Below are 135,837 nucleotides of genomic sequence, written 5' to 3'. Positions count from 1 at the left end.
CGTGGCTGCACTGAAGGTTCAGGGGACAGCTACAGTCTGTGCTGTGTTCATTCTGTGGGTAGGGAACAGACCTCTCTCTTGATCAGGAGTCTGGTAATGGCCACCAAAATTAATCTGGTCTGGTTATTTCTGCCGTGGGAAGCTGAATCATGGGTGGAGTTCACAGAGCAGTGCTCCTTTGTTGTGTCCTGTTCTCCAGGGTCCCTGGAGCTGGGTCCAGGGCCTGGCACTGCAGCTTGGTGAGTGCAAGTTCTGCAGCTCTCAACTTCAGCTGGGGCAATTCATACACACTGAAGATGGGGTTCTGAGCCACCTGATTTAATTGAAGCTGTCTCTGATCTTTGCAGGGAGTTGGACTAGGTGATCTATCAAAGTGCCTTCGAAACCAAACCAACCTATGGTTCTGTAAGCCACAGAAGGATCATCCTTCCTTGATGCAAAATTAGAAAGCTGCTGAACATTGCTTGTACAATCTCTTGGTGCACGGCCAGGCCAGATCCCCCAGTGCTGCACTCTCTGCTCCCATTGCATCCCAACCTGCAAAAGCCTGGTGAGAGCAAAAAGCCCAGCTGCATTCTGAACTATCAAGTAACCAAACAACGAGTTGTTAAATCAGCTCTTTGGACTGACGGGATCAAAGCGGAGTTCATGTACTGATCTGATGCCCCAGACTGTTCTATTAACGTTTCAGGAATAAATACCTCAGGGTTTGTGTTGGTAGTTTTGGAGCAGATGAAGCAAACCGGTGGTTCAGCACTCTTTTTTTATATCATCAGCAAGTTGATTTAAAATGAGTGTACAGAGTTGGCTGCTTTCCCCTCATGAGTTGCATAAAAAGTTTGCTAAATCGAAGTGCCAGAGCTGTAAAATCCTGCTGAAGGGACTGTTTCCAAAGATCAGTGAGAGGAACAGTTAAACTGTTATGGTGGCAGTGCCTGTGTGACTTTTGTCCTCTTGGCTTTATTTTAGTGACAGTAATAAGGAGTTTTGCCTTACAGAAGGGAAAAAGCATTAAGACTCGGGAACATAAACCACATTCCCTTTAGCACTACGAGTTCTCTACCTCATAGACAAAATATGATCAGTGTGTGGAACAAATGGCAGGTGTACAATATTTTTAGAAAAACCTTGGCATGCAGTGCAGACATCCCTCTACCCCCATCCTTTATTCTGTCAGCTTTGGTTTGTTATAAACAACCTGTAGTATAGATGGCTGCAGTTTTGGTGGAACTTGCTGTAGTTTGCATTTGGTGATTTAGCAGTTCAGAGGCCTGGAATCAGAGCTCTTTTGCTCTGAGTTTTGGGACACTTATATTTACACAGTCTGTCAGCCATGGAGCTCACTGTGCTGCATTCCCTTGTCTCCTTGGCTTCAGGATTACCAAGAGCATAAAAAAAAAGAGGACTCTGGGAATGTAGAGCCTTAATTATTGTTGTTTAGTGCCCCTGTGAGCTTCTCTGAGATTTTTTTTATCAAACAGCTAATGCCTTTAAAACCAGGCCTGGAAATCCATCTTATCTCCTTGGCAGGACGTATTCATTCCCTGTTACACCCATAACCCTGGCATTTCTGCCTCCCAAGCATCCTCAGTAGGACCGAGTTCTGTGTTGCTCCCTTTGTTCACCACCTCTTGCTACTTGCTGTGCTGCTCCAGGCTTTCATGCTGCTCTTCTCTTCACCCAGATTCCAATTCTGCCTGAGCTCAGCTCTGAACTGCAGGAGCTGGAGCACTTGTGCCAGGGGAGGCACTGCATGCGAGGCTCCAGCCAGAGAGGTGCCCTCTCTCAGCACCTCCTGGCCTCAGGCTTTCCTTGGCTTCCCTTTAAAGACTAAAGAGCTCGGGAATGTCAGAACACAGGGAAGGGTTGCAGGAGGTGCTCTCAGTCCCAGGGAATGGGGTGAATTTGCTGCTTGGGCAGCCTCAGTAATACCACAGCCTGGGAGTTTTCAGCCACCCTGATGGAAACCAGAGGTGGCAGGTTAGAGAGGAGCTTGGTGTCAGAGATGACAGATCAGGCACCCCACAGTCCAGAGCTGGTTCTGGGCAATCCACTGCCCCTTTCTGTGTTCTTTCCACCTCTGTGTCCATTGGGATCTGCTGTTAGCAAGTGTCAGCCTTTCCCTGGTTGTTTGCTCTAAGGAAATTCATCCAGTTTCTCTGTGCCACCGGAACATCCTCTGAGGCTAACCTGCCATTCCCTCCTTTTATTGCATTTAGACTTTGTGGCCTTGGAGTGCCTCCTTTGTGGCACAGTCCTCTTAACCTGGATTAGGTGACCTTTGTTTTTTGAAACAAGGCATGCCTACAAAAGTGAGGCACTGGGTTTTCATTGTCCATGGCATGTGAAGTGTGATTCATCCCCATCAGAGCAGAAGGCCTCTGGAGCAGTGAAATCTCACATACTGACTATTGTGATTCTCTAAAAAAAAGTCTGTTTCTATAGATATGAAGGTATATATTCCTTCAGTAGAAATCAGGTGAAAATTTTGCAACAGCCCATCCACCGAAGTTGCTGCTGGTCAAAATTAGATTTGTAGACAGATTTTACAAACTAAAACAAGTTCCCCTTTGATTTTCATTAGACGCTGATGTTACACATCCCACATGCCAGCATAGACAGGGCTGCTGGGCTCTTCCACAGCCATGCTAAGAAGTGTAAGTCTTCCAAAGATCGACTGGGCAAGAGTCAATTTGGTGATTTTAAGCCCGTATTTGAGCCTTTAACACCCTGCTGAGTCTCTGATGTTGTAGGTAACTGCAATGTGTTTTTGAAGCCTAGGGGTCTGTGTCTTTCAGGGTTAACCAGGTACATGCAGCACCTCTGCAACTGAGAGGAAGGGTGCAAAATTCCAATTACTATTGAAAATATGAACACCTGGGGCAATTACCTACTTTGCAGGTACATGAATGCTACATATTGAATCTCATGTTGTATTTATTAACTGCTTCAAGACATAGCTCATATTTTACTTGAGAAAGTTGCTATTTAATTTTTGAGTAACGGGTACAGATGTTCTGCTCTTTTGCCTTTAGACTGTTGCAGTGAAGTCCTCAAAGATTCATTTCAGCATTGCTAAACCAAATCACTTGAGAAATTGTGATTCAGTCTTCCAATAATATTTTAGAAATTATAAGGTAATCATAAATAATAATGCACCTCAATATCACATTAATTTATCTTCTGGGTGTAGAGTTAAATAGATTTCAGAGTCTTCTTCTCTCCACAAGTCCACTAAGAATTTATATTTATGTGAAAATTTAGGTTTTTAGGAAATCGCAGTTTCCCTGGAACTGTCACTGCACAGGAAACGATATCAAAGGGATAGTGATGAGCTCAGAAGTGCTGGCAATTAACCACAGCTGCTTAATGGAATTGGATTTCTACGTGACACAGAAGGTCTGAGACCTCCAACCACCCTCCTGCCTGTACGCTTTGCATGAGAGATTTGACAAGCTGGTGGCAAGAACTGCAGGCAATCACCTCAAACTAACTTCTACAAACTGGTAAGGGACAGAAACACTCAGTAAAGAGATCAACCACTGCATTTCCAGCCTCTCGTGAACTGCAAGGAGAGGAGAACTGCTTCAAAAGACAATCCAAGTCCTAACGTTTCTGACTCCAGGATAGAAAATCACATAGATATCGATTGCATATTACATTACAGTTTTTGCAACCACCAGACATTCCTAGGCAATAATTATTCCTATCTGTCTTGCTCTCTCTTGGTGCCATAAATTACATCATCGGCTGTCCTCTGGCTGGCATCCTCCCTTTGATCAACAGGAACCAATCACCCTTTGTCTCAAATTGCCTAATTCATTAATATAATGAATTTTAACACAGAACAACTATTCTCAACCTGTATTTAGCTCTAAGGTTATTGCTTCTGTTTCAGATCTGAAGCAGCCTGATGTGCCTGCAATCACATGTAGTTTTTCTGAGTGTGCCCACTGACCTAATAAACTATGTCCCTGCCCTTGCCTCACATCCATCTTGCCCTGTCCTCGCTCTGACACCTCTGCTGCACCTCCGGGCTTGTTCCTGCTGGGCTGAGTCTGCCAAGGAAGGCAGAGCCTCAAGGAGTTGCTGTGGGAGGTGCTCTGCTGGCCCAGTTCGAGGGGGAAGCACAGGCATGGTGTGCTGGAGCTGCTCTGTCTGCACCACCCATCCCACCTGTATCCCAGTGCTGCCTGGCAGGGGCTGATGGCAGGTGAGAGAAGCTGCTGGTGACACTGGAGAGCTGGGAGCAAAGCTGGCTGGATGATCATTTCGTTAGACAGCGCTCATTTGGGGGTGATGAACATTTAGAGGTTGGTAAAGTTGTTCTTCATTTTTTCTTGATGTCTCTATGGTTTTAAGTATTCAGTGTTTGGAGTCTCTGACCTGCCCAAAGCAAGAAGACCTGATTCAATTCAGCATCTAGATCTAATCTGTATACATCAGTCCTTTTTCCAGTGTTCTGCTATACAACCTCTTTCCTACCTTGTTTTGGTCCTTGAAATTTCTAGGTTTCCCCCTCCTGATTTTATTTTCTGTTTTCCTTCAAGGTCTCCCTTAAAACTTGTTTTTCTTAGTTTCCTTCCTAAAGCAAGCTGTTCTCCCCTTCTGCTTGTCTGAGGTCTGTAACTTACCATGTATAATTTGCAGTGTATTATCTGATGGAGACTGTAATCTCTCCAGGGCAGGGCTGTGTCCTGCCCTGGACTCACAGTTGCCTGTTTTTACTCTATGAGGCTGAATAAGAAAGAGAGAAATAGAAGAGTACACAGACACTCCCAAATAAACTGTGTTTTGTGATCTGTGCTCCAGAAACAAATGCAGGAACAATTGTTACTAGTAACTTGGTTTATGCTGTACCACTAAGGCTTGGGAAGAAGCAGATCCTTTAGGCAAAGAAACCTTTACAAAACACATGTGGAATGTATTTATCTAAAAAGACAAGGGCTTATATAGAGAACAACTTTCTTCTGCTGATTTATAGTTAACTGTCAATGGCAACACAGGACTAAAACTTTTAACCAGTCCTGATGTAGTAATATCTTAATTTTATCCCTTTCCTTCTCTGCAGCATCCCTTCCAAGGCTGATTTCCTTGGCCTCTGCTGCTGCTGTTGGAAGAGTCCCACTCACTTGGCTCTTCCACTGTGGGAGGACCTGAAAAGGAGGATGAATGAGGAGCAGGATGACCCTACTCACAGAGGTAAAGGTTGGAGGTGAAACCTCGGGCACGCAGGACAGACTTCTGCCTTTAGAAAACTGAAACTTCCACTGGAACGTCCCTCTGTGCATGTGCTGGGGGTAATGTGTGGCTAATAATGCATTTTAAAATGCATTTTGGCCAGGGATCTCCAGGGAGTTGGACTTTTTGCTGCCTGCACAAATGGGCTCTGCACATAAGCATCTCCCTAGTGGAATTGGAGAATGAGTGCTGTGTAAGTGGACATGAGGGTCAGCAGTGAGCCCAGCTTGAAGATGCCTCCCTCCAAAAGCCTGAGTGGTTATAGAGATAGGATTTTGACTTTGCCTCTTTTCCAGAGAGATCTGGGGCTGTCTAGCCCAACCCTGCTGCTGGGGCCATTGCTGCAAGGTGGCAAGTGGCCCTCTGGAGCAAAAGGCTCCTTCTGGCTGTGGCTGGGCTCTTGCACTGTCCAGCTCCTTCTTTCTGTAAAGAGCAGCACTGGAGTGCCCAGTTTGAGCCCTGCTGTGGGGCACTGTCATTTTGGATATTTTGGTGTTTTGTCGTGTATAAGAAGTTATTTGTGTTATTTGCAAGCAGTTAGTCATCTGCTAGCCAGAATGGGTTTGTTTTCCCTGAGGATGTTTAGGATGGCATAACTTTTATAGAGGGGAAAACGTCTGAAGATGTTGGGATTAGTCATAGAACTGCTGCAGTTATCTTCATCCAGAGGCTTTTCTTTCATTCCCTGTTAGAACTCCTGAACTTGAGGGCTGTATCTGGTCTCCAGCCTTTCCCAGAATGACATTTATCTGGGTGGGCTGGAAAACAGAGGAGGCCAGGCTGTACAAGCTCTATCCAGTTATTTCTTTCCTTACTTGTTTTTCTTTGTTTGTTTGTTTTGTTGTTTTGTTTGGGGTTTTTTTGTTTTGTTTTTTTTTTCATAGCTGCTTGATAAATCATGCTATGGAGAGCTGGGAATGGGAGCATATGACCTGCTCTCCTACTGCTGCCTTCCAGCAGCAGTTCTGGTTTCTCTGGCTTCCAATTCCCTGACAGAATGAGGTGTAACCCCATTTCTGTGTCTTGGAGAGGAGCTCTAAGGTTTCCTTCTTGCCTGAGAGCTCTGGCTGACCCCAAGCTATGATACCACTGCTATTGTAAAGCACCACCTAATCACCCACAGGCTTCTATCCTCAAAAATTTCCCTGTGGCACTGCTTCCCCTGCTGAGGTGAGCCCTGGACTTTGACACCACGTTGGCCTTTTCTCCTGTGAAATGCACGATTCCTTCCACAGCAGGGGAAAGGGAAAGTACGATTTGCTTTCCATCCATTCAACATCCTGTGCTTGGTGGGGATGTGCTTAAACTGGGGGCAGCTGATTTTGGGGTGTTTTCAAGGGAGCTGATGTTGAGTAGGACTAAACAGCTGTGACTGTCACTGTAGGCAGGGGTGCAATTCCTCTGCTGGGGATCCCTTGGGCTGTGCCCCCAGTGAGGATGTAAATGGGTGTTGTCCAACACTCAGTGGCATCCCAGCAGTGCAGGGACAAGCCAATTGAAATAAAAATGAAGGAAAATTGGTCAGTGTTACTTGTAACTCTTTGAGGTCCTTTCAGAAACAGACCCCAAAGGGCCACCAAACCCCAGTGGATTTAGCCTTTTGGTCCCTCTGTGGTGCTGTAAGGCTGGGGTGAGGGGTCTGTGTCACACTTGGCTGTTTAAGTGCTGTTTATATTCACGGAGGTCAGGTGCTGGGAGGCCACTTGCAGAGCAAATGCCTTTGCCGTGCACCTTGTCCTCGTGAACTGGAAGAACCTGAAGGACTGGTGAAATGGGGACCTGCAGCCAGCTCCTGCCAGGATTCACTTGGGGATTTTCTTTCCTCAGTCCTTCCAGAAATGAAGTAACATTTGCTGGGAGTTGCCTTCCCCCTTGGCAATTGGCCCACGAAGATGTGCTGAGGCACGGCTGGGGCTAGGATGCTCTAAAAATAAAAGTGACAAGTGTAAACATTGCCTTTTGCCAGGGTGGGAGGATGTCTGAGAGAGGAGCCAGGGACTGCAGGTGGCACAGCAGAGAGGGGCACACGCTCTCTTCCTATGGGTTCTTTTGGGGTTATTAAAAAGCACTTATTTAAAATCCTAACAGCTTCACACGTTAAAATTGCAGCTTTTCCCTCCTTGTGCCGCGGTAGCCACGTTTCAACAAGTCGGGGAAGAGACTGCAAGGGGTAAAACAAGGAAACCAAGAAACAGGAAAAACCTATGGAAGGAGAAGTGTCTCCAGCTCCTCCCTCCCCTGCAGGGCTCTCTTCTCCGTTTCGTTTTCTTTCTAAGCCCTAAAAGCGAATACAGCAATCAGGAAGGAGGTGTCCCGCGGTCCGTGCGGAAGGGCCGGCACAGGGGACAGCACAAGGTGACACGGAGGGTGCCACGTCAGCTCCTGGCTACAAACAAAGGTGGCCACTGAGAGCCACCGTGTGCGAGCGCTGGCCACTGCCGGGCTCCGGCACCAGCTCGGAGCAGGCGGCTGAAAAACCACGCGAGCATCTCATCCTCTTCCTAATCCTCCTCTCCTCTCCTCTCCTCTCCTCTCCTCTCCTCTCCTCTCCTCTCCTCTCCTCTCCTCTCCTCTCCTCTCCTCTCCTCTCCTCTCCTCTCCTCTCCTCTCCTCTCCTCTCCTCTCCTCTCCTCTCCTCTCCTCTCCTCTCCTCTCCTCTCCTCTCCTCTCCTCTCCTCTCCTCTCCTCTCCTCTCCTCTCCTCTCCTCTCCTCTCCTCTCCTCTCCTCTCCTCTCCTCTCCTCTCCTCTCCTCTCCTCTCCTCTCCTCTCCTCGAAACTGCAGATTCCGGGGTCGTTCCTGAATTGGATTTCCCCAGGGGAATGAGCAGCACCTACAAAACAAACAAAAAATGAGCTTCTCCCCATCTCGTTCACCTTTTTTTGTTTGTTCTATTATTTTTTGTTTAGTTGGGTTTTCTTGTTGTTTTTTTGCTTTTTTTTTTGTCAGAAGCAGCATAAGAGAAAGTAGCTTTTTATTTCTGATTCTGTCCATCCCCCATGTGCAGCACCAACAGGGAGGGATAAAATTATTGTGTTTCAAGAAGGCACTTCTGCTCCAGAGTATAAGGTTACTCAGCATTTACAGGTCCAGGTCTTTAGAGATATTTTTATTCTGTGCCTATTTTGCTGTGCCTGAGAGTGATGTGTTGTGGATGCTTCCAGTTAACAGTGCCTGAATGTAAACAATGCTTTACTCTTGCTTACAAATAAAGAGATTTTATTATTATTATTATTATTAGTTATGTTTACAAAAACGTATTCGTGTTCTGGTTTTCTTTATGCAGAAATTAAAGTAACTGAACTCCAGGGCAGGAAGGGTTTGGTGAGCAGAAGGGGTAGGAGCCTGGCTGCACTGTGTTATATAAACAAAGTGCTGGTTTTGAAAGCAGACCTAGAGGAGTTTGAAATGCATTTATTTAGGCCAGGAACCCATCTGCACCTACCAGTAATGGATCCACAGAGCAATTGTGTGTTTGCTCAGCTCACAGACTGGCAGGTTTTACATGTTACATGATTTGCACCAGTCAATAGAGAATGTGGACACATGTGCTCACATCTGGAACACATGAGCCATGAAGGCAGGGATTGAACAATGATCTTGCTAGCACCTGGCACTGTCTGGATTTCAGGGTAAAAATGCTTTTTTATTTTTGTTTATTTTTTGTTTATTTTTAATGAGCTTTTAGGTTTCTGAGGCACAGAGTGGCAGTGCCCATTTCATTGCATGGCTCCTGCAGGATGCAGCTCTACCACAGAGCAGAGCAGGGAGCTGCCTCCCTCACCTGGCTGGCCAAGAAGGAAAACTCCAAATTCCATGTGAATGTAGCACAGGACAAGGATCACAACACTGGGTCAAGGACCTGCCCCTGCTCACAGCACTGCCAAGGACATGGCAATGCATTTCAGTTCTGGCTATGGAAGTAGGGAAAAGAAAGCTTTATCCACAAAGAAAGAAACTAGTTCTTTGTATGGGAAATATGAAATGGAACCAAACCCCAAGGCTGTACCTAGAAGCACCTTTCTGAGCCCTTCAGGGTGCCCATAGCCCTTGTTTCTGGTTACCTGTCCATCTCTCAGAGCTTCCAGAGGCTCCAGAAACCCCCCATCTTTCCAGACATAGTTCTGGAAGCAACACTTTTTCCATGGTGCTGGAGAGCACTTGCAGAGCTCCATCTCTGAGCGTCAGGTCAGAGCACTTGCCCCAGAGTCTGATTTAAAGCCCCATGCTCACCCAGAAAAACCCAGGGCCTGATTTGTCAATACTCTGCCTTGACCAGACTGGTGAGAAAAGTGGAGGCCAGGAACTTCAATTGTATGACCTTGTAATGCCCAGAGGCTGAAGCCTGTGACTAAAATCTTGCTGGTCAAGGCAGTTGCTAAAAAAAATGGGAAAGAAAAAAAAAACTCCAACCAACCAAACCTGTTGTCTGTCCAGACTGCTAACTAAATAACTTGCAAGCTGAAATAATTCTGCAGAAGATGCTCTCAGGAGTGTTTTTTACTGTGAAAGTGGTTATAAATAATAATAAAGAAATGCATCTGTGTGTATTTTAAAAAGCAAGTAAAAAATTTCTTCCTCTTCAAGCCCGTGATCTGTGAGTAATTTGTGAACAAGAGGAGCAGCTCCATCTATCTTACACGGTGTTTGTTACAAATCATTTGCTCATGTGTTAATCTTCCTGTCAGGGCGGGAGCAGCAAATCCTCCTCTGTTTTTTTGTCTGCTGAAAAACTTCTATAGATAAACATGAAAAATTTGATTGATAAGCAAAAGGTGTAGGGGTGCCCCTGGAGCCTATGGTGGAGGTGCTGTGACAGCCTTTACCAGGCAGCTGGTGGAGGAGTTCTGCTGGCACACAGTGCTGAGCCACAAGGGCTAATAATTTTGTAGGAAAACCAAAGCCAGGCCAAAAACACCATCTCCAAAATCTGCTTTCCTCCCAGGACTCCTACAGCAAGCCACGACCCAACAGAAACGTGTCAGAGCATCCCAAGTTGGAGAAATCTCTTTTAGAGCTCTTAGGAGTCCCTAGGTGGCAACACTGCTCCTCCAGACCCTCCTGGGAGCCTTGTCCTGCAGCAGAGCTCCAGCCCCAGCTTTGGAGGTTCTGTGGCTGAGAGAGACCTTAAACTTTCTTTCACAAAGAAAACTGAGGAAAAGAGTATTTGTTTAATGCTGGTGGTAGCAAAGGAAAAGTGTAAACCTGTGATTGCTGGAAGGCTCTGCCATCTGAAGGCAAACAAAAAGAATGACCAAAACCCACCAACAATTTTTTTTTTTTTTTTAAATAAATAACAGGAATTTAAAGCCGATTTTGTGATGCTGGGAGATGTGACTAGTGATTCCTAAATGCTTTGGGTTGCCACACCTGGGGAAAAGCACCATCAGAGACCCAACAGATAAAGAGAATTTGGAGTAAATCCTGCTGATAACACCTGTTGGATTAGTAGGTTTGAGAAGGCCATTAACTTTTCCCTTTTAATCTGTGCTTATTTTCTGCTGACTCTCTGTCCTCACTGACTGCTCCATCACCAAAATCCAAATCTCCCAATAAGAGTAGCAATTCTATTATGTCAGAGATCAGATACTTTCACCCACCTTTTGATAAGGTGACCTTTGGAGCTGGCTAGCACAGTAAAAATTGAGGATTGAAAATATTATAACCAAATACACAATTTGAATTTCATCCCGGGTTAATTACCTGAGTAATTCATCCATATCTGTAAGTGACAATAAATTACAGCAGAAATGGGGAGTTTAGTTGCAATGCTATTGCAATACTCACTTTTTGGATGATCTGCTGGTGGAGTATTATCCGCTGAAGAGATTCATGAATAATTTTGAATAACTGGACCAATATCTTTAGAAACTGCAATTTGCAAACAGGGAGAGAGAACGTCTCAGATAAATTATACATTGTGGCTTTTCCCTGCAGCTCTGGAAATGGATTTAATTGCCTTATCACTCTCCCTACCAGATCTTTTTTTTCCCCCGATAAACGTAAAATCTCTCCTCCTGTTTTGCTAACAAGACAATGATGAAACCAGTGAAGCAGGACCCAGCTTGGCAGGGCTCTGTTGCTTCCACTCAGAGAAAACAACAATTTTATTAATGAATAATACGAATCATGCAGCCAGCTGTCTGTGAAACAGTTAACCGAGCCAGGGCGAGGCTCAGCCGGAGGATACTTCTCTTTCAGGTGATGTTTGTCTCTCAGGTGATGTTTCTCTTTCAGGTGAGGCGGCTGCCGGGGGTCCCCAGGCGGTGCCCCCGCCGATGTCGCCGCCGATGTCGCGACATCTCTCGCCACCCCGCGTCGGGCGGCGGCAGCGGCTGGAGCCTCCTGTGCCCATTTCCAGCCACCTCACGTCATGGTAAGAGAGAGATAAGGGCGTTTTAAAACAAAGCGCTCTCCGGTGTTGCCAGAGTAGGGAGGTGAGGAAGACCTCGGGGCGCTGCGGCTGCAGTGACGGTGCTGGCTGTGGCTCCGGCACTGAATTTTGTGTTGGGCAGTGCAGGGGGGAGAACCTGGCCCTGCCCGTGCACGGAGGGTGGAGAGGCCCTGGCACAGGTGGATGCTCCATCCCTGGGAACATTCAAGGTCAGGGTGGATGGGACTTGGAGCAGCCTGGGCTGGTGAAAGGTGTCCCTGCACGTGGCAGGGCATGGAAAGAGAAGGTCTTTAAAGGTCCCTTCCAACCCAAACCCTCGGATGATTGTACGGTTCTAGGATATGGTGAGACCTGCTGAGACCCCCTGTGCCCCACAGCTCCCCTGGAATATCCTGGTTGCATCCTGTTCTCTCTTCAGGAATGGAGGGATTTGGCCAAGACCAGCCTTGGCGGCATTTCCAGGAGCAGCTTTGTGATTTCCAGCATCTTCTCCAAGCAGCAGAGATGCAGGAATTGTGGGGATCTTCTGAAGAGACTCAGGGCTCCAGACCTGTGTTTGGGTCCGTCCTGTGGTCCCTCCTGCAGCACGGGCTGCCTGTGGGGACAGATGCAGCTGAGGTGCTTGTTTCAGCCAGGCCTGACATCGTGGGCTGGGATGTGGCTGAGATTTATCTGGTGACCTCAGGAGCACATTCCTAATAGCAAGGAGCATTCTCTTAGCAGGGCAGTAGCCTGTCCAACCTGAATGAATACGTGCCAGTGCTGCTGGGATTTTGAGATATCCACAGGCTTTTGTGCCTGTTAATGGGAATGTTGCAGATCACCAAGCTGCTGGTGCTGTTTTGAGATGTATGATGTGGAGGATCTGCTCAGGGGTCTGCCTGCACAGAAGAACCAGGCTGGACCCCCTGGTCAGACCCATGTGTGGATCATCCAGGTCTGGAATGGGAGCAGCTTGTTTAAGTTGTCATAGATCCAGGACTTGATTTCTCCCTATGTATATTAATCAATATCACATTTCATTTGCTATTTTATCATCCTGTCACTTGGTATTGCTGCAGCTCCTCACAGTCAGCCCGTGGTCTTGCAGCCCTGAATAACTTGATCTCAACAACAGCCTTCATATCCTACCTCTCCCATCCCTCTCCCAGACCATCTCCACAGGTTCCCTGGGACAGCGCTGATGACTCCTCTCCTCACTGAACACTGACCTTTTGGTCTCACCCTTTCTTTCTGAGGTTTCAACCCTCTTTCTGATGTTCACACCTCTCCCAAACTCAGGACAGCTAAATGACTTTACAAGCCTTGGGTGAGAGATCTGGAGCTCTAAGGCCTTGATCCAAGTCAACTCCCTGAGCTAGACCATCCCTGTCCCTGTGATTGCTTCAAAGGAAGTGTCACAGAGCATCACTTCCCTCTGCTGAAGTACACACTCTCTTCCTCCTCACATCCTATTTACCACCCAGCTGGGAGTTTTAGCCTCTCCTACAGTTTCTACCAGACTTGCTGAGTTTTCATACCCAGCCTTTGGGAGCCCTCCTCTAAAATTAGCCCCGTGTTTGCTACCTTCTGTGCTCTGGTCCTGCCATGCACTGAAGCAAAGGTTATCTACTGCAGTTAATGGTTAAGCAATGTTTTATGTAAGTCCTTTTACCCTTGGGTGAAAACCATCTGATCCTGGAGATTTATTACTGTTGTTTTCCTGTTTTCAAGCAGTAGAGGAAGCAATGTCCTTTACACGTGTTAAATTCCCCTCCTGGCTCAGGGGTGTGAGGAGCAGAGCAAAGGAGAAAGAGCAGCACAAAGCCCTTTATGGTAGCTCTTTTTATGCCAGGTAATGTATACCAAATATTGTAATACCAGTTTAAGGTGAAAAAATGCTTCCCCTCCCTCTTCTGAAGGAATCTTTCCCCCTTTCTCTTGTCTCCAGCCTTCTCCTTCCCTCCTGCATATCTGGGACACATGAGGGGGGTTAGGAATTGCCAGGTGGGACAAGCCCAGTGGCCCTTTCCATCCTATGGTCACCAGTCTCCTGACCCAGGGGACAGTACCAGGGGCCTGAGGAAGCTTGTCCCCACCCCAAAGTGTCCCTATAATTCTGAAACATGGACATTTAGCTCTCATTGCCTTTGTCAGAGCTGGTCCCTGGCACATGCAGGTCTGTGTCCACAAATGAGACAGAGGTTTGGAGGAGACCCCCAGCACCTTTTGGCTGGGCTAGCACCACAGACAGCTGGGTGGGAAGAAAAGTGGATGCTGGGATGGGCACAGAGAAAAATACTGGATTTAGAGATTTCCTCACTGAAACCTGACCCACCTATCAGCACTTGGAAGACTTTCCATTTGCTTTCTAAACTCTGAGGCCTAAATGTTATATAATTTGCCCAGCCATAAATAGTTGAGAATTAAACAGACTGTGCTGCTTTTTTGGCTAATAGATACGTCCTCTAATGCTGCAACCTTATCTTCAAATCCTACTGCTGTTTGCATTGGAGATCAGGACCTCAGGCTGACTTTTTCTTTCCAAGATTTAAAGTGCTGGCAGAACATTCATTCAGTTGTGCAATCTCCATTCAGAGGTTCTCAGATTTTGGGCATGGGGCTAATTTTTTGCCCTTTGACAGCTGCTGGAAATCAATACAGCAGCTGGAGGTCACTCGTAGTCAATCAGTAACCAGTCCTGGCAGAAGTGAAAACACTAAATACTTGGTATTAAAACAGGCTCTAAACTGGATGTTCTTGCCCAGGCTGACATTTTCACAGCTGTGCCTTTAAAATCTGGCTCCATCCAGCCTCATTGGAGGTACCAGCCTGGCCATGATCTTTTCCTGGTAATTATCCACAGGGAGAATTTCCCAGCACGTGCACATGCACAAATTACAGCCAACTGGGGCACAAGGTGCTTCAGGTGGAGGAAGTGGGTCCTGTGGTACAAGGTGCTCATTTGGTGCCAGCTGAATCAATCCTCCTTTTTGCAGGAAATCATTAGGGGTTGGCTGAAGCTGTGTATGACCTTCATCACAATCTCCTCCCTCAGGAACTGAGACCCATGGCCAGGGGGGGAATTCTTCCAGGGGTGCCTAATTTCTTTTAAAACAAGTGGAAACTGAGCTCTTAAATACCTTTGCTGTCTGAATCATATTCCAGTGGCATCATCACTGCTGTTTGATCCTTGTTCTGGAACTGGCTGCCCATTAGATCTTCTGCCTGGCCTCATCTGGAGCAATGAGAACATGCTCAATTGCCTCTTTCCCTTGAGCTCAGCAGCTCTGGGTGCTGTTGGTGATGCAGGATCTGTCTCTGAGTAATTGTAACATGCCAGACCCGGGTTGTAGGGCCGGGTGTTACCTCGGAACAGTCGGCAAAGCCCGAGGGCAGCAAATAAAAAGAAAGACGGGCACAGTTTGGTGACCCAAAAATAAAATAGGCTTTAATGTGCAAAACAACAAACTTCACAGAAGGGGATGTCAGTATGGGGTGCACCAGAAAGGGCTGGGGTGAAACAGTAACTTATATAGGGTAGGTTAGGGGCAGAGTATGAGGAAGGGCTTCAACCATAAACTGAGGTTAGGAATATTAAAATTACTCCACCAAACATAAACCAATAACAACTGGGGAAATGAAGAACTTTCTAGTAACATGAACACATGAGGACTCCCAGGGGGCAATGAGGATGAGCTGTTGCTCACCGTAACTAGGGAGATTTTTGCCACAGCTTTAGGCAAAAGCCTTCGTTCTGTTCCACCCCAGCAAGTAATGACCCAGCCAGCTCTCTGTGCATGCAGCTCCTCGTGCCCTCGTGCCCTGTGACACCAGCCCCAGGTGACACCAGCCCCAGGTACAGTCTGTGTGCAGCAGCCACACACCATTGCTGCTGTTTGTCCCCTGCTAACAGAGGGAGACACGACCACCCGTGACTCCTGTTGGGATCCAGGTGCTGGATGGTGTCCATCCAGCTGCAGGTTTTGCAGATTTGGGGCTTGCACTTCTCATCCTCATTCCGCGTTGGGCATGAGGGAGGTGGGCACCTCACTCTGCTTCAGGGCTGTCAAATATCCATCAATCCATCCCTGAGCCCTGGGGAACTCCTGCAGGTCTCAGACCCAGCCAATGTGGGTCTGTTCCCAGCTTCTCGGTGTTACTCAATGGCCTTAGGAGCTATTCTCCAACCTTAATGATTCTACAATTCTGTGTTGCTTCCTGAGCCAGTGTCTGTGGGGAATGCTGTTTCCCTCCTGCCTGCATGTGCAGGAAAGCTCTGACATCAGTCACTGGCCACAGCCATGTGGCTTTGGAGTTGGCATCAATCCCCCAGCTCTTCCCTGGAGCCTCACACAGGCACTGGTGCTCCTTCTCAGCCATGCATCAAAATGACTCAAAAAGGCTTCTCACTTTCTCTCCCTCCTCTCATACATTTGATATAAACTTTCATACTGGCATTTCCTTCCAGCTTAGGACCCCACAGAGCAGGATGCAACCTGAGCTCATGAGCAACACAAAAGGGACTTCCTGGTGAGGAGCCACATGCCCATTAGTCCTGAAAGGTGGAGCAATATCCTCTAGCACTGGCCCAAAGCAGCAGCATCCCTGGGCTGCTGGACTGGTCAGGCTCAAATTTTAGGTTTCTAAAGTGTTTAAGAAGAGGCTGAACTAAAATACTAGCTTTGAATAGAGAGCTGAATTCTTCAAGGTCAGAAGGTGGACAGGCTTGGGGCTGGGGTCAGTCCCATGCCACGGGGAGGTGTGGTGCTTCCAGCACTGCCAGGAATGTTTTTTTTTTCCTGGTGAGCAGGTGAGGGATGCCTGTGGCACTGCTCCTTCTGTCCCAGGGTACCTGTGATGGTTCTGTGCAGTGGGGCACAGCCAGAGGCACCCCAAGGGGCTCACAGGACCTGGTCACATCTGCAGGTTTGGGCAGGAGCTACATGAGAGTGGCTGTGCTGTGTTAGGGAGTTGGGCTGGTCTGTTCAGTGTCCATCTCACCCCACCACACTGGAAAACTGACCCAGAGTGTTCCCCAGGATCCCCTGTGCAGGAAAACCTCACACACCAGGCCTGTGTGCCCCAAGGGGGCTGGCAGACACCTCACACCTTGCACAGCCCTGGCTCTCAGTGCCTCAGAGCACTTTGCACACTGCATGTTTTAAGTGCTTGCTGCCTTCCCAGGGGATTCACCAGGAGAGAAAGCCAAGAAAGCACTTTAGAGCCATGGCTTCAGCACTTCACTGTGCTGGCCGGAGCAGCAATGAATCCTCTGCTTTCTGCTCCCAGCTATGTTTGCACCCCAGCCCTTCTGAGCAACTAGCTCCATGTCTCCTGAATCATTCCAACACTCCCGAGTCACTTCAACACTCCCACACTTGCAAAATCCCCTAACTTTAGGAAAAAAGGAGCCATACAAACCCTGTCTTTATTAAACCTTCATCTTCCAAAACCTTTGTGTTAGTATGGCAAGAACATGCCACGTCCTACAGGTTGCTCAAAAAAATGGCAGATGAGCCATGGTCAGAGGTGGCTGCCACAGCCAGGGATGATCTGGTGGACATGGTGGCTGCTTCATAGGGCAGCAGGGCCAGCACCTCCCATCTGCAGAAAATGGTCTCCACAAGAACGTACACAAACATTATGGGCCTTTAATTGGGAGGGTTTTTTCACATACACTTAGGAAAGGTACAACAAAAAACCCAGCAGGTATTTTCTTGGTCAGCAAAGCCTGGTCCAGACTCCTCTCTCTCCCTCCCATGCAGCTTCTTGTGAAATTATCCAAATAACTGGAGATTTAGATCAATTCCTGTTGCAAGAACATTTCAGAAATAACCCAAGCCCAAACCACTGGGAGAGGAGGCCAGTTTTCCATCCTGCAGTGGTCTCTACCCATGGCTTGGCTGCTGGTGCAGGGCGTGGAATGGGGGAAGCAGAGCTGAACTCACATCCACGACGCTGTTTCTCTCGCTGTGAGTTTTCCTCCCTGCAACTGCCATGTGCACAGGCTTTGGGGGGTGCAGATGTACAACATCTGCCTGTTTAATCTCCTTCCCCAGCCCTTGCCATACCCACCCCAGCTCAGGCCTGCAGCACCATATGTGTGCCCACTGCCAGCCTCGGCCACCCCGCAGCGAGCCCGTTAGATGGCACCACGGGGCAGCACTGCCTGCACCTTCCTGCCTCCCTTCCTCCCTTCCTTCTTCTCATCCAGACATGTCTTGACACTGCTCCAGTCCTGAACTGGCTCTTTGTGCAGGGCAGCAAGCTCTGAGCTCTGCCACAGTCACTTGCCTGAGCCCACGGAACAAGGAGCAGGGACGAGGCTCGCTATGCCATGTTCACCCCTCTTCCCTGCAATCACACTCCTCAGCAAGGCAGGATGTTTGCAGGATCAGCCTTTTCTTTATTTAAGGATTGTGTATAGGCAAATGTTACATTTTTTGGACACACAAATGTTAAGATGATTGATCCTATGTGTACTCACCTGCTCCCACCCACAGCCCATGCTGGCTGTCTTAAGGAATCCATCCATACACCTAAATACAGTGGCCTGGTGGAAAGTGTATTCTGAAGTTTGAAAGACTCTAAAAAGGCTCTAAAAGGGTGACACTGATAAAAGCCTTCAAAGTGTTCTCTTTATCTGCTTGTGTTTGTGCAGTTCAAATTCAGGAGCTTTGTGTCTGCCTAATGCAGTTTGCAGACTGTGTATCACACTTTCCTGGGCTGAATTTTCTTCTGACTCCTCTTACTTTGCTCCCTCTTCTATAAAAGCAGGATTGCTACTGAAAATAAGCAAAAAATTGCTGTGTATGCTCAGGTGTAAAGGCTTTTCAGAAGCAAGACAGCTGGCAGCACACTGCTGTCCTTCTGGCTTGGACTTTTTGTGATAGACAATGTATTGATTGAAACTTAAATAGGGAACAAGGGTGTTTGCTGACCTTGTTCTGGTGACAGAAATGTCATTTCAGGGTGAGACTGTGCCTTGAGCTTTTACAGGGACCTGTTGTCCTGGGCATAGGATCAAGGGAGTTTCTCCTCCAGTAAGGACTGCAAGATAGGTAGTAGTTGCCATTTAAAAATGAAGTTTTTAAAAGAAAAAAAAAAAAAAAAAGGAAAATTGCAATTAAAAGAAGCAAACTCATAATGCATAGGTTGGTTAAATGTGCACAGTTGTAAATATAGACAATAATTTACAGGATTTTCTCTTGAAATATTAGTGCTGCTATAAGAAGCCAAGCATATGACTTAAAATGACGAACCAGACTGAAAATGAGACAGATTAAATTCACATTATATATTTCTTAGCTGTGTACCAACTAGCCAAACAAAAGCTATGAATTCTGTCATATATGATGGAAGCTAGATAAAAAAATTTTAATTGCTGAAGTGAGTCACCTAGTTAAATGGCACTCCTATATGGACAAACTGATTTCAATGCAAAATTAATGGCCTTTTGCTGCTGGTTTACATGCCTGCAAAAGACCAAACTATGTTGTTGCTAAGCATCATTAATGGATTAAAATAGGGGTTCTGCATAATTCCTACAGTGTATCTTCAAACAGTGTGTTTAGTTTGGCACTAGCCTATCACTTGTTAGCCCTATTAACACACGGATCAGGGCAGCTCACACGTGTGAGGGAGGTTAATGCAATCCCAGGAACTCTTTCAAGAGCTCACAAGTTTTCTTGTGGATGACTTCTCGGAGCTTGCGCACGCGCCGGACGCTGGAGGTGCCCACAAAGCTGTCTGGCTGTAGGACGGCCATGCCATTGTGGACATCCCCCATGATGATGAGCTGGCCATCCACTGTGGTCATGTTGGGACATGGGCAGCTCCAGTCCATGTTCAAAAGCGTGATTTCTAGTGGTTCCTTCCCCAGGAATTTTAATCCCATTTTTTCATCCTTGAGAATCTCCTCCACCGTCACCAGGGCGTGTCCTGAGTCTTGATCTTCGGTCAGCTCCGTGATGCGGCCCAGGATGACGAAGTCACTTTTGCAGAAGCTGGTCACCAGCTTCTGGCGGGGTTTGCAGGCCTTGCAGTGTGTGTTCTTGGGGAAGGGACACATCTCCTCGCAGGCCTCCCGGCTCTCAAAGTTGTTCTCATTGCCCCCACACCCTCCGTAGATGAAGGACTGGCACTGCTTTGTCAGGCTGTTGTATGCCCACCTGGGCTCGTAGGCTTTGCAGTGGCCTTGAAGGGCTGGCAGGTTGCAGATGTTGATGGGGCCGTTCATGCACGTTAGCATGCAACTCTCGTAGGTCTCAAAGTGGTTGAGGTTGCTGTTGCAGTTCCCGTAGATGAAAGTAAAGCAGTTGTTTTTCTTGGCATCATAGTACCACCGGGTCTGCTCTTCCCCACAGTCTTCACTGTCTGGCTGCTTCAGGCACTCGTCGGTTGGAAAATGTGTTTTATTCTGGGAAGCTTCCTTGGATGTGGGCTCTCCTCTGATGACTGACAAAGGGAAATCCACCTGCAGGAGACCACCACTGTTCTGGGCAGTGCAGGTGTAAATTCCTGCATCCTGCAGCTGTGTGTTGTAGATGACCAGCTGGGCAATGTTGGTGACCACGACGTTCCCTCTGACGTGGTTTGGCTTCATGATGACTTTGTCCTTCCCATCCACCTGCTTCTCCCATGTGATTTCTGGCTTGGGTCTCCCTGTGACATCACAGAGGAAGCTGACGGTCTCTCCCACGTAGACAGACTGATGGACAGGGTTGTTCACCAGCGCAGGGGGCAGGATATCAACGACTGTTGTCTCGGAGTAGGCGGTGGTGGGACGAGCTGTTGTTTCTGGGGGGATGGGGCTGGTGTTTGGCCAGGTGAGATGGTACCTACAGGTGACCACGTTCAGTGTAATGCCTTTGATGCAGGCCTCTGCGTCCATGTAGCACTTGTTGTAGTAGGTGAGCCCGTCAGAGGCGCAGGTGAAGCTTGGCTCCTTCTCACACCTGTCCTTGCACTTGCAGACGGGCTGCCCGTCCCAGATGTCACACTCTGAGCCTTGCTGGATGCACATGAAGCGGTCACAGGTTGCCTCTTTGGGCATCCCCACAGGCCCCTTTTTCCCCTTGATGTCCATGTACCGAGCGGCCACACAGCTCTTGGTTCCACAGACATTGGGGCAGCACTTCTCAAAGGTCTCGCACTCCTGTGGGGAAGGAAATGAACCTGATCGTTACTAGGAACAGAGTAAGGGCCTTTTTGGAGACTCAGCAAGCAGAGAGCCCAGGAACTCAGGTCTGCCACAAATATCCATGGTTTGAAACTCAGTGCCCCACTGTCAGTGAGTAGAAACATCCCTTCAGCGTTTTCCAGGGGGTTCTGAAGTGCTGGAGGGGAAGATTCTTGGAAAGGAAAATCTACCTCAGTTTCTTAAACACAAACCTCCTCAAAAGTCTTTACCCCAGAGTCACATGGACTGCTTGACTATGAACCAAGTCCCCCCTTCCATGCTCTCTAATATGCCTGAAGACAATCCCTGAGAAAAAAGAGCAGATGGAAAGTCTTATCATATGGCTGTAGGCAGTAATCCTTCTTATTTTCCACAAAAGTATGTAAAGTATTATTTGAATTCCCTGAGACTAACAGCCAGCTCTTGGAGGTGAAACTGCCAAGGATTTGTAATTGTTCACATTGTAGAAGAAATAATAGAATATCTCAAAAGTAAGGTAATACATGCTCCAAAAATAATTTTCTATGGTATTTAGAAAAACAAACCCCAAACAGCTCATTATGGCTTCTCTGTCCTATTTTAGTCCTATTTTCAAGAGCAGCATCGCTCTTCTAGTGATTTATTACACCCCGCCTCGGCTACAGTCAGCTCTAAATTGTGGTTAATTTTAGCAGAATTTTCATCTTCTGTGCAGAAAAGGTATTTGATACATGTGATCAGGGTTGCTGGGTAGTTATGGATTACTTCAAAGGACCAGGAAAACTGCTACCATGTGCCCAACAGGGCACATTTCCACCCTGTGTTAAACCTCTACAAGCCCCCTAAAATCCATCAGCTTTCTCCGTAAGTGAGAACAAAATGATTTTTAAGCTACCAAGCTGCACAGCTTCTCCTGAGTCCAGTATCCTTTCCTTATTGGGAAAAAGATGACCTAATACCAAAACTCTTTCCCCATTTCTAGCTGCACATTACTAGGTTTCAGAAGCAAAGCTAGAAACCAGGATTGGGGAGTTTTTCAGCTGGGGTCAAGGAGTGTGTCTTGGCAGAGTCCTTGGTTGCCTGCAGTACACTCACTCCATCCAAAGTCCCAGGACTCTGCTGCCACTAGGCAAAAGGAATATTTGTAGCCAGTGGCTTCTGCCTTTCAGGTTTTGACCAGGCAATTATTAAAACATCATTGTCTGCTGCTGCTGGGGTTTTGAAAGTGTTTTAGTGTTCATTGCTGCACCTGGTAGTTGGAACAGAGGCAGCTTATTTGGGAATGGCAAAAGTAAAAAGAGCACCTTCATTCCTAACACATGGGATCCATCTGAGTAAATGTCTTTGTTTACTTATGGCCAGAATTTTTTTTCCCTCTTTTTAGCATTGCAGAAACAACATACAGAGCACAAACCCAAACAGTTTTTTCATCACAGTAAATGTTCCTGTCAGCACGGTTTGGGCTGCAGAAGCATTGTCATGGGACATGATGTAAGAGGTAGGACAAGCAGGTATTTTCAGATGCCAGCTTGAGCTGGCAGCACTGGCAGGTTGAAAAATTAGTTTTAGAGTGATAAGCTAAACACGTTTTGAGCTGGGAGCATCCCACAGAATATTTGCCTGGTCATTTTAGCCATGCCCTGTTCTGCACCCCAAGAAAGCTTTGTGCTTCAAATGCAGCAAAGGCTGATGATTTACGTGTTAAATTAAACTATTTCATACAAGATTCCTCTCAGGAACATAAAACATTGATGATGGCCACAACAAAGATAAATACTACAGATTGGCCCCAGGGCATGCTGAGTTCTGGAGTATCAAATTCAGACGTTTCTTTTGACATAAAAACAAGGAAAAGGATCAAAGAAAGTAAGCGCTATACCCACACCAGCAAAAGTGACAGCTGGCACACACCTCCCCTCTTAACTGATAACTCATCAAACCTTTCCTCTGTTGTTTAGGTCACGGGTCAATTCAATACATTCGCTGCATGCATTGGGTCCTGCTCGGTGCCAGAGCCCTTCCAGCAGGGACAGAAGGCTCCCCCCAAACCCCCCGACAGCCCCGGCAGTGCCCGTGACGCAGAGACACAGAAATGCGCATCACTCACCAGGTCAGCATCGCACTCCCTCTTGCAAGTGCTCTGCGCGTCGACCCACAGGTTGGGGTTCATGTCATTGGGGCATATCCCAGCGTGGGAGTACCGGATTGGAGGTAGGGCTCTCCCCTTCAGAGAGACCTCCAGAAGCAAGAGGACACTGCTCTTCCCCAGCAAGATCCACATCCACCGAGTGAGCAGCACCAACAACATCTCAGAACTTCTCCAGGGCAGTGGCAGTGTCTGAGCTGGAAGTAGTTCTTGTTTGCTTGGGGTTGCTTTTTTTTTTTTTTTTTTTGTGGTAAGCCTTAAGTTTTTGAGGAACCCAGATGCACCTGACTTCAGTAAAAATTTCAGCAAGCTCCTCTGCTGCCTCTCTTGATAGTGCAGTTTGGTCTGGACCTCATTGGATTAAAGGTCCTAGGAAGTTCACCCCCTTATTTTAAGAGAAACGCTACTTGTGCGAGCAGAGTTAGGTCTATTTATACCCTGCCTCTGTTAACAAGTCAGAAAAAGTAAACTTGATTTCTTTGACAGGCACACGCTTCCTATGTCCTGGTGGCAGTCAGACAGATTTGTTGCAAGAAAAAAAAGCTGGAAAGAGTTCAAAAGGCTGGAACTGGCATGGTGGGACCCCTGCATGTTTCTGAATGCAGGGAGGCCTTCTTAACCCCTTTAGACCTAAAGTACTTCCCTATGCTAAGAATGGCATTTACTTCTGAAAGGGGACTTGTCTAAGTAACACGGACCCGCAGTCAGGGGATTTCCCCACGGCAAGGGGCTACACAATCACTCGCTAAAAGGAACAAATAATAGGATTGAAGCAATTAAAGCCAGAATATAGTATTTTAACAAAGGAAGTAGGGAAGAAATAACTTATTTAAACCTAGGATCAACAAAGCAGAATGTCTTCGTAACTTCTCCCAGGGGTCCTCCTGGCTTTTTTCTTCTCTTTGGTAGGGAGATTTCCATGATGTTAAGTTTAATGCTGCCTTGCAGTCCCACCAGGAAGATGTTAAAAGTGTCCCTGAATTCCTCCATATTTCCTGACAGCCGGATGCCATTGTACAGTGCATTGCTGACCCCTTTAACAGCAACAACAAAAAAATAGTAGAAGTTAAACTCTATGGAAACCTGCATAAAGGAATGTACAGCATTTTTGCATTGGGGGCTGGGAGGGAAACTCAGTCAAGCCGAGTTCCTCATTCCCTGATTATTACAGCAAGGGGCTGATCCTGCTCGTGCTGAACACGTGCCAAAATCCAGAGATGAGTGGCAGAAGTCTGAGTTGCTCAGCACCTTCCAGGATTAGGGCCTCTGGGCTGAGTTCTGGGCTAGCTTGGGTGGATCCTGCATGTTGCTAAAAGCCTCCCGGGAGGATCGGGTGAGTTTGCATTGCACGTGGAGGTTCTGCAGGGCTGGACCAGCAGCACTGTGCTTGGGTAGGAGAGAAGGGTGTGCATCCACCCCGTGCCCAGTGCTGAGAGCTGCAAAGACAGCCAGAGTCAGCCCTTACTTTTTTCCATTGCATTTATAAATCCAGGGTTGTTTTTCATGGCTGAGTTTGGACCCAATTCTCCCCTGAGCAATGATGGCTGCCAACCAGTACAACCAGCAGTGAACTGGGTCACCACGGGGTTCCTGCTCCTCCTCTGGGGCCAGGCAGCAGAGCACAGTGACCTGCTGGTGTTTCCAGGGATCACCTCAAGAGAAAGGGAGGGCAACCTGGGGCCGACATGCCTCGGGCTGTGGCACTTCTGTAGCAACCCAGGCTTATAAAAGGGGCTGTTGCAGCTCTGATTTGTGTGTCTGCATTAACCATATGCACAGTATTTGAATTTCATGGGACGTGCAGAGCGAAGTTGTCCAAATTAGCTATTTATAAGGAGCGAAGTCAACTGCCAGGCAGCAGTTTGCAGTTGATTTATTCACTCTGAAACTTTAGAAACCTGCATGACACTTGTACAAAGTGCGTCTGTGTGCTAAATGTTTTATTCAATACTTGTTTACAAAGACAAACGCAGCACCCTGTGATGCCTAAAAAAGCCAACCAAAAATGACACATTCCCAAAAGGTACTTAAAATTCTTACAGCTCTATTAACAACAAAATCACATGTATGAGTGGCTCTGTTGCCTAAACAAAGACACTTTATATTGTAAAACTGACTACAGATAAGCTTTGAAACCAGCTGTATGTGGGCCTTGAGGAGTGCTGGGGAAGCTGCCTTGTTGACCTCAACAGCCACTGCACATGCAGGCACTTTTCCTTCAATCCACGGCACTGCCACAGACTAGCCATGGATATGATTTTTCCCTGCCAGCTTTAATCTTTTATGGCCATTTTACCCCCTTACCTGCTGGCCAGAGGTGGATCTTACAGCCTCCATCTCCTCTCCTGGTGCCAGACAGCCACGTCCCCGCTAGCTTCGGTGAGTGAGAGACACACTAACGTGGGCCACTGTAGGTGGAACTCTGTTCCAAACAGGAAAAACCCAGCACTATCTTATTTTTAACTGTCCCTGACAAGGGATCCCTTGCCCAGAGGCACATTTCAGCTGTGGGGGAGCAGAGTGGGGCTCTGTGAAATCAGATACTGGTTTGCATCAGACAGACAGTGCAACCTTCTGCTTTGCTGTCCTTCTCCATCCACGGGGATATTCTCCAGCGACAGGTAGGTCCCATTGCAGCTTTCTTCTTTTAGCTCTGAGGGATCATGTTCCTGGATCAGTCCTTTAGCCACTTGAGCTCAGCCAGGAGAGAGGAAAACATTGCCACGAATCAGCCTGTGGATGTGGGCAGACAGCTCTAGAGGGCAGGGGAAGCAGTGAGGGCTCCAAGCAACCCTCAAGAGTTGCCCCATTCCTGCCAGGACATCCCAGAGGTGCTGTTACCCAGCCTGAGGAACACATCCAGGAGGGAAACCACTACAGAGGCTGCCCCAGACTGGCTCAGGGACAGTGGGGATCCTGATTGTCCCAGCATGGACAGCCAAGCTCTGACTAATGCACTCTGTCTCATGGCTTTCACTGAGGGCTGTTTACTTGCCTGGTTTAAGTTAATTTAACTCCAGTTATCTCAGTGGATCTGACTGGACACTCCAGAACACCACCAGTTAATGCCCAGTTGTGAACTAGGTTGTGTCTGTCAAGGTATCCCAGCCCAGTTTTTCTGTTCCTCCTTGTGCATTTTTTTCTTTAATATAAGCAACAAAGTAATCCCCATTCTCCATTGTGATTAATTAATCCATTATGAAAGCTGATTTCATGGCTTATTTTAGCCATGTCAGATAGGGATGTGATAAAGGTCTTCCCAGAAGACATCAAGCCTTAGAAGCAGCCCTATTACTTCCCCAAAATACCCCTTTCTGATCAAGATGCTGGAATGAGTCTGCTGGATGGGGAACTGGGATGAACTTCTCTGGATCTCAGATGGACAAACCTGAGCTCTGATGGCACAAAGCAACATCCTGGGTCTGCTCCCAGCAGTGGAGACATCGGGGCGTGACCAGCTCTAGTCCTGAAAAGCTCTCCTAGGGTGCCCAAGGCCCCGGTTAGAATTGTTAGTCTAGGACTGGCTTAACTGTTGGTTTTTTTGTAAATTATAATTTTTTATCCTTTTTCCTGCCCTCCTCTTCTATGCCAAGTGTTGACCCAGTGTGTGGTGTGACACCTTTTAACTGAGGACAGAAACAGGATTCTCTGGTGCACAGAAAAGTATAATTTTATTTGGGTATTTTTCTTTAAGCCACTGCTAAGGGAGCAGCAAACTGTTGATCAGATTTACTAAGCCAGCAGTCCTCATCTGGAGTTACTCAGAGGAGGGTGGATTGATTTGCTGGTTTTATTGTGGACAGCTCTTGGCAGGAACCATCACCCTGCAATGTTAAAACTCCATCTCCCATTGATCTCTTCCTCGGCACAGGGGCCCTTCCATCCCCAGCCTCTCGTGCTCCCTGGGCCCGCTGCCACTGGCAGCCGGGTTTGCCAACACAAACAGGAGCCACCCCCTCTCCAGACAGGCTGTGACTCATCTCTGCCGGTGGCACTTTGCTGCCTGAGGCAACAGACCCCACCAGAGGACTCCCAGCTGGAGCAGAGGTGACATGGGTGTCCCCAGCACATGCTGCAGATTAAGGCCAGGAGTGAAGGTTGGATGCTGGACCTGCTCTGCCTCTGAGAGTAGCATAAAGCAAAGGCTCTGTCTGGTCCTTGAAGCTGTCCTCCTCCTCCTCTCACAGGACAGCTGGTGACAGCAGGGCCTGGTGCCAAGTCCCTGCACTGCCCACAGCATCAATCAGCCCCTTCTTCCAAACAGGATACCCAAAACTGCCCTGCCCACAGAGACTCTAGTCATACAGGCAGCTCCAAGGACATGCTCTTCTTCAGCCCCACCATCACCATGCACCCTCTCTAGGTGGCTCCTTGTCCATGCAAAGCTGAAAATATAATGCCTGAACTCTAAAAAAAACTGTTTCATTTAGACAGTATGAAGTTCCAGGCTGTATGTAAACCATGTTGCACCTAAAGCTGATAGCCAGACATTTGAAAGGAAACGTCACTGCCAGATCTCTTTTGGTGCACAGCTGCCGACTGCTCAAGCAGGAACATTGCTTCCACAGAGAAATACAGATAATGCCTTGGGACCTCAGCTTTATCTTGCTTTGGACTGCAAAGAGTCAAGCCTTCCCCTTTGAGTGATATCCTGAACCTCAGCAGGTTCAGGGGATGGCCAGGGATCTGAGCTTGGATGCCTTTCCACAGCCCACAGAGGACCACACGTCTCCTGCTGGCTGGATGGTTGGCTGAGTGAGGAGGATTTTTGGCAGCATGAGATGCACCTCTGAACATCAAAGCACAGGCAAAGGCTGCTGTTCTGGCCACATGCTTTGGGAGCACATGCATATGGGCCAGCCAGATTTGGGCTGAAGGTGTACAATGGGAACAGCCTGTCTGGGTCCTACTTCAGCTCTCTTCATATGCATAATTAGCAGCAGAGGCATATGTTTAAACTTAAGATAGTTAAGATAGAAATATCCCTGTAAGCACCCAGAACTAACAAGTGCTGGTTGGACTTCTGAAATAACATATCTGAGCAGATCCCAGAGAGCAGGGAAGGCTCAGTAGGCACATTTGGCATGGTGATTGCTCACCAAAAGGAGCTGCTGTTGATGTGCACACTGCCTCACGTGCAGCTGTTTGGTAAGCAGGAGTTAATGTGGTTAGACAAAAGGGCTCAGTTTGGGGGGGAAATCAAAAATGTCAGGGATTTTATTACAGGGTTATGGGCCACCTGCTAGAACTCAGCATTAGGCACTGTGTTTTGGGAAGAGCTGATGGCACTGCACTCAGACAGGGCTAGTGGTAGAATTATTATTTTATGTCTCAGCAGATGGCTTCTGCTCAGGGGTTTTATCTTTGAGTGCAGACATACGACTAATCATCATTTGCTTTCTCTTTCTCTGCTAACGTAAGCTGGGCAGGAAGCAATTTCCAGTTTGATGATGGTTCATTATTGTTTGGTTTATTCTGTCTGAAACAGCACAGCAAGAGGCACCAAGGATACAAAGGAAGATGATCAAGGAGATATCCGTTATCAGCGAGATATGAGGAAAAGCTGAGCTCAGAAGCTTGTCTTTCACCAGCCCATCTCTTTCTGTCTCTGTTTCAGAGACAAAGCCTAAGATATCCCATGGATAATTTGGAGAGATCATGTTGGTATCTTTGGATTGTCAAGATTGCAAGATGAAATGTTTGGAATGGGTTCATCCTGCCTTAGAGCAGGACGATCTAAATCACTTCCTTCCAGCTCTGTTCTCTATCACTGTCAATGCTGAGTGAGACCTGCTCCATCAATTAGGCTTTGAGTTAGGGAAATCTGAGGCCTGAAATGCAACCTGGAATGCCCAAAAACAGAAATCACAGCCACAGTGGCATCAGTACAGGGCCAGCACTTTCCATGTTAGGCCCTCTCAGCTACCTGGTGTACAGGCTGGACCAGGTCCTGTCACTTGCTGACACATGGACACATCTGCAGCATGGAGCCTTGAGCACCTTGTTTTGTTGCAGGGTTTGAGTTCATAGTTTTATGGCAAGCTTGAATGACAGTACTTTAGGGAACTGGCACCAAACCTGTGGTGTGCAAATGGAGATGTTGCCATAGCACTGTTAGGGCTGTGTGAGCCATAGCATAAAATCCTCAGGATGGAACTGGTATATTTGTTGTTGTTCTTTATGACTTTCAGTTGTTCTGCTTGGCTCCAGCTCATTTTAAATCAAAGCTCAGAATAAAAGTGAGGTGAGTGCTCAGCACACCTTTCACCAGACCAGTGGTATTTCTCCAGGAATGTAAGTTAATTTAGTTACCTGTGTAGAACTAATTAATATTACTGAATCCATTGCACAGATTCACTTCAGTCTACAAATGACCCTAATTTAACCTCCCTTATTTACTTTTAGGAATTTAAAGCTGGGAGGAAATCACTCGCTGAGTATCACACCACAACAGCCACGAAAGGTTGGAGTCCCAAGACCCTCCTTCCAACTCCATGAGCACCATTTCCTTCTCAAAATGCAGGTTCAGTATAGCAAAACCACATTGTTGTTGTTTGTGATGTGATTCAATTTATATAAACAGTAAGGTTTTAACCTACTGTACTACTTTAATTTAACCTCAAGCCTTAATTGTGAGGTGAGATTAAACTGCAGAGTTGCATGATTTTGTGCTCCATTGTGAGACTTTACCCAACTCTTGAATCTGTGGAAGTTTGGAACCCTCCTTGTGGCTGGGAGCCTCTCCAGGAGATGCAGAGCAGCTTCCAGAGACTGGGCTTTTCATCAGGCAATGAATGTTGGCTTCTCCAGACACCCTGGAAGTTCCAGAGCTCCTCCGAGGGTTTGGTATCCAAAACTTCACTATAAACAAGCTAATTTTCAGAAAATGGAACTATTTCCGTTTCTGCAGATACCATGAAATCCCTTTAGCAACCATTCTGTCTTCTTGGAATTTAAATTTAAATTATGACAAAATTCCTTTTTAGCTGAAGAGTTATTGCCCTGGTTTGGCTTTGCTGGCTGTTAGCAGTCCTGGCTGTTACACAGCACATCCTCTGCCCGTGCCCAGAGGGTGACCTCTGCCAGGAGCAGTCCCTGCCTTCTAAGCTAAGCACATTAAGAGTCTTTCCAAGAGGTGAATTACTTTGTTTTTGTTTGCCCTGTGTGCCACCAGACACAGGGCATTACACAGTCTGCACCAGTTGGACCCAGACAGCAGCAAACAGAAGGAGATAGAGCAGCTCCTCGGGGCTGCTGATGCCTTACTGGAAGCACCCAAAGGAGCCAAAGTGCAGGTCTGGTTTGTAAAGCTGCTCTTCTCCTGCATTCATTCAGCAGCACATCTGAACACAGGCTGGAGCTGCGAGTGATGTCTGCAAACCAGTGTTGACCCACTTCCATTGATCTTTTGAGCAGCTAGCCCATCCTTCCTGCCCTGGCAATGGGACGCTTGTCTGCATTTCATAGCTTTTGTTCACTGTTGCTTTTTCTGATTCCAGCTAATTCAACATACATTCTTCTTTTGATCTTTTATTTTTTTCAGAGTCCACCTGCACCCCACAGCATAGCAGGGTCTGCTGAGATGCAGCACTTTCTTTCCATGGCAGTTTTGGAGATAAAGGGTCCTTCCTGACCCGATGGTGGTTGGCAGAGTGATTCTAGGTTTAAGTCTTTCACGTGGTTTAATCGTTAGGACCTCCCTGTGCCTTTAGGGCCAGCACTTTGGGCTCAGTGCTCTGTCTCACCAGTTGCTGGGTTTCTGTTTAATGACAGACACAGCAGAAGGTCTTTGAGCTGGGGGTACAAATGAACCCCCATCATTAGCAGTGAGTGTTTCAAATGCTCTCTAATGGCCTAATTTTTCTCCAGTTGAAGTCGATGTAAATATTCTGCCGACTTCAAAGGGGAATGGGGTAAGGTTAAGGCCAAGTACTCTTGGAAATCCTACCCAGTGCTTGATTTTTCTTGACCTGAATGGCAGTTCAGTCTGCTCTGTTTCCACAAAGGAGCTTTCAGGAGTCCTGGAAAAGCTGCAGGAGTGCTTTTAGCCCTGGGTTCACATAGTAGCAGCCTGTGAATTGCGGCGAGTCTAGAGGCCGATTCAGCCCTCCCAAGTTCTGACTCCACTTCTGCAGATGTCTGGCTGGCATCGCTCTTGCTCTCTCCTCACTGACTGTGGGGGAGTTCAGAGCTATGGGATTCCCACGGAGGCACTTCAGTTTGCTGGGGTGAACTCCTGCAGTGGGGCAGAAGAATGTGGGCTACCTTCACAAGACCTTTGGCTTTGCTGTGCATCAGCCAGGAGAACAAGCTGGTCAAAATGTCTGGAAAATCTTTACAGTGTGGCATGTGTTGTGGCTTTTTCTCTTCCCAGCACAGAGAAAATGGTCTTGAATTATTTTTCTCCTTTTTCTCCTGTTTTTTTTTTTTTTTTCCCCAGGGAGGAGTGTTTTTTCTTTCATAATTTTACACGTTTTCTTCTGTGTTTGTGTAACATCATACTTGAAAAACTATGAGAGTGGAAAATAAGATTTCTTTACACATTTCCAAATATTTCCATTGACTAATCTCTCCTTGAAGTCGATCAGATTTGTCAGTTTGGAGTTATCTCTACAGGAACTGTTCCTGTCTTTGTCATTGACTTTGTGAGCCCAGACCATTTGCTCTCTGCACTAGAGCTTCCACCTCCCTGAAGGGGACTCTCAAGTGGGTCAAGTGACATCAATTTATCTTTGAAATCCCAACTTCTCGCCATTCCCACAGAGCCGTGTGTGAGTGTGAAGTGTGATTTGCTGCAATTGCAAAACTGTTGGGAAAAAATGGCAAATGCAAAAATTGTTTCTCCAGCCATTTGTTCACATCTTTTAAGATGAAGTTTAAGCACAGCCCTTGCTAATTCACACACACACACACACACACACACACACACACACACACATGCACACTTTTTAAAAAAACTTTGCCATGGCCAGAAACCTAATGCTGTAATTGTTTCAGGACATATATTTGTACTTTCTCAGCTCCTTTTTGATTTGTCTGAGGAATCTGGTGTACCCATGGCCATAAAAACCAGGTTAGTGCACAGTAGAGGCTTTCATGGCCACTAATCTTGATGACAAAACTATTCAAACAAACACTTCTTGTGTCACCGATATATATTATGTAAAACCTTGTGACTTTGATTATGTGTCTATAATACAGATTAGTCTGTTTGGGTGTTTGGTGCTGACCTCCAATAAGCTCCTAAAGTATTAGCAAGAATTTGCAAGTGACAGGCAGGCAGAGGTGCTGTTCTGCCTAATCCCATTCTCAAAACTCTGGCTATATATGTCTGAACAGTTTCTGCTGCTTTCCTTGAGGCACCAACCAGGTTCTTTCTTTCTCAGCCCCCTCCCAGCCACCTTTGTCCTTCTTTCCACTGCTGTAATGTGTCACAAATGTTGGAAAATTTCACTATCCTTATGGATTACAGCCAGAGAAACAGTGAGAACAAACTTAGAATAGGAGGCAGAGAATGTACCAGCTGGGAGGTGATGCTGTCAATCTCCATGGAGACCTCTTTAGTTACAGCTTTGCTAATTACTCTGATGAATTGTATAGTGCCTGGTTGAAAGCCTGGCCAACTCAATGGAGAGTTCCAAACTGACTGGCTTGTCTTGTGCCTATGAAGGATGCACAGGGTAAGCCCCACGGGATAACCAGTTATGATTTGCACTTTCTCCTTGATGGCCAAAACACAGCCTAAGGAGAATCCAAACACCTCTGTCTGATCTTCTGCATGATGCCAGCTTCTTCTAAAGAAAAGAGCTCTGGAGAAAGAAATGTATATCTTGTCTTAGCAAGACAATTCTTTTCTCAGGCATGCAAGTAGAGCATCTCTGTCATCTTGTGAACTCCCCACAGGAATCAGCTCCTTCAGGAGATGAAGTGGGACAAGATCCACAGAAGCCTTTTGACTCCAAATGCCTAGACAAGACATGCCTCCATGCAGGATTCAGGCAACTAGTTATATTTGTCCCTTATCCCCAGGAAAAACGTGTTTCATGGATTAGTACAGCAAAGGGAAGGACTACAGACAAGGGCAGAGAGGAATGCAGCCAAAAGTCTGGAGAAAAAGCAAAGGCAATCCCTTTTCTGCACAGTTTTCTGGGTTAGGATGTCTCTGAGCTCAGAAGGGCTGACACCTGGGGACACTGCCACAACCCCCACAAAAGCAACAACCATCCTCAGGGGGAGAAATTTGGCTCCAAGGCATTGCAGCTCAGGTTTGTCATTAGTTGAAGCCAAACTGGCTTTAGGCACTAATCCACTGAACAATTTCCAGTTGTTATCAAAATCTATTGGACTTCTTAACCACGAGTCCCTGAGCTGATGTACCACACCCCTCAGGTTCCAGCTCCCTGATTTGTTTGTTCAGAAATTATTTATTTGCTCTACAAATAGAAACAATGTTAATTTAACTGGGAAAGAAAATCAGCCACACATCATGCCTGATTTCTGAAGGGATTTGGCTGCCTGAGCAGATCTTTCCCTTGCAAATCGCCATTACCCCAAATATAAATGCCATTTTCCAACCACTTCCCGTCAAATTTCACTCCATGCTGCAGATGTGCAGCTGTATGCATGAGTGTGTGCTCACACCTGCTTAAATGTCCCTCTTCAGACACTCAGCTCCCCTTGAGCCCCTGCAGGATGCTCAGCAGGGCTGAAAGTTGGTTGCACTGTTATTCAGGGATGCACCAGGCTGCTACAATCTGTCCTGAATCCCAGTCCTCTGTCCCACTATCAGCGTAGCAATTCCTGCTGGGTGATTTAGTGAAAAAGCTGTCGTTTATGGTCAAAAGAAAGATGATGAGTGAGTTCCCTGCAATTCTAGAATTCACTGGAAGAATTTTTTTTAATCTCATCAAAAAATAGAGGAACTATTCTTCAGTACAGCCCTATCCACTGTGCCTCAGGTGCTCATTTTGCCTGGCATTAGGCAGCTGGAAACTTTTTGGTTCAAAGCTCATTCTCTTTGGATCTTTTGGCAGGGGGTAGAACACAAGGGGCATCTCCAGAAGATGATTTGGCTGTGCTATTTTAGACTCTTGCCCTGGGAAGAGGTGAATCTGCCTCTGTGCTGCATGTTTTCTCCCATAGACATGAAGTGAGTGTTGGTGACATGGGCTCAGACTTGATAACATGGAGGCTTGAATTGTACCTAATTCACCTACAGACTCTCACAGGGGGCTTCCATGGGGTCAGCACAAAAACTGGTATAGCACAAACTGCTTCTCATGTGACTTGCACTTCCTCCTTTGGAACTGCCTCCTCTGCCTTCAAACACTCATTGAAAGGCCCAGTGTGAACAGCACAGATTAATTTAAATCTGAGTGAATACTGGGCTTGTCTTTTAATTCCATCTTTATTCTCCACCAGTCCTTTCATTTCCCTGAGCCTTAATCCCATAACAGCTTTAAATCTGTGTGTGTGCATTAAGTATCATATTTAAGGTTTCTGACTATTCCTGAATCTTATTTCTCACAAGTCCACAACTGCAGTGTTGGTTTAAATTGACAGAAACATTATTTTGGTGGGTTGGGTGGGGACGGAGTGTTTAAAATATGATTGTACAGCTGTCAGCATCACTGTGTAACTGGGAATTAAGCCTTTAAAAAGATGTTTAATCATAACTTTCAGTGACTAAGAAGTTGATTTAATGGGGAGGAATGGAGTTATGTGGGGAATGAAACCTGAAATGCAAAGAGAATAAAAAACTTCATAAGCCTTGAAAAACCCAGGAGCAAATAGCAGACAGACAGACCATGGTTTCTCAAAAAAGCAGAAAAGAACCAATCCAGAGGATCAGGCACAGTCAGAAGCTTGCATAAAGACAGATACTGACACTTAACCAATACAATCTAGAAAACTTTCTGTGGGGACAAAAACTGGCCCAAGTCTCCCCTGTGGTTGCTGCAAAGCTGTGATAGTGGGGTGGTGGCTCTGCCAGGTGATGCTGTGGGCTCAGGGCTATGGCCAGGGCTGGTGAACAGGGAGGCCTGAGCACCTGTAAATCACAAAGAAAACAAAACATCCCCGATCTGGGCTCCAAACACAGACTCAGAGCTCAGCGTGCTCCCACTGAAGGCCAAAGTCATTTAATATTTGGGAGGCAAAGTGGCTGCTCCAGCCACGAGCTCCATGTGCAATTCCCAGCAGCTTCCAAAGGCACCAGCCAGCACTCAGCCAGCACCTGTCCCGGGCCTCCACATCCTGCAGGCCTGCTGCTCTCGGCAGCGAGGTGTGTGTGCACGTGTGCCCTGCACAGGTACAGGTACAGGCACAAACCCAGCCGTCATATGAGAAAGGAGCAGGGAAAGAGAAAGGACGAGTTCTTGGCTCTGCTGCCAGCTGGTGAGTGTGACACCAGTGCCAATAAACAGGGAGGGGACACACGCCTACGAGGGGGTCTGAGGCTCCATATGTGGGGCATGAGCAGGAGGTTCATGGCAACCGTGGGGAAATCGCTGCTAATCCTCTTCCACACAGCCTTCCTTGGGGGAGCAGATCTCATGACTCCAGGGAGAAGTATATTGTGTAACTAAGCAATGGTGAACCCAAGCTCCATTTAACAGGGCTTGGCACAGGTGCAACAGAGCAGGATACTCATCCCAAGAGAGCGTGAGAGAGAGCATCTCAGTGCACCACCCGCCGGCTGCGAGTCCTTAAAAGCCCTGTGTGGCTTTGGGAGAGGAGCTCAAGTAGAGGGAAAGAAAAAAAAAAAAAGAAAAAAAAAGAAAAGAAAAAAAACCATAACCCCCCAGACAGCAGCTCCTTGCACTGGGTTTCCCTGCACTTGTGTGGAAATGTTGCATAATGTCCCTTTGCACCACACAGAGCTCTGAAATCTACAGGATCAAAGCTAAATGAAGACACTATGGATGTGCCAGGACAAATTTAAAGGCATTTCACAATTACAGCAAGAAGCACAAAGCCACACTCCGGGCTCCTCTTGCTGTTCCGCTGTGACATCTAGTGGCAGTGGCACTGGAGAACACCACAGGAATGGTGCCCCTGGTTTTAGGCCTGATCCTGCACATCCAGCTGAGAGCTGTCTTGTATTATTTTATTATTTTGCAAAAAACTCTTTTGCCACTAATCCTATTGGATTTTTACAGATGTAAAAATCGGGATTTAAAGCTTTCACAGTGTGCAGGAGTGCATCCTGCTTGCTAGAACATATCACTAGGCCTCCACTTGTGGGTGCCTTGTCTTTGTTTTATAGCTTTATGGAGCAGACACTGAAAAAAGACAAAAGGGACATGGGTTAAAGAGTGGTCATTTAAGATGCATTTACAGAAAAAGCAAATGAGTTAAAACACAAATATAATATTCAGGTCATAGCAGTGTCCAGTTGAGGGCTGGTCTTCCAGGTCTCTAAGGTTTCAATTTGCAGTTGTCATCAGGTAAATCTTGTTTGCAAACCATTCTCCAAATCCAGTGGGTTTTCCATACAATTTGTTGAGTCTTTTGGGAGCATCTAGGAAAAATTTTTGTTCAATCTGTTGCATGGGATCAAAAGCATGTGATCCGATGTGAAAAACTTGCCACTAAGTCACTCTGTAACCTTTGCCATAGTAGTTAAAAATGTCACTGCTTGCTCCTCCCTCCTTCTTTCATGAGGGTGGTTGGCAGGGCTGCTTCTCTCTGAGAGGAACATTTGGCCTGTGGGCCTCTGCCTCTCCTGACTGATGGAAAGGAAGATGAGTGTTTGTGCTTTGAAGCTTCATTTATATAAAGAGATATTCAGGGACTGTTTGGATGAGAATGCTGCAGGCATTGTCTTCACCTAATGGCCACAACTACCAGAGAAGGAACGGCAGAGCAAAGCAACAGCAACCCAAGCCATAAATTAAATGGTAGGTTAAAAATTATGTCACGCATAAGAAGTAAGCAATAAAAGAGAGGCAATGAAATAAAAAAACAGCTAAGTGAAAATTTCTCCTTGGTGGCAGACACTGATGCCAAAACAGAAAGCCAGGAGTTAAATGAGCTCCCCAACACACGTGGCAGTGATTTAATTAAGAGTGTGAGCAACATACTGGAGCAGTAAGGGCTTGGAACTGGGGGTGCCAGGGCTGGAAGTGTCTGGGGAAACCCATGAATTTGAGCCCATCCTTGTGGTCCTTTCCCAGCCCATGGCAGCCTCACAGCTCGAAGGCAAGAGCCAGGCAGCTGGTTTAAAAACACCCCAAAAAGGGCAAGGCCATTATGGTAGATGATGGGTTGGACTCAAAGGCCTCGGAGGTCTTTTCCAACCTAAATAATTCCATGATGCCCTTTTGCTGGCAGGCAGTTTTTACCTGCAGCTTTTACCCTCTTCCCAGGAGCTTTCTCCCCCAAGCCCCCACACAGGGCTCAGGATGTCAGGTGAGGGTAGGATGAACCCATCAGAGGAAACACTCCAGTCTTGGATCTTCACCCTGTCCAGCCCCATCTCAGCACCTGGTGGGGGAGCACAGAATCACAGAATCGTTGGGGTTGGAAGGGACCTCTGGAGATCACCCAATCCAACTCCCTGCTAAGGCAGGGTCACCTGGAGCAGGTGACACAGGAATGCATCCAGGTGAGTTTGGAACGTCTCCAGAGAAGGAGACTCCACCGTCCCCCTGGGCATCTGTTCCAGAGCTCTACCACCCTTAATGTAAAGCAGCTCTTCCTAATGTTGAGGTGGAACATTTTGTGGTTTAGTTTATGGCCACCGTCTTGTCGCTGGGCACCAATGAAAAGAGTCTGACAGCATGCTCTGACACTCCCTGGATAAATTTAAATTAATTGATGAGATCCACAATCAGTCTTCTCCAGACCAAACAGGCCCAGCTCCCACTGGGCTATCAGAGAGATGCTCCAGATCCCTCATCATCCTTCGCTGGATCCTCTTCAGCAGCTCCTTGTTTTTCCTGCGCTGAGGAGCCCAGAGCCGGACACACAGCTCCAGGCAGGGCCGGTCCTTGCCCTCGGCAGCCCCAGCGCTCCCCGCCCGCCCCGGGCTCAAGATGGCGGCGGCCGTGAGGGACGGAACTGGGTCCCGGGGCGGGAAGGGCCCAGCTCCGCCGCGCTGAGGTCGCCCGGCCCTTCCCGACGGGCTCCGGAGCGGCGGGGAGGGGCCGCAGCCGGACCCGGCCATGAGCGGCGTGGCGGAGGCGCGGGAGCTGGAGGAGCGGCTGCGAGAGGCGGCGGCCCTGGGGGACGTGGCGGAGGTGCGGCGGCTGCTGGGTGCGGGGGTGGACATCGACTCCCGCAACGAGATCAACGGCTGGTGAGGGGCGGCGGCGCTGCGGGGGCGAGGGGCGGGCCGGGGGCGCTGCGGGGGCGAGGGGCGGGCCGGGGGCGCTGCGGGGGCGAGGGGCGGGCCGGGGGCGCTGCGGGGCCCGGCTCTTCCCTCGCTACCCTTCTCAGCGGCGGTGTTCGGGGTGGTTGGGCTCGGGACTCTCCCCCCAACCCATTTATCAGGTGTAGGGTGAGGGAGCTGGTTTGGAGACGCAGCTCTTGTGTTTAAGTCTTAGTTTTCCCATTTGCAAATACAGAAAAGCTAATCTCGGGAGGCTCGGAGATTTGCTGTTAAAGAGGATCACGATAAAAGCAGGTCGCCCTCCTTTCACCTGTCACTGCGTGTTTGCTCAAGGTCCCCATCCAGTCGTTTGTGCGGGACAGCAGTGGGAGTCAGCCCGCAAGGCAAAGGAGCGCCCTGCCCTGCACAACTGAGAGATTCAGAACTTTAGAAAGCGCCGCAATGAAGGAAACTTTATTCCCAGTTATCACTTTACGCATAACTCGGGTGAAGTAGGACGGGGCTGGTGAGGAGGAGCCGGGGCGATGAATCCCAACCCTTGTGCTTCCTTCCCGCAGGACCTGCCTGCACTGGGCCTGTAAGCGGAACCATGCCCAGGTGGTGTCCTGCCTTCTGGAGGCTGGCGCAGACAAGCAGATCCTCACTGCTAAGGGAGAGCTGGCGGCACAGCTAACATCGAAACCAGACATCCGCAAGATTTTGGGAGGTTCCCATCTTAAAAGTCATCTAGAATTCTTGGTCTAAACACTAAAACTTTTTAGTGCTCTTATCTGAGGCAGTAATTGGCAAAACCTTGGCTAGGACCATTGTATCATATTAGATAGCTCTGATTTATAACTGGAATTCATGTTTGGGCAAATAGACTTGGGATTTCAGGTAGGAAGGCTTTGGGTTCTGAGCTGTGTCACCAGGAAGTGAAAGAGCTGTATGCTTTGGGAAGTGTGCTGCTGCACTCCTGGTTGCTTCATTAAGCTAAGGCTGGCATGCAGGCTGCAAATGGGGGCTTTACAGTTGTACAGTTTGCTGTGGTCTGACCATGATCAATTATACAGATCGCCTCAACACAACTTTATCACTCAGGAAGTTACGTCTTCTGAGCACCTTGTTATAGTGTGACTTGGTATGGTCAATATTTGCCATGTAATTCTGCCATCTTACACTTTTCATATGCACAGCAAACCCAGTTAGATGTGTGTGCCACTCCTGAACAAGAGCAAGTGCCATCAGCATTTAGGTACTGTGCTCCAGATTAAAATTCTAAAGTGCTTTACCTTTGGAAATGTGCTGTATTCTGCAATTGCACTTAAATTGCTCTCTACAGAGATCTGCTCTTGCAGCAGAGGTGCAGGGTCATCCTTCACAAGGTTGCAGCTAAATCATGACTCAGGTTCCAGCAGATACACATGAAGGAATGGCATGTTCTTACTCAATACTTCTGCTTTCTTGCGGGCAAGGTGCTCATCTCTTGGGCTTAGTTTATGGCAAACGACTCACCTGTTTTTAACATCTAAACTGTCAAGCACACGTGGATAAACTCTGTTCATAAATGTCTTATTTTTCTGTCTGTTAAGCTTTCATGTGTTTCCTGGGGAATAAACACATATCACTTACCTTCTCGCCTAGTTTTTATTCTGGGAGTGTGGTATCATTGAGCAGATCTTTGTGAACTGCTTTGACAACACTGTTTATATTCTGTAATCTTCAGGCAGGAATGTCACTTACTGCAGTGCTTTTATGCAAGAGTTGAGTTGGGGTATTACAGTAAGTAGTCACTTCCCTGAAAAAATACTGGGTTGAATTTGCTGGCCTAGGCCATAATAAACTATTTACAGCAGTACTATTAAAAGCATTTCAAAATGAGATTCAATAAAGGACTACTGGTCATCTAATTAATTTTAAAGAGCTGGAATAACAGTGCTAGGAATGATGTGTCTTACAAAGGTTATTCCCCCCCACCACCACTTTATTTAAAAAAAAAAAAAAACAGAATATACTGAAGACATTGATAGGTTTTTCTTTCACTTTACAGCTACTGGCCTCAAGTATTTTATGCTTCTGGAACATTAATTTCATTCTTTGATGACCTTGGAATGTGATATAGTTTAAAGACACAATAGGAAAATAACTATACTCAAAACAAGAAAGATCTATCTAGTAACATGATGGATTTTTTTCTCTCTCCATCCCCTATCCCTAATTTTTGAACTTCATCAATAGAGGAACAAACTGAATGCCAAGAAGTGAAGGATTTAAATTCACCCATTGTTGCAAGCTACTTGGCCAAGCCACGATTCCTTAACGTTTACACCGAAGAAAGCATTCCAGGCAGCTTGGCAGAATCCCAGAATGAAAGTGCTTCCATCTCTTCTGCTTCCCAGAGTGAAACCAGCCCTTGTCCATCAGCAACTGAGGCCGAAAGCATCTGCACACCCAGGTCATGCAGCAGCAGCGAGCCCTTCCCAGCACCGAGCAGTGCAGCCAGGCCAGCCCCTGTGCCCACCCTCACCACGGCCTCAGCCTGTGCCAGCCCAGGGCTGCCCCACAGCCCCAGCCACCCCCCGGCCACCGCCCCCAGCCTGGGGCTCTGCTCCCCAGCAGTGTCTGGCCAGGCTGTGTCTCTGCAGCCTGACACCTCTCCCAGTGGCCCTGCATCCACCTTCCAGCCCTTCTTCTTCACTGGAACATTCCCCTGTAACATGCAAGGTAAAGAGCTGCCCTATCTCGTAGTTCTGTTAAAGTTACTGGGTGAACAATGAAGTTAAGTAATCATTTCACTTCAGACTCTAGTAGAATAGAGGCAGAGATGTTGAATTCTGTGGCCAAAGGTTTGAACTGAACTTTCTTCTGCTCAGCTAAGTAAAATTTATACTGTATATACTGTTATACTGTATTTTAACCATATTAATACTTTGCAAAACAGTGGAATGATCAGTCCATGTAACGTGAATATTTAAATTTTGCACTACATTTGCATTAAATGCAGCTCTGGTATTTTGGTAACAACTCGACTTTGTGACTAGATGGATCAGTTTCAATAGTGTTAACAAGGTTCTCCTGTGTATTCTTGCTGGAAGCTTCTGTTAACTGCACAGTATTTCCCAGATTACAGGGATTGTATTAAAAAACCTGAATTCAGAAGATAATGGTAAATACTGTAGTGTTAGGTTTGAGTTGGTTGTCTCTTTTGTTGTTGACCAATTGTTTCTCTGTCAGAACTTGTGCTCAAGGTCAGAGTCCAGAACCTGAGAGACAATGACTTCATTGAGATTGAATTGGACAGACAAGAATTGACCTATCAAGATCTGCTCAGAGTGAGCTGCTGTGAACTGGGTGTTAATCCAGAGCAAGTAGAGAAGATCAGAAAACTACCCAATACACTTGTAAGAAAGGTAAGAATAGAAATGAGACGTTAACTTCACTTTGCACTTTGCCAACATCAGAGAAGGTATTTTTGTAAAAAGATTGGCAAAATGTCACCTTTGTTAAAAAAAAAAAAAACTGACTTAAACTGACAGATTCAAAGGGATGTTGGACCTTCCTTAAAACTTCATCATAACTTGTTTAAAAATATTCCCATGAGAATAAGCAGAGTATTTCAGCTCCTAAAGCATATGGAACTATTAAAGCTTGACTTTTTAAAAATCTATCAGAAACAGTGCATTTAGGGGCTTTTAACATAATTGCCAAGTACTACTTCACTGTCTGCTTGTCTAAAAAGACCAAACAGCAAGGGGAAAAACCTCCAAACTGTCATACATACAGTTTAAAGACAGGCTGTTAACAACTGCCCTTCTGTTCCAAAAATATGTATTCTAGAGATCTGTAAATGAGTGGCCACAACTCTTGGTTAAGTGATATGCACAAATACAATCAAATCATAAGATTAAAGATTTTTGAGGAGAAAAACCAAACAAGCAAACCTGCTGTACTTTTAATGAGTATATGCTGGTAGAATTTTTTTTTCATTCTTTATTGCTATTACTGGGTGTGATGTCCCTGGAATTTTAGTTTATATTCCTATAGTTATTTCATAAATAACAACAACCAGCTACATTTAAGAGTATTACGCTGTTTTGCCTGTTCCTTACAAGGACAAGGATGTTGCCAGACTCCAGGATTTCCAGGAGCTGGAGCTGGTCCTTATGAGAAGTGACAGCTCTCCATTCCTGAACGCTGCAGCTGTGCTGACAGAGCGGCCATGCTACAACAGCAGAGCATCCAAACTCACCTACTGACCCTGGGAGCTGGATCTGCTACCTGAACACCTGGCACTGACATGTGCTGCCTTTGGAAGGCACTGACTTCAGTGTGTGTAAAACCTTAAGTTATTATTAGGGTTACTATTTTAACTAATATTTTATATTTAATACCCTGTTTGCTTTTGTTTACTTGATACTGTATTCAGCCAAGGGATACCTCATTTGTCTAGTAAAATCACGTGCTTCCAGTGTATTTCAAGGAAGTTTATTGGTTTTATCTGGCAGCAGGGGGCACAAAAGACATAATTATTGATATGAAAATCATGTTAAGTACACCCACTCTGACCAAGTAACTCATGGAAAGATTCAGGAAATTGTCTCTGGGTGAATATATGTATTTTAAACCTCCTCGTTAAATTAAATGAAAGAGACACACAATGAATAGTTGCTCTCTAAAAATGTTAAATGTGCAAGTCCTTAAACACTCACCAGGATGGGTTGTCTAAAGATACTTAATGCTCAGAAGTGGCAGGAGAAACTTTTACTGGGCTGAAAGTAAGTGGAATAAGCATGCCCATATTTAAATATTTATTGCCCTAGTGAGAATATTGTACCTCCAACAAAAAATACAAAAGCCTTTTGTGGATGTTCCTTAAATTAAGTCTCAATCGAGTTGAAGTGCCCTTCCAAGAGAAAGCCCTTGTTTCAGGAGATGGGGAGGGGACCCCCAGTCTGTGTCTGTGGTTTTTACTTTCTGACTGCTGTGAGCCTGTGCATTACTCACACCAGGTGTCAGCACTGTCAAGACAGGAAAGCTCTTTGTGGCCCTCCCTGTACACCAGTTCCAAGGGGGAGTGGTGGTTGCTGCTGTGAGAAGCACAGCAGTGTCCTCAGGGGAGATCACAGCTGGAAGGAACACAGCATGCTTGTATGAGCCACTAGATGGGAGACACACCACGAGCAAGTAACCTGTGACTGGCCATCACACACAGTCTGCTGTCAGTGTTACAGCCTTGTTTTAGTCAGGTGACGACTGAAAGGGCTGAATGCCTCCAAGCACTTTCAACTTATTTTTTCCTCTTTATTGTGGGGAGTGAAAAAACCACAACTCTCATTAAGCTACAGTCCGTTTAACTTGCATGTAAGCAAGTCAGTAATGAAAAAATTCACCTGTGGGCTAAAGTACCAAGTCATAGCATTGCTGGAGTATAAACAGCCTGAAGCTTTTTCTGATTACCACAGCAGCCTAAAAACATTTGGAGGCCGTTTTCTTTTTTATCAAAAAATACAATGCTGACCCTTGCACCAAAACCCTTTAATTGGGTCCTGAGGTGAGTGGAGGAATGAGTGACTTGCTTTTTCTGCATGAGCTGCTTTTTCTCCCCTCTGTTCCCCACTCTTTCCCCCACCCCAAACTGTATTGATTTTCCTTCCAGCTCTGCTTTATGAGGCTGCACTAGAGCAGAGGTTGTGCAGAGCTGGTGCAGTTTGTTGTTACCTGGACTGCAATGTTGACACTCAAACTGTAAATAGTACAGCACCGTGTTCTGGTAGAGCAGCGTGGCTGCCACCCCCCTGTGTCCTGCACACCAAGAGAAGACAGAAACCCCTTCTGTCAGCAGAGATGCTTGACTCTGGGCTCAGGATTTCACCAAGTTACTTGGGCCTAAAATTCTTGCTTACTGCAGTCAAAATAATTATCATCCTTTTCCTCCATGTTCCACATACATCACCTCAACCCTGCTAAGTTCATGTTCTCAGTCCTGTTTTTTCTCCAGCCAGGAGCTGAGCTACTTTAATGCCAGATTCAACTCCTGGGAAGCTCAAGACTGTGACACAGTATGAAGTAAAACTTCTTAACTAAGGTTCCTGCTTTGTTTTTCCTTGTAGGACAGGAAAGAAGATTTTAACAATTGTCTATTTATCTTTCCAGCATAGCTTGGAGGCTAGCTCAGATTATGTGCAATAACTGTCTGAAAAACAGTAGTGGTTAAATGGCTCAAAATTAATAACAGTATCTAATTTCTTTACAGTTCCTTTATTTGGGAAGTCAGTGTAAGAACTGTCTCCACTCATTACTGAGCATTCTGCTAGAGGGCAGCTGGTTTAAAAAGCTTTATTTCTCTAGTTTCCACCAAGAATAACAGTTAATGTGTTAAATATTTAACTATACTCATAATCTGACTGTAATAACAGTAAATCTATGCAGAGAAATATTTTTGTATGTTTTATGCAGTTTGATAAACTCTAAGGCACACTAGTTATGTTAACTGGTTTTTGCTGGGCTTTTTCCTTGAACAATAAACTGCTGGAATGATAATTAAGTTTACAAAACTGTTCTTCCAAGGATGACTTTTGTTTGCACTACAAACTTGTACTGAACTGACATTGCTACTCTTCACTTATATTAAAGTATCAGTCATTTCAAGTACCTTGATGTCTTCCTTCTTCAGGGTGGGGGGTAGAGGGATGTGAAGATCACTCTGGAGTGGACAGGACACTTTAAATTTTTAATGCAACTTTTAAAAATCACAGGCCATTTTTAACACCTAATTAAAGACTGTCAGGCTGTCAAAACCAGTATGGAGAGAGCATGTAAGTAGTGCTTACTGAAACCAGCTACTTGCTTTTTGCCTAGCATTCCAAGAAAGTCTGGGACGGTATTTATCCTGGGCTCAAGCTCTGGAGGTATTTCTCACAAAGATGAACGTCTGTAGAGATGTTTGTACAGTCAAATCTGGAGGCAGAAAGGCATTGTGTTTCCTATGCTCTGCAAAACAGAATTTTCCTTCGTCTTCAAAGCATTAAAGGCTCCCCTATGAGACATGTCAGAATCTGAATCCCAGGCTAATCTACTACAAGGTACCTCATTTTATAATTTTTACTTTTGCAAAGTAAAGGGAAATGCAAATCAACAAGTGCGTGCAGTGGAAAGTGGAAGACAAACATTTTCACTGCTGAAAGAAGTAACACATCCAGGAAGAGGCCGAGTCCTGTCTCACAAGTTTCAAAAGGAGGAGGTTCATCCAATATTTCCCAAGTAGAATTTAGCTGTAATTTCACCTGCTCCCACTTTATTTTTTTCCAACAACACCACCACACCCATTCTCCATCCCCTGTGCCTATGTCTGCTTTAGAACAATCAAAATCAAAAAAGGAACATGGCTGGCTGCATGTGGTATCAAAACCTATCACTACCAACCACAGGGACTAGAAGCAAATGGCTTCTGAGTGCACTTCCACACACAGGCCACACAAATCAGCACAAGTTACAAACATGTTCTGTCCACGTCTGACTTTGGTTACATACACAGCCAAGGCCTGAATACTAACTGGAAAGATAATGCTCTTTTTAGAGAATGTAAATGCATTGCCTTACAGCCACAGCACTGGCCAGCACACACTGCTTTCCCAACAAGAACCACTCCTGCTTGCAGTACAGCTTCACAGGGAAGCATGAGGCACATCTCCCCGCCCGTGTGTCTGTTCTGACAATCTGCAAGGGGTTGTTAATCAATATCCCAAACCAATACTGCAATGCAAATATGAGGCAGTCTGGACCACAGTCTCAGCACTGGCATCTCTCTAAACATGCTGTTGAAGTTCAACCATTTTATAAAGAGTTAATACCTACAATTTTTATTGCAGGATTTCTGTGATTTCTTAACCAACTGCAGCAAAAGGCACTAAAAAGTGGGGAGACGCTGAACCCAACAGCATCTAACTGCTGCAGAAACAAGCCTGAAATTAAATCCTGATGGCACCAAAAAAACTCAAACTCACAAACAGCACAGAATAACTAAGCATCCAGATTAATGAACTAAGCTTGAAGACATGAGTAATTTATTAGGAAAGAAGCTTATTTAATATTAAATGTTCAAGGACAGAGACAATCAAATTTGTAACAGAAATTCAAAGATACTTTATTTCCATTTCTCGTATACCAAGAAGCTAGGAATTGCTTAGTTGTAAAAATGGGATTCATTTTAGTTCGATTCACACAAATACTAAACATTTATTCTTGTGTTTTAAAGTCCAAGAATGAAAACTTGCAATTAAACACTGAGCAAGCCATGTGTTCAGGTTATGTTGGTTTCTTATCTTAAAAAGCCTTAAAGAAATAAAAGGATACAGGACTTATATTCTCAGTAGCATATGTGCTATTATCAACACATCTTTTCTGAACTCTGGGAGGAAACACCAGTCCTGAATTAAATTTTATAAAAAAAAATTCTAACTCAACTTTATATTTTTCTACGCCACTACAGCTTTCTTTCACCTCATTTTAAAGCAGATCTTCAATTTAAGCTGTCTTCCACTGTCTTCACAGGCTCTTCATGTAGTAGTCCTATAATGCAAAATTTTGGGAGAATAGACGATTAGACAGCATTAGGAGCATTTTGTTTACCATTCCTACACACTTGCCCAGTTGTTAGCTGTCATCTTAACTCTAAAAAACATCACCATTGAACATGACTGGCTTTAGAAGCAATGATGTAGCATTAATGGTTTAATATCAACATTAAATGTTTAAGAGTTCTTAGCATACATAATGCAACTACAGTAAGAAATTATGTTGCAAGAAGCTCGTTTATCAGCTGTCATCTCCACTGTTAGTTCCTTATTTCAGGAATACAACTAAAAACCTTCTGTAAGAAAGCTATGTCAAGAGCGGGGAAAAAACCTGAAGTTGTCCTTTCAATACAGTATTGTAATGGCCTATTGCTTAGCTGCTTCATTTCCCACAATTTCCAGCATACATTCCTGCCATCAACACTGTCATCATTTAGTGGCATCTGTCTCTGCATTTACATCTGCCTTACAAGCCTGTTACCAGGCATTCCACTGTTCTGTGCTATGGCTGACTGCAAAGTCTCCTACACAGTAGGAAATATTAAGCACATACCTCTTTAAAGACTTGAATTGCATTGAAAGTAACAAGGCGAATATTATGTAGTGTTTATTGCATTTTAAACTCTTTAAAGATATCTAATTCTGGGCAGCACTGCATCCCTACACACAGTTGAAAGAAAATTCCATTCTGTTAACATCAGATTTACAGTATTCACACAATACACAAAAAGTCCTTTTCACTAGCTTCAAAATCAAAAACACAACAGTAAGCTTAAAGATTACAGGCAACAGCATTCAAACATGGATGTGGGTAGAGAAAGGAGTACCTGGCATGAGTACCTGCTTAGTTTGACTGAATCCTTGATTTTTAATTTGGCTTTTCATGGGCCGCTCACAACACCAACGCTGTGTGAGGTATGGTAGTCAGCTGCAATAATTCATAAACCCTACACTTCCATCAATCCAATGCTACTGGCTCTCGAGTTACAGAACAAACTGCATTAGAATGCAAGGCAATAAAGCAAAAAAACTAGAAACATCCTTGACAAAGAAATACTAGCAGTTTATATGAAAACAAAGTAGTCCAACATGTGCCTCAAATATTAAGTATTTAAGCAAAAGTTTCTGCTGATGTACCAACACAATATGGACTTAAATACAAAACCAGTTCAACCTTTTTTAAAAAAAGATAACAAAATCCCTAAAAATAAAAAAGTATAATTAATTTTTCTATGGTGACTATATTACAAATATGTTCCAAAGAGGCACACTAATGGGGGCACGAGTCTGCTACAAAATAGCTGAGACAAAACAATGTACCTCAAAATGTTTTGCAGGACTACACTGTCATTTCCTTCAGAAGGTGCTTTAGTTTGTCTTCTTACTTGACTTAGTTCCATCTTCATCTGTGCATACTTACGCTGCACTGTTAAACAGTAACAAAAAGCCCTAATCAAAGTTTGAAATAATGCACTTACCTCTGTCTGATCTGAGGTCTTATCAGATCAGTTTTAATTGGACTGAGTGTCACCTTCAGATTTAATGTCTTCATTGGTCCCATTGACCTCATTCTTAGTCTCACTCTCCTTCGAGTCTGTATTTGTGTCTTCACTCTGTTTTTCTCGACTACTGGACTTCATACTACTTTTTTTATCATCAGATCCCCTCTTTTCTGCCATGAAAGAAGACATTGACCATGGATTTCAAAGTAAAAACAAACATTGCACATGTGAGATACATATTGCAATACAACACAGGACAATTACTTTCAATAGCAGTAACAGTAATACTCAAAGTTACAGAAATAAGCTTCAGACTACCATGCCAGAATGGAGAGGGGACAAAATAAAGGTAGAAGGGGACAGTACAGGGTGGGGGAAGAAGAGAAAGGTCAGACCTCCTAACAGAGGCAGCTACTCAGCTCTCTGTCAAAATGAACAAACTGGGGTAAAGAGGTTAGGCAAATGTGTAATTATGGTGCATGGCTTCCTTACTTATGATGGGACTCTTCTGGTGCCCAGGTTGTGGAATCTGATTGTGTATGGCTTGCTTTATTTTATAATTCTTGTTAATTATGGTTCTTGAAAGAGAATCAGAAAAGAGTGGTGGGACAATGCTTGACTGCATAATCAAAGAAATTGATAGTTGCCAATTAAAAACTAGCAATTTCAAACTATCAAATACTTTGGGAAACAATATTAAGCACTGCCAGCTTTGAAGGTGGAGATCAGTGACAATCAAAATTAAATTTGAAGCTGCACATTTTTCAGTGTTAATTCTCAATTTTATAAAAACAGCAGTCATTTATAACCAACTCATTAAAAGGGCTTGGGGAGACAGCTTGGAAGCTATATAAAAAGCATTTTTTTTCCAAAGGCAAAGAAACAGCAAGATGTGGGGGAAGGAACCCACAATTTCATAACAAATTGGGAAGCTCACTGAACCATTTGCTACACTAAAAACTCAAATCTTCAAAGAAGGAAGGAAGCCAGAAGTAAAAATATTTCCATGGGAAGAAAAACATTCAGTATTAGAGCTGCGTGCCTCATCTGTAAATTCAGTATTTGCAAATTTAATAAAAATACCAATTCCTGCTGTATTATTTCACACCGTAATATTCAACTCTTGATCAGTAAAGACACTCTGGAGAGAAAAAAAAAAAAATCCAAAAAACCAACCTCTCAGATGTCATCATACAGAACAACATTCACGCTCTTTTTTTCTGATTATTCCCTGCTATCCGAGCAATCAAAATAAATAATATAAACAGATATATCCCCAACACAGGAACACACAGATAGAGCACTCTGAAAAAGCTATTTTAAACAACATTATCACCTAGACTGGTATAACACACTTTTATATTCCAGGAGACAAAGCAAGAAATTAAGCTTTAAAAGAGCAGCGACATCCCAACTTCTTTGTTTTATAACACACTACCAAAGGACAGGGTAAAGCCCTCACAGAGAAACGAGGGCAACTGCCTAATGCCACCAGTAGTGAGGATTCACCTGCAGCAGCACATCCAGTGCAGTGTGCTTGGAGAAAGCACATGGCAACATCACCCAGCTCACTGAAGGACTGGGTCAGATCGGGTCTGTGTGCCCTCGATTTGCCAACTCCGCAGGTAGATTGCACTCTAACTAACCTTGTTAAAAAGTCTTCTTTTTGTGTCTTAAAGGTATCTCCGGTGCACACGTGGATCCACTGAGGAATAGTAGTCTTGTTTCCCCGCAGAGGACTAGTAGTCAGTCCAATAATCTTATCTTCTGTCCTATGTAGATATGGTAGATCTTAATAGCCCTATGGATGTGCAGTGTGCAGGGTTTTGTTCTGTCTTGTTTGTGTCTTGAATGTGGTCAGGAAGGGTAATTTTGTTTGAGGTCAAAAAAACCTAATAAACTGTGGTACGAAAGATCAAACTCTTCTAAATTTTTTAGTATTAAAATAGGTTTACCATAGCAAACCTCCAGTTTGCCAAGCAGAACTGAAAAAGTGTATTCAACAAATAGCCCAGTAACTTTTCAACCCCTAGAGTATCTGCAAGAAGTTCCTCCACTGTATTTTTAATCAGTAAGAGAGAAAGCACACAGAATTAGTTTCCTGTTGAAACTGGGTGTATTATTTCAGCTGTGATCTATTAGGTATAATGACATAATACTGACTTTGCTTCCTGATAAAACACATGCACATTTTTCTGATTGAGTTTGTGTGGGCAACTGAGATGTGTTTTGTGAGAATTCTTATAACAACAAAATGAATTGCTTTACTGTTCAGAAAACCAAACATAATATCCAGTATTACTGAGGTGTTCTGGCAGTATTTGCTGAGGTTTAATCACTAAAACATTATCATAATTCCTTTTATACAAGTATCAGAATCCAGATTAGGGAAGATAAAGAGCCAAGCCAAAGTGGTCTAGAGGCCCATTCCCTATTAACCCTTCATAAAATGAAGGTACTTGGAAAATAATTTTTCTTTTCTTAAAACCCTCTAATTATTCCATCTGCTCTGAAGTTTGTTAACTTGAACAGTAGATGCATTCTACTGGTTTATATTAAGCTATTGCTCAGCTGGTGTTCATGGCTGGTGGCCCCTTTTTTTTGCAAAGGTATCCCTGACTGTGAAATCTGAGTCAGAAACCAAATGCCCCCATTTTTACACATACTTTTTCCTTATAACTTTGGTTGCTATCTTCTACAGGAAGCCAGGACTTCTGATTTTTTGAAGTGTGGCACAAATTTAATGTGCAATTGTACACAAATCTTGGGCAACTGCTCCTTGGGATTTTTGGTGTTAATATGCATGTTTATAAAGCAGTCTGAGATTTCAAGATGAAAGGAACTACCATGAGTAGTTACAGCCTTTGCTGCTTACTTTTACAACTGCAGATCAGTGATGGCTATAAAGACAAGTAGATTCTGAAGCCACGATTCCCAATGTACAAAGTTAACATTTAACTTGTAAGTTAGTATTGTGCAAAAGCCACACACTTCAAATATATGAATCTCTAAAGCTTTATTCTTAACTACCCAACTAGAGTGCCACATTGCAAATATGAGGATGCAATGGTGCTTACAGTTTCAGCACAGAAATTCAATGCTGCCTTATTAACTACTACTGAGTTTGGTTTCTTCCTTCCTCCCCTTCTCTATTTTTTTTCTATTAAAAGATTTTCCCAACAAAGGGAAAATCACAAACTTCTTTAGCGTTACAGTCCTGCTCTAAGGCCTATTTGTGTTTTTACAAATGTTAGGATGGCACAGTCAAAAAAGTAATTGATTTTCCCAGGTGGGATTTTCATCGCAGCTCATAGCATCACCTCACTGTTCTCATTTCTGGTGGAAGAAAGTAGCAAGCAGCAAATAAAACAGCCAGCAAGGAAATCAGTCAAGTTAAAACTAAAAATACTTGAGATGCTGAAGAAAGTTCACTAGCTCCTCTGTTTACGAGAAGATTAAGGAAAGAACTGAAAAGCTCAAAACCAGACCAAATTTAAATAAATAAGAAAACAGTTATTTATATGCATAGATACACAAATTCAGAAGAATAGGACATTCTTGACCAAGTACCATAAATCTGTTTGTAAAGCAGGCAAAAAAGGCACAGTATCAGGTAGGAACAGTAATAAATGGACAGATATAGGCTACAACGCTGAATCTGAGTTTAAAGCCTGCACATCATTTTCACTGCCAACGAGCAAGCAACAAAACCCACTCTCTTACATGGCCAAGGAAAATGAGAGAAGAATCAATTCTAAAGGTGCCCCACAGGATAAACCAAATCACTGAAACAACCCAAGGAAGAGAAATACATGAAGCATTACCAACATTTTGGCAACCAATCCACTGGATAAATATGGAGAAGGGTAAAGCAGACAGGCCTATGCAACCCAGACACATGCACAGAGCACCTTTCATTCCAGAGAACCTCAAAAGTACCTTAGAAACACAACTGTTTCATCCATTACTGATGATGAGCCCTTTGAAGTGGGGTGGCTGTTTCGGACTGGCCGTTAGTCAGCTCCCCACCAGAGCCAGAAGTATTACGTTCCTACAGAAGTTCCAGAAGACTTTTAAAGGGGGAAATTTAGCAGTAACAGTGAATTAGTATCTTCTCACAAAATGTCAATCTACAGTGTTCTCACTGTAGCTCTTTGTAATCCTACTTCAAGTAAAGTTTCTGAGCTTCAGCCTCTGGTGAAGCAGTGAGTCACCATAAACGCTGTGGTACATGGCATGTACAGCTACAAAACTGTTCCAAGGACTAACACAGCTTTCTGTTGAGACTCACCTGAATACTGACAAAGCAAAACTCACTTTGTTTATAAACAACAAACAAACAAAAAAAAAAGTGAGAAAGGTGGGAGGGAAGAGCAGGAGACTCAGGAGAAGGCATGAATTGTCATTTAGAGCATCACAGAGATTTCGCAATATTTATCTTGGACTGCATTTACACATTGGGAAAAAAACTTAAAAGCACTGTTAAAAGGCTAATAAAGTAAATATGATAGTGTTGAGAAGTAATAGATGGTATAGGTGAAAAGCCAGGTACTAATCTCCCATAAAACATGTACCTGCAAAGGATAACTGCAAATATCCACTAAGAGTAGGAATACGAGACATTCATTAGGAAATTATGATTACAGGCTTATGTTATTCTAAATGTAAAGAGGTCATCAAATATATAAAAATCCTTCCACACTTCATCAGCAGACAAAGTACAACAGGTAAGAGAAGGACACTGGGGTGTAGGTATGCACACATGTGCAGTAATGGTAACTGGAAAGAACAAAAAGCTTCAAATTGCTTCCAGCAACACACACAGCTTTCAGAACCAGGTCTGATTTGGTACTAAGAACTTTCAGTCATTCTTTGAAAAGCTAACAGCTTTTGAGACTCTAAGAAAAGAATAGTTTCAGAACTTGATAAGAACTCAGTCTTTATGCAAACATACCTTTTTCTTTTGACTTCCTGTCTTGTTCTCTCTCTCTGCTTTTGCTTCTGTGCTTGTAGGATTTCCGATCCCGGCTCTTGGACCGTCTCCTGTCCCTACTACGAGACCTGTGTTTCCTTTCTGATCTATCGTGGCTTCTGCTTCTCCTCCGGTCACGACTCCTTAACATTCAGAGAGAATTTCAAAAATGTGTATCTCAGCTGCTATTTTCTAACTCAGGATATAAAACAGTAGCACTTTTAAAAACAGTGATTATCCGCAGAAACCAAGTCTTAACATATTGCATATAAATATTTCCCAGTACCTAAGAGCTGGTTTCATACTGCCCTCTTCATTTATTGAAACACTTAACTACACAGCTTATAAGCATTAACCACCATGAAATAAAGACCAACTGAAGGAAGAAACAAAACCCTACTTTTTGGGAGCATACTTTGTCTGCTGAAAGCTCCCTTATAAAACCCCTTCCACCACTATGGTGTCATCTTCCAAAATTGGAGAGGAGACAGTGACACTCAGCAAAAACTTGCTTATCCTTAGAACCAATAAGATGTGTCTTCACTTAAGAAGCAAGACCTAAGTGAAGCTAACAAATCAGTGACGTGACTCAGGCTGACAGATCAAGTCCCCACAAGAATTTTACCTTCTGCAAAGTTACACAAAATTACTTAAGGCACACAGACACACACACAGGTACCTGCTTCGCCTTCTTTCTCTGCTTCTTGACCTTTTGTGGTCTCGTGAGCGGCTGCATCTCCTGTCAGATGTCCTGCTGGAATGCCTGCTCCGTGAGCGGCTCCTTTTACGCCTCTCTCTGTCACGAGCCCTCTCTTTTTCCTTTTCCTCCTCTTCACGTCGTCTCTTCCTTTCCCGCTCTTCTCTTTCCCGCTCCCTTTCTTTCTCTCTCTCTTCCCGTTCTAGCTTCTCCTTTTTCAATCTTTCATCACGGTCAGGCTCTTCTGTTCTTTTTCGTAACTTCTCCTTAAAAAACAAGTTCACAGGAAGAAATGAAGATTTCTCCTTAAGCTGATACATTCTGATAATTCAGTGTTATTTTCCAAACAAAGGACAGTGCTTCATAAAATCCCTGAAATGAAAATCCTTTGTCTTTCAGAACTTTTTTTTGCTTGTCACTCTCACAAAAACAGAGGCCACACTGTATTTCTTTAAAAAGGCCATTAAAATCCCCACGTGAATTAACATCTTTGCTTGCATCTAATGTCACAACAAATTACATCAGTAAAAGCACAGTGCAGAATTCCATTTCTTGGAGTGTTTCACCCTCCTTGAGAAAATCCACTGGACAGCCTTTTATGTACATTCGGAAGCCTCCAAGCATGTTTCAATAACTGAAGGGAATACTCACCTTTAAATCTTCTACAGTAGCTTTTATTTTGGCATAACCCATGTGCTGCTTTCCCATCAAGTGGTCATCTACTCTGGACTGTGCATCTCCTACAATTAAAAAGGCTCCACAAACTTCACACACTTCCATTTGTTTTTCCTGGGCTGCAAAGCTCTCAATTGTCTATAAAAGAAGAATATTTGATAAGGCTAAAGTTTTAGTCAGTGAAGAGGTTTAGAACTCTGTTACTGTAGTCAAATCCCAGACTCTACTGAAAGCTGAAATCACATCTGCCTGCTTCATCTTTGGAGCACTGCACCCATCACAGTAAACAGGGAGAAAAGAGGCCACTCTATGCCTATTCCCACATGGAAGGGGTCCATGAGAAACCACTGAATAATTACTAACTGCATTAACATGTACACAGTCACAGCTGCAGCTTCCTTGCAATATCATAAAAATTTCGGAAGTTTTTCTTTTAAAGCTTTCTTTTTCAGTTTTAAGATTTCTTTGGCATCACCTGAAATGTTAGGAGCTGCAGAACTACCATGGAATATACCTCAAGGAATCAAAAGGCTAGAATATCCCGTGAAGGAAAACAAAAATAAATACTGGGTTCTATTTAAAAGTATAGTGGTCAAACCACTGTTTCAACAGACATGTGAGAAGTACACTGAAATTTCAACATAAACCCAGGTGATTATTGCTGTGCAATGTTCAGGAATCATACTGTATGGATATAAACACACTGAATGCAATATTTAAGAGCTCTTAAAAAAATAAAACAAGAATCTCAGTTTGAGCATTTCATTAAACACCAAAATATAATCTCTAAACTTAAGCTCCTTTTTATTAACAATAACTTGATAATTAATACATTCCCTCTGGGCCTCTGTAGCTCTCTTACAGTCAGACAGATGCCTGTCTCCAGTCACAGCCCTGACCCAAGGGCTTTCTGTAACAGTCACATTGGTAGTTCAGTAGAATTATATTGCAGAGGCTACAGGGCAAAGTTTAAGTGGCACCTAAACTAGAGAAGCTGCAAGCTCTCCTCCAGGACTGCTGGGTGAATAATGTCGTAATTTGCGTGCAGGAAGCCCACTCTCAAGGTAGAATGCCTGAACAACACACTGGATTAACACAGCCAACTGTCCTGTTACTATGTAATAAATTCTGCACAGACCTTGCATGCCTTCATGGCAGGACAAGGTTATTCAGAATGTACTGTACACCAAATTTTGATATGTCTCGGAGAACTATGAACACACTACTTACCGAAGTTGTAGACCTCAGCAGTTCTCTTTCTTCCTTTAACTGTTCAACGAGTTTCATCATTCCTTGTGCTTCTTCCACCTTTCCTTCTGAACCCAGCTCTTCAATCTAAAAGGCAATAAAAAAAATTGAAGTTTAATTTCTGATTAAGTAACAAAAGAAAGCAATCTCTCTTACAGGGGTTAAAAAAAAGCTCACCTGTTGAAGCAGTACATCAATTTTGTCAGTTAACACCTGAATCTTCTCCTCATTTTTACCGGTAGGGCCCGCTCCCTGCAAACAGTACAAGAGTGAGTTGGGGCTTTTTCTTTTCTTGTGGGATTTTTTTTTTCTCCTCTCATTAAAATACCTTAAATACACAAATGTTTGTCTTCTCGTGTTCCAAAGACACTTTGGGAATAACCTCCCCCTGGCCTCTTCTCCCACGAGAAGCTACTAATAATAGTCTAGTCAAATACAAAACACTCCTCAGCACAGTTTATTCCACCCTTGTTCAGTCTAATCATATGAATTCCTCCCAAATCAACAAAAATGTTCAAGGTCATGACCCATGAAAGGTAAGAAAACTGTATTCAAAGTCCTAACTTTAAACTCTGACACTCCCATGCAGCTATTACGTATCTTTGTAGACATTCAAGTTATGACTTAGAAGTTCTGTGGGCTTTGAATTTCAAATTCTGGAGTGTAAAATGTGAAAACTACCTCACTTTTAAGATGTATTTGTTAGCAGTGTCCTCTGTGCAGGATGCCAGCATAGACTTATTGCTGCCCTCCCACCTCTGCTCCAGAAGTGGTATCTCTTGACTGGATATTGTCCACAGCTCCTTGTGAAGCAACTGGACTTTGTACAGAGCAGAGAGGTGGGGCAGCAGAAAGGAGCAAGGCTGTCCTGGCAGTAACAAAACCCACAGAGCACTGGCCACAGTCACTGCTCCAAATCCATCAGGAGATAAGATTCAGCTTGCTAGTGCAGGGAAGGAGGAATGTGCAACTAGTGGAGAGGAGGTAAACTGAGGTTGTGAGGGTAAAGGCAACACCTGACAGGTAGAGGATAGATATTCATTCTGAGGAAACCAGAGACAGTGAGAACAGAGAGAGCTTCTGCTCACTGTGTAGTCATTTGGCTCATCCATTAATGCCAGATGCAATCTGCTGGCTAACAGATGAAAAATCTTCTTGATCAGGAATCTTCTGGGTAACAGTAAGCTTTACCGGAATAGAAAATTCCCTGAAGATGCTATCTACAGGAAGATCTGCCTCAGTGCCTCTTGCAGACTCACCCCAGAAGACTGCTGGTTCTGTGACAGTGCCAAACGAGCGTGGCCCCTGCGGATCCTGCGCTCCACCTCTGCGAGCAAGCTCTGCAAATAGCGCAGGAAATCCCTCTCATAGCCCACCTTCATAAACCGGGAGCTCTTCTCATACCTGAGAACAGATTGTCAAAATGACAGCTCACATCACCTGCAATAGATGAAAACTAAGGAACAAGATGCACGGTATTATAAATTGTTGCTTGTGTTAAGAAAGTATTACATATTTAAATAAATTAATTAATTTTTGATTAAATATATTTATGCAAATAAAAAGAGGAAGCAATTTGTAACGTTCAGGTTGCTACTAACAAATTTCAAAGACAGCAGAAACTCTATTTGCTTTAACACATCCAACAACAAACTTACTGTTTGCGCAGATTTTCATCATGAATTTTTTCACAAGGACCTAAGAAGACAACACAAAAAGCTTAAGTTTGCATTCCTAAATGCTGTATTCATATTTCACCAGCATTGTGTACCACAATAGAACAGGGCTGCAAACATTTCACAAGGACTTTTATGCTTCTGCCTTTCTGCTTCCTTTGCTTGGAGCTTGAAAGATACATTAAAGAAAAAGAATGCCAACATTGTTTAGTAATTATAAAACCAAAGGAGACTCTACATAGGAAGTCTTCATAAAAACAGAATTTTCAGATCAAGTTTTACATCAGTAAATACAAAGAAACAATAAAATATCCCAAACACCTGGGGCTAAAAAAAAAAGAAAACAAAAAAAACCACCCCCAAAAACAGCAAAAAAACCCCACAAACAAAAAACAAATAATAACTAAATATGAAGGGTAATTACCTCCAGCACTTTCTAACTTCCTGGGTTTTCTGCAACACACTGGCTACTTAAAACAGATCTTTGGAGTGAATTAGGAGATACGTGCTCTGAGTTCCTGAAAGTGGCTGTGTTAAAATTCCTCACCTTCCCCAGACTCTCAAATTCTTCAACAGACTTAGAAACTAACTAAGACAAGAAGTCTGGTTTTGCTGAGTTACAATCTCCAAACTACACACTGCATGTAGCCATCACTTGAAAACTATGAGTAATTTAGAGATGATCTTCAGAAGTAACTACTACAGTAAGTGAGTCTCTAAAATACAACAGCTCAATAATGTATACTCACACAAAAATAGTCAAATCCCTGCCCAGGAAGAATAACCCAAATTAGAAACTGACACTTGAGCAGGAGAAAAGCACCCCACAACCAGTAATTTAGCTTACACAGCAAGAAAAAAGTGTTAAGAATTTTTTTTTTTAATTTGGACAAAGGAGGATCTGGAATAAACATTATTTTTAGCATAGTGTATCACTGGCAGGCCTTGAAATGAAAAAAAAAAAAACCAAAAAAAAATGAAGTGTTTTGACAGAGCAATTAACAGTAAAAACACAGTTTGCAAACAAAAGCTCAACTGCAATTACTTTTAAGTGAATAAAAACCTCATGACTTATAAACTTACCTAAATCAGAACGGGTATTTGTAAATAATTCAGCTGGGCAAAAGCCACAAAGGTAGTATTTGCAAACCTGACAGAGAAGAAAGAAACAGGCATCATTTTTTTGCCTCCTGAATTGAAAATTTTGCTATCACTTTTACTTCTAAAACACAGTGAAAAAGTTTTCTTTGAACATAGCAAAATTTCTGTAAGTTTCACACACCCTCTGTATTTCATGGCAGCAGTAAGTGCCACAAGATGCATCGTGATGACAAAACACCAAAATCTTACTTTTCTTTGCAGTAGTAATAATTCTTAATTTTATTACTAAATATTTAAGATTAGAGGAAAGTGCCATCAACTTATAAATATTTAATACCTCCAAAGGAAAGAAATGAAATCAGATTGGACTATTTAATAAGTTTAAATTCCTAACTGTGAAAAGCCACAAGAGGTGAGAAGAACTGCCATGAAGCATGGAACAAGTTCCTCTGCTTGCCTGGGACAAGTCAGTGCTCAGCCTTCACTTCCTCAGAGCTACTGGGCTGCAGAACTGGAGCCACCTGCACTCAAACATCAGGTACTGCCCCAAAGACTCTGATGGCAATTAAAAGACTGAGAATTATCCAGAAGCTTTCCTACTCCAATGCTTTTACAACTCCCTGCTTTAAGAATGACAGCAATAAGACATTATATAGCTCTTCAGGCAGAGAAGACATTCATTTTAACCTGGTTTCCTGGAAAAGGTTTGGTTTGTTTCTGCACGGTCTGGTTTTACATTATTGAATTAGGTTCTTTTTCTCATAACACAAAAAGACCACCAGAAAGTTCAAAAAACCATAAACCTGTTACTCTAGTCAGCAAATACTTAACATATGATGGGATAAAACCAGCTTTTGTTACAAACGTTATTCACTCTCACCCATGAGCTTAGCTAGTCAAGTAGATCAGTTCCTAAAGTTCTTAACACAGAAATATCTCCTGTCTATCCATCAGAACAGCCATAAGGGTAAAATCAGAAATATTTTCATCCATAACTTCATAAACCATCTTAAATAATTAACTTTTCACTAGACCCTTCACACAGATGTGACTGCTATTAATTAAGGTGTAAATCCAAAACTAGCCTGGACATTCTTCCAGCACTTCCTTTATGTTATACCAGTTTAACTTTTGGCAAATCTAATAATTGTGAATGCATTACAGCCTAGTCCTAATCCTCACATGTCCTGTGGACAAAGACTTGCAGTATCTTACCTCCCAAGATACAGACTGCAGTATTTGAAGAAATGAGGGTGAGGAGAGAGGCTCCAAGCACCACCACCTCACTAAAAAAGCCTGTGATACCCATTGATCAAATAAGATCAGCCTGATTTTTTCCAAGCTAACTGCCAGACACTGCAAGTCAGGCTATGAAGTTAAAACTCTACTGACTGCTTTACAGATTACTCAGAAAAACAATCAGGCTTTCTATTAACAAACCATGGACAAGAAACACAAACAAACCAATCTCTTATGTAATTTGAATACTTCTCCCATGATCCAGGTTTGGACACTAGTACCTATCTGAAGCAATTTACCAAGAATAGTTAAGAAAACATGAGAAATGACCTTTGTTTTTCTTCTCAGAAGGAAGGAGAGAGTTACTGGGCAAAATCTGGTTTCAGAATCTGCTCTTCTCTGAAAGCTGCAACATTCCTTGTTTTACTACAGAGTTGCTTCAAAGGAGCAGTTTCTGGGATGGATTTCTGTACTAGTCCATAAAAATAATTTCTCTATACATTCTCTTCTTCCGTTTTCTCATATTCACATCCAGGTATAATGATCAGTGGAAAGATACTTCCCAAAAAATTTCAGAGATGGATTAGACAATTTCCTAAGACACAGAGAGCACAGTAATGACAGTCTGACCATACCATACTGTTAAAAGGGTTGTAGAATATCTTCTATCAACCAAAAAATTAGGCAAACTGGCCTGTAACAGTTTAGAAACTAGTAGTGACAAAAGGAGCAAAGGAAAAGTAACTAGAAGCATAATGAACAAAACAAAACAAAAAAACCCACTGTCAATGAAAACCAGAATTACAATTATTATGAAACACCACTACTAGGAAAATGCTCTTTTTATGAACTGATGGTTACAGCAAAAAGTTGCAGTAACCAGTACTAAAATACGAGGTTTAAACACACCATACACTGTACTAATATTTATGTGTTAAAAACCTCAAGCAAACACAAACCTTATCAAACAAACAAAAACCTCAAACCTGAAATAATGACAAAACACCAAAAAGCTGCCATAATTTTCTCCTACCAGCTCTAGATGCTGCCACTCTAGCACTAGTATGGCACTTAGTGAATTACCTGACATTCCCTCCTTGGAAGCAGCCTGCAGAGAAATACTCACTTCAGAGTGGTTCCAGCCACTGAGGCTGAAGCGATTTTCTTCCCCTCTCACACCTATTTCATTATGCTCCTTATCTGAGTTTGCTTCAACAGGAAAACACAACTTGCTGGAATCCTGCAGAATCTTGCAGGTATCATTCCAGCTCAGCCTCACTGAGTGCAACGTCTGCCTTCCCAGGCTGAACATCAACTGCACTTCCCATCAATCCCAAGTAATCAATGGTGAGTGGGAACAGTAAGGGCCAAGGAATGGCTTAAGCATCACAGAACCATTGCAGGACTGAAACAGGTGAGTGCTAAGTTTCAACTGGCATAACTCACTCATGGTTTATCAGGCTGCTGTAATAATCACAAATAAGATGACAACACATTCCATAACAGGCAGTTTGGTAGGCATAACTCCCTATGCATGCAATGTGCATTTATTCCTTTTTGCAGAATTATTTTGCAGAATCTGACAACTTTGCTAGCGAGAAGGTGCAACATGGAAGTATCACTGTCAAACTGCTGCTGCAGGATAAGCCACAGCTTGGGTCTCAAAGCCCCTGAGTGCTAACATTTTGATAAGACACTACAACAAACAGGGATGCCTGGAACTTTCCACTTCTTCATCACAAATTCATTAATCCCTGATATCTCTTGGAGGTGGCAAAGTCATATCCTTCACATCCAAGTCCACTAAGTTAACAGCAAGAACTGCAAGCTCAATTGGAGTTTGGGAAGCAGTTCAAAGCTTTCCCATATAAAGAAGCTACTGACAGGCTCTATATTGTTAATGCTTCTACATTAACACGCTTCTCTTCTGCAAGAAATTTATTTACTGATGGAGAAGTATCTCTCTAATAGTAATAATTACCAAAATAAATTGCTTTGGAGAGACAATTCCTAGTAAAAAGGCTGAGAATAAAATCCAGCAGACTGTGGCTTACACATCAAAACTAGTAAATTCCTTCTCAGCTGAGTTCTTTGAATCCATTAAAGCTCACACGCAGCAGACATTTTAAGAGCAATGCCCGCCCACCCAAACCCAAACAAACATCAGCCTTTCTCCCAACCCACTCTTAAAGACAAATGTTATTTGTTTTTGGAAGAGTATTAGTAATGGAAGGTTAAGTCCTCTCCCTCTGTCCCCTGGAAGATTAAGTCCTTAAATTCTACCTAGATACAAAGCAATTTAGGTCACATTATAAAAGTAAAAGCACAACACATCATGAATAGCTAAAACCATCCCATCATACTCTGAATACAAACCTACATTTTGAGAAACTGCGTTATCAGAGATGATTGCTCACAGCCATTTGTCTCTAACAGCTCTTCACCCCCCCCTCCCCCCCCACTTTCTGAAAAAACAGAGTTTGCCTTGAAGAAGCATCAAAATTTCAAACCTTACAGGAGCACGGGCAGCCCATGCTGGGCTGTCTTGTGCTACAGAACAACCTCAGAGCTCCTATAAAATTGCTATTTCTGTAAGAACTTGCTTTGTGCAGGTGGCATATTAAAGCAGGAAGGTGCAAATCAATAAAGAAAAATATAGAACACAAAGCCATGATAGTAAGCAGAAAGACTAAAATATACGATACTAATAATTTCTTCCACAAAACAAAACCTTTTTGCCAAAACCAGAACTAATCTCCTAAGGACATGCCATCATACTGAAATATACAGCAAGTGGGATTCCAATTTTTAAAGATTAAAGGCTTTAATCATGTTGAAGTTTTGAAGTAAGAACTTAAGCTCTACAAAAGCTTTTATAATAAATATGATTTACATGTTTCATTGGCACTGCAAATAAATCACACACGTCTCTGCTTGCACACTTTCCACTTCCACCCTGTATTTCACTGCACCCCTCAGTATCTGACAGCCACATGGATGCAATCCCGAAATGATAAGCAAAATACAGATGAGCTTGTGATAATCTTCCACGTTTAAAACTGATGAAATGTGACACCAAATCCTACACGTTGGGATCAATGCAACATGCTGGCATTGAGCAGGCTGCACGCTGATCTATGTCTAATCTCAAAAGAAATTACATTAGCACATGTATTTCACCTGAAAAGCAGGACAGCAGGCAGAGGTATTAATGTTACCATTTGACCCTTATCTGCATGTCCTGTCTTTTAAAACACGTCAACATTGCAAATTTAATCTTTAGGTGACAAAGACAGCCAAACTGAGACACATGTTTAACAGCAGTAATTACTGGGTTTTATGAACTCCTCAGTTGACTACAGGAACCCAGGAAAACATTAGTTGCAAAAAGGTTGTATTTAATCACCAAAAAAAAGCAGAAGCAGAGCAAACAGCAGCAGATCCCACAGGACTGAAGGCTCAACCCTAAGCCTGTAACTTTCCCACTACTCTCAGAGGAAGGACAGCTCTCACTTTCTGAACTGTCAAAGAACTGGGAAGAAGTGACAAGGCCCTCTCCAAAACAAAACTGAACAGTTTAGAGATGGAGTCTTTTGGTTATAGTCAAACTCTTCGGCCTGAAGTTGTAAGCGAAAAGAAAAACTGAAAATCTTCTGTGATTTGCTCATTTGAAGATGAAGAAAGTTGGTTTTTGTTTTCCCCATCATTCACCTTTAATAAATTCAGATTACTAAGAAGAGCAGCCTTTCTCACCTATGTGAATAAACCAAACCAAACCAATCCCCTTAACTGTTCTACCTGGACCAACATGGCTCAAGATATTCACCTTGTCTTTCATGTATTTCATCTAACTCCTCCATATTTTAAATTCACAATCAAAGGAAAATATCTCACTGAACACCCTAATTATTTTCTTAATGAAGTAAGTCTAGAAACACATGAACAAGGTCATGAAAACTTCCTTAACTCACAATTTCTTCCTGACTTGCACTGCTTACCTATAGATTTTTCAAGGGAGGGAATGGTTCCTCACATTTGAAAAATCTAAGGTAAGATAGGTATTGGTCCTAAGATCATGCAAATTCGACCAATTCAACCAAATTCAAACAAGTATTATCCCCCTTTAAAACGACCTAAATCACATTATATATAAACATGAAATCACGTCTTTGATTAAGATGCAATTTAGAACAGCCAAACTCAAGCATCTCTCCCTCCTCCCAAATAAACAACACCCCAAGTAAATACTAAGAGGGGGAAGAGCTACATGTTTTGTGCAGCTTGAACCACAGAAATTCCTATCACTTAAGTGACAAATTATTGCAACACTTTCTTTTAACATATGCCATAACTAAAAAAAAAAAAGTATAATGAACGGGAGAATATAAAAATTCATCAGTGTTCATCTCTCCCAAAGCAGCAGCTATAGGAATTCTGTAGGTATCACTGAGTTTTCCTGAAATAACTTAAAATTCAACTATGATAACCAAAACTAACTCATCATTCATTAAGGCTCAACCAGTGGAGAAGCCCCACTGAATAGCAACAATAATAACAATTAACATTGTTTTTCTTACTGCAGAAAATGAATGAATACCACATTAACGAAAGTACTCCTGAACAACAGTCTTGTTTGGGTTAGTGTCCATTCCCCCGTTCCTAGCACAATCCTCTGAGGAAATATAGAAAGAATCAAGATTTTCTTAACAAAATCCTCACTTTCCGAAGTCTTAATGTTTTTCCTTGTAGTACAACCTCCACACATTAAAGTCGGTACGCACGTGCCCCTCTTTTTCCTCTCCCCCCACCACCCTCAGGAACAGATCCGGAGACGTTTATCTCCCAAACTAAAACATCTGTCTCATCCCCCCTCGTACAAATCAGCAGTTTCTACTCAGAAGTGTTGAATTCCTCTAACCGCCCCACCTTATTTTTGTGTTTCCCTACGGGTGACCTCCGCCACCACCAGCCCCTCCGGAAACCCCCGTTCGCGTTAACGGCGGCCCCGGCGGGCACAGCCTTCCTCCGCAGACACCCAAACACCGGGGCTGTCCCTCCTGCAGCCCGGCTGTGTTGGGATCTTCCTCCTCCTCCTCCTCAGCGAGACTCGGCGCTGTTCCCGCGCACGGCCAGGCCCGGCTCGCCCCAGGCCGCCATGCAGGGCCCGACCCGCACCCCGACAAACCACGCGGAACCCCGGCTGTGGCCGGCACCTCACCCCTTCCCTCTTCCCACTCCCCGCAGTTCTCCCCGGCTGAGAGAAGCCGCCCACGTCGCTCCGACAGGCCCCCGGCCCCGCGCAGCGTGCGAGAGCAACGAAGGAGGGAGGCGAGAGGCGGCCCCGCTGCACTCACGCTCTCGTGGTCCCACCGCACGTTGCTGCGCTTTTCATCCGGGGCCAGGTTCCTGTCCCGGCCCATGAGCTCATCGAGGAGCTGGGCGGCCGATATCATCGTGAGCTGCGGGCCGAATCCTCCTCTCCAGACACCGGTCCGGCCGCCTCTCCCCTACCGCCCGCGCCGCGCCTGACAGAGACAAAATGGCGGCGGCGGCAGCTGGCCCTGCCCACAATACACCGCGCGGGCCGAGCCCGCCGCGCTCCGCTCCCTCACGGCGCCTCAGCTCTGCCCGGCTCGGGCCGCCGCGGGGCACGCGGGCAGGAGCGGGGGGTCCCGCCAGATACCGGAACGCGGAACCCCCACAGCCGCGTGTGCCTCCGCGCCAGGGGCAGCGGGTGCCACGCAGACGGTGTCATGACCCGTAATGTCCGGCTCGCTGTGGTGTCACTGCAGAGCGTGACCTGTCACGACAGACAGGGTCCGGCCCAGCGCGGTGTCAGAGCGTGGGGTCGCAGCCCACACGCACGGTGATGGCTGCAGGCTAAGGACACGGGCCTGGGCCCAGCTAAAGCACTGTCACGGTCCCCTCTGGCAGGAGAAAGTCACCCGAACTGCTCCTGATGCGCCGCGACCGAGTCCTGGTCCTGAGTGCCTCCAGCTGTGCATGTTCCCATAGGAGTCCAGGGAACTGTAGGATCGTTATGGCTGGAAAAGACCTCTAAGATCATCCAGTCCAAGAATCACCACACTGACCAATAAACCACGTCCTCAAGTGCCATAGCCGCGTCTTTTGTGAACGCTTCCAGGGATGACGACTCCACCATTTCCCTGGAAAGCCGGTCCCCGTGCTTGACAGGTTGAAGGAGAATAGAAGTCCTGCATGTGTAACATAAATCTTACACTTTAACCTTGGAACCAGCTCATTTTGTTTTCCTTTCTAGATGTGACTTTACACTTGATATATACTGAATTTCACGTAGCAACTCTCAACTACTTCCCAATTACTCAACATCATTTTGAACATCCTAAGTACATACAATTAATTAAGATTTGAATTCTATTTTTTGAAAATCTTGAAGCCAGTGTTCATGCTGATCCTGTAAAACCCACTTAAGACTGACAGCGACTTTGTTCAGCATCACTGAGGGCTTCATGCAAGCACCAGTTGTTACCTGAGGAGTTTCCTTCTGGAAATCTCTCCCTAATGCAGCACTGTGAGGCATCACAAACTTCTTTCAAGCTTTGCAATTTTGTAATGATTTAAGAACCTGATGGAACGGTTGGAACAGTGTGATTGAAAATCAGCTTTAACACAAGTTATGGTATGAATTTTCAGTTAATATCCTGTAGTCTGGGTTTGGGGATAGGAGGGAAGGTGGGGTGCTAATGCTGGGAACTGGGGCAGAACTGGGCTGTTTCAGTTTTTTTGTAATGCTCTGATTGCATCAAGGAAGCAAAGGGGCACACTGGAGCCTGACTACTTCAGAATTCCTTGGCATGAAGCCATGGCTGCACAGAATAAGCTGGAATACAGAAGTATGAGTCAAGTTTGGAATTATTATTTTGACTTTTTATCGTGGTAAAGTTTTTACTGACTGCTCTATAACTTGGTTTAGGACAAATCCACTAAGACAAAAAACAGTTTTTCAAACCAAACTGTGCAAATGGGAGGAATTACCTATGATCTTTCCAACTGCTTTGCAGACAGATAGTGATCTTTATTTTACTTATGTTTTTTAGCGATTAGTTGATTCTGCTGAGAATGCACCAAGATTATGAGTGTTTCCTACGCAGGACAAAATAAGAGGATGCTCCATCCCTGGAAGTGTTCAAGGCCAGGCTGGATGGGGCTTGGAGCAACCTGGTCTAGTGGAAGGTGGCAGGGGCTTGGAAACTGGATGAGTGTTATGTTCCTTCCCAACCAAAACCACTGTAATCTTAAAAATCTCTTCAGTACCTCCTCATTGCAGTTACCAGGTAAACCCAGTTTTTCTGAATCGCTCTATTTAGCCTCCTTAGCAGCAGGTTTTTGAACAACAGTGGTTGTCATAAAGTTCTTCTTTCCTTCAGTAAAACCGCTGGATAAAATGAATCTTAATTACCTTACCACAGACACTCAGTGAGCTGGAGATACGGCCCACCCCTGGAAGTGTGCAATGCGAGGCTGGATGGGGCCTCTAAATAACCCGCTCTAGCTAAAAGTGCCTCTGCCTATGGCGGGGGGGGGGGGAACGAGGCCATCTTTAAGGTCCCTCCCAACACTTAACACTCGCTGTTTCTACAATTCACCCTACGATAAACCGAGAGCCCGCAAAAACAGCCGTCAGAGCAGGACACAGCGCGCACGACGCGTTCCTAGGTCCATTAAACAACATCGAGCGGGGACTGCCCCGTCCGCCCGGCCCCGGGCAGCGGCCGCGCCCCGGAACCGGCTGTCGGGGCCGGGTTGTCACCGGCAATAGCGTCCCCCGGGCCGGAGCACGGCGGGGGTGGCGGCGGAGGCGCGGCGCGGCCCGGGGGTGCGGGAAGGGATGCGGGAAGGGATGCGGGAAGGGATGCGGGAGGCGGGCGGCGGCTGCGGGGAGATGGCGGAGCGGGAGCGGCAGGAGCGGCTGCGGGAGGCGGCGGCGCTCGGCGATGAGGAGGAGGTGCGGCGGCTCGTAGAGATGGGGGTCGGCCTCAACTCCCAGAACGAAGTCAACGGATGGTAAGGGGAGCACGGGTGTCCCGGGGAGCTCGGCCCGGGCGGTGCCGTGCGGGGGCTGCCGCAGGTCCGCTCGGCACGGGAAAGGCGAGGCGGGGTGAAGCGAGGAGGAAGGAGAAGGTCGATCCGCCTCCGGGTACTCCGACACGGAGCTGTCCCTGTTCCAGAGAGCGTAACCGGGCTCGCAAACACGCGTCCCCTCTACACTTCCTGCCCTCTTTGCCCCTTCTCCAGGTCACTGTGGATTTACTTGCAGTGTTGGTTTTGATTTTTTTTTTTCCCCCAGCCTGAAACGGCGTGCTCGGTCAGAACACAAACCTCGGCTTTACGTGCCCTTGCGCCTAAGCAGAAATATTTATTATTAACTCAAGTTTGAAATTTACTTTCAAGCAGGGAACTTGTTCCAGCGATGTATATAGACCCTTGGGATTTGGCATCTCGTTCAGATCCACCTGAGGACACTAAAGCAAAGGCTGGTCTGCAGTAGACACTTGTACAAGTAACACTGGAGACATATACACACATAATTTTATCTGAAGGAGGATTTTACAGGGAATACTCAGGCATTTTTGGAGGCTGTTTTCCACAGGTTCAATTCAACCCGTATTTACTGTGCTGTTTTGTGCTTGAAATTATTAATTTACAAAAAAAAAAAAAAAAAAAAAAGGGAACAACTTTTTATACAGACAGATATAAGACAAGGGGGTACAGTTTAAAATTAAGAAAGGAGAGATTTAGATTAGATGTAAGGAAGAAATTCTTCCCTGTGAGGATGGTGAGGCCCTGGCACAGGTTGCTCAGAGAAACTGTGGCTGCTCCTTCCCTGGAAATGTTCAAGGCTGGGTTGGACAGGGCTTGGAGCAACCTGGGACAGTGGAAAATGTCCCTGCCCCTGGCAGGGGGGGGAGGAAATCAGATGAACTTTAAGGTCCCTTATGACTCAAACCATTCTAGGATTCTATGAATTATAATTAAAAATAAATAAAATAAGGAAAGGAGCAAGACTTTTAAAGATGAAAGTTCAATCAGCAGTTTCGAGAAGCGTGGATCACATAACAACTTGAGCTTTAAATTGTGATTAAAATTAAAGCTTGTAAAAATTTGAAGTAACTGATTCATAGGATGCTGAATTATCTTAGTGAGTGAGATAAAAAACAGCCTGTCATCAGAATGAGTTTATGTCTAAAACTGGAATTGATGAAATAAATCTTGTAATAAAGTTGATTATTTTTAAAAATAATGATCTGGTCATTTTAAACCATGGCAATAAATGGATCTTCATTTTTAAGTTTGTACAATTAAAATTTTTGCAGTGAGCTTCTTAGTATGTGTGTTGCTTAGAGGTGCTGAGTACTTATATTGTGGTGTGTATCAGGTCCATGGGTAGATGGTTCCTCTCTGCACAGGCCATGCAGAATGGCCAGGATGAGTCCCAAAATGAGGCTGTGCTGTTAAGCCTTACATATCTTCTCCAAAAACTAATGCAGCAAATGTTCTGCTCAATGCAAATACCACCCTGTCTGACTTTGCTCTGACTTACTCTTTCTGTAAAAAAAAACCCCACCAAACCAAACCACCCCAAGTGGTAAAAGTTTCTTTGGAGCTGGACATCCAACTGAAAGGTTTTTCCCTACTAAGTTTATTTATCTCTGCTTTATTTTGTATAATTCGTAAAAATAAATCAAACTTGGAGAAGGGTTGAGTATGTTCATTTTTCTGAAGAATTTACTTTAGCTGGAGCTAGAGAATTAAAATAAAAAATAAAAGCTAGAGAGAAGTCAAATACCACTAGAACCTGGGATAGGAAAGAATGGTACACCTCTATAGCAAGTTACATGTGTGAGGCTGTAAGTCCTTAATGCACAGCAACTGCAAATAATAATTTGAAAATACAGAAAAGGGATTAGTTCTGTGCATCATTTACAGATGGCAGAAAAATTGTTGTCTGCAGATCTAAGCTGAGTAATTACTGATGCAGCAAATGGCAAAGACTGTTCTTAGAAACTATGCTTACAATATTATAAATGTAATTTACTTGCCAGAAAGTGCAAGTACTCGTGCTGGCAGCATTAATTAAAGAGTACATAGAGCATCCTCGGGAGATACTGGTAGTAGATGACACACAAACACAAGTATTCTAAGTACAGCTGATTCTTTCAAAGATTAAAATATACACAAGCCTTACTTTCATACTTATTTTTCCAGCAGCCTAAAAGTTGTAGCCTAAGAAATGATAAATTGAAAAGATCCTGAACTTTAAAAATACTACTGCAGTAAAGAGCATTGGAGCAAAGAGAAAATTACATCAGCAGGTAGCATTACACATTCCCAATCCAGGGTGAATTTCCAAGGAAGTTTGCAATTCAAACCATTTTTACATGTGCACAGAGTGCTCTTCTCTAAGGCAGCAAGAACGAGTGGAAAGGAATGTGCCATAACTCAGGGTTTGACACAACATTCATGTCTTTCCATGTGCAGGACCTGCTTGCACTGGGCCTGCAAGCGGAACCACGCAGCGGTCGTGGCTTACCTGCTGCACGCCGGGGCTGACAAGGACATCCTGACCAAGAAAGGGGAGAGGCCAGCCCAGTTAACATCCAAGAGAGAGATCAGGAAGATGTTGGGAGGTAACCTATAGTGACTGTGCCGTATGATCATCAAAGATTGGTAAAAGGGTGTTCAAAGTATGCGTACTCCAATCTTTGTTTTGCATGTAAAGATACTGTGTTTGGATTTTAGTATTGGGACTTGCTTTCTAGAGTGTTTACATGGTAAAAATAGTTTAAGTAAGGGGGATTATCAATAGATTCCATATCCAGCTAGCCAAACTTTTTTTCTAAACACTAGAAATTTAGAAAAACTCTATTTTGAGGAATGCTATGTGCCAGGTAAAGGCAGTTTCCAATATTCAGAAGGTCAGCAGGAGAGAAACCTCTCGAATTTGTTGTAGAGCAACACCTAATTTTCTTAATGTTCTCTGTTGGATAAATGAAAAAAAATAGCAGCCCAGATAAATGGCTCATTGAAGGACATTGGTAGAGCATCTCTATCATGTTTTCTAACTGCTGGAACAGAGCAGGTTTTGCTGCTGGAAGTGATAAGTAATTTGAAATGTGGCCGATTAACAACCTTTTGTCTCTCCTTTGTACTCCTGTGCCTGGTTTTGTTTTCATTATTGTCTCTCCCAGCTGTTGAATGGGTAATGCTGCAGCTCTCCCAGTACTGCATGTTCCCTTCCCTTTATCCTCTGCCTTAATATCAAACAACATACAAACCTTTGGTTTTTGGTGCCTGATACATTATAAAGATGACAGCATTATTCCACCAGAGACCATGTTACAGTGTTCTGCTACAGATTAAAACAAGCCAAAACAGAAGTACTGTAGTGTTTAGAAGGAATTACCACCCCCATAATTATTAGAATCAGATTCAGCTTTTATGTCTGTATGGTAACACCTGAGCATTCTGTTTATTGTAAGACAAAAAGACACATAGGTGCTTCCTTTGCATCTTTTAACCCATGCTGCTTTTAACACTGCATTCCCCAAAAAAGAAACCCAAAATCAGTCTTGGTGAACGTTGTTTGGTTTGTTTTGCAGTGGAAGATGAACTCCCAGACTTAAAGCAGGATTCAGATCTGCCAATCATCCCCAATTACCTGGCTAACCCACCTTTCCCATATGTTTACAACACCTCGAGTGCCAGCGTTCCAGATCCTACCTTGAATGGGGATCTCTCACACGTGGAACCACAAGACACCAACTCTCCATGTGTACCTGGCCTGGACACCTACAGACCAGCCCGAGCACCGGGACAGCCCGGGAACGGGAACGGGAACGCTGCTCCTGAGGCACCTCCCAACGGGGACATCCCACCCCTTCCTCGAGGGTCTGCTGGGCCAGCACACCCAAACCCTGTCCTCCAGAGACCTCCTGTTTACCAGGGGTTGGTGTCTTGGGGCAGAAGCCCTTCTTCACCAGCAGGATCCAACCAGTCCCTACCCCAGCAAGGGAACAGCTCCTGCATGGGACCTGTGCCGGCCTTTCAGCCCGTTTTCTTCACAGGAGCTTTTCCACTCAACATGCAAGGTAACACCAAAATCTCGTCTGGCTTTGGTCTTCTGCCACCTTGGGTAGTGCAGACTAACCATGTGTTTCCAGAGACTTTCAGATTGCCATGCTTAGGCATTCAGGAAACATTTGAAGGGAATGAAGTAGGCAGACATCCTGTTTCTGTTGGAACTGTTATTAAAATATTGATGTAAACATTTGCTGTCTCAGTTGCTATAAAAGCATACAGACACCAGGGTAATCTAATTCTCTAAACAGCATAGTCCAAGCTGCAAATACAGATCATGAGCAAGCAGCCAGTGAGCTCAAGAGAACCTCACATGGCTCAGTCTGCACTGAGCTGTTTTAGGATCTGCCTGTTCTGCAAGGAATTTTTGCCTACGCAGAGAGGAAAACCTGGAATTCCAGTTACCATTCAGAATGTTATTCTTAAAGTCAAAGGCATTCTGATACCATGGGGTAGCAATGAGAAGTGCACTGAGAGCAAGAAATACCAATAAAAGCAATCCTGGATTGCTCAGGAAATTGATAACCAGCATAAGCTGCTATCAAATAAATTAACAAGTAGTCATGCAATGGTTTAGACATGCACACATATATTGCATTAGATTTGCTATGATTTTTTCATATAGTTTGATGAAAATCAATCTAATTAAAATTATGGTCATAAAATTCCAGGTTTTGCTTTGCTAGGATTCATGTATTCTTGCCAGTAACACAAACGAGGTTAATAGAACTTAGAAACACCTGGAAGTTGTTACAGAGACATTGTTTCTAATTCCTTTATACCTGTCTATTAATGTGACTTTTTATTTCTAATAGAGCTGGTGCTTAAAGTGAGAATACAAACCCCTAATCTTAGAGAAAATGACTTCATTGAAATTGAACTGGACAGACAAGAACTGACCTACAGGGAGCTGCTCCGAGTGAGTTGCCGTGAGCTGGGTGTGAACCCTGAGCATGTCCAGAAGATCAGAAAATTACCAAATACAATGTTAAGAAAGGTAAGAACCCTACCTTTTGAAGTGCAGCAACTTAATAGAAGATATTTTTAGGTTACTGTTATAAAGGGATAATTTGTTGGTCACCTGCATAAGCCCATGTTGGAAAAAAAAAAAAAACAAACCAAAAATGAAAAATCTCTGCTCAACTTGCAACACTCAGTACTTGTTTGGGATTTCTTTAGTAAAAAGATTCTCAAATTTCTTGATCACCTCCTTTCATAACCATTTGGTGCTGGACCCAGTTACCTAATTTTATGACTCCGTTGTAAAATTCAGTACAACACAACACCTCTGTCAGCTGCCAACAGCATTTAAAAGGCCTGCAGAGCTCAGCCAAGCTTTGTGAGTTCAACAAAGCCTGGCTGCAGTCCTTGCACAGAGGTATTTTTCAGGGTTACTCTGAGTGCAGGACTCTGAACATAACTGTTTTTCCTTCAGTGACATTTATCCTGCAGCCAACACAGAAGGGACCTGCTGACCTGTTTTACCAACTCACCACTGACCTTTCTTTCACTCTGAAATCCTTGTAGAGCACTGTTGGTGTCACTTGTGGGGCAAGTCTGATTAGGAATAGATTAACAGACTTCACTCTGCTGCATCTTCACTGACTACAGGATGCATTACTCTGTGTTAGTCAAGAAGTGGAGAAAAAAAGAAGATAATAAGCAATTCTGTCACTTTCCAACTTTGGTTATTGTTGAAAGAACTTTTTATTTGCATCTCTAATCACTTCAGGCTCTCTGGTAGGACTTCAGGACCCCTAATACTGTTCCTGCAGTGACACAAACCTGACTGTACTGCTGTTGGCAGCAGAGCACTGCTGCAGGGGCTCAGAGCTGGCCTTGCTGGGTAGCTCTGAAAGAAGCCAGCCACATGCAGAACCTCCTTGGGTAGATGCAAGCATCAATTCATCAGTTTCCAAGAATTAGCAGGGGGAAAAAATAGAGGATTTGGGTGGCACGCAATAGATCTTGACAAGTGTAATCCCACTAATCACTTGCACTGACCCTCAGTGTTGCATTTCTTCTAAAAATAGACATAAAGGAATAGCTGAATAAAACCCCAGGGTAAATACAAGATGCAACAGGATATCTGCTTTCCAGTTCACTGTAAAGAACTGCCATCGTTATGAATAAATACATACCTTGTGTTAGTATGAGCTTATTCTTTTAACTTACCTCTGCAAATTACCAGATACTATCACCTAACTCCTTATTGTATTTGTTTAAAGGACAAGGATGTTGCAAGGCTACAGGATTTCCAAGAACTGGAGCTTGTTCTAACAGTAAGCGACAAAAATTTACTTTTCAGAGTCCCAACACTTTCTGAACAGAGTGGGTATAACAAGAAGGCATCAGAACTTACATACTAATTAAGGAGTAAAACAAAATATTTTTATCTTTCATTTTTACAATTATGTTTGAAAAACAGTATATATAAGGGCTAATGATGTGAAAAAAATCTATTTTGTTAACCGTGAAATAAACTGAAGTGGTTATACACATATACAGCTTCTAGTTAATCTAAGAACAGTCAGTCTGGTATAAAAGCAGCTCAGTGCACAGAAAAGGAAGTATTGGTAGAACTGTCTGTTAATGCAGCACTTCCTTACAAAAAGATAATGAAATACTGCAGAGTTAGCAGCTCTCAGGGAAAGGCTTACCTTAAGCTGTTCTAATAATTTGTTTGCTATAAAATAGCAGAGGCACTCAAGCTAAAAAACCTGCCATGAAGCCCATTTAATATTTGTACTGAGTCCATTACCATCAATGTTCTCTTTTTAGATCATGTTTATTAAGTCCTATCTTACTTAGAGGGAAAAAAACCCAGAAGGTTTACATGTGTGGAAGCACAAAACTATATCAAGTTTAAATTCTATCAAGTGACTTATTACCTGTGATTTCTCAATCCTTGTTTACACTTTTCCCTATTTCTCAGGTTGAAAATAAAAATGACAGTAATGATCCAAATAATAAATAGGCTCTCAACCAAAATCCCTTTTCGTGTTGTCTGTCAATATATACACGAGCAACTGATACATAGTGATATGTGCAATTTAATACACTATTTTTGTTACTGTGTTGACATTTGTTCAATGCTGCTTTAAATTCCCCTTTTAAAAGCACAAAAAGTGTGATTTTATTTTCCTTTGACCTCTACATTCCTGAGAAAAATTGCATCTTGAACCTATAAAGTTACCTGTGTAAAAAGAAACTAGTGAAGTACCCAGAGTTTTCTGGGCTGATAGCCAATCTTGATGTTCCTATGCAATGTATTTTCTTTTTTTCACTGTGACTTGTGTCTACCTGTGTAGTTCACTGAAAAGAAAATCACAGTTACTTAAAATTTGGAATTTGACTCCTTTGCTGTGAAATTCTCAAATAAAGTATTTAAGAGCTGGATTTTTATCTGATTTTTTAAAGGATTTTAGTATTTAGTCACTTGAATTTGAGGCAGAGTTCTAGTCTGGTACACTATGTGAAAAGCAGATGCTATGGATTAGATGAAAAAACTGAAATATGAGATGTAAAAGGCAAACAGTGTACCAAACTGGACTGAATTTTCCTGTTTCTTTGCCTTCCTCCCTCCTTCCCCCCAATTTCTTTGGAAACTGTAGCTGCCAAAGGAATTTATCTTTAGTCTTGTCTCAGAGTTCAGAGCCTGAGCAGGCTGTGCAGTGTCCATGTGGCTGCTGGGGCAGTCGTGGGCTGAGTCCCTGTGCCTGGAGCTGGGGACCAAGCACAGCCTCCACCTGTCCTGGGGGCTGCAGCAGGTAAGGGACAGCAGCTGCCCGTGTCCCTGCCCGTGTCCCTGCCTGTCCAGTGGGAACTGTCCCCAGAGCTCCCTGGGCTTGCTGCTCTCAGCTGGTGGAAGGACTCAGAGCACACCAGAGGGAGCTCCCAACCTGTTGGCAGGCTCAGCTGCCAGCACAGATCCCTGCCAACACCTGAATTCTCTTTGTGCCCTGTCACCACACTGAAGCTCAGTCTCCCCAGGTGAACACAGGTTTTGTCACGCTTAAAAAGCCTCTTCTGCAAAGTGCCAGAGGTCAAACATAGCCCCAAGTCATTGGCAATATCAGTTTTTATACCAGATTGCTGATGGAATATTAAGTTCTCTGTAATGGAATAATAAAATTTTTATTCTTCATGTCAGCCTAGCTGCTGCCTTCTCACAGGAAGGTTCAGGCATTGCCTGAATACAGGAGGATTCAGGGTTTACCAGTAAGATCCCCTAGAGAAAAGTTCAGCTGTTGGGGCAGCCACCTTGCACAGATGCTGATCCCTATCTATGCATTCCCAGGAATATTTTTGTACCTTGTGCAGTTTATACCAGGAAGATACTATTAACACTCCCCAGTCTCATCAGTGTATAACCACTACATTCTGTATGTGATAAATAATTAATTACTTTGTGCTCTGCTACATAAAATGTTAATGTCTAATAAATGCTTGGCTGCAGATTTAGGTTTCTATTTAAGAAGTATAATTTGTAAGAATTAATAAATTATTTTTGTCTTCTCAAAGTTTTTCTGTGTTTTCCTTCTGGTAAAACATAGGAGCTTTTTTTTGCTGGGTGGTTTTCTGGAGTGCTTAGTGTAAGACACAAACAACTAAAGCAAAAGATGTTCTACCAGATTCTAGCAGCAAATGCTGTTTGAACATGGGCCTCCTTTTATCTGAGGAGAACTGGTTATCAATTATAGAATAGAAAATGATTTCTGCAAAACAAATCACCCATTATTTCAGATGATTAAGTATTGAACAAGATAAACTAAATACACACCTGTCTCAGCATGCACATTCAGCTTAAGTGGAGACTTACTCTTAGTGACTTCCCACCCAAAGACATACAGCAAAATTCTGATACTCCTGGTCCCACTGTGTCCCTGTGAGCTTGTGTGGGGTCTACTGAATTGGAAAAAAACTGTGTAGTTAAAATGTTTTCTATGAAGCCATTTGTAAGTTTAGCTTTAAATACATGTTGCTTCTTAGGCTGAAGAGGAATTTTATAATACCAAAGTTGCCCTGGACAGGGATCCCAAAGGTCCCAAGACTCCCTTGTCCCGGGGGAAATATTGAAAGGAACAGTTTGGAGGCACTCGAGAGATTACACAGCATTTCACTGTTACTCAGCTGAGTCACAGCTTAGCTGGGCCTGTCTTTTCACTTCAAATCCTATGAATCCTTATACAGAAAACACACAAATCAGGTGTATTTTGTACCATTAATAAAATTTACTCATTATAAACCTGAATGCAGTACATAATTGCACTGTGGTACACACATTTTTATGGCAGAATATTTGTCATTCTTTGGGAAAAAAGCATATAATAAAATATTTTATGTATATAGAAAATACTTAAAAATAGAAAATTCACTTCCTGGTCCTTATAATTGTAAAATACTTCGTTCACATATCACAAGTTGAGTCTACTAAAAAAAATATTTTGTAAGTTACAGTACATTCACAAGTCACTTTTCTGGCAAGTCAGTAATATTAAAAAACTACCAAACCAAAACCTAAGGAGTCTTCTTTTCATGCCAGTCCAGCATCTTTGACCATACTGTAGAAAATACCCTTTGCTGCTATAAGGTTTGCAGGTGTGTCAAATTCAGCTATGGTCCCATTATCTAGAACAAGAACCCTGTACAAAACAAAAGACAGTGTGGGGAGAAAGATGTGTCAGAAAAATTCCTCACAAATGTGGTACCTGTTTGTGTCACAAAGCAAACTTCTCTAATCTTTGCCTTGCTTTTGTTTTCCTCAATTATTTTCACGTGTTAAAACACAGAAGATGATAAACTTTGTCCCTGAGCTCTTGCTTGACTAAAAAACTTAGAGGGCAGTCACTGTCTCCCAGGGACAAGAAGAGGGGAAAAAGGCATCTGGAATTGAAACTATAGTTCCAGAAAGCCAAGGAGATAAAAGCTCATGAAGTATACTAATATATTTTCAAGTAATTAAAATGACATGCTGTTAAGAAGTTACAGCAGCTGCTGGTTTAACAAGGCTCATAAGCTTTGAGACAGTGCCAGGAGTGCCCCTGGGCAGCGTCCCCTGCACAGCTCTGGTTTCTGAATATAGAACCTGTTTCTTATGCCAACAGAGGCAAAGTCAGGGCTAGAAATTCTGGGGTTATATAGCACATCACTGCTTACACCCTGCCTGACAAGAGAACCAGCGTTCATGTCTAGAGACAAACCAGACCCCTCCAAGTGCTGCTTCACATCCCCAGCAGACCCACGAGCCTGCCACGCAGCGCTCAGATTGTACCTGGTGTAATCCATGATGGTGTTCAGTCTGTGTGCAATGGTCAGCACCGTGCAGTCCACAAACTGTGTCCGAATGGTCCTCTGGATGAGGTCATCAGTCTCCAGGTCGATGGCGGCCGTGGCTTCGTCCAGGATCAGGATCCTGGTTTTGCGCAGGAGAGCTCTGGCCAGGCACACGAGCTGCCTCTGGCCAACACTGCAGGCACAGAGAGCCTTTCACTGCCCCAGCTCCCCACTGCTCACAGCCACTGGTGCTCAGCGGGTCATTGGGTTACCCCAAAATCCCTGAAATATTCTGCAATCTACCTGTTCTGTCTGCCCCATAGCCCACACATGCAAGCTGCAGCATGCCGACAGTAACAGTGATAGGATCACTCACTGCCTGGCCCTGTGCTGGCAGAGCCACCAAATGGGCCTTTTATCACTGTGACAAAAGCCAGGGCAGCTAATGACAACACTTCTGCCCAATCTTTCAGAAACTCACAGTTCTGATAACACTGAGCATATGCAAACTTAGGAAAAAAAAATGGAAAAGAAAACATTATGAGGCTGCAAGTCCTTTCTACCATAAAAAAATAGATGTATATATATATATGAGCAACCCAGACTTCCTACCCTGCCACAAACACAGCTCAGACTCAGGCTCTGCAGCATGAGGAAGGAGCCAAACATTCATCACAAGCAATCTGATGACACCACAGCCTCAGAAGCCAATGAAGCATATCAAAACATGACATTTTATCATCCCCAGTCATGTCTTCATGGGCCTTCCAAATGGTAATGGAAAATAAACATTGCTAAAGTGTCAGGCAGAGAACTCTTAGCACAGCAGTAATGTTATCATGGCATTTCCCTTCCTACCAATATGTGTTTAAGGGACTGCCTGTCCCTACTATCCTGTTATCCTGAAACTTCTTTCTGACTACTTGGGATTGGGGTTTGGGAGAAGAATCAGATCATCTGTGGCAGAGGCAGGAAAGGAGGCAAATATTTGAACATTGGTGGCTTTCTTGAAAGAAAAATAGGTGACCAAATAATTTTGGGTATGACAGACCAGCGTCTCACTGTGCTCAGGTGTCACCCACTGTCACAGCTGAGTGGCAGCTCAGTGTATGTTCTAGTCCAAGCATTCCTTACCTAAGATTCTCTCCACCCTCTGAGCACTCATAGTCCAGCATGGATGGCTGACTGCTGACAAACCTCTTCAAATGAGACAGTTCAAGTGCTTTCCATATTTCTTCATCTGAATACTTATTAAATGGATCCAGGTTCATCCTCAGTGTTCCAGAAAAGAGAACAGGATCCTGGATATAAAACAAATTTTCATCAGACAAGTGCTTCAGCTTTTCAAAGTACAGATACTATAGGCTGCTGCTTCAAGGTGTCCATTGCATTGCACCTCCCAATCCCACCCTCTCTGAAAATACATTTCATTATACAGTTCAAACTCAGCTCCCAGCTCTAAAGATGGTTTATCCCAAATCCTGTTTTATCACCCAGCTTATAAGGTGGTAGGATGGAACCAGTTAAAGTATAAAAAGTTTGTTTTTCTGAAACAATTTTCTGAGTGTAACAAAACATTTTCCTTTTTGGATAAACCATTATTTATGGTTTGTTAAGCTGCTACTAAACATTCCTTCATCGTGACACACAGAAGCAGTACCTGAGGAATAATTGTCAGCCTTGATCGAAGGTCATGGAGACCAATTTCTGAAATTTTCACGCCATCAATTTTAATTTCCCCTTTTACAGCTTCCAGGATCCTGAAGAGGCAGAGTGTCATGGAGGACTTCCCCGCTCCAGTTCTGCCAACAATTCCAATCTACAACAAATTGCAGGTTTAACAACAAAGCACATAATTAAGAAGAAAACAACACCCCACAAAAAACTCACAGACAACCCTCCAAGACTCCTCTAAGAGGCTTGACTGAAGATCTGAATATAAGAGAGAGTGTCCCATCCTTCCCTAGAAACCTTGGGTACACTGTAATGTACCTATTGCCACTCTTGTAATTGCAATGAAATTCCATATAAATATCACATCATAAATATAATTAATAACACAGGCCTAGAGCCATCTGACATAACTTTGGGTGATTTGGAACACCCATGGTAAGTCCAGTCACTCATAGACAAGAAACAAAGGCTCTCTAAGGACAATTCCTACTTCATGGTAAGCATGTGTATCTCCATGCCAGAAGGATGCTGTCATCCTGTCTGCTTGGAATAAGGGCAACTCTATTTCTTAGCAACAGCCTGTTCAGGACAGGACTTTCCCATGCTAATTATTCTGTCTCCAGCAGGCAAACCTCAGAACTTTCCATCGAAGCACGAAGAAATTAATCTCCCAGAATAAGGACAATTTCCTGATTAAGGAAACAAAGAATGTAGTTTCCTTCCATGCCAAAAATTTCACAAGTGAAGTTAAAGAGCAGAAAAAGCTGGAATTCCTTCTCCCATCTACAGTGCTTCAGAAAAGCATTCTTGTCACTGAATTTTTGTCACTTGTGCTGGTGCCTCCTACATGGTGTATGGGAGCCTGTTGCCAAATGAACTGGGAGTGCAGAAAATCCCATGCAATTCACTCTACTGCTTTCCAGCCAGGAGGATGCTGGCACAAGGACAGCACAGGTGTCACTGCTGGCTCCTGCACTGGCATCAGTGTTCCTCTAGACCCACTCCTCTACTCCACAGCTGTCACTGGAGGCCCAGAGCAAAGTTCTAGCAGACATTCAGCTGGTAACTCACCTTTTCCCCACCGTGCACTTGGAGGTTTAGACCCTTCAGCACCAGATCCAGGCCCTTCCTGTACCTCACTGAATAATTCACAAACTCCAGCTCTCCCTTGGATGGCCAGTTTTCTGGGGGGCTCTTGCCCTCAATGATCCAGGGAGCCTGAGGAAAACAGAATTCACACATAGGTTTGAGAAAAAATAATTCAAGCTCAGATAAAAGCATTTTACCTGAGAAACAAAATCTCCATGATCAAATAAATTTATAATAATGGGGAAAAAACATGGGGTCCTAAGTATCCACCCATTTGTCTTTGTTGTGAAGTTAACTGGAAACAACTCTGAGCACAGAGGGATGAATCCTCAATGAATATGAGTAGTTTCCCATCAGGTTTAACAGAACACTGCCAGTTCTCTGCCAGCTCAAGCTCTGGTTTATAACATTTATCTCACAACTTGTCTAGCTACCTTTTTCCTTCCAGGTTAAATATTTGACCTCCAGAACCATTTACTACAGCTCTCCTCCATTTCCTAATTCTTAGTGTGTACACAGGACTAACAAACCAGAGTGTCCAGACAGCAGCTTTCCTGGCACAGCTCCATCTGCCACCTTCAAAAGTCTTTGGCAGCAAAGGTAGGTGTTTGGATGATTTCCTGGATTAGCAGTACAGCATTCCTAGAAATGCTCTCTGATGGGAGGTGAGGACTGATTAAGCTGATTAAATAGAAGTACTACTGAAAACATGTGTAAAGCCTGATAATTGTACTGCAGCTCTGCTCATGAGCAGGACCATGGCACGAGCCACGCAGGTGAGACTGTGCATCAAACACTTCAAACACAAAGGGACCAATATTCTGATGTGAAACTCATCTCCTGTGCTATAGCCACTCACAGCAGCAGAAAATGAGATGCTAAGCACAAGCTGCATGACAGCAATAATAATTTGGAGCTGTGCTAGCATAAATTACACTTCAGACCATGACATTTGTTCAGGTTAAATGATAACTCTCAGAGGAGGAACCATCTCTCAAGAGCCTCAAGAAGGATCATGTAAATGTGTGCATTAAAATTTTCAGCTTGCTGCTGAGCTTGCTGGACTCAAGGTAGCTGACCTCTGTTTCAGTTTCTGAATACTCTTTTATTCTTTCCACAGCCACAATATTGGTTTCAAGTTCAGAAGTCATTCGGACCATCCAATTTAGAGACAAGGTCACCTTGGGGAAGACAAGGAACAAAATATCACCCACAGAAGAACAACACATATCATAAAAAAAACCACACAACCAAAACAAAACAAAACTTCAAAACAAACAACCCTCCCCAAACAAAACCAAAACACTCCTCCCAAAAACAACCCCACCAAAACAAACAAAAACTCAACAAGAACAAAACACCAAAACCCCCCCAAAAAAGCCACAGAAAAACCTAACCCCAAAAAACCCCAACAACAGTAGACACTGCTATTAAGATATGGATTCACATTAATGTTACAAATGAGATAATTACCTTTGTAATAAAGTTAATACAGTTACTGGGACAAGAAATATGCAGATTATCAAGTATTTGCATGAAGAAGCATATGATGATGCTTCTTGCTGATTTACCACTTGACCCTCTCAAAAAAAGTTAGATGGAAGTCATTCCCCAAATCATGTGTTTCACTGGAAAACTGCTAACAGCAACTTTGCACACTCATGGTATCTAAAATGCTTCTGGCAAGAGTGAGGCCATTAAATCTGCTAAGTTCTCCACAGCATGGGCCAGTACATTTTGCCTTGTCCAATTATAAATCCTACTGATCTGCCTGTAATTACCTGGACACACCAATGTGCTGCACAGCAGGATTGATGCACAGCACATTAAACCATGCTTCTCGAATGTCCTGTTCTTGATGTTCTGAGCTTTCCCAGGTCTCCCATGTGCCACCCCTGAGGGTACTGGAGTGCAGTACAGCCTGGATGCTCCCCAAGTGCCCTGAGATCTTCCTTCATGTGAACTTGCTGGTGATTTCAGCACTCAGTGTGAATCTGTTTTCCAAACGCTGCTCATTTATATATTTCCTTATTAACCCCAGCTTTAGCAAGCACTTAGTTTATTGCTAATATATCCACACCATCTACAAAAATATAAATCCCCCAAAAAAGCTGTAGCATGTACCTGCAATGCATAGGACACTGACAGTCCCACCAGGCCAGCATTCAGGCTGTTCCTACCAATCACAGCAAAAAGGGCAGCAAAAAGGACAATGCAGTTCCCCACAAACTCAACTCGGATGCCCAGCCACCTGGGAAGAATACAGGTGTGTAAGCAGAGTGGGAAAAGGTTGCCTGGGGCCAATTTTGCAAACAGAGTTACCTAAGTGGAAGCCAAAAATGATGTTGTACCTGTTTGACACTATGCCAGGATAATAACTCTTCTGATTTTCATCTACCTTCAGATCACTGATGTCCACAAAGGCCTTCACTCTCCTGTAGGCTCTGATGACACTGGCCCCTGACACAGTCTCTGAGAAGTGGGAGTAGATGGGGGATCTGCTCACAGACTCCAGGCGCTTCAGCTGGCGCGAGGTTGCGACATAGAACCGCTGCCATTTTTCACAGGAAATTGAAAGGCTCATGAAATACTTTCACTTTTTTAATTAACAGTGAGGAATTTCTTAGGTTAAGGATTTGAAGGGGATTGCTACTAACGCACTTCAACCCTCTGAAATATTGTCTATAATTAAGAAAAATATCAAGAAAGTTACTTTTACATCATTCCACAAAAGAGTATTAGGTAACTGCAATTCCCATAGACTCAAAGCTGAATTTATCTAAGTCCCTTTAAATTTAGTTAATATAATCTAGCAGAATGAATCCATTTGTAGGAGCCTCATTTGCCAAGAAAACAAATTGTGCATTTGCACCTCCATTATCAGGTCTCTATTTACAGTCTGTAAAATAAACTTGATTATTGCTCAGAAATCAATAAAATTGATGCTTTCTATTTTCAACATTTTAATTCCTCACTACCTTGGAAACTTATCAGTACGTCAAATATATACACACTTTTATATATTGATATGCACAGCAGTGCTGCCTCTAGCTCTAACTTTTTATTACTTAAAAGCTAAAAAAGTGTATGTCTATCTATTTCATGGCCACATGCTGCAGGCCATTTCTTTTTCTGAGAAAAGTAAATAATGTTTTGTTTATATAAACACATAGCTACTTTAGGTATTTCCATTTCCCTCCAAATCAACGTTGCTTTTCCTAAAAAGAAAAGGAATGGGATAATGGCAACAGTCACCATACATTTTTCCAGCTACCTGAACAAAGAAGTAGAGAATTGCCAGTGGGACTACAACCACGGTGAAGAGCGGGGTGCTGGCTATGATAACGATCATGGTGGACAAGGAGGTGAAGAATGTCCCCAGGAACATGAGGATGGTGGGTGGGATGACCTCGTCGATGACGTAGATGTCCTTGGAGAAGCGGTTGATGATGCGCCCGGTTGGGGTGGTGTCGTAGAAGGACTGGGGGGTGTGGAATTTGTTCTCCAGCAGCGCAGCATGGAGGGTCCGGGCAGCGTTGATGCCCCCCATGGCCAGGGTGAAGGAGCAGATCAGCACCAGGAGCCCTGGCAGGTGAGGAGCAGATGTGTTATCCCCTGATGTCCACGATTCTCAGCTCCCTGACCCTCGGCAGTTCCTGTTGTGCTCCAAGCTTGTTTTGCTTCACTTTATTCCCTGCCCACCCTCTCTTCCTGTGCACATCAACATTGCTTCCTAAGACACAGGAATCCACAGGATTCACCATCCTGTCTATGGAAAACAGACACACAACCATCTTTCTGCTGTTTTCCTCCATGAAGTCATAATGCTGCAACTTCACCCTAATTCTTCATCCCCTTCTGCACTGAAGTTTTCATGCTTTCTTTCCAACTTGCCTCTCTCAAGTTTCCACATTACCTGTTCAGCCCCCCACCCCACCCCCCAAGTGCTTCACAACAAAATTAGAAGTGTTGGGCTGAGCTCAGAGTGTGTAGCTCCAGGTTCCATGAGTTCCCTTGCTTAGGACAGGAGCTGGGGGGCAATTCTCATAATGCCACAGAATCACCTAGTGGTTTGGGTTGGAAGGGGCCTTTAAGATCACCTTTAAGACCACCCTCACCACCACTATCCCAGGCTGCTCAGAGCTCCATCCAAGCTGGCCTTGGACACTTCCAGGGATGGGGCAGCCACAGCTTCTCTGGGCACCCCTGTGCCAGGGCCTCACCTCCAGCACAGTAAATAATTTCTTCCTAATACGTAATCCAAACCTACCATCCTTTTAGATCACTAGTAACGGGTGCCACAGCTTTCTGACCTAATACCTCATGCCTAAACATTGGGGCATGATGATTTTACCTGCCCTCACCTTGCAAGAGGCCCAGGGCAGCATAGACCCCAATTCTCATGGCTGTGTTGTGCTGAGTCCCATTTACTACGGGCTCGTTGGTCCAGTCACTGAGCCACACGTTGGCCCCGATGGCAGCAGCATTTTGGCAGCAATACAGGAAACAGATCACCAAAGAAATGACAGGGCCGACAGCCTTCATGTATTGCCAGAACACCGTTAGCTTTACCTGCAAAATCACACACCAAAGCTGCTTTGCACAACCCACACAAGAAGGAGTTTAGAGAGAATTACGTGACAGAAAAATTCCTTGTGAGAGGAACTGCTGACAGAACTTTAACACACTCTGACACCAGCCTAACTCAAAACTGCCCAAACTCCAAACACTACAGAGAAAGGTTCATGTGCCTGAGCTCCCTGTCAGGGTGATGGCTTTCAAAACAAGTCAGAAAACTCTCTGAAATACTCTTCTCCATGGTGAGGATCTGTATTTCATTACTTTTGTGGGGTTTTAGCTTTTAAGACTATGCCAGAGTGGGGAGGGAAAAAAAAAAGGGAAAGAAAGAAAGAAGCCAGATCAAATAGCAGCAAAAGATGGGTAATAATAGGAGCCAAGATTTTGAGGCAGAAGAAGCAACTTGGCAGGAGTATCATACTCAAGACTACTTTAAATGGCCTATTTAAGGAAAAGTGTTGAACATGCCTCCCCTCTGTGTTTTCACAGCAACTTAAATGAGGTACCAAATGCTAATGCACCCCAACAAGAACATAAACAGATTATGTTTATGGCAATAAGTAAAGGTGCTGTCTCTAGGATAGTGCAAAAAGGCAGAGAAGCAAAAAGGGACACAGACTCAGGACAAAACTCAGTCCTTAGAAAAAAGCATAAGAAGGAATAATTAAAAGGCCAAGTGTTGTTGATTAGGGACTTTGAAGGCTAAAATAATCCATAGAAAAAGCTGGTCTGTGCCATGGACCATGTACTTCAGGCTAAACAGGACACACTGAGCCTTCTGAAGTGGAGGGAAAGGTCTTTTTTTTAATCAAACCTCTTCCATCTGCTGCTCCTTTCTGTTCCTCACTTTTACTTTTATGTTCCCATCCTATCTTTTTTTTTTTGGTTTTTTTTTGGTTTTTTTTTTGTTTGTTTTTTTTTTTTTTTTTCATTTCTCTCCCTGGTCCTAATCAGGAGAAATACAGCCCCTTCGTACCTACCAGCACAAAGTGCTCTGGAGTTGGCTTGGCAGGTATTTAGGAAGAACAGCCCCACTGGCAAGCAGAGGCAGCTGGTTCATGTAACCCAGTGCTGCAGCTGGACTCAGCAGCAGCCAAACAGTCTAAAAACCAACAGTGCTGAAAGCTCTGTGAGGCAAAGGCAGGGCTGATGGAGTGCAGGGCTCTGCAGTATCGGGTGACTGTGGAGGGAGCTAGAAGAGATTGGTTTTTTCTTTTTCTTTTTTTTTTGTTCTCCTAAGTCGGGCTAGCTAGGTGCCAAAATCTCTGCCAAAATCCCTAATATGAACGATCAGTTGCCACCAGATTAACACTTAAAGCCTGCAGATGTGATTTATACAACATACTTAAAAGAGCTGGATCAAATGTTAAAACAAAAGGGATATTTTTTTTTTTCAAAAAGAAAAAAAAAGGTAGAAAAGGGGAGGGGGAATCAAACCATACCGTGCCCGTTTCAGTGGTTTCAACCTGAATAAGTTTCTCGTTAGCATTTTTCCTTGGAACAGGAGGCTCTGCTGGCTTCTTCTCACAGATTCTTCGTTTCGTTGACATTTTGTTGGGACATTCTCCTCCCTCAGAAGACACTACACTAAGTTGCCTAGTTAAAACAAAAGTCATTAGGAGAAAAAGGCATATTGTGGCAGTGCTGAAGCAAGGCAGGGATGTAGTGAACTGGATTTATTCCCAGCTCTTCCACTAAGTTCCCATGCCAGCCTTACTGGCAGCTGTGAGTGTTTCTAGCACCTCTCTGCATGTTCAGGGATGCCAGAAATACAGGATCTAAGAAAGGCTATGGCACAGCCTGAGCTCTTTGGGAAAGGCCTTTAGAGGCTTCATGGCAAGGCAGACAATTCAAAGCAAACCCTGAGCTCCTCTGTTTTGGTATCAGCAGTAGCTGGACTGCACCTATGGGTATGATTATAAAAACCTTCCAAGATTTCCAAGGCTCCCAGGGGAAAGGTGCAATGCAAAGGGTTCATTTATCACACACCTGCCAGCAGTTCACTATTGTGTGGGTAAATACACACAGTGGTGTTACCTGAGAACCAGAGAGCTGCTTTTAGAAATTGGTTCAGTCCAGACTGAAAAGAAGGCTGAAGGAATAGATGTTTGATCTTCTTTGTGGGTTCACATTTATTTTTAAAAGGATACTAAACCAATTTATTTATGAGAGGAACTTGAGTAAACTGAAGGCCAGATGGAGAAGCAGCATATGATTGACATCTGAAAGATGTTTTTTACCCCAGACACAGACCAGAAATGCAAGGATCTCATGTTTACCTAAGAAACTGTTTGCGGACCTCGTTTGTCACGGGCTCGTTATCAGCCAGGTCTGTGTGGATGCTCAGGGTGTCCTCAGCCAGCAGCACTTCTTCCTCCTCCAGCACTGCAAGACAAGATCACACCTTGATTTTCTGCCACAGAAAAGCACAGAGAAAGGTGGCTATACAAAGGAAGAGCCATGAAAAACAAAACCCCCGCAGGAAAATCATAGTGCATAAACTTCCCCCTAGCTTTGTTTATATCCCTTCTGTGCATCACTTCTCCTAACAAAATTGCAAAGATTTTGTGAGGCAGGCTGGCTGCCAAATGCATTTTTATCACATCCCTTTAATCCATAAGAATGCCAGGCAATAGTGTTAGAGTTGGTTCTAGCTAAATTCACTTATAGGGCACATTCTAGGCATGATCCTGGAATGGAAGAGTCACATCAGGAGTGCTGCAAGCCTCTGCTGTGGCTGGAAGGTTCCATGCATGTTCCTCTGGCTGGCTGGAGAGCACCAGTGCTGTATTAACAGAGCTTGGGAACACTATCACACAGAGGAAACACCCACCAGAATGATTTTATCCTGCATCATTTTGTCAGAATCAAACCAAGCAGAAAAGCAACCCAAGATTAAAATGTCATTTGAACTTTGCTACATGAAGAATACCCCAACCACATACAAAGAGAAAACACACCAGACTCTGGGTAGCCCCTTTGATAGCAAGCCCAGTTTGTTCTTGGCTACTGTGTCTTCCTGCTGAGCTTGACCTTTCTAATTCTAAAATAAATTCCCAAGTTTAAAATAATTTCTAAGACAATAATTGTTTTCTTTCTAGGATAAACCACATGAAATTTTAAAAGAAATTTGTGAAAAGATTTCTCAGTAACACAGACCTGGCCACAGACAATAATTTTCACAGTAGTACAGAAAGGCAAATGCCAGGTTGCCATGAAGAACCAGGGGACACTTTACAGAGAAAATATCTGTCATCTTGTTGACTGAAAAGTACATGTTTTAAGAAAAAACAATACTGTACTTGTTGGTTCATCCTCTTCTATGTCTTCATCCAGTGCATAATTCCGGAGGAATTCTGCAAAGGCCTTGTTTTGTTTCAGAAGCTCTTGGTAAGATCCCATTTCAGAGATCTGGCCATCTACCAGGACAATTATATGGTCTACCTGAGGCAGGAAGCTAATGCTGTGGGTCACCAGGATTCGTGTCTGGATAGGGAAAAGGAAAAAAAACACATACCCCTCATTTGCATTGTGGGGACTGACAGTACTCAGCAAGCCAAATGCTACCACATTTTTGGGACAGGGAATGAATTATTGTGTCAAGATAAAATGCCCAGTGAAATAACACTGTCTACATTAGGCAAATCAGCTTGGAATTATGTACATGGACTCACTTTGCTCCTACTGCTAACAAAAACAGAGAGGAAAGTAAACACACTGAATTATCATTCCCTCGTTCCCTTATGCTCATTTTCTTTGCAGCCCTTCCCTTATGAGCTCTGAGCTGATCTGAGAAGATGATAGCAGGAGTGGAAGGTGCAGCAAAGCCACTGTAGTTTGTTTTTGCCAAAGTCCTGTTTAACATCCATATTTGCTGCACCTTCCTGGCTGCACTGATTCTGAGAAACAACAATTGACACCACCGGCCTGTGCACATTCCAGCACATGCCTTGTTTTTTAGAGTTCTCATAGAGGAGGGATTTTAAAAGACAAGGCAGGTTTCTGCCTCTACACGTTCTGACCAGCCCACAGCTTTCCTGGGCATGTGTGAGCAGTGTTTCACAGCAGCCTGGGCTGTGAGGAAAGGTACCCACGTCACCAGAAATTCAGGAACGAGCTGGCACTCAGTCCTGGCTGGTGAAACAGCCCCCGTGTTCCTGAGATTGTGTGTGTGTGTGTGTGTGTGTGTATTTAAGAGGATCTAAACCCCAGCTTACTTTTCCCTTCAAGACCCCATCCGGGCCAATGACTTTGTCAAAGATGTGCTTGGCCACGTGTGAATCCACGGCAGACAGGGGATCATCCAGCAGGAAAACCTCCGAGCTGCTGTAGACGGCGCGCGCCAGGCTCACGCGCTGCCGCTGCCCCCCTGACAGGTTGATGCCCTGGAGGGAGACAGGACACAACAAAACACGTCACACGACACCTCTGACTTCTCATGGCTCTCACCCAGACCACCACTCTGCTGCTAAAATGAAACAGGAGACGCTGAAGAGAATAACCCACCCAGGGACGGAATGCCTCCGGATCTGCCTGCTCACTGCCAAGCTTTCTGTTCACCCAGTAAACTGGAGATGGAGTAAGTCTCTTTTTAATAAGCTCCTAGAGGGAGCTGTTAAAACACAGAACTATAAAAAGCGAAACTGTCAACCAGGATGTAAAATGCAAATTTCAAAGCAGGGCTGTGGCAGCTGGAACATCTTTCACTTTGCACATAACTCCCCATCTCCACACCATTTCATGAAATCTAGCTCAGACTTAGTGGCCTATGAAAAGAGAATATCTTTATTGGTAAACACAGATGTAAATGCTCCTCATTAAAATGTGTTAAGGGATGATTTTTTTTTTTTTTTTTACTTGAAGCACAGCCTTATGTTTCCTCCTTTTTTATCCCTACAGGAAAATGAAGGCCTTCAGTGATTCTGGACAGATGCACCTTTATCATCTATAACAAATAGAGGGTACTCTGATCTTCCAGAGCTCGATGCGTAATTCTGCATCACAATACACACACAAGCCTAAAGTTAAGAAAAGGTTATAGTCAAGTGCTTTCCAGAGAACTGCCCTGCATGTTTTGGTGTTGATTGTAGCAGAGATGCCATGGTGAAAATCAAATCCAATCAAGTGCTGACTTTACAGTATTCTCTCTTTAGCTAGAGCAGGAATTACCAGGCAGGTCTGAGCTGAGAAAAATAAAAATCTACCTAAAAAAATTACCTTCTCTCCTATCTCAGTTTGATCTCCTCCCGGCAGCACTTCCAGGTCAGTTTTTAAAGCACAGGCCTCCAGGGCATTTTGGTATTTTTCCTCATTAAGAGCTTGGCCAAACAAAATGTTATCTTTCAGTGTGGCATTCTGGATCCAGGCTTGTTGAGGCACATAAGCAACAGAACCCTAGAAAAAGGAGAGAGAGATAGAGAGAAACCTCTGACTTGTAACAAGCAGGAATTCTCGCTTTGAGTAAGATCTTCAGCACATCTATAGCTCCTGGTCCCTACACATTCACATTATATATATACATGTGCTAACTGCTCATGTATTGTTGATCAAATCAGGAAAGTAATTTCATATAAAAGTGGGCAAAACTCAAACACCCAGCCAAGCTGCCAGAGGAGCAATTAGAATTCCCTCTGGAGCCTGAGGTGCATTCTAAGCAAGGGCATAAGGCATAAGCAGCACATTTCCCTACCATCATTCAGTGGTTTCATAACAAACACCAACCTTCACAGCCACTTCTCCTTCCAGCTTTTCCATCTCACCCAGGAGAGCAGACACCAGAGAAGACTTTCCACAGCCAACATGGCCAACAACGGCAACCAAAGAACCACTGGGGACCAATATATTTATACTGTGGAGGAAACAGGCTGGAAATTAATTAAACATTAGTTTACTAAAGACATCAGAGGTCTTTAAACCAGGGCTGACATACACAGTCACGGCCTGACTGGATAGAACATGCAAAGCTTGGGCACTAATTTTTCTCTTCCCTTTCTTGCATAAATCAACTGTAACCAGAACTTAAGGAGCAAATGAAAACCCAGCATAATTTATCTTGCTGCTTGCTAAAGCAGGAGGATTATTAACAAACCTTCTAAGGCTCTTTGCTCTGTTGTATCAATCCATCAGCAAGTCAAATTGGTTTAACAAGCATTTTGAAAGTAGACAATATTCCAGAAGTATTTTGGGGTTTGATTTTAAAACCAAAAGCAACGGTGCTAAAGTAGTGAGTGAATACATCCCACCTAAAAAATGTTTAGACCACTTTAGAACTGTATTTCCTGTGCTGGTAAATAGGGTTCACAATGACACAAGAAAAACAGGACTTCCCCAATTAAAATCCTTTATTGTTTTCCCCACTGTGTTCTTAAAGGTAATACCTTAGGTCCTGAAGGCAAAATGATACAAAAATGACTGATGGATGCAGTCTCTGCTGCCAAAGTGCTTTTCACTAATGAAATCAAGCCAAATTTCTATTAACATAGATCCTGAGGCTTAACAGAAGGTATATATGCTTCCAGGCAAATTTTGTTTCTCTTCATTCAAATAGGCAAATGTGCAAAACATTCACCCCCACAGTCTGGAAAGGGCCTTTCCACTGCCACAGGGATGAATCTGCCACAAGACTCTTCAAGGACCTGACCACTGCTGGCACACCTAGGTCCAAACACAGACATCTCAACTGCCCTCAAAATCCATCAGATCAATTTGATTCGACAGTGCTTCAGTTAAAAATGACTATTTAAGGAATTTATGGAGCCTGTCTTTCAATAGGTAACTGTTTTATGCTGGTTTGTGTGGAGTTAAAGCCTTAGAGCCCTGTTCTATAAAGCCTAAGGACCACGAGGCACAAGCTCCATGTTTTAAAGGCAGAAGAGATGCTGACATGTGATGGATGCTTTTTACCAGACACCTTTCAAACAGACCTCCCAAGAGCCAGAGACCAGGGAGATGTTGAATTGCAACTGCACAAAGAAATCTTACTCTTTCAGCGTTGGCTTAAGCTCCTTTCCCCAGCTGAATGTGGCATTTCTTACACTGATGGCAGTGCCTGTGTGGCAAAAACACAACAACAGAGGGGCAGGAAATGTGTTACTCACAACAGCACAACTGAGAACAGGCTGACAGAGGGATCTTTATTTACACACACTGCATTTCCCTTTTCTGCTGGCATGGCAAGCACAGGCTCATGCCTCTGGGTCACAAGACAGGCTTGTTCAGAGGGAAAATGACTGAAAATAACTGCACCTTCAGCTATAGGCTGTGACCTGACAGATCTAGGCAGCTGAAAAGATGCCCTGCCTCACCCTGCCCTGGTGGGGCTGCTCCCAACACGTGCTGGTCAGCATCACCACAACTTTACTTCAGAAACTCCTTTCAGATCAGTAGGAGATCTCTGCATGCTGCTGACTTTGATGTATCAGATTAACTTGGACACTGCAGCTTTTTTCTTGCCACACCTGGCTCGCTCAATTGTTTGGGGATATTGTTTGGAATAGAAGTAATGAAAACTGGTCACAAAGTTCTTGAGCACTTGTGCAGTGTGAAAGGTTTGAGCAAGTCTTGCTGTCCACAGTCAGTGGATGCACTCCATAGTCAGTGCTGTTAGCATCTGGTACATTGCAGATACAAACTCAGGCCCAAACAGCTCAAAAATACAGCCAGAAACTTCTCTGATTTCCACATAGCCTGAACACCAAATGCTTTTCAGAGCAGTAGCTTCTTCCTTTTCTTTTTTAACCCAAAATTACCATTGTTATTTTCTTATTCCCCTTTTTCATAGCTCAACCAGTCCAAAAGAGATGTGTCTGCTGCATTTGCATAGTTAATAAAAATATCTTTACCTGGTGCAATCACTTTTGTTTCTACACAATTTGGATCAAGTTCATCATGACTCAGGAACTGCTGAATTCTCTTTAGGGAAACGCTTGTCTAAGAAAAGAATGTGGCATTATTTCATCATTCTTTTAATGAGGACTTAGTGCTCTTACTACTGAAAAGGAAAGCATGCACAGTGCCTTGAGCTTCCCCCCATGGGCTTCCTGAACAGTGTGTCATTCTTTCCCTGCCATGAGTCTTATGCTGAGATTCAAGCTTTTAACTGTAAAATTTCTCACACCAAGCTGAGTTTATCCGAGTGAAGCAAAATTCACACAGACAGGCTCACTCAGAAGATGTCAGGCTTTCCAATGCAGGACAGCAGGAAAGAAAGGATATTAAAAGGAAAACCAGCTAACAGGCAGATGCAAGGGATCTCTGCATTCCAGAAATCAAGGAGCTGTTCTTTCTGTTCAAGTTTTTCAGAACAACCTGTGCTCCAGGTCCTTCTTACCTGTGCAAGGTTGCTAATGACTTGTGGAAGCATATTGAGGGGAAACTTCAAGATATTGAACAAGGATAGGGAGACAAAAGCCTTTTCTGCATCCAGGATATTCTTCTCATCCACAGAGACATACACAGCAAATGTTGTCAATGCTACCTGAAAGCCAGAAATGGGAGTTTACTGCAAGGTGTCTGGTATATTCTGACATTTTAAAAGCACTCAGTCCTGACAGGCATCTTGGAAATAAAAGTATCAACCACAAAACTGGGAAATTTCCTTGTTTCTGATCTTTTCAACAAGCTTTAAGAATGACAAGTCCTATGGACAAGTTGGTACAGAAAAAGGGCACACAGAATAAAAGAACTTTCAGGTTTCCAGTGGCTACATTCAGTTGAACTAAGAGGTTCACGAGGTGAACTACAGGATTCAGGTAAGTAAAAAGGAAAAGCTGTTATCGGGTCATGGTTTCTTCCAGCTCCACCCAAGCAAATTTTCCCAATGTAAACTCGCAGGCTAAGCAAATGAGCTTCTATCTTACTTTCTCTAATCAATAGAGAAGGAAGTGAAATCCAAGTGATTTGCTGTGTTGCTGTAAGACAGGGGCCATCCACTGTGGAAGCACCATCCCGTGCAGCACACTCACAGAGAGCAGGAACAGGAATGTGCAGTGTGCAGAAGGGCAGTGACTTTCAGGAACTACAAAAGGGGCAGAACCTCCAGGCTGTTCAGATCACTCCTGCAGGGCTGGGCCTTAGATCTCAAGAAAAGTTGGCTGGAAATAGTTTTGACAACGGACTAATATGAATGGTTTTATTCACCAAAACTCTCTGCAAAAGGGGTCACAGTCCAGTGAAGCGGAAAATACAGGAAAAGACAAAATTGAGGAAAAAGCATTTCAGAGTTGGTAACATTATCATTTGGGCTTTAGTTTTCACATTAAATCAATCTCTTTTTTGAGCTGTAGAATAATTTAACAACTCCCTCCCTTACTAAAACAAGCAGGGCACTGTAACATGAAGGTAGAAATGAGAGGTAAAGACAGACATTGTCCTGACTGACTCAATTAAAGTTTCTTTTGCTGTTTTGCTATTCACAGATCTCTCTGAGGTTTCAAATTTTAGTTTCAATTTGTTAGGGGAAGTACTTTGAAGTGGTTGGAAATTCTCCTTTGACAGCTATTCCCAGCTTCCACTGGCATGCTTCATGCTTTATCACAAAATTCTTTAATACCGATTAACACAAGGGCTCTCAAGAACGGGGAGCTCTGTACCAAAGCACGTGAATAATTTCTTCAAAAACTTTACATTTTATTCCTATGCACATTAGCAAGCAGAAAGCCTCACATTTATCCTTCAAGGGTGCACTTGTACAGCTTAGAGAGCCATGCAAATTTAATTTACCAGGAAGGGAGCGCTGATCCAGGCAAAGGTGGACAAAGAGTTGAGATAGGCAGATTTTTTCAAAACTCTCAGCTCATTCTTCCGTATCTCCAGGACCTTTTCTGAAAAGGATGGTTCCCAAGCATAGAGCTTCAGCACCTTGATGCCACCCAGGATCTCGTTCATTAATTTAATGCGGGAGTCTTTGTATCGCATTTGTTCCACCTGGGTTAGTGGTAAACACAGGAGACAGAGAGTCACAGGACTACAGGAGAGTTTTCAACATATGTCTCACAGCTGTGGTGGCCCTCAGGCTATTTCTGAAGAGATGCAAAAGGTAATTACAGAAAGCCAGACTGTTATCAGTTTATTGTGCAAGCTGAAGTCTACCTCCAAAGAAGGAGAAATCAAAGGAAATGCCTGGAAAGCAGAGTACAAAAGCTTTCCACTCATTTTCACTCTTAAGAGCCACATTTTTAAACCATCTCAAAGATTCAGCCACTTCACAAAAATACTACCCTACGATTTCCTTTGATTTCTTCAGATTTTTTTTTTCTTCCTTGTTTGCACAGTTTTATTTCTTATCCCTTGAAAACTGTGGCTACTCCTAGGGATTTTCTTCCTATGCATTAAAATAGTTTTTCACACAGTTATTAAAATAACAAACATCCCTGCTCAAATTTATAGACAAAATTCACATACATATGCACAGCAAGTTATGCAGCTCGGAGCATCTCATAATGGACAAGGGAGAAAAGGAATGTTACCTGTCAATATCCAAGAGATTTAAAAAGCCTGTATGTCTCTTTAAGGCATATAATAATATCACTCTATTACTAAGGCTGTGCTTAAATGTCATAATTTAAATCCAACTCTTAACCTTTTTTGCACCACTAGATTGACTTTTAATTTCTTTTTTAATCTTCCAAACAATCTAATAGGCTGCATAACACAGTTATTGGATTTTTTCTAACATAAAGCCAGAGGGCACTGTTATATTGGTATTTTTTCAGCTTTCCCTGACTAGAGACATCTAAGACTACAAAGAAAGAAATAAAGGATCATTTTACCTTAAGATAATAAATGAAATTTGGCTCAGCTCAGTAGCAGTGAACATCAAACTGGCTTTTAGCATAAAACTCAAACTGTCAGGTTTTAGCTGCCAACTCTGAAAACATTAATTTGCAGCTTAAAGAACAGCATTTATTTCCCTTTGTCTAGATACTCCTAGAGGAAGATACCAGGTGAAGGGATATGGAGACAAAGAAACCTCTTGCTAATCCCAAAAATTGCTCCGGGGCAGGAAGAAGCCACTGGTTCAATGACATGCCTTTCCTTTAAATTGCATTCAATTCACTATGGAAAAAGTATCTAAGATGATAAAGTTATTAAATATATCAGTGTGTTCTTACTTATAACTAAATGGTTGCAATTGGCATCTTATTAAAAATCCCTGAACTCTTCATTTCTCATAGCACAGCTGCCAATTCCTGTAACATTACCTCCTCTGCTGGTACCTTACCTGGAATGCTCTGGTTTTTATTGCTATTGCAGAGTTAAATGGGATAAGTAAAACCATCACAGCAACTCCAGCCAGCACAGAAGCCCCTAAAGTCTTGATTTAAAAAGAAAGAGTAAGTTGTTGTACCCAAGTGTTCCCTACAGTCAGCACTAAAACAACAGTGATAGAAACAGAAATCAAGGTTGACAAGCTGAACTTATCCCAGTGAAGTGACTCCACAGAGCAACTGTGAATAAGAAACAGAAAAACAGGACAGAAACCACTAAATAAATAAATAAATAAATAAATAAACAAGAACAACTATTATTATCATTTTTGCTGTATTGGTGATAGGAATTTTTCTCTTGATTTTTCTCTGACCAGGGGAACTGCAATTACAGAATTAACCCAGTACCCTCAGTGTGAGTATAAGCATACAATCTGCTGGCTACCAGAGCTCAGCTTCCAGCAGAGCATTAACTCAAAGCTGCTGCAATTTAATGGCTTTTGACTCAAGATCAATATGGTTAAGTTGGTGCTACTGTTTTATGCAGTAAAAGACATTAATTGCACAGAAACAATCTGAAAGGCAGTGCTCAAACTGAACCTGAAACAAACCTGAAATAATGTCTCTGTAGCAAATGAAAAATTACAGTTATTCCAAGTGAGATTTGTTTCACACTGGTTTACACAAGACTTCTTTATGTAGCAGGATATAATCTCTACACATGACTTTTCCTACATCCAGGTTTTTGGTTTGGTTTGGTCTCATTTCCCTCAAGCTCTCATTTGTATCAACTACTGGGAACAAGAGTCCAAGACTGAGCCCATCAAAGTGGAGTAAAGTCAGGGGAAAGACAAAGGAAATATTCTGTTTCAAATGCTCATCTGGCCTATCAGCTGAACAAAATCATTAAGACCCTAAGTGAGGATGCACAGCAGTAAAAGCTATTTTACTACAGGACAGAACACTTAAAGTTTGCAAAAAACAGAGCGGAGGAGGGTCAAATTGGCATATCAAAAAAAAAAAAAAAAGGAAAAATAAAAAGCCTGCACATCATTACATCATTTAGATGAATTGTGAATAAAATTGTGACAATGTCTGTACCTGCCAGAGGAAATACAAAGCTAGAAATATCTGGAGTGGTGCAGACCACAACATGTTCAGGAAAGTCATCAGGTCCATGAAACGTTGGGCATCCACTGACATCAGGTTGACAATTTCTCCAACAGTAGATGAGCGCTTTGCTGAGTTTGTGATGGCTAAGGACTGACAAGGCAGAGAGCTTCAGTGCACTCACAGTCTTGATACACACAGAGAACAAATCCCCAGTTATTAGCAAAACGACACTAAGAAAGTGCTTCTCCAAAAAGAATACAATAATTCATCAATACATGATCTCTAAGGAACAAAAGCTCATGAAATGCTTTTGTTTATGAGCATCTCCAGCTCAAGCAGTATGTAGCACTCTGAAGAAAACCTCATTGGGTCTAATCCACTCATAGCATAAACATTTTCTTCTCCTGGATCCCTCTTCCAAACAGTGGAATGGTTTGGGTGGGAAAGGGCTTTAAAGTTCCAAACCCCCTGCCACGGGCAGGGACACCTTCCACCATCCCAAGGTGCTCCAAGCCCCATCCAGCCTGGCCTTGGGCACTGCCAGGGATCCAGGGGCAGCCACAGCTGCTCTGGGCACCCTGTGCCAGGGCCTGCCCACCCTCACAGGAAGAATTTCTTCCTTACATCTAATCTAAGTCTCTCCTCTTTCAGCATTTGAAGTGAACCAGTATTGGTATGTCTAGTAACCTACCAGAACACCCATATTACAGTACTGATCACTGGAAAATTCTGTAAAGTGGCAAAGAGGTACTCCTAAAACTCATCAAACCTCCAATCTTTTATATTTCAGGAGGCTACTCCTCTCCAACATGCCTTACCTTTCCTAAATATGTGAGAACAGAGCACACTTGCCTGGCTGTTATTCCAGCCCACAAAATGCTTCCAGCCTTACCTTTCGGTATATCACCCCAGTGATCCCAGTCCTCAGCCTCATCCCAGTAACAAAGCAGTACTGGAAGTGCTGATGAAGGATGAGTGTCTGCAGCACAGCACAGATAAACATCAGAGCTGCAATCAAAAATCCCCACCAGGCTGGGGCGTCTTTGTTCTTAATGAAGCCGATTAATACACTGTTTGTCAGCAGAGTGGGGAAGGAAAAGGAAAAAGAAACAAAATTTTAGAAACCATGCAGGAAATTTAATGGGACATAACACAGCTTCTCCCAACTTCAGCATCCTGCCACATCCCCTCCCTAAACACAAAAAGCAAACAGCTCTCCAGGACACAGGCTCAGTTACGATTTCAGTCAAACGACATTGCAGGGATCCAACAGCAAAACCTGCAGCTCTGCCAGTGAGAAAGTCCGTTTGTAAATGAGCCTGAAAATGAAATATGAAGAGAAACTCTTGGCTTCCCCTGAGAGTCAGGGCTTAACCACAGGCACGCTGTCTGAGCTCTGTTAGGCAGCCCCTTAGGGCAAGAGGTGAATGATAGGACAGAGCAAGGCAGTGCAGCAGAGCAGGCAAAACCAGCTTCTTACCCAAATCCTCTTCAAGCAGCCTGAGTGCTTCTGCCTGGGGTGTTTTCCCACAAAAAAAAAAGCTAAATTAAAAGACATCCTTCTGGATGGATGCATAGAGTCTTCACTCCTGCCTTTTTTTTGTTTTTGTTTTTTTTCTTTTTTGTAAAATGGTACCATTAAGCTGGTTATAGCATCTTTTGTAGATAAGCCCTTTCTTACCCCTCATAGCTGCTCTCATTGCCAGAGCTGCACACTGACACACAGCAAACAAGCAGAGTTATACATGGCAATGTCCAGTGCTCTCAAGAATCACATTTGTGATTTCAGCCTACTGACCAGAATACTGAACTATAAAATAATATATTTTAAAATGTAAGAGAATATTTTTAAAATAACTCAAAATATAGGACAAACAGAGGTTTGGCTCCATGGTTGAAACAATCAGCAGGAGAAAAATGGACCTGGAAACTACAAATAAGTCAACCAAAGCTTTGCAGTAGAAGCAGGAGGCTGCTACATCTTTCTTCTTCCAGTCCAGAAAAATCTTATTTCTGCACTGCTCCATTCATTGATGCTGCAAAAGGGAACAGCTTCAGGAAAACCTCTTCCCTGTAGTCCCAGGGATTCACCAATCTTTTTAGAAGCACAAAACTATCTTACATGCAGTCTGCCAGACAGCCATGACTTTTTTCATCTTCCCTTTCCATCAGAAAGGCATTTTCCCAGACTGCAGGAATTTAAACTTGAGAAGAAATTCACCATAATACGCCTTGAGATATCACTGAAACATATTCAGGAATTCATGCAAATTTGAGAAATTCCCAGAATAGATTACACTTAATGTGCTCTCAGGAGGCAGCCAGCAGCCTCCTCTTCAGCAGGAGCTCTGGGAGAAAGACAGACTGTCAGCTATTAAATGTCATCATGTTTGGTCAGACCCTCTTTTTAGCAAATTTCTGGGTATATCATAAACCACCCACAGAAAAACATGATGTCAGAACACAGGTTATTTTAAGAGATACTCAAATAGGAGCAGAGCCTTCTCTTCTCCCTTTCCCTACATTCACCTGTGACCTCCACCCAAGCTCCATTCCACTCTCATGCATTAACAGGACTGTGTGCCTTTCCATTAATAATTGTTAGGTAGAAATGCTGGTAATTCCACTATTGCTTTCTTCCTAGTTAATGATTATCTGAAGAATTCCTCACTTTAACAATACTAATAGAGAAAAAAAAAAAGTGGGCATTGTACAAATTCGTTTTTGGATCAGGCTGAGCAACTGGCCCCCTGGAGATGGGAGGTAGAGGTGTTCCTCATACAAAGAGAATTTGAGGACAGACCACTTCTCTCATGACCTCTTTCTCTGTTTTCTTTCTTTTTTGTTTTTTTTAATAGACCCACAATTTTCTTCCATACAGAAATTCACAGCAACTGTGCCTCTCACATTCTCACTGCTGAACACAACTAAGAGCACATGAACTCATCTAAATGGTCCAAAACCTTTCCCAGATGACAGCAGCATGGCCAGAGGACCACATACTTGAGCATCATACAACATCTGCACATCAAGTCACACCACAGCTGTGACCACCATCCCCACATGAGGATATCAGATGTCCAGAGACCACTAGATCCAGCCAGCAGTGCTTCACCTTGATTTCACAGCTAACCCTTTAGAAATGGGGAGAAATTGCTTTGGACTGAATCACAGAACAACAGGTAATTTGTAACTCAAAGCTGCCCACCAGTGATGGGAGATTTACAAATGCAGCATTTTAGTGAAGCTTGTCCAATTTACAGCTGAGTCCACAGCAAAGAACTCTTGTGTCAGGCATTGCAGAGGAAGGTGAGGGAGCATACACACATGGCACTGGGAGGGAAACTAACTCTGCATTTCCAAAACAAATGCCCTGTGCCAAAGCCAAGCCTCCACAGAGATTGCACATAGAAAACTACTCACAGAGTAAACCAACCTTAATAGCTTAGGGTTGACAAAAGAGAGTAGGTCTTGTATCAGCTTGAAGAAGGAACCAATTAAGAAGTATGGCCCAAAGGTCCTCAACAAAGCCTTGAGGAAGGAAGGTTTCCTATTGTGCTTTTTGTCTCTGATCAGGACTTCTGCTTCCTCTGGGCCACCACCAACATGATTCAGCACATGGTTTGATTTCTTCATGTATGACACATCCTCTTTCCTAGGGAAACAAAACAAGTGAGACAACTGACAACGAGAAAGGCGCTGCCTGTGTGAACTGCACGGCAGGGACACCCCAAAATCTGCACCCTCCTCTGCTCTGCTACTGACCAAAGCAAGACTTCCAGCACCATCAAGGTGTGCTCAGGACTCAGGATCAGCCACTCTTGTGCAACTGAGTCTTGTTTTCTTTTCTTTTTTTTTCCTGCAGTACTTATGGGGTGCAATCCACAGTTCAGAAAATCAATTACCATGGGATGAAAACGTGGCCCTAAGGAGGAGGAGAGGAAGGCTGGATTTCCTTAGAGGACAGACTTGACTTTGGATTTCCAATGTCTTGTACAGGAATCCTCAAAGAAGTGCTATGGACATCCCACCCAAGGCACCCTCACCTACTCCTTGCCTGTGTTTATTGTTCCATCAGTAGCAGTGCTGAACCTTTACCCTTATTGATCACACAGAGCAGCAGAATGAATCCCCCTGGGGAGACAGCCATTGCAGCAGGCACAGCACTCTCAAAATACAAAGTTTTGCATTCCTGGAAACGTGAAATTGAGTACAAACCACAGCACCTTCAAAGTTGGGCCGTCCCCAGGATCTGGACCACAGCTATCCAGATTCTTCCAGGACAAAAACCTTGGGTTTAGGTACCTAAATTTTACTCAGTTGACAATTAAGGCATTTAAACCCTGTTAGTCTGCAACCATTTTGTTAACCATTGGACTCAATAATTGCAGTGCTTTTTTCCAATCTCAATGATTCCAGGATTCTAGGATTCCTTTTGTGCTTTTTGCCTCTTTCCCTCTTCCAAATAAGCCAACAAAAGTGACTCTTCCACATACTCTTTTAGACTGACTGATGAAAAATGGGCCCAACATGTCCAAACTGCTCTCCAGGGCTCCAGGTAGGTATTGTAGAAGCCCCTTTGGGGTTTAGGTGACTGACTTCTGTTGCCCATCAACAAAGGCTATGCTCTGGGAAATTATTTCCTCTGTGAATTGCTCTCAAACATCAGCTGGGCAACTTTTATACCAGAAAATATCAAATTGCTGCTGTTTCCTGGGGGCTATGGGACTAGAGAAAAATTTCCTGAATGTTAGACAGGAAAGTTAAGTCCAGGTGAAACAGGGAGAAGGAAATTAATCTGGGACACATAAGCTTTACAAGAAAAAACAGATGGAAAAGACACCCTAGAAACAGTGAATATTTACCAGAAGGCATTTGAAAAATAACTTGTAAGTATTACCAAGAGAGGTTGAATTTATGATTTTTCATAAAGACTGTGCAGATTTTTTGCAGCTGGCTAGCTGCAGAGTCAAATAATTCCAACAGCCTGTGAGTATTCACTGTGATCACTGTGGCTAACAGTCCATGTGTATAAACTTGTCCACATCCTTTCAGAAAAAGCCATTTGCAAATCCCAATGTCTTTGCAGTAAAGCCTGAGGGTAGGGGGAGAACCTAAACCAGACAATTTATTTTTTCCCCCCCAGACAAGAACAAACAGTGTTGTCTTTGTCTTCCAGATCAAACCTGGAGAGTTTATGAGCAAAGCCTGGTTTTTCTGGCAACCAGACTGTTAAACTCATTGAAGGATTTGAAGAAACAAGACTACTTGCCCCTGACTTTGTGCTATTAAAAATGTTTATTACACTGAGCTCATAGCAAAGCAATGGTTCTCTTGCAGCTGGGAGTCCCAAAGGGAGAAAATACACTTTCAGTGTTTACTACCTGTAGTTAGATGAGGTCAGGTTTTCAGCAGTGTGTGGGACTGCTCACACCCAGCTTTTTATCAAAGCAAAGAGCATGTGTCTGGTTGCCATTACTCATAGCAGGGCAGATAATAGGTTCTGATATATCTCATGGGAAAACACTCAACTTCTCACTGGTGCTGACAAGGCCCTGCATCTTCAATATGTCTTCATAAGGACAGTCTCTAAAATAAAAAGCTACCTGAAAATGAGGGAAAATGCATTCCAGCTCTCTCTTCTCCATCCAGCACAGCCCTAACTTTTTCAGAAGAAACTGCATTTATCAGTAAAGTGAGTGAGTAGAAACTCCAGCCTTATAAGCAAAGAGAGGCAAAAGAAAGGAAAAATACTCTGCGTGCTTTATTTTCTATAGTAACATTTTAAATCCACACTGGTCTGTCCTGTAACTCACTGGAAACAAATTAATTTCTAGCCATCATTTAACAGTAACTCACAAGACAGCTGTGAAGCAAAAAAGATCTGGGAACAGGAGAAATGTGATAATCATTACCACAAAATAATTTTAAAGCTTCAGCTATGTCGAAGCTGCAACTGATTAAGTTTTTAAAAATAAATTACTATGTACACTACAAATACTTTCCATCACACTTTCAACATGTGTACAAATTGACACAGCATTTTTAATGTCATAAAAGCTTGCCCAGAGCAGATTTAATGAGAGTTAAAAGGAAAAAAAAGGTATTTACAATGCCTCACAAGCAACTATCACTAATGTTATTTGATAGGAAGGAATAGAGAATATAAATTTATAAGTGAAGAATAAACAGATCTTTTAGAGTTCCATGAAACCCAGCAACCTGGAGTACAGTGACTTCCTTTGTTTTTGCTCTTTTCCCCATCTTAGAATCATGAATACAGTTGCCACAAAATTTTACCTGAGCTAAATATGACTCATAATTTATGGCTAAATTCACTGCCAACTGGCCCCAGTTTATATGAATAGTTTCCAAAACACAGTGAATCCCCTGACAAAACTCCAGGCACGGTTTCTGGTTTCCTAGTAAAAATCTTCCTGGACCCCATGCACGATGGCTGAGCTCTTACTGTAAAACAGCCTGAGGGAGTAAGATTTATGTCTGTGCAAAAAGACCAGAACCCAGACAATGCACATTATCTGACACCATAAAAATAGAGACATTAAGACAGTGCGAAAAAAAAAAAAACCAAAAAAACCAAAAAACAACAAAACTCAAATAAACTCTGAAGCAGAACTATAACACATCCATTCAGAGCACTACTGGACAGCTGTTGGTGTTAGTGCTGGAAATATTTCAAATTTTAGCTGCAAAGTGGAACTCTCCACATCATATTCAGCCTTGCCAAGAAAATTACAATTCTCTCCTAACATCATCAAATAATAGGGTCTTTCCAATTTGGCAAAGACATGCATAAAAGTGAACAGAGGAAAGCTTCCACATGAAGAAGAAATCTCTACAATGAAAGGAAATGGAAGCAGAGGCCTCATTCTTATTGACATTTTTAATTTGAAACACATTATTTTCACATCTATTTGCTTGGAAACATTTTGGACACCAAACAGTGGGAGAAGGAAATAGAGTTGCACAACAGGTAGTTTTTTAAGATTAGATTAGGGCAGAACATGCAATAAGAAGGAAATCCTCTCAAGCAGGGCTATAACTGTATGCAAATTCTGACCCTTATCCCATTTCCATAAGAGACCAGGACAATTTTGCTGCTAGTTTTCAAGGCAACAGCAGTAGGGTCTCAGCAATACAGTGGGATGTCTTTTCCCCTCCTGCCTTTCACATGTTTTCATTTTCTTATTTTTACTACTGGGAAGTGAATACTTGCTCACTGCTGAGAGCCTTAAGGCTAAAAATACTGCCAGGCCAAAAAACTCAGGATGGAGATGAGAAATTCCTTTTGGTTTATGTGCCCAGAAGCTCTGCTCCAACATGCCTGGGAGGGAGGCAATTATGCAGTCAGACAACTACCAGCACAGTGGTGAAAAGTTGTTCATTTTCTACAACTCGACCAACTCCACAGCTTCTCTTCACACATCTCCAGCCTTTCTCCACATGGGAAGTGACACCACCTTCCCATGGGGGTTTTAAGCACCTAAAACGTGTGTTGGTGGCACTCAAGCCCCACAGGGCTCCTGCTTGCCTCTGCCTAGGCACATTAAAATAAGAAAGTTGGACTATTAGCGAGTGAAGAGCAGACAGGTTGAAGTGGTGGGTGCATTTTTAGCTGGCTCATTTTCATGGATGTGCAACTTGTGAGGGTTGACAGGACTCAGCTCAAGCTCTCAGGTTTGCAGACTTGATCATGTACTTACTGCTTGAACTTTGCTTTTTCTCTGTCCCACTCTTTACTCAGTTCTTGCACGACAGTTTTTGAAGTGTCATCTTTGTTCAGTGACCACAAATCCTTGTCTTCCAGAGGCCTTTTGTAGCCACGAATTGCCATGCTGCACATATGGAGAAAAACAGCCCAATTCAGTATGAGAAACAGTATTTACAGCATTGTCAGTAACTCTAGGACTATTAAGCTAACAAAAGCAAAAAGATACTCCACAGAAAGGGAGATGGGAGAATAATTATCACCCTTTGTTCCTTTTATTGATGTTTGCAATTAAGGAAAGGACATGATGTATTTCTAATTACACGTATTTTACTGAAAACACCACTTCAGAAAAAAAAAAAAAAAAAGAAGAAGAAAAAAAAGAGACAATGAAAACTAACTACCAGAAGCATTTGGATGAATCTGTGGTGTTAAATGGAAACAGTGAAGCTTTAGAAGTGAAAATAATAAAATCGATCTGGAATAACTGTCAGAGGTGAACAAAATGCAGAAGTGGAGCTCACTGGAGTTAAAGGAAAATCAGATTTTCCTGAAAAGTATAGTTCCTCACCTGTAAGGGGAATTTTGTCAAGGGATACAAACATCCTAGTTGCCAAGAATCTTACTTAAGGAAGCTGAACATTCTGGAAGTTTAGAAAGTTCTCATCCTCTCACTAAAAAGAACTTTACAGGGCTGTTACCAGGACAATAAGGTTAGATGGGGGAAGAATGAAGATCTCAACCACTGTGGAAAAAAAACTGGGTCTTAACACAACCTTTGACAGCTGTTCCACTTCTTTATCATGGAGCAGCAGGCCCAACCTCAAATTTGCATCTTTGACACACATATCTTTTGTCTGTGGCCTCAATTTGTGGTAATCACTGATATACATAACCCAGTTTACTTTCCCTTTTGCACAGAAAATGTCCTTATAAAAAAGCATTCACCCATGAACCCCAACAGGAAATGAAAAGCGCCCTGAGCTGGGTGAAAGGCTGCCACAATTTATCTTGTGGAGCACAGATCTTGGTTTAGGTTGTATTCCAGCAGGTGTTGAGCACGGCCAGGTTGCACATTCTATTTGTCGTGACACTGCTGCTGCCATAATTTGCAGAGAAGAAGTTTGGGCTGTGTGTTTCTAAAAAGGCAAATGTTCAAAGCGCTGACACCATTTCGGATGAAAGAGCAACCCAACATCAACCACTCACAGCAGGAAAATCTCTGTACTGCTCACTCTGTGCAACACAGATCACAAGCAGGTTTTGGGTTTGTCAGCTGCCCAACAGCTTGAAGAGAAAACTCACCTTGTAAACCACCAAAATGTCAATCTTGACAGGAACCCTGAATTTAACTCTGGACATGGATTCTATAATGAGTTTAGGGAGGGAAAAAAAACGAAAATAAATAAAGCAAGACATTCATCATTACTTTAATATGACAACAGTCTATTTTGATAATTTTTGGCGTATTATATGGTATATTACATGTATGTGCCTATGTCCTAATGAGCCATAAAATTGATTTCTTTCATTTCCCATGTCACACTGAACTCCTTTTATATCTAAAAATTGCTTCATATACTGCCTTTAAATCACACCTATAATGTGTAATGTCATTCCACAGTTTCTGAGATGTTCATTTTAGGACATGAGCTCAACTTCTCTCTCAGCATGGTTCAAGCATAAATCCAGTTATAGGGACTATTTTTGAATTGGAGAAGAAATTTAAGCTGAGACACCACTAATATCTTCTATTATTAATGTTTTTCCATATCTGTTCTCAACACATATAGAACTCATTTATTAAGACAAACCTCGTGGATTTTCACTAACTCGAGATGAATGTTAAGCAAGCAGAGCATCATATCCTCAAAAAACCCTCTTGAAATAATTATTATTACACTTCAATGCTCATAAATATAATTTACACTGCTGTGAAGCAGCAAGCAGCAGAGCTGCTTTCACTACACAGCTTCAAGCCATTTCTGATGACACAGATAATGGAAAAAGACTCCAAACCCCAGTATTACTCTCCATACCCAGTGTTTTGTACGAGGGTCACTAAGTAATGCCATCCCTATGACAATCCAAGGCTGCTTTCAATGCCAAGTACTCTCAAAACACCATATAGTATGTTAAATCCAAATAAAGCAATGAGAAAAATACTTACAGCATCTGGATTAACAGGGGAAAAGAACGGAGGCTTCTCTTTGAAACATGAAAGTATCAACTCAATGATTATCAAAGCAAAGTAGATGTAAAATGTGGTAAACCTGAACCTTTCATTTACATGGCCCTAGAGAGGAAAAAAAACACTGCAAATGATTGTTTTATTGTACTTCCAAGCTCCCCATACTCTCTCTCCTTTTTCACTGCTTCTTTTGGCAATTCCTTTCTTCCTCTACAGTTGAATACTGCAAAGCAGATCCCAGCAGGAATTATCTCACAAAAGTATGCTTGTACTCTGATAAGTGCCTAAGAACATGCTTATTTCCAAGCTTTACATTAAATCATGTCAAGTTCAAAGTTATACATCTTCACTGCATGCAGACACCCCCTGGAATCAGGTCTACATAACATCCTTTTAAATTACCTCTATCATGTCTTAAGCATAGGAATTGTCAACCCAGATCAGAGAACATCCTTTTGCTTGAATATCTTGTCACTGACAAGCAGTGAGTGTTAAATGCTTTCAGAAGAAGCTGCAGAAAAACCACTGCATTGCATAATAAGAGTTCCATCTGCTCTAGAGATATTTCCTTTGCTAATCATGAGTCTGCAATTTACCTAAAACTTCTTGCTGTGAGGGTATGTCCTTTATACAGCTCTTTCATGCCCTAATGCCATTCTGAATGTTCTCATTGTTCACTTAAAATTTTTAAACCTGAAGTGCAAGAGAAGGAATATTTGGTTCCGGGCAGTCACAGGAGGAGAAATGTTACCCAGACTTGTTCTAAGGCTCTGCACCCACAACTTCAAGATGATTATGGATTCAAACATTGTTAGTCCAATCTTTTCACTTATTAAAGTTGCCTCTATGTGGTGTTTGAAATGGTCTCACCAGATTGCAGCTATTATCTGACAAAGTTCTGCCCAGGCTCTCAGTTAAGGTTTTATTCAATCTCTGCTGGAATATTTACAACAGCCTGCTACAGGAAAATCCTTGCTAACAGGATAATGCTGCTAATATTATAAAGAAGAAAGAATAAAAACAAGAAATCACCAAACAGAATCAACACTGATTTCACTGAAGAGAAGCAATCATCTTAATGTTTTCCAACCACTCTTTTCCTCTCCCAGGCTTTGATGATCTAATCACTGGAGCAATCTGCCTTGCCCTACTTAGTGAAATTTGTTTCTGTGAAAAACTCAGCAAGTTCCTTACTGTGGGAGAACCTGCTAGGTTTTCAAACAGGAATCATAACAGCCCAGGTTTCTTTCCTCTCCCTTCAACTTTCTCTGTATTTCCAGCCCCAGTGGAGTCAAAATGCTGTCCTCAGCACATCAGGCACTGACACAAGAAAGCCCATGGAGCTGTCTAATGTGGCCAAGCTGCTGAGTAAAAAAGGACCTTTACATACTAAAATGTGTCCTCTCTGATTGCTACCTACCCCTATTTATGCAAAAAACTGCAAAAGGAAAAGAGACAAAAAAGACAGGAGTCTGTTCCCCTATACACAGCGTTGCTATTGCTCTCTTATGTCTGTCTGGTTACCAGCATAGCCCTGGGCTAAGCAAAATCTGCTTTTTGACATTGCCTGACACATCCAGTTCCCTCCTAGCTACACAAGTCTGAGTCAAGACAACAGAACCCAACTCCTCTCTTTCTCTCTCTGGCAAAACCTGGGCTCAGATCCGACTCCAAGTTTGGGTGATTCATTCTTTTCACATAGATATGGACGCTACATTTCCTACTGTTCAAGTGCTAACAAGGATGGCTTGTTACCTGTGCTGCTGTAGTCATGATCTTTGACCTGAAGGGCCCCACAGCACAAAGCACAGACAAAAACCAGAAGATAATGAGCACTCCAGAGGACTGAACTCCTCTCAGCCTTTCGTACTGGATAAGAAGTGTGGCTAAGAGCTGTAAAAGAAAATACAGGAACACATGAACACAACCCCAGTGCTCCCCCTCTTTGCACTCTCAATTAGCAATTCCTAGAGCCACCATTTACTGGAAGGACACCAGAACAGCAGGACCTCTCTGAAATGAACCCCCATCATGACTTCGCAGAAGTCAATGGGAAAACCTCTGCTATCTAAGAGCAGCGAGTAACTGTGAAATAATTTATTTTGGTGTTCTCAGAATTCAATTTTTAAACCTTTGCACACAGGGCTGGGAAAAATGAAATTTAGCTACAAGCATTTTAAACAAATTAGGAGCTGCCATTTCTCCGATCCAGATGGACCATCATGACTTGTGTAGAAAATAAGACTTTAAAAAAAATAACCAAGGGAATTAAAAAACTTAATGGGAAAATTTTACTGCTTTATTTTTCCTACAACAGCCACAAGCCTGTTTGTCATGCTAGCCAAAGCCAGTTTGTTTTGTTTAATGGAAGAACAACCACTAGATAATGCAGCTTTACAAAGTCCAAGACTATACTGAACAATGCACAAGCCATGCTCTATTGTATCTCTCTATTTAGGCAAAATCCTATTTGAAGTCTCTCCAGACTTGGATGACAAGCTCAGAGAAATAGGTGAAAGCAGGTTGGAAGGCAGAACAATCTCTCCATGATAAACATTTTAATTTACAAAGCTGAGTCTACTCAAGAGAGAGATTTGTGACTCCAGCCTTATTGGTAGCAAAATTCGCTTTAGTGATATAAATACTAATAATTCAGTTAAAAGAGGTTCCGATAAGGCAATGAGGGCAAAGAGGTTCTTCATCCTTCATCTATCTAAGAAAAACTTATTCATAGGGGTCATAGTGAACAGAAGCAGCTACAAACCACAGTGATGCCAACGACCAGTGGAGTTACAAAATACACTGGAGGAGGGGTTCTGCTCTGCAGGAGCTCATGGAAGGAGTAGAAGAGATCTGCCCAGCTCACACACCACAGCAGGACACCAAACAGCTGAGAGGAGGCAAACAGAAAGAGCATAAACTCCTCTCCAGGAGCGGTCAGAGAGCTAAAAAAACCCAAACCATTCTGATTCACAAATTCCCAGCAAATCAAAGCTGTGTAAACACAATCACAGCACTGATCAGCTGCAGGCTGATGAACTGTCCCACTGCACTCAAACCAAGGATCTCATCTCACTGCTTTCTGAGGGATTTGCAATCACAACCCGTAGAAAGACTAATGGATTTTCCCGGATTTTCCCTCCCATTTAGTTTTGATTGGAAACACAGGCAGCATCCAGAGCGAAGGCAGACATGCCCTGAAGCAGAAGCCTGGTGTTTTTCTCCAGGAATAACCTAAGTTATTTAATGGTCTATGGAAAGCAACCTTCTTGCTTTTCTTAGACCCAGCCACTCACAGACCCGAGGGGCTGCTGACACCAGGAACCTTTTAAGCACAAGATGCAGATGAAATCATGCTGCTATTGCATGGGGAGAGTGGCTTGAACAAAACCCCTTCTCATGCTCACTTTCATAAAGAGATACAATTCCCACCGACTACCTTAACATCTTTGTTTTGCAGTTTGCAGTGGTTTAAACATTTATTAAGGTTGAAGCAGCACAGTTTTAGCTCACAAAGGCAGACTGCTCAAGGCAGAGCAATCCTCCCTCTACCCAGAAAGGTGGGCCCCTAGGATGGATTTCCTTCCTCACAGATCTATATGTAGGCTGTTTTTTCCTATCAGCAAGCTCTTCAATATGATAAATCAGAGGGAAAATAGTTTAAACCCCACTGCAGCACTTCCCTGGATGCTGAACTGATAAAAATGACGTATGTGTGGCACGTGGGGCACTGCACAGAGCTCTCACCGTCTTGAACCTGCTCAGCATGGACAGCACGATGTACCCTCGTCTGCTGTGCCTCAGGTAGAGAAGGTACAAGGGCAAAGCACTCCACAGGTAAATGCTGGGGATCCACGCCAGGATGGTGTTCTGGAAACATGGTGTTAGGTCTGGGTTATCCGTGTGTATTGTAAGGTTGGAATCCTGGAAGAAGGACAAGGCACATTTATTAACAGAGAGGCAGAAGCGCTGCCAAACTGGAATATCTGCTTGAATGAAGTTGTATTGAGATCCTGATGGAGTTAGCACATGGCCTGAGTAAGAGCTTTCCCAAAATACTTACCCCAAGCACTTGTGGTTAATCTGCTCTAGTGAAAGGGCTAAGTACAGCTATAAATAGGGCAAAACCTAAAAGAGAAAGATTTCTGCCTTACTGTACTTCAGAGCTGGACACATTTTGTAGCAGATAATCCCCTTTGTTTCTGTCTTCGCTGAGGCTTAGTTACAGGTGCTGATAACACCATACTCCTCAGGCATTCCCAGCCTGGAGTGTCTCTGCTAAACAAAGCTCTTGAGGAGAAATCCTCTACCTGAGAGCTCATCCAGCAAGAATGTCCAGCCCTGGACAAAATGATCAGATTTAGACCAACCTTATTCTGACCTGGGAAAATCCCCTCCATTTATGACTAACACTTTGTCCTCCTTACTCATATGCTTCCAACTTTAATTACTTCCCTATTCTAAACAAAGGCAAAAGGAATGTACTGAACGTGCAGGTAGGAATCAATTTTCCTTGGAAACATTTCAAGTAATGCTTTGCAGCTGTGATTCTGGACACCACAACTTGTACCTATGAACTTGTACCTAAAGATTCGAATGCACAGCATGCAAACACAGTTACACAAGTTCAGACTAAAACAGAACTTCCAGTACAGTGAAGGGGAATTTTGTTTTAATCAAACCTCCTGGAAATTCACAACTTGGATTTTGCCATCTGATGCGTCATCTTACACGTGATAGATAAATACCTAATTGCAGGGAATGCAAAATGACTTTGTTGTACTGCCATTAACAAGATGATGACAAAACTAAGATATCTCTGCCTCAAATATACTTTATCTTTGCACTACAACAATTTACTTCATTATCTTTGGGTGTGAGCTTTCTGCAGAAGTGTTTCAGTCACACTGAGCCACTTCTCATTCCTCAAAGTATTTCCAGCCCTTCTTTTGTTTTACCAGCATGAAAGAGATAGAATGCTGAAAGCAGTGGTTAATTTTAGGAGAACTGAAGAGCCACAACCCGCAGAGAATCTTTCCATTCATTGATGATCTGCCAGAAGGCAAGTGCATCTCTGTACCTGCCCACAAACACAGGAATGAGCTTGTTAAGGGTAATGAGGCTACAAAGCCTTGGCTGGGTGCAGGACAGTGTGGCTGAACTGTGACACATTTGTCATTCAGTGCTTCAGCTGTGGCAGTGGTGAAGGTTGGCACAAATCCACCAGCTCCACATCTGAACTGCGCCCTTTGCGCAGCTGGTGCCTCTCCAGCCAAGAAATGGCTTTTTTTGGAGGCACTCAGGCACCCAGCATGGGCCAGCAGAGTAAAAACAGCCCCAGTTACCTCAACAGGTTTGTCCAGGCCTCAGGCAACCTTCAGCCACAAATCAACAGCACAGGGGCAATTACACAGCATTCCAAACACAAGATCAAAACAAAACAAAACAAAACTCCAGCCCCACATCCAAACTATTTCTGTGTTTTCCTCCAGTGAGCAGGTCTCTGGCACCAGAATGGATGATAACATTTAAAGAGCACCCATTTTTTGGCTCATCATCAAAACATTTCAGCAACTCTAACATAATAAGCTCCTCTAGCAGCTACCCTGCCTGGGGCAGGAGATGCCCTGTGGAAGTTTGGAGTTCTTTAGTTCCCAAGTTGGAGCTTATCTACTCTCATTTATTCAACAAAATACTAATTTCCTCTTCAAATTGCATGTGGTTTAGCAGTGTCTTGAGTAGGTTTGCAATTGTGTTCCTTTTGCTTATTGGAAAGAATCCTGGCAAAGGAAAGCAGACCAAGAATAGCAGTAACTGAAGCACAGAATAAAACAAAGACTCTGTTTAAGAGAAAAGATATTGAGAAAAAACCCTGCCCCTTGCCTCCCCCTCTTTTTTTAAAATTTAAACCTTTCCTATAAGACCAAAATGTCCATGAATAGCTGTCTGACAGCAACCTAGAAACTGCCCCAGATGTCCATTAACTTCTGAAATGAACACAAGCTGCTCATTGTATCCAAGACACAGACTGCAGGGCTGCCAAGCCATTGGAAGGTTTTCATTTACTCTTATTTCAACAAGGCAAAGGGTTTGCACTTCTGAGTGTAAAAATGCAGCTGGTCAGAAAACAAAAATTCTGTCCTAGAAAAAAAAAAAAAAAAAAAAAAAGTAGTAAGATTCTGAGATTCAGTAGAATTATTCATGAGAATAAAAGTGGAGCTTTTCCAAAATTATGTGAAACTACAGGAAGCAGTATCCATGTGATGGCCAACAAGAACCTCCTACACCCATGGCACATGGGAACAGGGGTGTGGGCTGAAGGAGAGCCCTAAGGCCAAGGTAACAGGACTGACTACTGGCTTCTTGGTGATGTTTTCCCAGGTCCAATTTCATTCTGGATCACATAAATAAGCTTTCCTGGAAAAAAAATCTGTTTCTGAAAGGATCTGCTTCTGCTCTGAGAGGAGACTGCTCCCATCCTGAATAGGAGAGGGGTTCCTGTTAGAAGACAGAGTGCTAAAACACTAAAGTAGTTGAATTCTATACAAGCAACTTGCTCTCCCTGACACCAGACTGGGTTGCTATATATATATATACATATGTATATAATGTGTCCTTGGATAGAGTTCTTAAATATTTATTTTTTTAAAGTACACTTTTATTAATTTTCTCCCTAGTAGCTGATACATTGCTCTGTCTCCCACTTTTTTGTTGTCTCTCTTTGTATTACTATTATGTTAGTATAATTATATTCTATTTCAATTATTAAAGTGTTCTTGTCTCAGCCCATGGGATTTACCTTTTTACCAAGTCTCCCTTCTAGCAGGGAAGTGGAAGGGATTAGTGAGCAGCTGCTGGCTGGATGATGATATGTTTCATGTAGTAGGGACTCTACAATGAATTATTATTATTACTTTTAAATCAAGTTGTGGTTTTTATCAAGAAGGATCTGTCTTCGTGGAGCTGGAAGTCCCACTTTACAGCTTTATCAAACACCACATTGACAGTGTGAATTCCAGCATCCATTCCAACCCTAAACAATTCATTTTGAGTCGGAATATGACACAAAGGCTCAATACAATCTCTCCTGACCAAGCCAACTTCATTACATATTGCTAAATACCCTTCAACAATGCAGCAGTAAAGTTAGAGAACTCCACCCTGGAGAACAAACACAAGAAGCTAAGGCTGGAGGGACACACCAGCTCCTGGCCTCCTGTCTTCAAGGCTCCTGCTGTAATCTGGCTTTGCCTTTCTGAACTCTGTCCTGGGAAACAGAGTAAGGTGAAATGTTCCTTGTGTCCTGTTCTGGTTGAGGGTGAAAATGTCCACCCTGGACTGTCTGGGTGTGTTTCCTTTGGACATGCTGCTGAAAAGAGGTCTAACACACTGATGTTGGGGAGCACCTCTGCTCCTTGGCTCTGTGCTCTCCTGAGAGCTGCTCGCCTTTCCCTGGACATCACAGCTCTGTCCTTCAGTGCCAGCCCACTCTGCAAGCAGCTCTGTGACCAGGGCTGTGCTGACCCAGCAACAGCCACTTCCCCCTCTCAAGGGGAAGAACTCAGCAGCAAATGTGGGGAAGCACAGTTTTCTCCACAAAACTCATCCCAGGGAAACCACAAGAGCCAGCATGTCCATCCCAGCCAGCACTGCTGCCATCCCACTCACCACAAGCAAGTGATGAGGACAATAACCTGTGATGTGTCACTAATCCAGACTCACCGTGCTCTGTGGCTTCTCCTGACTGCCAAATGCAGCAGCATTCCCTTGGATCCTTGGATGCTGGAGGCTCTGCTGGTGAGATCAGTACTGCACAAGTCACCAGACCATTACACTGAACTCCCTGGGCACACAATTTACTTAATCCTCTAGTACTAAAATACACTTCAAGCACCCATGGGGAAATGTTAGAGATGCTTGTTACAGCTTCACAGCAGAAAAGGGGTCTCTTGGAGTCTAAAACTCACTAATTAGTGGGGCTTTAAGTTAAGGACATCATTGACAGTGGCCTTTGCCACAGCTTTCACTCACACCATTGACACCACTATTTTTGAATAAACACAATTCTTGTATTAAGGGCCATCTGGGCAGCAACACTTGCATTTAAATGACTAGTTTTAAATATATGATCTTCAATTAAGGGAAGGTATTCAACAGGGGAAGCTCTGAGCAGCATTAAATCTGCTGTAATACTTAGTACTTTCTTAGTACTATGTTCTCCCCTCTGGAAAAGAACATTGCTATTGAAAAAGCCATCCTTGAAACTGATAATGCCTTTAAAAGAAATAAAAGTTCAGTGCCATGTATCTTGGGCTTCCTGCATGTCATCCATTACAGCAGTTAAAGAGCTCAGCTACAAAACAGAGACAGGGAAATTCCTGTCTGTCCCTTTCCAAAAATCCCCAGATGATTAACATTAAAGGAACCTGCTGAAAAAGACCAGCCAGAGTTTTGGTCTTGAGTTTAAGTCTAAACCAACTCCTACTCCATTGCAGAAGCTTAAAATAAAGCTGCCTCACACTGGGTTTACACAGCAGTAATAATAATTGCTGATGATGCCTTGGAGTGGCTCCCTAGAACAGAGGCTAGACAGAGTTAAGAGAATAAAGTGGGTATTTATTAAAGGTCTTTAACAGATACAGCTTGGGCAGTGCAAAGCCTTCCAGAGGCTGCACCTAAAATGGACAACAGTCACAAGTTTTTCAGACAGAAATAAGTCTGGGATATTTGTATATCAAGGGTTAATTCTCCAATTACAGCTTCAGGTAATGAAATCTTTTTCCTCCAGTTTGCTCTCCCTCCCCCCCCCCCCAAATTCACTTTTGTTTTTACTTTTTGGGGCCTAAAGCTGTGATGGTGACCTTGGTTCTCAGGCCTGAAAGGATTGTTTTGTGTGGCTAAAATGTGAAGAGAGCTTGCTAACACTCTATATGGAGTTCAGAGTTATGCCCTAAAGCAGTACAGGATCTAAAAGCTAATATATTGAGGCATCACTGATGCTGCAGTAATGTTCCCCAAACAGCAATAAAGAGTGTCCAAACTCTAGGGAAGACTTACAGCATCTCTGCAGTGTCAAGCATTTCCCTCCTTTAAATGGATACATTAACACATGCTCCTCTCTAAATTTCTACAGCTCCAAAAGAATGGTGACAAGCACAGGAAACACAAACCCAAACTTTATCTGCTCAAGGTGAAGGCAGTTGGGCTGGCATCATTCACACCCTACCCAAGGTTAACACCAACCTTATCAGTGCTTCCTTATCAGTTATCACTGGTTTGCATGTTATGGAAGATTAACAATCAAACTGGAAAGCTGGTTAGGAAGGCAGACATCCAGGATGGAAGATAGGGAAGTGAATAACTCAAAGTAACAATGCTTCTCTGTGGTACTTTAACATGGGAATGGCTTCTCGTGTAGAACAAATGGTTAGTGGGAATTAAAATGCAAAATAGACTTTTCCTGCCCTTCTTTTGGCCTTAGGTCTTGTCAATACCCTGCCAGGGACTTTCACTTGCACAGCCTGGGAAAAAAAAAATAAAGGAAAAAAATGGAAAGAAAAAAAAAAGGATGTCTTTCTCTTGGCTCTACCACACTTCCTCATCCTAGGAATGAGAGTGGATTTGAACAGCAACACTAAAAACTACCAGGGCTCAATCTTAGCTACAGCACAAGCTTCATCTCAGCCTCTCCATGTCTCACTTCCCATTTCCACCTGGTGTCCATCTCCTCTGCTTGGTCCCTGTTAATAAACTCTTTGGGACCAACTCTAATAGTAATTTTAGAGCAGAAATACCAGCAAGTACAGCTCCAGCCCTCCAGAAGACTACCAGTTTCAAATGGGCTTTTCAGAGCACCATCACCCATTTACAATTCCAAAGGAATGATGTCTCCCTTACAGAAGGAGCTGCATGCTGCACAGCTCAGTTCTTCCTCATGATTTCAGAACAACCTTCTCCCCACCTGGTAAGGGCAAGAGGTAACAACATTCTTCACTGCAGCAATATTGCTCAGAGAGAAGGTTGAAGGACATAAGCATTTACAGTTCTGCATGAACCATACAGCTACTAACCAGAAATGGTATTTTTCTGTTTTACAAAGAACACTGCACTACGTAAGTGAAGGACACCGGGCAGGACGCTGAACTTTCTTTTGTAGCAGTAAAAGGATTTTTAGTGGCTTATTTTATGGGATCAAATAGGCCTGGCACAAGGCCAGGGCTACAGCAGTTAGTTTATGATCGTGGAGTAACTTGTCACAGGTTTTTGCTCAAGCTGAAGTTTCATGATACAAATGCCACTAACCCCACCATGTACTTGAGGACTAGTCAGCAGTACTAGACAGAAATTTCCTATTTTATTCTCCTTCCAGTTTTTTGAGTTTTGAGATTAGAAGTTCAGGCTTTCTTTGCTGTCAGGTACAAAAATATGGCAGGATGAAAAAAAGGCAGGTTCATATTCCCCACAACCATGGGAGCCCAGGTAAAAAGCCCAGGGCTTTTTTTTTTTTTTTTTTTTTTTTTTTTTTTTTTTTTGGAAAAGCACCTGTAGCCTCAGGGAGATAGTGAAGGAGATCACACTATATATATATATATGGATCTGAGACAACACACACCTAAAGTAAACTTAAAATCCACCTACTACAGCTGTTACAGTAACACTCAGTCCTCTTGCTCGGACAGAGGGACATTTTTTATTTGTGGAGGAGAGGGCATGGTGCAACACTGCAGGTAAAAATGCTCAAGAATCAAAAGGAGGATTGAGAAGAAAATGAAACAGGATTGTTCCTACACAAGGAAGTTCCCAACTGTCTTTTAAAATTGACCAAAGCTGTTGGGGAGAAAATTTCCTGTTACTGGCATCACTGACAGCTTTTCCTATGGCCTTGTGCAAGCACCAGTAAAGGAGTGGGGTGCCCTGCTGCAGACCAGTGGGATAATGGCTGTGGGGGGATATCCTTGATTTAAGCCATCCCATCTCCTTTCAGTTAAAGGAATTGGGTTAATTTAAGGCTCATCATAAATGGAGCTCAACTGAAGAGATAGGAACAGCTCACACAGTAGGACACAGTCCCACTGTAATGTCAATTTAAGCCAGCCCATCCAGCTGGGCTGATGCATACTACTAATAAAAAGGATTGGCACAGAAAAATTGCCATCAGTACTGCTCCGAGAGCAGTTGGAAGATATTCCAGAATAAAAATCATTCAGCTGGGGGGAAGAGGAGAGACTTTTTCTTTTAATTGCAGAAGTGCTAAATGCATTCTCCGTTTCAGAGAGAAAAACAGGAATTATTTCTGAAACTAAATGACTTTTGGAACAACTCCCATGAAACAGTTTCTCTTCTCCATCTCCTTCATTCTGTTCTAATTCAGGGCTTTATGACACTGGTACGTGACATTACTGTAAATTACCTGAATTTTAGTGCATTGCCTTCACCTCTCATGCTGCCATGAGATTAGTACAGGCACAAGATGCCAGCTCACTTAGGCCCAGCATGGAATCAGGGCTGCTGCTTGCTCAAAAGCCTGGGCACATTCCTAGGAAGATCTCTGGCTCACTCTGCTCTCCACAAGCTCAGCCAAGGAATTTGCAAGTGGATGATGGTCCATCACAGTCAAGTCAGGATCAGGAGATAATCAAACATGAGTATACTGGGAAAAATCAAAGATCTCCTTTATTATGTTTTTAAAAAGGTTTTTTTTTAATTAAAAAAGTAAAATTTAAACATTATTCGTCTCCTTATTTTAATACATTACAAATTTGCACAGATTTAAATGAAAGGATTATCTCTCCCATGACACAGCAATTTGCCTACCAGGTAGGCAAGGCCCATCTCAGAATGCTTTCTATTCCTAAGCACAGCAATTAAAGTTTAGCTACATTTTAAGGAGCCCCTCATGCGACTTGGATTTAGTTTCAGTATCATTTCTTTTCAGGAGGCAAGCTTTATAGCATTCCAAAATCCCAGACAGCACAGCTGTCAGCTGTGTCACAACAGCTAAAATGACCCAGGGAGGAGCAGTTGTGTTGAAAGCTGAAGAGTTTCACTAATTGACAATGTCACCAAAGGAGTCACTTGATACTGGCAGCTTTCAGTGGTATCAAGTTTTGCTCACAGCTCTCAGATCCATACTCTGTCTTTCCCAAAGAGTGTCAAATCCAGGCTATTTGACTATACAGTCTTGCCATTTACACACAGTTGAACACTATCAGGTCCTGGCTAATACTCCAAATCCAGTGCTAAATATTTATATTTATATTGCTCCTGACATTGAGAATCTCTGGCCCCAATCATTTAGCAACAGCTTCCATTCAACTCATGTCAAAAATCTGAAAATCTTGGAGAATTTGAGCTTGAGTACCTAATTAATTTTAAGTTCAGGATGTTGCCAACTGAGCTACCCTTTTGAGAGATCATAACTTCACAGATTTGATGTCTGAAGGGACTGTTAAAGTCACCTCATTTGATCTCCCACCTAACATGAGAAAATACAGGTACCTCATGCAGTTATTTGTGAAGAGATTTACAGGAGGGGGATTCAGCTCCAGTTGGACACAGTTAAAAAAGATCATATAGAGATATCTATAAACACTGAACATACTGCGTTTAGCACAGGGTGGCAGAAGGGGAAGCTAAAATATAAACAACAGGCAGCCTGGACCATACTGCCCAACTGCAGGATCCCTCCTTGGCAGTGATCTCCCATCACCTTCTGCTTTACTCATCCTCTGCTGGAACTGATTCAGCTGAAAATACAATGGAATTATTAAAATTAAACGTTTTGTTATTAATTTCGGGCCAAACCACGTAAGATGTGGGAGGGTTTAAATAGACTGGTACATATGCTACAAGTGTACACTATCTGTCACCTTCCTTGAAAGAAACATTTCTGCCTCAGCTATGCTGAGTCATCTTCAGCTACAAAAGAAGTTAAACATGATGCAGCAAAAGAGGAAGTTATGCAGAAGGGAAACTTGTGGCACTTTGGAAATGCATTTTCCTGCTCTGCTGGTTCAGAGAGCAGCATGACTTTTAGCCCGAGTGTACCAAAACTTGTCAGAATGACTCAAGGTGAAGGAATACCCCCAAACCTAAAGGTTAAAGGGGTGCTTTGTATGAGACGATCACAAAGCCAAAACTGAGGCTTTGAGAGGTTTACTCTTGAGAGTTGCTGCAATTTCCTGCTGGATTACTCAAGAGCCTCTGGATGAAGGAGCCAGCACTCCACATGGGGTGGGGAAAAACGAGACACAGGGAGAGCAAGGAAACCGAGCTGTCAGCTGAGCAGGATTAAAAGGAACTGAGAAATTGTGGTGTCCCCTTTGAAATGTTCTATCACTTGTTCTCTCATTTCCCATTTATGCTGTTAAAAACCCACACCACACAAAACACAAGCTGCTGGTTAAAGCCCAGGCATTTTGCCTGTGTGCAGACCAAGGTGTTTATTTGCCCCTCATCCCAACATTACTCAACAGCAGTGCTGAGCACCCAAAGTTTTAATCTCACAGCAGCCACTGTGCCATTTCTTACTTAGAGAGGCTGAGCTGCAGAAAGACAAGAACAGAACTCAGGTTTTTTTCAGGTTTGTGCTCTTTAATCACTAGTCTGAAACACTTGTGTAGCAAACACTCCCCAGGACCACCCAAAGAAGCCAGCTGGTTTTACTACAGTAGAGGATACAAGCAACAAAAATTGTAATTCACTGGTATCTGCTTCTTAAAATGGAGATTGTGGGTCACATTAATTGGCACACCTACTTAGCACTCTCACTATCACACAGCAAATATGTGACACAATTAAGAGGTAATTATGGGCACTGGTGAAGAACACACCTAAGGCCTGCCTTGTGTGGGTATGTGCTCTCACATCCATCCCCTCCCCAAAGACATTTAGTAGGGGAACACTGCTAGGAGATACTAACAGCTAAACTAAACAGTATGATTCCAAGTGTTCAGATGAAGAGATTGTTCAAAATGCATTATGAAAACATAATAATTCCAGTTGTTCCTCTTTTATATAAAAATATATACATTTGTATTAGCAAGTTGCTGATTCCATGTTCAACAGGTAAAGCAGTAGCTGGAAGCCAAAAGCTTTTACAGATTTCTAATGTGATCTACAGTGTTCCCTTTCATTTCTTATTTCTGAAATGGGTTGAACAGGAAATTATTTTGCCTCTGCAAAAAAACCACAAAAAATCCAACCAGCAAAATTTCCAGCAAAATTCCCCACCCTGAATCAGGGTGAGGAGTTGAAACCTTGAAATTTCCAATAAGCCAAAAAAATCCAACATAAATCAATCATCTGTTTAAGTTGATCTATTTCGAGATAAACATTTTCATGAGCTGATTCTGAACTATTCTGGTTTTATTCTGATCCCCTTTTAACACAAAAATATTGTAGTTGATTTAACTCCCAAAACAAAGAACTGATTAAATTGGAACAACATGTTGCCTTTCACTCTAAACAATTTCAAAACTGATACCGATATGACATTGAGCTTCCAAAAAATCTAGATTTTCTTTGACAAAAAATGGGGAGTCTAAGTTCATCAGCAAATGAAAAAGTGAACATTAATTCTGGTTCACATTTGATCAAGTTATTGTTTTGAACTGCAAAGCTGGACACCATTCATTAATTTGGTGCAGAGAAACACAACTTTTGTGGGCAGATTTCATATAGAAACCTACCTACATTTTCTTGTGGAACATATTTGCACAGCAAATCATTTCAAGGTGGCTGCCATCTATCTGGTCATCACTTAAAATATCCTAGAAAATCAGTGCACTGTGTACACTCCTGCTAAGAGAAAATACTGCCAAAAATAGGATGACCACTGAGTTCAACCTGCTGGTCATGAAGTCAGTGTTACGTTTCTCAGAGCTGTTGAGTTCTACTTTTTAAAACAATTAAATAGATGGAAAGTTGTTCTGACCCCAAGCAACTGTGGAAGAAAGAAAACGGGTCCACAGAGAGCACAGACACCCCAGAGAACAGCACAGGGGGCACCATGCTGGAGTTTGCAGCATAAAGTACAGAATTATACACTTACTTCATACTTCAAACCAGGAAATCTGTCTGGATATTTACACTGACACATCAATAAACTGCTACAAGAGTTGTTGCACTACCAGCCTCCCTTGAGAAGCTAAGACCTGCTTTTGAAGGCAGCCAACAGATCAGGGAGCAGAGTCAATCTGTTTGTGCTTGTTCCTCTTCTAGAAGTGTTGATGGTAGAAACAATACACGAAAATACTTGTTTGAGCAAGCTTATCTGCCAGCTGTTGAGGCAGAGTGCAGCGCACTTGGAAATGAAATACAAACAAAGCAATGTAACTAAGGGGTTCAGGAGCCAAACTCCTCTTTTAAATAGTAATATTGGGACAGATATTGAAAGGTAATTAGTTGTCTGAGGTTGCAACTCAGCATAAAGTGCTCGGAGCCAAGTGCTTGTGCTGCCCTGTAGTAGCTTTTCAGCAGTGATGCAACGTCAGACATTCCTTTTCATTCCAGCTCATTTGAAAAAAAAAAATTAAAAAAATATATCTCCCGTGAGCTAAAGCAGTATATAAAAAAGGGACACACAAAAACTGATGCACTGGGGAGCAGTTCCAGGTTCAGCACACGAGCTCAAATCCCCATGGCTTCTCCTGGTCTGAGTGTCTGCCTACACAGCAGGGAGGCAAACATCACACTGCACCTCGGGGAAACCCAGTCACAGCGCTTACACACTCCCACCATCAGAGCAGACCACGGCAGCAGTTTCCAAACTTTTGTGCTTACAAACCCAGTGCCTGCTGGAATCAGCCTTTCCAAAGGGCTCCAAGTACCGACAGAAGTCACCGTAATCCTCCGGGGCTGGTGACCACCCTCGGCTGCCGCGAACCCATCCCTCTTGTAACAAACCACAGAACGGGGAGCACTTTGCCAGTCATGGAAGTGACTCGGGAGAGCAGAACACGCGCTAAAACAGAAGGGAAGAACCGCGGGTTCATCAGTGTGAGATCCAGACACGGGCTGTGCTGGGAAAACCACATCCCCCGTGGGATGCTCTGCGCGGGAGGGTCTCGGCTCTGGTGTGGAGATGCGGAAGGACAGACAGAACGGAGCGGCCCTTGTGCTGCTCCTGCCCCAGCGGAGGCACCGCACGGCCGGCTTGGTAGGGACAGAACCGCGGGGACCGGGCAGGACCGCGGGGTCCGGGCAGGACCGCGGGGACCGGGCAGGACCGCGGGGTCCGGGCAGAACGGCGGGGACCGGGCAGAACCGCGGGGTCCGGGCAGGACCGCGGGGTCCGGGCAGGACCGCGGGGTCCGGGCAGGACCGCGGGGACCGGGCAGGACCGCGGGGACCGGGCAGGACCGCGGGGACCGGGCAGGACCGCGGGGACCGGGCAGAACCGCGGGGTCCGGGCTGCCCGTGCCCGGGGGGACGCTCGGGGGACGCGGCGCTGCCCCGGCCCCTCCGCCAGGCCGGGTGGGAAGGGAAGGGGAGGGGAGGGGATGGAGAAGCTTACCCAGAAGCGGGACCCGCAGAAAGCCTCCATGGCCGCGGCAGGGGCGCAGAGCAGCTGCCGGCAGCGCGGGCACCGGGAGGGAGCAGGAGCCGGTTCTGTCCCTGCCGGGCCGGGCCGGGCCGGGGGTGGCGGGGCCAGCTCACCCTCCCCTCCCCTCCCCTCCCTTCCCCTCCCCTCGCGGGAGGAGCCCGCACCGGCCCTGCTCCGGCAGTGTGTGCTCCGCTCTGGTTACGGTGTGGGGCTGTTCTTCCTCTGCTCCTGAGCCCGTGCACCTCACACCACGGGTGACATGCCACCCACCCAGCCCAGCTCAGTGTGAGCTGCTGGGACAGCCACACCCCTCCTCGTGGAGGCGGCTTTTGTGGTACCCACGTGTCAAGAAGCTGTGGGAACTCCCATCCCTGGAAGTGTTCAAGGCCAGGTTGGATGGGGTCCTGAGCAACTTGGTCTAGTGAGTGGCATCTCTGCCCATGGCAGAGGCTTGGAGTAACATGATTTTAAGGTCCTTTCCAACCCACATCATTCTGTGATTCAAGTGAAGTGTGCTGAGGTGTGTGCAAAGCTTGTTGGCTTTGGGCTGATTATGTCCATCCATCCAGACCACTCAGGCTAATGATAACATCATGGAGACGCTTCTTGTCTCCACTTCAGAGTGCTGTGCAGTGTGATTCCCCCAGCAGGACTTAAGTGAGCATCACATTGCTTCTCCCTCCATCTACAGCCCCTTTCTTGATGCTGATTGCTTCTGCTGTGATTAAAGCCATGGCATGGATCCATTTTCAACAGCCTTCAGTCAATATATTTTCCTGATTATGTGTAACTAATAGGTTTTGTAGTGTAGCACCTTGGACACAATCTGGATTTCACCTCCCCATGATGCAGAAGCACTGTTTGCTTTCCTCTTTATTAGGACTTCTACAATATTATTGACCTTTTAACACTTGCTGTTCGTTCACCCACTTACTGCAGCATCTGGTTCAATTAACATCATCTCACACAAAGTAACCCTGCTGCCACAAATCAATATTTTAAGAGCCTGAGTCTCTTTCCTTTCTGTAACATTCGGAACACTCCGGTGGAAGGATGTGGTCAAAAATGTTCACCAGAACAAAAAGGAGTAGAATAGAATCATAAATCAGAGAATCACAGAATGGTTTGTGTTGGAAGGAAGTTTAAGATCATCTAGTTCCAAGCCCCTGCCATGGGCAGGGATGCCATCCACTTGATCAGGCTGCTCAGGGCCCCAGGTCTTCAACACTTCCAGGGATGGGGCATCCACAGCTTCCCTGAGCAACCTGTTTCAGTGCCTCAGAGAAAGGCAGTGCTGCTGTGTCCCAAAAATATGTCATTCCTAAAGAAAAAATATTCTGCTAATCTTTTATGGAGATACTAGGACTGTTTTCCACCCAAAGTATTATCAGAGAAAGCCATGAGCACTGCTAAGAATTTGTTTTGGACATTTACTATAACCTGGCTAAAGGTGTGCTGTTCTCATTAGTGTGGGAAGATAAACTCTTGCCCAAGATAAGGTTCTCAGCTGATAGCCCACAAGATCTGAAATGTCAGAATGAGCCAGGCTAATCAACACGATCACATTGCAACCCTCTGGAGGAAACACTAGAGAAGCCCTCGCCAACTAGGTGAATGAGTTCTGAGGGCACAGTGGGTTGGCCTTGCAAGTCTTACTGAGAAACTTTTATTCAGTGGAATTGCGCTGCAATAAAAGTTTTAAGAAAACTCAGAATTACCTGAGTGTTACTCCTTTTATGACTCTTTAAATCTCCTCTCCTGCAACAACCTTTGAGAGCAGCTGCTCTGAGAGAAGTGCTGAGAACTTCATATCTTGCATGGACATGCTCAACTGGGCTTCTTGCACCAAGGAGCAGGGTTGGGTGAAGTTTGAGAATGTGCTCAAAATGAAGACCAGCTCTGACATTGTGAGATGTCACAGGTACAGAGGCACCTCACAAGCAGCTGCTGTAGGCTGTGTGTACAGGAAGGGAGAGGTTTACTCTCTATCAGTGTGCTGCATAGTCCCATTGACATGTGAATTAATTCCTGATTAAATTATTGACTTTGGTGGTTCTGTTGAGCCTCATTTTTTTTCCACCGTATCCATAGGGAAAGGTCCCGAATCAGGATATTCCCCTTGGTCTCACAAGACTCTAAATAAGAAGCCCTAAATAATTCTGCCAATTGTTTCATGTTCCTAATTAATGGTGGGCAGCCTGTGCTGTCAGGAGCAGTTAATGCCATTAAAGAGGGATAGTACTGGAGGGTAGATGCCATCTGGGGTGCCAGCTCCCCCTGCATCCCTTCTGAGCTCGAGGGGAGCCACTGGGTTTTCTGGACCTCACAGTAGAACTTGCACTGGTTTTGCACTAACTTCCATGTGCTGTCTGGCAAAGCAGACAAGCAGAGAGGGAAAAATCAAAGGCAGGAATTAAGGAAGTATTCACTTCTCAGACAGACACGATGGAGGGGGAAGCTTAAAAGTTCCTGGAAGGGTCACAGTAAATGATCCTGCTGACACTGCTGCAAAGTCAAGCCTTAAACACTGCCATGGTCAGGGCAGCTCACTCTGCTCCTGCTTCCTTTTAATGATGGGAACAGAGATGGAGGCAGCTAGAACATGTCATTACTCCTGTGATGTTCCCTCAAATCAGGCTGGCTCTGCAGGAAAATGAAATGGCACCTTTGGTGCAAATGTCAGGGAGTCATGAACTCACCTCCTCTCACCAGGTATTTATTCTGGAAAGTGGCAAGATCTGATCTGGACCCATTCAGCAATAATGCATTTCAATCTTCTTTTTCATGCCAGCTGCAAGGGACTTTTCACCTGCTAACACCTTGATCGGGTCAAGACAGAGCAATCAGGAATCGCCTCCAGGCACACCCGGCGTGCAGGAGACCCGGGATATCAACTGGAGTGGTTGACTGGGGCAGGACAGGAGGTAACGTGAGGGAGAAGCTGTTTGTGTAAGCACAGTGCCAGGTATGCAGGCTGCTTTTCATGTCACACCTCATGCTAATTCTCAAAGCATTAACAGCAGGATGAAGTGTGGCCGGCTCCTGAAGAGATCTGTATAAAGAAGCACATTCAGAATTGAGGGCTGGGGATGTTCTGAGCATGAGCAGCTCTGAAAAATCACAGTTTTGGGGTTAGTTGACTATAAATATCACCTTCTTTCTCTGCTTGGAACAGCAGAGGCTCAGCTTCCTTTCCAAGACCCACAGAGGTGTTGCATTTTACAGATGGTAAGAAAAAGAGCCTGCCAAAGAGGGTGCATTTACAGCAAGGCCCTATACATCTACTTCATAAAAAAGATGGGGACACCTTGTTTTAACACACATAAGATGGGAACTTGTAACAAACTGCTTAAAGTTAACACTGAATGAGTAGCAGCAGACTTGGGCTTTCTTCTCAATGCTGTTGCAAATATGTGCATCTCCCTTCTTGCACGAAAGGATTTAATTTCCTCATTTCTGGAATATGCAATGAGCAGTTTAGAAGCCCCATGATAAAACAGGTGAGGGAGCGGGCTGGGAATTTGCAGCCCCAGTTTTTACTCACTGCACTGCTTTTGGGCACGTATCAGCTACATGGCATTGTAGGAGTGGAAGGAAAGATTCCCTGACTGGAACCTGGGAAGCCAGCACAGGGAGCTTGGGTCTACACTTAATTTGGCCTGGAGCTGCACTGTAAGGCCATTCACACTGCAGGGTGAGGTGGGGTCCACATAATTCATCAAGTCTCTGTGAAAGGAGAAAATGGTGTTTGTATGACTCCTCCAGGACACCGTGTGTAATACCAACCTGCTCCATTCCATGGGAGCTCCTGCACTTCATACTGAGAGCAACGAGCAGGAGAAGACTCTAGACATGCTGAGGACTGCCAAGATGATCCCAAAGTGATCTTGGAGCTGCTCCAGCTGGGAGCAACTGAACTCTAAATGCACTGGGCATCTCTCTCACCTGCTAGATAACCCCACACACATGCTTTCAGGTTGGCAGAAGCCATACCAGGTGTAACACACCCTGGTTTGTGAGTGGCTTGCCTGCAGGTGGAGCTCAGACTGACGGACAAGCCACAGACAAACAACACATGGCACTTGGAGCTAAGGACCAACTTACTTACCCTACTTCAACCCCTGATGCAATTGTCACTCGAAGCTTATCCTCTCCTTGGCCAACTCGGCCACCCCACAAACTCTTCCTGCCTTTAATGGGCTGAAGCTGTTCAGGATTTCACCAAAAATGGGCACACGGTGTCTATAAATACAAGCACCTGGTCCTGCTTTGTTTGAACAAACATGGGGTTGTCACCAGCCCCAGAGCACAGTTCTGTGCTGCCTTTGCAGGTGTCAGCATGGCACATGCTGTCCACTTGAGTGTCTATTCTTTGTAGAATGTCTCCCATGCTCACTTCTTCCTGGTTTTCCCCAAAACAGCTGGATTCTGCTTTCAGTTTCCACAAAGTAATTGTTAGCACAGTAAGCAATTAAGTGGTTTAAGCAACATTTCCATTTCCCAGCTGGAGCTTCCAGGGTCTTTGGCTGCATTATTTAAAGTATTTCATAGATATGGAAAGATAATCTATTCAGGACCTCTGAAAACTTGCCAATTATGGTATCCAGGGACTCCAGCAATAATAGAAAACGCCAGAGGATGCTGCAGGATTATAATAGTATGCTTTAAACATACCTAAAAGCATTGAATACAACATGTAAAAAAATAACTTAAGGTCCAATCAGCCTCAGTCGTAGAAATGCCAGCGAGGCTTTCGCTGGTGACCACCCCAGAGCAAACAGGAGCAGCAGCTTTCGGGGACCTCAGGCGCAGCCTGAGCTCCTGCTCACAAAATCTGCCGGTGGAATTTGGCACTTCGTGGCATTGCCATCTAGTGACAGGCACTCAGCCTGCACCCGGCCGAACCCCAAGCCCTGTGCGATGGCACAGGGCTGAATTGATCCTCCTCCTCCTCCTCCCACACTGAGGTTAAACAACTCTCTGGGGCTGGCAGGCTGTGGATGGATCGGAGCTGCTGTGAGTGACGGCCCCGCGCTGTGCTGTACATGTGTTAAAAAGGATGTGAAGGGACAAGCGCACTTCTCGGGTGCTGCCACAGCCTCTGAGATGCCACAGAGCCCCAGGATGGGTCGCTGTCTCCCTGGGTGTTGCCCAAGCAGCCGGGGAGCAGCAGTGCTGGTGGCTGTGAGGGACGCGGTGGCTTTGAACAGTTCTCTCAGCACCAAGCACACAGGGCTCTGCCACAGTGAGAGAAATCTTTCCTCTCCTCCTCCTCCCATAATTGGGATTTTTATAAATTCAGTGATGGGAAATCCCCTCATAATTAGAAGCTATTTGGCCAAGAAAGTCAAATCTGGCTTGTGTGAGCTATAGTGTGGCCAGCAGGACCACAGCAGGGACCATACCCCTGTACTGTGTGCTGGTGAGGCCGTGCCTTGAATTCTGGGGTCAGTTTTTGGACCTTTCACTACATGAAAGACACTGTAGGGCTGAAGGATGTCCAGAAAAGGGAACAGAGGTGGGGAAGTATCTGGAGCACAAGTCTGATGAGCATCTGGGAGAGCTGAGGGGCTCAGCCTGGAGAAAAGGAGGTTCAGGAGGAACATTTTCACTCTCTACAATTGCCTGACAGGAGGGTGCAGCCAGGTGGGGGTCAGTCCCTTCTCCTGGTAACAAGGAAAAAGAACGAGACAAAACGGCCTCAACTTGTGCCAGGGAGGTTTAGGCTGGATCTTAGGTAGGACATCATCACTGAGAGGGTGCTAAGGCACTGGACCAGGAAGAGTGGTGGAGTCATCCCTGGAGGCATCTGAAAGACACCCCGGGGACGTGGTTTAGTGGTGGCATCGGCAGTGCCGGGTTAAGTCAGTGATGCTGGAGGGCTTTTCCAACCTGAACCGTTCTGTGACCCCAAACACAGACACGCCGATCCTGCGCTGCGTCTGCAGCATCGAGTCGGGAACACAGCACCAGACGGGCGCTGCTGAGCCTTGGCCCCGCTAACAGGGGGTCCCAGAGCCCCGCTAAGGGGGGCAGCTGGCCCGGCCCCTTGCCCCACGCCCACTAGGTGGGAGCAGAACGCCGCGCTTGGAGCGGGACACCGCCGGCATCGGGGCCTCGCCCGCCTCCTGCACTGGGGCTTGGTCCCCCAAAACCTCCCCGGCCTTAACCCTTTGATCTGCAGGACCTTCTCTTATGTCAGCTGGTCACAGCGAGTCCCTTACCCGCCGCGGTGCTGGTGCTGATAAAGGGAGACATCTCTTCAAATTGTTTTTTCCTACCTTATTTTGGGGGGATTCTAGCACAGGTCGCATTTTAGACGTGTCTCAGTTTGTATCTCTAGAACACCTGAAACACAGAAGGTACAAACAAGCCTTTCCTATTTCTCATCTTGAAGGGCTTAGCAGAGCTCTGGCTGAGGAATGTGGTGTGCATGTAGTGGGATGCTGCTCTGCTGAAGCAGGACGTGGTCACCTGTCTGAACAGAGAAATAAATTAAGCTCAAAGTGCCGTTTCCCTAGGCATGGTTACCATTCCATAGACAGCAACCTGTTTCCATGTGGCATCCCAAGTACTCAAGAAATGCAATAACAAAGTGCCCAAGCTCGGGAAATTGAGAGCACACCCATAAGCAGCCAGCCTGAGTTGGAGCCTTTGAAAAACCACAGCAAAACTCAGACAGACAGCTTCATACAGAAACACTCACAAAACAGAGGAGATAAACAAGCCCTCTCACAAGGTCCTCTGAGCCCCGGTGAACTCACCTGAGAGCAGAGAGGTGAGAAGTGCTTGAGCCTGTGAGAAGCTCTGCTTCCTTGGCTCAGCCCAGTTTACCTTAAAGCCCTGTGGATCCTTCAGGCTCAGAGGGCTGGGAAGGCATTTCAGTGGTTCCAGCCTGGACAACACGGACACATTAAAGAGCTCACCTGGAACTCACCTGGATTTGCATAGGATTTGGAACAGATCCACATTTTCCCTCTGTTTAAGGACTAGTATCCTTCCTGCTGTTTTCTGCTGAGAGATTAAAAAAATCCTCTAGATAACAAAACTCGTCTGGGTGTCAATTTAAGGTCCCTCCTGCTGCAGAACAATCAAATCATTCCAGGTAGTGAGGAACAGTGTCTGCTCCCCAGGGAAGAGGAGATTTCATGTTTGCAACTGCACAGGTCGTTCACTAAAAACCCCTGAAGAGCCTTTTAACAAGGTCCTGTAGTGACAGGACAAAAGGGGGGATGGTTTCAGACAGGAGGACAGGTTTAGGTTAGACAGTAGGGAGAAATTCTTCCCTGTGAGGGTGGGCAGGCCCTGGCACAGGTACCCACAGCAGCTGTGGCTGCCCCTGGATCCCTGGAAGTGTCCAAGGCCAGGTTGGATGGGATTTGGAGCAGACTGGGACAGTGGAAGGTGTCCCTGACCATGGCAGGGGATGGGACTGGATGGGCTTTAACGTTCCCTCCCAACCCAAACCATTCCATGAAATGTTTCTGGTGGTCCCTAAGCAGTACCTGAGCTCCGAGCCCTTGCTGCCCTTCAGCAGTGCCATGCCCAACTCCTGCTTTGCACGGAGTTAAATGACAGCAGGAGACACTGCTGGATTTCAGGTGGGAAATCCCAAAGATGGGAATGAGTGGAAAAATCCAGCATCTTTCTCTTCGCAAACAGATCACATCTGCCCTTTCTCCTCAATCCTTTCTCCCCACTCAGCTCTCTGTGCTGCAGCTCAGTCCTCACACAGAGCTGTTCCTGCCAGGCACAGGGACCCACCAGGGCACAGCCGCTGCTCTCTGGTCACTCCGCACACCCTGGGCAGTGTCCAGGGCCAGATTTGCTTGTGGCCACATCGAATTGCTCCACAAAGGGCCATCATTTCCCCATCTTTCTTCCAGGCTCCTCTCCTATCAGATAGCCGCTGCTATCTGATACCTTCTCCAGCTGTTCACAATTAAAACATGACCAAAGACTTGACTGCCTGGAGTGATACAGATTATCATCAGCAACAACGACAAAAAAAGGGAAATGCACCGTTGTTTTTTTCTTTTCAAAAGCTTTTAATAGGACACATCTGTTTTTGTCAGTTGTAAAGATTTACACTTGTTTTTTTCTTTTTTTACTATTTTCTTTTTTTTTTTTTTTTTTTTTTAAAAAGGAACATTTAAATCCAATTTTCCCCATGAGTACCACCTTTCGTTGCCCGGACCAAAAGACCTCATTTTGGCCTATGTACCTGATACAGTATAACAATATATTAACTATTAAATACAAAGTTCTATCATATATACTAAGTTGTTACAGACATTGCAATGGTACTGTGCCTACTCTAGTCACCTCGTGTAATAGTGTACATGGGTTATTATAGCCAAAGGGGCAGAAAAGGGGAGACTGGGGCATAGCCTAATTTACAGTGGTAATGCTTTTGTCTTCTTTTTTTTTTTTTTTGTTTTTATTTTCTCCTTGAACATACCTAGTGCTGAGTACAATCCACAGAAGTCAAAACCAGTGTTTTTCTTGTCCTCCTCCAAAATATCTACAGTACAAACCTCTAACCAAGTTATGAAAAATCACTTCTGCGTGTGAGGGGCTGCAAGAATGGAAATTACATTTTTCCAGACACGTCTGCAATCTCTTTTCCCCCATTTGTGTCAGATTGGCAATAGCAAAATATCCTCCTACCTGCATACTGTAAATCCACAGTAGTAAAGTGCTGGTGTGCTTGAATGAGCTGGAGAGCCATGCAACTACTTCACCATGGGCAGGGGCTGAGCTTTGGGGGAGCTGTTGTATGTGGGAACAGTCCTTGGACAGTAATAGCACTGCAATATCGTGGAACTTGAGCTCAGCTGCTGACTCCTGAACACGACCTGGGTGCAGGCTGTGAAACTACACTCTACATGTTGCAATACAGCAGGCCTAGCTCCAGGTTTATGAAAAGAAACTCATAGGTAAGAGCTGCTTCCGTTGCCAAAGATGCTACGCAGACTTTTAACAATTTCTCTATAGATTTCTACAAAAATATAAAAATTTCTATCAACATAACCATTCTACAGAGTTCCTGTGGATTTTGTACATTTTGTTTAAAAAAGTCAAATTCTATAAAACCCCCCCCCGAAGGTATTTAAAATTATTTGAGTATTATTGCATGCACTGCAGTACATTGTATTTGCCTTTCAAAAGGGCATCTAGAAAAAAACTTAACTGGTTTAGAAAACAATCTATTTTACATGGATTTCCTTTCCTGAAAGCATCATCACAGAATATCTTTTATTTGCTACTCTTTACTGAGTATTTGCTATTCTTTACTGAATATTCATGTATGATGTAAACTTTTTGTTACTTCCACAAACCTTGTCAGTAGGCAAAACCCCAAGCATTAAAATAGAAGAGCCTTTAGGCTTTTTGTTACATTTGGAGTTGAGCATTTGGATTAACATCACATCACATCACTGTTTTGTGCCATGATTTCAAGCTTAAATGATCAGTGGGTTTTTTTGTAAGGAAGGATCTGAAGAGTAGTATCATTCCAGCTGTGTGAACACAATCCTAATCATTAAGGAACCAGGGAAGGAAATTTTAGTGGCCTAGCTAGTTTCCCAAACTATTTAGCACATGTAAAAGGAAAGGCTAGGGCTCATTAAGGGTGTAAAACCAAAAAGGGATTAAGAATATTTCTCAGGCTTAATGCACTGTAATTTTATTATTTCCTTAAATATGATCTGGAGGAAGAATTGATGAAAGGTTTGTTTGAAATCATTGCTTTAGACAGGCTTAGCTCTGGATTTGGGCTGGCATATCAAAGAGAGGGGGCTCCATATGGGCCAGTGGTGAAGAGGGGAAAAATGTCCCAGCCAAGAATTAGTTTAACTGCAGTAAATAGTAGAGCATGTTAATCCTCCTACTTCAAATACACTGATTGCCTGACTTCCAGCTGAAAGCCCTTACATTTCTCCTGGACATGTAAATTGTTTATAAAGTAAACATCCTCAAGTGAAAATAAAGGGGCTTAGGACCTCACCTAGGCTGTGGGGTACCAACAGCATCTCCTTGTGTGTACACCCCAAACTAACACAGATACATGTGGTGGAACTGAATGGATAAAAGGCTGTACAGCAGCATGTTGTAGAGATTTGAAAAGATCAGTATTTCTCAAAAATTACAAGCTCCTGACTGACAATTAGCACAAATCCTCCTCCTGCCCGTGCTGGTTCAGAGGCACGATCCGTGCACTTGCTTTCAAGCCTGTGACTATTGGCACACTTCAAAGCATGCCTGCAGTCTAATTTAGCCTACCTCTTAATGTGATTTCATGGAAGTGGAGTGGAGTTAATGTCTGGCTTCCATCAGTCGTGTGAGGAGGGGGAGGTGTTGAATGGGGCCAGCCTTGCATGGTTTTCGGGCTGTGCTGTCCAATTTTAGAGATTGCTTTTGGCAGAGGGCATTAGGACAGGAGTAAACAGGTAATTTTTGAGATCATGGATGTCATAAAGTATGGACATGAGTTCTGGGTTCATCCACTTTGTTTCATCATGTTGCTGCTTAAGGCTATTGATAGATTGGAAATAAAATTGCAGTTGGGGTCATGTAAATTAACTCCAGAAGTGATAGCAAAATACCTGGTATTTGACTGAAAATCAGCAGTCATTTCAGTACTTGCAGACTTTCTTCCATGTAATCTGTAAAATAACTTGCAGAAGTGCCTTGATTCGGTAGAACATGAGCATATGATTTTAATTTTCAAGAATTACTTTAATATGATCAACCTCCAGGCATTCTAGGCGAGAGCTTAACTTAAGGCATGTGCTTAAGCCCATTGTTGTGCCATGTCTGCCCCAATTTCACCCACTGCAAGTCCTAACCTTGACCTCACACTCCTTTCCACAGATTGCAGAGAGGAGGAGCTCCACTGAAAACAGAGGGATGAGGGAGGTGTAAAACTCAGTAAAATAAAAAGTCCATCCTGTAGACAGTGCAAAAACATCTCAGAAGTGACCACAGGCCTTTGTTGCCTGTTTCCTAGGAAAGTATGAAAATTAACCATTGACACGATTTTGTGAGTTGCCAGTGGATGATCTATAACATCCTTTCATAATTCAATAACTTGTACTGTTAAATGGCTCTGCCTTCACCATCCTCAGACATCAGCATGTTGGACCTTCCTGGGTCTGAGCACTCGCTTTCACACTCTGAATATCAATTTTATGCAAGACTGGAATATTTTGTTTAAAAATTGCCACTGCGCTTCTGTACTATGCAAACAATCATTTTCCCAGAATATCATTGAAGTCCAAGGGGAAAAATAAATTACATTAAATAATCCTTATTTAGTGCTGACTGTGGGATACATTTCCTCTGTAATGCACTAATTGGCTACATTTTGTGCTTTGCAAAACAAAATAAAACCC

At 43.8% G+C, this 135,837-nt stretch overlaps 5 protein-coding genes across 12 annotated transcripts; 2 read left to right on the top strand and 3 right to left on the bottom strand.

Moving 5' to 3' along the window:
• Positions 1 to 19,261: 19,261 nt before the first annotated feature.
• On the bottom strand, positions 19,262 to 20,719 carry WFIKKN2 (WAP, follistatin/kazal, immunoglobulin, kunitz and netrin domain containing 2). The gene has a single exon (XM_062506351.1). It carries the CDS (start codon positions 20,702 to 20,704, stop codon positions 19,262 to 19,264), a length of 1,443 nt encoding a protein of 480 aa, XP_062362335.1. The 5' UTR covers positions 20,705 to 20,719.
• Positions 20,720 to 37,998: 17,279 nt separating this feature from the next.
• LOC134052086 (ankyrin repeat domain-containing protein 40-like) lies at positions 37,999 to 42,491 on the top strand. The gene is made up of 5 exons (XM_062506310.1): positions 37,999 to 38,223; positions 38,814 to 38,962; positions 40,474 to 40,959; positions 41,470 to 41,645; positions 42,348 to 42,491. The coding sequence occupies exons 1-5, from the start codon at positions 38,090 to 38,092 to the stop codon at positions 42,489 to 42,491; spliced, it is 1,089 nt and encodes a 362-aa protein (XP_062362294.1). The 5' UTR covers positions 37,999 to 38,089.
• Positions 42,492 to 46,294: 3,803 nt separating this feature from the next.
• Positions 46,295 to 65,447, bottom strand: LUC7L3 (LUC7 like 3 pre-mRNA splicing factor). 8 transcript variants are annotated; one of them, XR_009933854.1, is made up of 13 exons: positions 65,273 to 65,447; positions 58,662 to 58,728; positions 57,561 to 57,600; positions 57,162 to 57,306; positions 56,080 to 56,154; positions 55,885 to 55,989; positions 54,631 to 54,792; positions 53,962 to 54,245; positions 53,265 to 53,425; positions 48,340 to 48,480; positions 48,129 to 48,234; positions 47,636 to 47,714; positions 46,295 to 46,803 (listed from the first exon to the last, which is right to left on the bottom strand). XR_009933854.1 is itself a non-coding variant. In XM_062506486.1 (13 exons), the coding sequence occupies exons 1-12, from the start codon at positions 65,369 to 65,371 to the stop codon at positions 47,690 to 47,692; spliced, it is 1,410 nt and encodes a 469-aa protein (XP_062362470.1). In that variant the 5' UTR covers positions 65,372 to 65,447; the 3' UTR covers positions 46,295 to 46,803; positions 47,649 to 47,689. The 8 variants fall into 8 exon arrangements, 5 of the variants coding, with proteins under 5 accessions (XP_062362470.1, XP_062362469.1, XP_062362471.1 ...); XM_062506486.1 differs by having other exon boundaries at positions 47,649 to 47,714; XR_009933856.1 differs by lacking the exon at positions 47,636 to 47,714 and having other exon boundaries at positions 48,129 to 48,257.
• A 2,365-nt stretch (positions 65,448 to 67,812) lies between these two features.
• ANKRD40 (ankyrin repeat domain 40) lies at positions 67,813 to 74,865 on the top strand. Its single transcript, XM_062506490.1, has 5 exons — positions 67,813 to 67,964; positions 70,440 to 70,588; positions 71,561 to 72,049; positions 72,854 to 73,035; positions 74,267 to 74,865. Exons 1-5 carry the CDS (start codon positions 67,813 to 67,815, stop codon positions 74,405 to 74,407), a joined length of 1,113 nt encoding a protein of 370 aa, XP_062362474.1. The 3' UTR covers positions 74,408 to 74,865.
• A 2,702-nt stretch (positions 74,866 to 77,567) lies between these two features.
• ABCC3 (ATP binding cassette subfamily C member 3) lies at positions 77,568 to 130,392 on the bottom strand. The gene is given in 35 exon segments (XM_062506561.1): positions 77,568 to 77,683; positions 78,313 to 78,507; positions 79,449 to 79,615; positions 79,975 to 80,133; positions 81,060 to 81,206; positions 82,157 to 82,258; positions 83,202 to 83,328; positions 83,429 to 83,628; positions 84,352 to 84,662; positions 85,442 to 85,649; positions 87,098 to 87,251; positions 87,935 to 88,040; positions 88,958 to 89,141; positions 89,873 to 90,040; positions 90,873 to 91,049; positions 91,377 to 91,503; positions 92,637 to 92,703; positions 93,497 to 93,584; positions 93,985 to 94,131; positions 95,376 to 95,579; positions 96,877 to 96,969; positions 97,964 to 98,125; positions 98,868 to 99,045; positions 101,412 to 101,630; positions 105,700 to 105,831; positions 107,010 to 107,071; positions 107,875 to 108,000; positions 109,651 to 109,788; positions 110,660 to 110,785; positions 111,643 to 111,819; positions 124,412 to 124,478; positions 124,480 to 124,549; positions 127,141 to 127,184; positions 127,308 to 127,493; positions 130,334 to 130,392. Coding segments are annotated over 35 exon segments (4,986 nt in total). The 3' UTR covers positions 77,568 to 77,574.
• Between the last annotated feature and the right edge of the window lie 5,445 nt (positions 130,393 to 135,837).

Source organism: Cinclus cinclus, chromosome 20 (assembly GCF_963662255.1).
Source record: "Cinclus cinclus chromosome 20, bCinCin1.1, whole genome shotgun sequence".
In the NCBI taxonomy this organism is placed as follows: domain Eukaryota; kingdom Metazoa; phylum Chordata; class Aves; order Passeriformes; family Cinclidae; genus Cinclus; species Cinclus cinclus.
This window is presented reverse-complemented; position numbering and strand designations above follow the sequence as displayed.

Bases quoted from the DNA above. Each gene is read 5' to 3' on its own strand.
- WFIKKN2 (XM_062506351.1), bottom strand. From the start codon at position 20,704: ATGGACATCAAGGGGAAAAAGGGGCCTGTGGGGATGCCCAAAGAGGCA.
- LUC7L3 (XM_062506484.1), bottom strand. From the start codon at position 65,371: ATGATATCGGCCGCCCAGCTCCTCGATGAGCTCATGGGCCGGGACAGG. The intron at 55,990-56,079 runs GTGAGCTTTTTT...ATTGCCTTTTAG, and splicing joins TTGATGTACTGCTTCAACAG to ATTGAAGAGCTGGGTTCAGA. The intron at 48,481-53,264 runs GTATGTTTGCAT...CTTTCATGGCAG, and splicing joins CAGGAAGTCAAAAGAAAAAG to AAAAGAGGGGATCTGATGAT.
- LOC134052086 (XM_062506310.1), top strand. From the start codon at position 38,090: ATGAGCGGCGTGGCGGAGGCGCGGGAGCTGGAGGAGCGGCTGCGAGAG. The intron at 38,963-40,473 runs GTTCCCATCTTA...CTTCATCAATAG, and splicing joins CATCCGCAAGATTTTGGGAG to AGGAACAAACTGAATGCCAA. The intron at 41,646-42,347 runs GTAAGAATAGAA...GTTCCTTACAAG, and splicing joins CCAATACACTTGTAAGAAAG to GACAAGGATGTTGCCAGACT.
- ANKRD40 (XM_062506490.1), top strand. From the start codon at position 67,813: ATGCGGGAGGCGGGCGGCGGCTGCGGGGAGATGGCGGAGCGGGAGCGG. The intron at 67,965-70,439 runs GTAAGGGGAGCA...TTCCATGTGCAG, and splicing joins CAGAACGAAGTCAACGGATG to GACCTGCTTGCACTGGGCCT. The intron at 72,050-72,853 runs GTAACACCAAAA...TATTTCTAATAG, and splicing joins TTTTCCACTCAACATGCAAG to AGCTGGTGCTTAAAGTGAGA.